General features: G+C 40.5%; 1 protein-coding gene across 4 annotated transcripts; it reads left to right on the forward strand.

The window, feature by feature from the left end:
- Positions 1-4,481: 4,481 nt before the first annotated feature.
- On the forward strand, positions 4,482-83,550 carry MKX (mohawk homeobox). 4 transcript variants are annotated; one of them, XM_004605382.2, is made up of 7 exons: positions 4,482-5,288; positions 7,402-7,668; positions 9,221-9,380; positions 18,353-18,506; positions 18,924-19,259; positions 80,869-80,902; positions 81,027-83,550. In XM_004605382.2, the coding sequence occupies exons 2-7, from the start codon at positions 7,481-7,483 to the stop codon at positions 81,211-81,213; spliced, it is 1,059 nt and encodes a 352-aa protein (XP_004605439.2). In that variant the 5' UTR covers positions 4,482-5,288; positions 7,402-7,480; the 3' UTR covers positions 81,214-83,550. The 4 variants fall into 4 exon arrangements, with proteins under 4 accessions (XP_004605439.2, XP_055003486.1, XP_055003484.1 ...); XM_055147511.1 differs by having other exon boundaries at positions 81,032-81,159; XM_055147509.1 differs by lacking the exon at positions 4,482-5,288 and adding an exon at positions 5,297-5,555.
- The last annotated feature ends 60,629 nt before the right edge of the window (positions 83,551-144,179 follow it).

Raw genomic sequence — 144,179 nt, forward strand, 5'->3', positions numbered from 1 at the left:
AATCATATTTGTACCATTACATTCTTCTCAGGGCAAAGATGAATTCCTTTAATCAGGACACCTGAATACAATGACTTGCATAAGAAATTGATTTGTTTTCAGTAATAGTCCAGATCAGAGTAGTTCAGATCAAGGGACAACAAGCATAGACTTGAGTCAAGTCCATGGGTCAGAGAGATAGCTCAGAGGGATGAAGCATAGGCTTTACATAGGAACACTTGGTTTGATCCTTGGCACTGCAGTCTTCAGAGAACCACTAGGAGAGTGATCCCTGAGCACCAACCAACCAGTAGAGTAGCCATTGACCACCATGGACGTGGCCTCCAAACCTAACCCAAATCCAAACCAACAACAGGATAGTCTCATCTGTTTTCAGCATATTTTTTAAAAAAATAGGAGATTAAAAAAAATACATCTTTAAATGGCTGGAAACAAATCAAAGGGACAGTTTTATTGAACATGAAAATTACATAAAAATTCACCTTTGTTGTCCAGTTAGTGATGTTTATTAGAACTCTTTCAGAATTGAGTGGTGTGTCTGCATAATAGCACTAAGCTCATTGGAACCAAGACCCTCCGAGGCAAACATCCTAAAACACTTACTGGCTAGCCCTTTGTTGAAAATTTGCTGAACCCGTGATCGACGCAGGCCCCCGGGTTCCTGTCATCACGCAGTTCTGTGGTTCTTTGGGTTATTAATTAGTCAACAGACGAGGGACACATCATGGGCAGCTCTTGTTAACAGAGGAGAATCAAAAAGAAGCACAGCATTTTCTTGTTTAGTAAAAGAGATAAACACAGATCTTTTGATCACAGGCATTCCTATGGAGGATTACTAAAATATTCTACATATATATGAAAACAAGGAAAATGGAACTAAAAATAGGGATGAACTTAGGGACAATCAATGAAAAGCTTGACAGGGCATGAAGTGCATAGCGTAATTGTATCTTAAAATTATACTGAGCACCTGCAGTACACTAGGTTCTGACTACAGAGATTCCTACTGACCTATGATCAAAAGTCTTCACTATTTTAAGCAGCTACTTTTTGATGAGAAGGCAAACTGATTTTCAAGCTAGAATTATCTTCCAAAGAAATTCTAGTACTTCAATGTATGTTTTGGCCATAAGATGTTCCCCCAGACTGCTTCAGAACCCCTGAGATAGCATCATTTCATGTGTAGAATGCAGAAGAGCTGTGTAATTGTTGGAAATTGCTGAAGATATCTTGGTTTGAAGGGAAAAGATCTGAGTGTTACTTCCGGTCCTATCTCAAGTAGCACTATAATGTACAATAAGATATTAACCCACATGATTTTCTGTTCTGTTAGCTGGTTATGATAATAAAAAATAAAAAAAGATAAGCCTTCATCAAGGAAAAGACTTAATAGGCTAGGGAACACTATGCAACAGTTAAAAAGGGGGAAGTTTCATTTGTATGCACTCATTTGCAAGGAAGTTCTCTAGGAAATGACTGCAAAAGCAAATTTTGACTTAACAAGTTATAGGTGTGTATATTTGTATGTAAATGTACATTAAGTACAGTGTCAATTATTTGTTGCACAATTTGATTTGTGTTCATGTAGGTGAACACAAAGAAAAAAGCAAAAAGAATGTCCATTAAACCAAACAAGGATGCCTCTTGGTAGTTGCCTCTGAGGAATCTGTTTGGGAAGTGCTGATGGAAGAAGAGTTCCTATTCATATTCTGTTCTTTGGTTAAGAGTGAATTTAGTAGCTGGAAGCCTGCCTCATGAGAGGAGGGGAGAAGGCAGCTGGAATAGAGAAGGGATCACTAAGAAAATGATGGCTGAAGGAAACAGTTGGGATAGGAGATGTGTGCTGAAAGTAGATAATGGACCAAACATGATAAGCTCTCGGTATCTGTATTGCAAACATAATGCCCAAAAGTGAGAGAGAAAGTATGGGGAATATTGTCTGTCATGGAGGCAGGGGGAAGGTGGAAAGGGGAGTATACCAGGGATATTGGTGGTGAGGGATGGATGTTTGATCATTGTGTGATTGTAACTCAAATGTGAGAGCTTATAACTATCTCACGGTGATTCAAATAAAATTTTTTTTTTTAAAAAAGTGAATTTATGCTTGGAACAATAGTACAGTGGGGAGGGAGACTGCCTTGCATATGAAAAGTCTGGATTTGATTCTGACACCCCATATGGTTCCCCCAAGCATTGACAGGAGTGATCTGATCCCTGAGTGCAGAGCCAGCAGTAAGCCCCTGAGCACTGCTGGGCATGGCCCAAAAACCAAAAGGGAAAAATTGAGTGAATTTAAGAAGACCTTTCTTGAAAGAATGGTTTTTTATTATGTATTATTTAATTCATTCAGATTAGATGGCAAGTAAAGTTAAACATCTCATGATGTCTCTGGGGCTGACTCCTACTGGTATTTCTTAGCATGTCTCTCCAATGCAAACTCTCATACCTGTTAGGCTGGTGTACAAGGGCCTTCAGTGGGATTTGCACACAACCCACTGCCAAGGGTAAGGCAAATCTGCTCTTTTTTTTAATAAACTTGCTTTTAAATCCTTTGGCTGGGAACTGACAGCCATTTCTGACTTGTAATTTCATTGCCTAAAAGCAACAATCAGAGAAGAAGTTCAAAAGCAATGACAGTTCTAAAAATCATGGTCAATATTTATTGTGAATGTCAGGTTCCTAAGTAAAATAACAAAATGTTCAAACTAAGACTTCTCTCTTTTCTTTACGAGAAGGTAAATATCACTTGCATTTTAACTACATTCTAAGTCTAACAGAATGGATTATGTTTCTGCCAAGTGGTCTGAACATTTATTCTAGCTTTAGTGGTAGCAGTATGCTATTTTCACATTAAAAAAATCTTAATAATAGTATTTGACAAGTTTGTGGAGAAGTTATCTTCATTTGAAACACCAATATATTCAGGCTAGACTAACAGCAACTAGACCAGAATATAAATTAGGGTTCAAGCCTTCAAACTCCTGGCCTACGTTTTTCTCACTATACATGATCATACACTTTCTTTAATCTTCTAATCATGCTTCTTCAAATAAAAATATTAGTTTTGAGGATTATAGTATAGTATTTCATGTACAGAGGTTGAAATTTAGTATTAGAAGTCAGAAAATTCATTTAGAAAATTGTAACATTTATACTGATAAATATCTAAACTCTGGGTTAAAATAAGAATTCTCATTCTTCTATCTGGAGGATACTAGCAAAAATAAAGTTCTGTTTTATCACAAAATACATGATCACCTGTTTTTTAGAGAGAGGGATTCTACACACTATTTCATTTGTAAGTTGGACAGTCCCCATTATTTCATTTTTAAGAGAGTTCTAATTACTAAACCATAGTCAAAGGAATTACTATGGGTTAAACTTTCATTGACTTAGCCTGAGACTAAGGTTATATTGCTATAACTTTTTACTATAAAAATATTGTTTCAGAAGTGTTGGCTATATATTTTACATCAGATTTAAAGAAAATAATTTGCACACAAAGTGATCTTAAATCAAAATCTTCTTAAACATATCATTTAAATACAGTGAAACTAAAAACCACTTCATTCATTTTTCCTGTACTAGCCAATACTCAACATAAACTGGATAAGTCAGTGGAATATTATGAAATTGCAACTAGTACATACATGTCTGTTGCTTGATGTAACAGAGCTGACCAACATATGTCAGAGAACATGTTACACCTGATTTCACTCTAACATTTGGTGATCCTCGAAGCTATAGGAAAAAAAGGGTCTCTTTCCTATCTGTTAATTATATCTGTAATTTCCTGTGAATTACATCTGTAACTGTCAATTACATCTGCTTTTCTTGGTGAAAACTGTTCCCTGCGAGTTCATAGCTGAAACTCTATGAAATACCTCTGCTCTGAAATCCCTGGAGTGAGGTCTGTAGGCTGACAGTTGTACACGCAGCACAGCATGTCAACCACAGCACAATGAGAAGATGCGAGCGTTGTAACACAAGTTACATAAGAACCAAACCAAGGGCATTGGAAACCTGATCAAAAATAGTATTTCTCCTAGCCGTGCAAAAAAAAAAAATAAGGGCGCAAAACTACGACCCTTTCTGCTTCAGATTATGCCATTGCCTATCTTGCGGGCGTGTCCTGGGGAGATAACATAATGGAAAATTCCGGGGTGTGATTAATTGAGGGGAAAATAATGTATTTAATTATATTTTAACCGTCCCCAAGCCGTTTAAAAGAAAGTTGTTTAGGTGGGCCACCTCTGGAGGAGAAAGGGACGAACGATGCTCCACTCTCAGATTTAAGGGACTCTTCCGCTGTTTAAAAAAGAGAGAGAGAGAGAGAAAGAAAAAGGTACCGTTTAGGGCTCTGTGCTTTGAGGAACGTCTGGACAGCCTGAGCTTGCATTACCTACACCACAGCTTTCGCTGCTTTCGTATCTGGGGTAATGGGGGTCGGGGGAGGGGGCCCAGTATTATCAGTAAGAGTCTACAATAAGCATCCTCTCTCCTTGCTCTGTAGCTCCGTTTTCTTCCAAGTTCCATCCCTTTGGCTTTAGGCAGATTTCTTGGTCCTGGGCGCCCGGCTCTTCCACACCTGGGTGCCAGCGGGTGGGCATCTGGGCTCGCCTCGTCCCTGCCTTGCTTCGCTCCGACCCTCTGCAAGGCCCGAAGCGCCGCTTCTCCCGCGCGGGTCCGATCTTGGGAGACCGGCCAGGACCTGGGAAACCCAAGGACCGCTGCGACGAGCCCTTAGGGCAACACGCTTGCGGGTGAGGGGCGCTCAGCCGAGCTCCTTCACTTTCCTCCGGCTCCTCGGGAGCAAGAGCGTCAGGGGTGCGCGGCAGCCACACGGAGAGAGATTCCCCGGCGCTCGGGCCCGCTCAGATGCGAGGTTTGCACAAAGCCGCCCGCTCCGTAGCCGGAGCCCAGAGCCCTCGGCGGCTTCTCCTGTTTCTCTCCCCAAGCGCCCAGGCCGTCGTCCCTGCAGCCTGGCGCGGGTGCGGCGGCCGCGGCTTCTCGGCGAGGGTTAACAGCGGCCGCTTCCTCTCGGCGGCCCGGGAACGTGGATATCGCGCCCGCAGGATGTTCGCCGGCTGGGCCGCGCAGTCAGGAAACATGAGAAGACCTTGCTATTCCTGTTCCCGGGCCGCGCGCGTCTGTCTGGGTAAATAAAGCCGAGACGACGGCGGTGGCGGCGGGGAGCGCGCTGGAGCCCGTGCAGAGAACATGCGGCGGGGATGGGAGTGCGCCTAGCCTCGACGCGGGACAGCCAGCAGCCCTGCCGCGGGTCCCAGGTACGACCCGAGGCGTCGCGGGTCCTCATTTGCGGATCTTCCGCCCCGGGGCTCCAGGGGCGCCCCCCACCCTTCCCCCCATCCGCCACCCCTCTGCGAGGTCCTTCGGGGACGCGCCCCGGTATTGGCCAGCGCGGCCTTGGAGGGTTTCGAGACGCCTGGGATTCACCTGGCCGCGCCTTCTTGGCTTTGGAATTGTTCGCGGGCGCTGGGGACGGCCGTCCCGCGGGAACCAGGATCCCCACGCGGCAACTGGGAGTGAAACGGGTAAGTGTTGCGCGCAGTTGCCGAGGGAGGTGCAGGACAGCGTGGTTCACACGCCCAGCCCTGAGTCCCTGGTCTCCCCCCTCCCACCTAGCCCGCGGCATTCGGGAGCGGGCAGCGTCGGGGTTCACTGGCCGCGATCACCGCGAGTGATGGGGAAGAGCCTTGGACAGGACGCTGTGGCAGCCCTCGCCGCGGACTCTCTAGGGAAAAAGCGCCCTTGTGTAGCATCTAGAAGGACAGGGCGGCGGGGCTGGTGGGACTCGGGGAAAGGTGTGTTTTGCAAATAGAGCTGAGTGAATATGCAACTCACAGAATGCACTAATTGGAAAAGAGCAAGAAATAAAACGTAAAACCAAAAGGACGAGCCCTGCAGAGGAGGAGGGCTGCGAGCACGGAAATTTGCGTTGACGCTTCTCACGGAGACTGTGTGTACACCCGTTGCACGTACCTGTCTGCGCGCGGACTCGGGCCCCTGGTACCCGGAGCTGCCAGTAGAGGTCCGACTTCACCTTTCCACCGATACCTTCGTTGTGTGCCCTGCTCACAACCCTAAATGTCGCGCGTGGCCGCTGCCGTGGTGGCCGGACGCGCGGGGGGGGTGGTTGGCGACTGTGGGGCGCGCGGCGAGGCAGAGGGTGGGGAGTAAACGGGGGTGGGGTGGGGTGCCAACCCATGGCGCATGGGGTTGGTGATGGGGGCGCTGGCAGCCTAACAGGAGGCTGGGAAGTGCTGGGAGCCGCCCCGAGGCGCGTGGCTGGGAGGTGGGATGGGGGCGGGGGCGCTGGGGCGTCTGCGCGCCTCGGGGTGGTAACTCCGCTGCCTGTTGGCGGCGCGGATTTGCCCCCGGCGCCCGCGCGCTGCGGGCGGACACTCCGGGCCGCCGCAACCTGGGAGGTGAGCTGGCACCCGGCCGCGACTGTGGCTACCGCTGGCCGGGTGGCGCGCGGACCGCGGGGCCTCTTTGGGCTTTTGACACCTTTGCAGCCGAGGAAATGGTGTCCTGAGACCCAGAAAGGGGGAGGGAGAGGAAGGGCTCTAGGCTCTAGGCTCGTCCCCGCACTGCGGAGGACTCTCCTGACCGCCCGCTGACTCCGGCAGGCTGGGGACTCCGGCGCCTTTGACTTGCCCGGTCCCAGCGCGTGACGGCGAGGGTGCTAAGGGGAAAGGTGGTAGGAGAATAGGGGGGGGGGGAGGGTGGGAAACGGGAAGAATTGGGTGCGGCTATCCCTGACGCCACTTAACTTTCTAGCTCTAGAGTATGCTAACTTCCCTTGTCCTCATTCCCACCCCGAGGGACCTTAGCCAGAATGAGGACGCAGGGTTTTGAGCCAAACCATCCAGGATCTAGAAAACATGAAAATCCCCGAAATCCCGGTATGGCCTGGGATTCATTAACTAGGGCTTGCGGATGCGGTTCTTCGTATTACCCCCCAATTTTCCTCCCTTTCAACCCCTCCTTACTATCGGAGTGGGAGCTAGGAGAAGCTTTCGGCTTCAGTTGGGATCTAAGGACCCGGCTCGGCCCTGCACCCCTGCGGTGTGAGCTGCTTGTACCTAGTAAAGCCAAGACCAGAGGCTCCTTGAGAAATTTTTTTTTGCCTCGGCGAGCGATGTATTAGCTCAGTAGGAACCGCCCCGCCGGTGTGCGACGGCGTGGGGTGTGATGGAGGAAGGGGAGACTCGTACCCAGGTGGAGAGGAGGCAGGGGTGCCCTTATCCCGGTGCCGGCGGCACTGCCGCTCTTCCCTGAGACCCCGCAACCTTACGCTTCTGCTTAATTTGGGACCCGGGTTGCCCGGGCTGGGAGCACTCCCCGCGAGTAACACGATGCCCCTTCGCGTCCTAGAACCCGAGCCCTGCGGAGTTCCTGGCGGCCGGGCCCAGAGGCGCAGCGGCCCCGGAGCGAGCCCCTGCCTGCCGGCACCATGAACACCTTCGTCTTCAACAAGCTCAGCGGCGCGGTGCTGTTTGAGGAGCGCGGCGCTGCGGAGCGGGAGCGGGGCGGCAGGCCCTACGGCGGCGTCCTGGACAGCCCCCACCCCCGCCCCGAGGTGGGCATTGCTGACGGCCCGACCCTCAAGGACAACCTCGGCCTGAGACACCGGCGGACCGGGTAGGTGCGCCCTCCTGGGGCTTCGGGCCGCCGAGCGATGGGGCGTCAGTGTTTTAGGGACTGGGGGTTCGCGAAGAGTAGGCCTGTTTGTTAAAAGTCCTAATTTCCCAGCGGGCAGTTTATTCTCTAGAAAGGTCACGGAAGCTTCCAGGAGGGACCGGAGGACTCCGGGAATTGCCCCCCCCCCCCCGGGCTCGGACACGTGTAGCTCTCCCGGGAGGGCGTTTCTGCTGCTCTCTGGACCGCGGGTGCCCACGCGCGGCTGAGCATCAACGGGAGGGACTGAGTGGGGTGTAGGAACAGAAGGGCAGGGCCGAGCGGCCGGGGATTCCCAGGTCTGGCCAGCCCCGTGGGTTTCCCCGCTGCGGTCACGACTGGGCCTCGCCACGCCTCTAAGTCACGAACCGCTGTCCAGGGGTGGGATCCGGGGGCGCCGAGTGCCTGGAAGCGCGCGCGCCTGCTACGGCTCGGCGGGGCCCGCTGCGAACCCGGAGGGTCCGGGCTGCCGGCCGGCCCGGGCGGGGTTTCGGCTTAGCAGGGTGTAGGACAGCGGGGACCGGGAGTTCGCTGGTGTGCGGGCTGCCCCTGCGGCGGGTGAGCCGCGCGCCCGCTCCAGCCCCCCGATGTCTGGACCGCCGGGGGAGGGGCGGCCCTCCTGGCCGTCTCCACCTGATGGATTGCATCAGCTGCTGGTTCGGCGGCGCTGCGGGTCAGTAAAACAGAGATCGGGTTTCGTCAAAACCTTACTACTGGTCCTTTGGAGGGGAATTGCATTTCAGAGGAAAAAGCTCCGGGGCCGCGGCGCAGGCGCGCGGGACTTCCCGAGGGGCCGGGCGCATTGGTGGCCGCGCGGCGACACCTCCCGGAGCTGCCCGGGAGCGCAGCGCCCAAGCCCGGCTCCAGGCTGCTGGCTGTCCCTTCCATCATTTTCTGAGCTGTTTTTAACTGTCCCAGATAAGACAGACTTTCCCAGGTGTTTAAGCGGCCCCCTTAAGCCGGGAAAGAGACCCAAAGTGTCCTTTAGGTTCTGCATCCTTGCCCTGCAACCTTCCCGTGGAAAAGGTAACAAGGAACAAAGAGAGGGGCAAGAACTCGCCCAGCGGGGCGATCACCTCCTGCCCACTGCCCAGTGAGCCCCGTTTGCGTTGCAGAAGAAACCGGGAAGTAGGCGTGAGTTCCCTGAAAGAACGTTCTAGAACTCACAGCAGCCAGTGGACCCGGACAGGCGGGGGTGACAGCCTGGACGCTTGAGTAACGTTTGACATCAAAGTCTTTAACCATCCCCAGCTCAATCTCCAACCCGCGCCACCTCTGATTGCAAAATAGCCCAGAAAAACATCCCTCTCCCGCGCCGGGCGGTAACCCGGCTATTTTAAAGAGCAACTGCCACGATAGGATCTTCCACTGCGTGACCCCGTCCCTGGTCTTGCAGGGATTGGGTGCCCTGGGGTGGCAGCTGAAATGTGGGGGGAGTGGCGGGAGGGGGGCGGCCCGCAGCGCTGCTTCTGGGAGGCGCCGCTCACCTGGTCCTGCTGCTCTCCCTGTGTCCCAGGGCCCGGCAGAATGGCGGGAAGGTGAGGCACAAACGACAGGCCCTGCAAGACATGGCGCGGCCGCTCAAGCAGTGGCTGTACAAGCACCGCGACAACCCGTATCCTACCAAAACCGAGAAGATCCTCCTGGCCCTCGGCTCGCAGATGACGCTAGTGCAGGTAATTGCGGCACCAGTCTCCTAGAGAGGACAGACTGAGACTGAGCTTTCTTACTGCCTCCCTCCTCCGTCTCGGGGAGGCTGGGGAAGAGGAGGGAGGCCAGGTCAAGTCTGCGGCTGAGGCTGCTGGGAGAGGTTTTTCTCAAGCTTCTCTGGTTCCGTGCCAATTGCTGGAGTTTCGGGTGGCTCATGAGGGGCGGAGGGGGCTTTGTTAGGGAGCCTGGTGGAAAGTCAACTGCAGTTTTGAGAAGGTCTCTGGAAATCTGGCCTCGCTCTAAGCAGATGTTTACAGATGGCACTCCCAAAGAGATGCTCCCAGTTGGTGTGTTCAGCAAACTTGGCCAGAAGGGCTGTGGCGGCACATAGCTGAGCCCCACCCTAGAGTTTCTCTTTTAGCCCGAAGGCAGTCCAGGGTGCAATTATTTCTGCTCCTAGCAAGCTCTCAGAGTGATGATGGTCGCTGGGCCTGCACCACACAAAACGACACTCCGTACTGAAGGGCAAGTGCAAGGCAACTTTTACCTTTCCCCTTACTGAGCTAGAAGGTGGGTGGAAGGGCAAGAATTGGGTTTTGTTTTTGTTTTCAGGAGACACAAACTGGATATTGGCTGAAATCTACAATTTTTGTTGCTTGTATGTTTCTTCCTGGGTTAAGACAGGCAAATATGAGATTATGGGGTTATCTGGTCATAGGTAGCACTGTAGTCCCATTGATCATCGATTGGCTTCATCGGGCATCAGTAAAGTCCCCATTGTGAGACTTGTTACTATTTTTGGCATATCGAATTCATCACCGGTAGCTTGCCAGGCTCTGCCGTCTGGTCGGGATACTCTTGGTAGCTTGCCGGGCTCTCCGAGAGGGATGGAGAAATCAAACCCGGGAAGCCGAGTGCAAAGCTAATGCCTTACCCGCTGTGCTATTGCTCCAGTTTTCTGGTCATAGGTAGATTGCTCAAATTTGTTTATTTTCTCTAATGAACAACATTGTATTTATATAATATATTTTTCTCTAGTGAACAACGTTATATTCATATTGTCTCTACAGTATTTTACAGGATATTCACAAAAATGTCGCCAAGTAGAGTTGTGATTATCAACTTCACAGGTGTCATCACAAGACCTAGAAAGTTCAGTGTTCATCCTAGTACAACAGCTATATTTAATAAATATGGTTACATGAATGTTCATACATGAAAATAATAAACTTATTCAAAAAGAGGAAGAGAAGCTAAATGAGCTGAGAAGTCTCGTATGTACTACTACATCATTTAAATTGTAAAATTTTGGCCATTTGCAATCTAGGAAAAATTTATAGTAAGGGAGAGCTCCCAAATAAAACACATAATTATAGATAAAATGAAATTGTTTTCCAAAATATTTAAGATTATGGAATTGTTGGAAAGTTTGTCAGAGCCTGAAAATTGACTTATATGTAGGCTATTAAAACTGTAACATTTATTTGCCAGTTTATTTCAGATATAACTGTAGAGATTAGCACTTCTGTTTTGCTTCACATTAGTAGGCAATAGTATTAATAGTAATTTCTACAATAATTTGCCATTGCCTGTCTAACAATACTCTGAACTTCAGTGATTTGCAAAAATAATTTTAAGCAAATTATTCCAGACAAAAACTTTGACTTAGAAAAATATATACATTTACCATTTCATTTTAAACATATATGCTATTTATTTGGGGGATACACTAATTTATCAGCTATTTAAATGTTTCACAATGATGTCAGCAACAAAACATTAATTGGATTGATCAAATATGGAAATGTTAATGTTTAATGTTGCTTTTATTTCATATAAGAAGCAAAAATATTTATAATGTAATTATATTTTAGTTTTAAAACTGACATTTGTTTTTAGCACAGACCTTTAAATTTTTTTAGTACAATAATTTCATTAAACTGCAGTACAAGTATAAAATTATAATTTTAATACAGAAATAAATTATTTATTACCTGATATGATTGTTTGAATACAAGCAATTTTTTATTAATATTTTATAAGGCTTTGCTTTTATAACCTATGTGAAGTTGTCATTCATGAAATGAAAACTTTTCTCATTACTTTTTCTTCTTTTTGTATTAATCCTCAGAAAATTAAAAATGCACAATTTTTTAATGTGACAAAGATAATTATAATAAGTGTAATCCCCTTTAATGATTTTCAAACATTAAAATAAATGAAGTTAGTTTCTGAAAGTTCGTGATAAATGGAGAAAAATATAGAATAAGCAAATACATCAGAGAGGCATTTGGAGAGGGAATGGAGTTTAAATTCATCCTTGTGTCTGTCACAGCAAAAAGGCAAAATAAAAAGCTCAGGGTGATTGAATGGAAATTGTGAGGGCAACACAAAGCCAAGCTAAAAAAAAAAAGTCTGTAACCCGAGTATCACACCACTTTTGATGGGGTTTAAAGTAGAAGGCAGCCAATTCTAGGGGGAAATATATATATACATATATATTTATATATATATGTATATATATATATATTTATGCACACAAGGCTCAACCTTAAACAACATGTTACTAATCCCTTATAGAAGGGCTTAATGGCTCCTGGGTGAAATACAACAATCTTCACAAACTTTCCTCTAAGAAATCTTTTTTGGATCATTCTTAGTGGATTATTCAGAGCAAGCAATCCAAAATAAGTTATTTGTTTCTGCTTTGGGGGCAGAATTTGGAGTTCAGGATGGAAACATCTGAAATATGGTGGTGGGAAGGTGTAATGGTGATGGGATTGGTGTTCAAATATTAAATGTAATCAAATATTGTGAACAACTTTATAAAAATAAAGTTAAAAATCTGTAACATTTCTGTTGGGGAAACTGGGGAGATGTGTAATTAAATATATTAAAGACACACAGTGTGAAAAAAAAAGAAAAATATAGAATAACCAAGGGACCTTATATAATCCAATTGGAATCTAATTATTTTAAAGTAGGCATAATGGGATTTTGTGCAAGAAGAAATATATACATACATACATACATATGAATACAAACATGTTGATCTATTTACCTATCTACTTTTTCTAGGTGTTTCTGTATGAGGACTTTGTAAGTCAGACATACATTAAACATCCAAAGCAAATTCTGACTCCACAGGAAATCAAATGATTTGTGTAAATACTTTACACTTCTAGGGGAAAACTACAACACTGTGATCTGAATAAAGCTTTTGATCCCTCTAATTTAGACCCCTTTTTAATGAGCCAGATTCTCCTAGTGAATAAATGTCTGCTGTGGAGGGCAGGCTTCTTGCATATAGAGAAGAGTGACTGAGTCTTATTATCATGTCACCCAGTACAATCTTTTATATAATGAGCCATCTATACATGTTTGTAGGATGAATGGGTTTTAATTGGAAGATTCCACTGTAACTACCAGGTTTCTTTCCAAGACTTCTCTTTCTGGAAACTAGAGAATGTCTTCAAAGCTGACAAGATAGTTTAGTTTTAAACTTCATTACGTAGTAGGGAACATATTGAGAACAGAATCTTTATGCTATATCTTTATGCTATTGTTAATGCTTTGTGATATGGTTCAACAGAATAAGCACCATGTAAATCACTTAGTGATATTCAGTATATCACATTTTTATACCTAGAGAAAGATATGGACTTGGCCTTCATTCTGGCTTTCAAACCCATATTTCTCATTTGTTTCAATATCTCCTCTCTCCGTTTTTGATGGGTTAGATCATCAGCATAATGTTTTAATCCTTAACTACAAGATTTCAAATTTTGATAATTCTTGCACTTGATATATTTCCTCAATAAGGTCAAACTCTGTGTCAAACTTTTCATAAGGATTACTTTTGCCTTGCTCGACCACATGCTCGGCACACGGTACCATTTATATGACCCAGCCTAGCAATCTCTCGCACAGATGAGAATCAAAAAGCTGAAACATTATGGAGCAAATGTATTGTAAGATCTCAAAAGGTACTTTCCTTAGGAAGTAAGAGCTCTGATGACATTAATCAACACCAAAATTTTGTTTATTCCTGTATAATGAAATGTGAAGAAATGTTTCTGCAACTTCATTCATTTCTATTCACTATATTCATCATCAACTTCTAATTTACAGTACCTATGTTTCACTTGAATAATTATGCAAGATTAATTACTTGCAAAATTAATTTGACTTTTCTTAACATGGTAAAGCATTTTTATATAATTAATAGGGAGATAGTGTTTGTGTGTGTGAATTTTGATAATAGTCAGCCAAAACATTTCATTATACTTGGTAACTATGACTTTTTATAAGAATTATAGGGACCAGAGCAATAACAGAGGAGAAGGTATTTATTTGCCTTGCCTGCAACTGACCTGGGTTCAATCCAGGGTGGTCCCCTGAGCTTACCAGTAGTGATCCCTGAGTACAGAGACAGAAGTAAGCCCTGAACACAGCCTAGTGTGGCCCAACCCTCCCCCAAATATAAAAATATTTAAAGATAGAAAAAATATTAAATATTTTATTACTGGAGACTATGGAACTTGTCAAAGAATTCTGTATAAAAATAACAGCTAGAGATATCAGTGACAGTGACAGGCTATGGAACTTGTCAAGGAATTTTGTATAAAAACAACAGCTAAAGAGATCAGAACCATAGCACAGAAGGTAAGACACTAGCTTTGCATGTGGCCAACCCAGGTTTGATTCCTGGCATCCCATATGGTTCCTTGAGCACCGCAGAGTAATTCCTGAGTGCAGAGCTAGGAGTAACCCCTGAGCATTGCCAGGTGTGGCTCCCCAAATAAACAAAAAATAAAAACTAACAGCTAGAGTGACCAGAGAGATAGTACAGCTGGTAGGGCAATTGCCTTGCACGTGAACAACCCATGTTCAATACTCAGCATCGAATATTGTTGCCCCAAGCCCCGTCAGGACTTAATCCCTGAGCACAAAGCCAGGAACAAGACCTAAGCACTGCTAGGGATTGCCCCAAATCAGGAAACAAAAACAAACAGCTAGTGACTGTATCTGGGCTCATTGCATCTCATTGTTCATGCGCATATATTTAGAATATTTTTTATCTGAATTATACAAGCAAAATGTCTTAGGATGATTTCTTCATTATCACAATATGGTGTACAGAGTGATTGGAGCTTGAGATTATGTTTTAATGCTTGAGTATTACCAGTTCTTCCTCTTAAAGAAGTTTCACATTCCTGCAATACTTCCAATACTTCCAAGTACATTTGGTTAAACTGCTGTATTGCAGAATTTCCTCCAATGTTGATACAGCTGTGATTCTGCTTGGTATTGAGAGCTTCTGCTGTGATAGATATCTAATTATGGCTACAGTTAATCAAAATAACAAAATCTCAAATTGGTTTTCTTTATGTTCCTAGTGTTGTGCCATATCATATGGAAATGGGTTGATGACTATTTCAGTGAAATGGGCGAGAATGAGCTTGTTAATTCTGTATGTTCAAAGGCGGACAGATGTCAGCTTATTTCTCTGAATTTACTGTAATAATTACTCTGTCATTGTGGAGAAACACCACACTTGTAGTAAGGTGAAAATCTCAGTTTTCTCTCTCAGCATCTGTGGGTCTCTCTAAACTTTCACTGGAAAATAGAATGGTTTTAAAGCTATGAAATAGAGAAAAATGCAAAGTAGAATATATGCAGATACAGAAGCCAATTATTTGTTTACTATTTCCACAGTCCATTACAGATAGATAGTAAACACATCCAGTCCTTAGATTGTACTGGAAGTTTCTGGTAATATTGGACTGGCAGAGTAAATATATTAGTTGGTTGGGTGCTTGCCAAGCTTATGAGATTAGTTTAAAAACAGCTTTTGATAGATATCAACAGTATTAAAGTCCTGAATTAGGCAAGGGAAAAAAAGTCATTGAAACTGAGAAGGAAGAAATAAAATCTTATGCAAAGTAAAGGAAATTATTGACAGAATTAAAAGCCAGTCTGCAGGGCTGGAGAGAGTACAGTTGGCAGGGAACTTGCCTCGCACATGACCAACCAGGTTTGATCCCTGGCATCACCATATAATCCTGAGTCCTGACAGGCAATAAACCCTGAGTACTTCTGGGCCTGACCCCCAAAACAAAAAAAGTAATAAATAAAAAATTAGTCAATCAACAATAACATAACAAGTATTGGTGAGGATGTGGAGAAAAGGAACTATTGTGCATTGTTGATGGGAATGTAAATTGGTGCAGTCACTACGGAAAACAGGATTGAATTGCCTGAAAAACTGTAAATAGGATTACCCAAACAAAAATCATGATATCTGATATTTATCTGAAGAAAACATTAACTTAAAAATATGCATGCACTCTGTGCAGTAATGTATTATGTACGCATGAAAAGCATAATTAAGAGTATTGCAAATAATGGTACCTCAATAAAAATGGTAAAGAAAAAAATGAAAACTTAAAAATTGATCTTTAAAAATTGTGCCATATGTTTATTGAAGAATTATTTACAGTAGTCAAGAGATAGAAGCATACTAACCATTTCATTCATGGATGAATGGAAAAAGAAAATGTGATTGTGTGTATATACAGGAATAAATAAGGATCATCATTAATTATACTGCATTGTTTATTTGTAAGTTTTAAAAAATATGTGAAGTTTTTAATCCCCTCTAAAGTTTTATATTTACATATAGATATGGATGTTTACTAGACTTAACTGTGGTGACTATTTCACAATATTTACAAACACTGAATCATTATGTTTGTATACTTAAAAAGAATATAATTTTGTCATTAATAATAAATTTTCAAGTATTGTTTTGATATTTCTTGTTAGAAGTGGTGAGGACTTGGATGAATATTTGGCAATGAACAGAAGATTTGAGGAATGGTGTGAATAAATAGATTTCACAGCTAGTCATTCTGTGTGTACATAGACAAAATTTATCTATTCCTAGAACTCAACAGCAATGACTAAAGCCTAAGAGCTACTCAATGTGTGTGAGTGTGTGTGTGCGTGTGTGTGCATATATGTGTTAATACATAGTTCCAGAAATTGTCTCTAAAGGTTGGAGAAGACTGCATACGAAGTCAGATTAAATTATAGTAGTAATAGCAGAGCTTGAGAGGAAAAACTATTGGTGAAAACTAAGATTTCTGAAATGCTCTGGTGATATATTACCTCAATGAACATATATTTAAATGGATAGTTGTCACCCCTTAAGTCACAAGGAGATACTATTATATATTTGTTATCTATGTTCATGTCTATATGAATGAATGGATAAAGACAGTGTAACTAAATTGAAACTAAACTAAAACTAAGCAAAAATAAGTTTTACCTATCAGTACAAAAAAAGAGAAATATTACAGTTTTGATTTTGTAATTAAAAAATTTTATTACATCATTTGAGAATGAATCTCACCACAAATTCATTGGATTATTAGGGACTGAGCAATGTGCATTTATAGTGTGTACCAAAGAAAAGGACCTCACAGTGCAAAGAATTCCCCACACTAACCATTTTAATAATTAGGGTCATATTCTGGAACAAGTTGGCAGAAAGATCTAATTATTCTATTTTTGTATTTGATTTTTCTCAAAGTCAAATATTAGCCTTTAGGTTTCATATATATACAGTATGTTATATCTATGTATATATAATAGAAAGAATGTTACCATTCTAGACTCTTAAAGTCCAGTTAAAAAACAGGGAAAGTAACTTGGTTCAGTTTGGAAGGGGTTGTTTCCTTGCTGGGACCTGTTTGCTTTGGAAACACTTACCTTCTGGTTCTAGCAGGTGTTATTTGACTTTCTCCCTCTCTTCCTACTTCTCTGCTTGCTCTGTCTCAGGCTATTTCTCTCACTTCTCTTACCTCTTTCAGGTGGTTTCCAGAATTTAGTTTTTGACCCTCTTTTCCCCACTTGAGAGCTTGAATTCTCACATCTAGACATCTCACCCAAAGTTGGTCTTCCTTGCTGCTTCTGCTGAGACCGTTTTCATTTCCTTGCTGCTTCTCATCTTTATGCTTTTCTAGAACCTTAGTTGAAACATTCTCCAAGACAAGCCCATCCTCTCACCCTTGCAACTTTCTTTCTCTAAATGGCATGACCAGGTCTGATGACTCAAGGTGATGGTTAACTCCTTTCTCACCCATTGCCATGTCTCTGGTATATCTCTTATAATTGCTCCAGTGTCCTTTCCAGTGGGAAAATGCTTCCCTATCTATTCTATCTATCAGACACTCATTCAAAGTCTGCCTTTAATAGAAGGGCCGAAGCCATAGCACATGAGTCAGGCGTTTGCCCTGCTAATCTGGATTCTATCCCAGGCACCACATATGGTCCTCCAAATCCTGCCAGGAATGATCCCTGAGCACAGAGCCAGGAGTAAACCCTTAGCATTGCTCAGTGTGGCCCCAAGCAAAAAAATAATAATTCCTCATGGAGTCTTAAGTTGCCTGCAAAAGTAACTTCTTCCTTTGGACTTCTGTATCATTTTATGGTAATGTCACATGAGCCACTCAGCCCATTATTTCCAACATTAGAGTTACTGTACAGTCTCCTACTCTCTCTCTCTTTTTTAGCTTTTTGGGTCACACCTGGCGATACACAGGGTTTACTCCTGGCTCTACACTCAGGAATTACTCCTGGTGATGCTCAGGGGACCATATGGGATGCTGGGAATCGAACCCGGGACAGTTGCATGCAAGGCAAACGCCCTACCCGCTGTGCTATTGCTCCAGCCCCATCCTGCTCTCTTAATAGATTGGAAATTTGATGAAGCCCTCTTCTTCAGCTACAAGGAAGCAGTAAGTGCTCAGTCTTTGTAGGAAGTGCTTAGATATTTGTTAAATGAATGATTAGACATGAATATGCAGTACTATTTCCGTCTAAGACCGTTTATTGATCAGTGATATTGAGAGAGGTTTAGAGAGGTCCAGGAACACAACTGTATGATGGCTGAGTTTTTTATATTCTTAATTGAAAATTCATACTTTTTTAGGTGTCCAATTGGTTTGCTAATGCAAGACGTCGACTTAAGAATACGGTTCGACAGCCTGACTTAAGTTGGGCTTTAAGAATAAAGTTGTACAACAAGTATGTTCAAGGAAACGCCGAGCGACTAAGTGTAAGCAGTGATGATTCATGTTCTGAAGGTCTGTCAATATTTTTATTTTACTTTTTTGGCTTTGTTTCTATAATTAAAAGTTCACCTCAATTGCTATTTTAAGATTAATCCCACAAAACATGATGGTGTCATAGTGGCTCTTTTTTCTGCATGAACTCAGTTGTACAAAACTATAAATGGTCAATGGAATTATAGCTTTTTCCTGTTATTTGTAGATTTATCCTGTGTCCAAATAACTTTGTAAAACTCAATAATATTAAAATCCCACTGGGAGAAATTATATAGATTCCAACTTTTTCTAACCTAAAAATTAGTCTCTATATTAAAGATAATTTTGTGCATTTAAAATGCCATTGATTTGTTTTTATGGTAATTGAAATACGATAGTTGGGTAGTTGTGGGAAAGTATGTGTAAGTATAACCCCGTGGTATTTTTCTCTCTTAGATGGAGAAAATCCTCCAAGAAACCACATGAATGAAGGGGGTTATAATAATCCAGCTCACCATCCAGTGATTAAAAGTGAAAGCTCAGTCATAAAAGCTGGGGTGAGGCCAGAGTCACGGGCCAATGAGGACTACGTGTCACCCCCAAAGTATAAGAGCAGCTTGTTGAACCGTTACCTTAACGACTCTTTGAGACATGTCATGGCCACAAATGCTGCCATAATGGGAAACACAAGACAAAGGAACCATTCTGGATCTTTCAGTTCCAATGAATTTGAGGAAGAACTGGTGTCTCCCTCATCATCAGAAACGGATGGCAACTTCGTCTACCGCACAGGTAAGTCTGCGCTTCTTGTAATACCTTGTTGAAAACAATAAAAACTGCAGCAGATGGACTTTGTTTTGACAACCATAAGTGCATATTTTTATGGGTTTTGTATTGTATTATTCACATACTGGAACATGATTCAGTTTGAAAAGTTTTCTTTTAGCAAATATGCCTGTTATTAGATGTAGTTCTAAGGAAATTTTCTTCTTAATAATAATATCAGGACTTTTTAATTTTTTTATTCATAGAGGGTTATATATTTTTGCTTTTATATTATATTCTCTTAAAATAGTTGATTATTAATAATCATGGAAAATGAACTATTAATGAACAAATTAGCAGAGACACCAAGACTTTTGTGAAGAAAAAAATGTAGGTCTGGCTTAAATTGCTTCAGAAATTTTACTTTTAAACCTGGGGTGCACAAATAGGACTGATAAATCACTTAGATAACAGTGTTTTTTTTTTCAGAAATAATGAATTGATTTCTATACAAGAGTTATAGGTGGAGTACTGAATTTAATAAAATATTCTATCTTGATTTCAGTTCCCAAGAGCTTTGCTTATAGTGTTTGTTATACTTACAGCAAGATTTGGGGGTTTTTTGGTGGTGGTGGTGGTAGTGCTTGTTTTTGCTTGGTTTGGTTTGCGTTTTTGAGCCACACCCAGCAGTGCTCAGGTCTTCTGGCTCTCTGCCATAGATCACTCCTGGCACTGCTCTGGTGATAATATGTTGTTGGGGGGGTTCAAACTGGAGTTGACCTAATGCAAGACAAGCAAGAATCTTAACCCCTGTACTATATCTCTGGTCCCTGGACAAAATTCTTTAGAACAAAGGACTTGCATGATCTTTATCTTGTTTAGGTCATGAAAATGCCATTTAAGATGGACATAATTACAGCTTTCAAAGTAAGGAAATCTAGATTGAGAACACATAGATTATCTTCTTCATAACATCACCTGCAGAAGAGGCAGGAGGAAAATAACTGCCAGGCCACTGTTACTGTTGTTGTTATACACAGATTGATCACTTACTGAGTAGTTATGATAGATATGACCTTATGGTGAATATTACACAAAGGTTGTTCTATTTGGATTTTAATTTTAATATCAAGGAAATTGAGATATAAACAATAATGTTTTAAAAGGGAATTTAAATTTATCTTTTTAATATATGATTCAGATAATTTAGCAAGAAATTGAAAAATAAAATAAATTTGATGTATACACTCTTTTGTACACACTTGTGTATAATCTTTATTATTTTAAGAGTCAGAAAATCAATGGTTTTTTTTTTTGCTTTTTGGATCCACACCCAGTGATGCACAGAAGTCACTCCTAGCTCTGCACTCAGGAATTACCCCTGGCAGTGCTTAGGGAACCATATGGTATGCTGGCAATCGAACCCGGGTCGGCTGCGTGCAAGGCAAATGCCCTACCCGTTGTATCTATCTATCACCCTATCTATCGCTCCAGCCCCAAATCAATGTATTTTTAGAGGTCAATTTGCTGTTTGCATCTTTAACTACAGAAATGAAAACAACTCCCAAAAATCAAAATATGATATTAGCTCTGTAGATAACAACTTAATCTAGGAAGAAATAAAAGACATAACAAAAAGCTATTCAGTCAGTAGCAAATTCTTAGACTGTATACTTAACATCTAATTAATAGGACCACAGTAGAACATATAATCAATAATTATAAAACATAAATTATTTGGAATTTTTTCAAACTCTAGAGAATTACTTATATGTTTTTCTAGAACAGAGAAATATGGAAAATGTATATTTTAAATGCAAATGTTGGGTCTGGAGAGATAGTACCGGGGGTAAGTTGCCTGCAAACTGCGATCCCTAGGCACAGAGCCAGGAATAACCCCTATGCACAGAGCAAGCCAAAAAATGTAAATGTTATCCTATTGCCAAATCAGATTAAGATAGCATTAAGATCAATATATTTATTTATGAGATTGATAGTGATTTTGGAGCAACTTAAGTACTAATAAACAAGTGTTACATGAAAAACAATTTAGAATTGTAGAGAGACACTGAATACAATATGACAATATATATTAGACAAAAAAAAGACAGATTTTTTTTGAAAAAAATTAATTAAATTTTGATGAGGTCTAGAAAAAGGAAATTGAGGGTCTTTAAAAAAATGTTTATTATACTTTTTTGTGTTGGCCAGTAAAAACAGGTCATATGCTTATGAAAGTTACTCAGTATGAAAGTCTACTAAAAATGCATGTTCTTTTCAGAGATGACATGTAAAGTCAAGGAAGAAATAACATGCCTATATCACTAATGCTTTTCAAAGTTAAATATCTTGGCATTTATTTTTATGAATGCATTCCAAATGCACTTGGTGTACATTATGACTATTCATAGGTCAAGTTCTATTTTTAAATAAGAATTTATTATTTAGTTACCTTAAGCAATAAAAAATACAGCTTGTCACGTAAGCTTCTCTTTTGTGCATGCATGGGTATGACTTTAAAAGAACAGAACAAATGTCTTTATTTTGTGAATGAAGAATTTTAAAAGTGTGGGGAATATAGCTCTAGTGGTAAGTTCATGTCTTCATATGCAATGCACTGGGTTTGATCCCTTGCGCTCCATAACCCCTGAAATATTGCTGGAAAAGGGCCTGCTGGCCCCTGAGAACCACCAAATGTTGCCCACGCAGCTAACAAAAAAGAAAGATGAGTGGTCTAAAATTGGCCTGCTAAAGTTCAGACTAAAACAATGAAATTGGGGGTGGGAACCGAATGATAGTAAGACTGGAATTGGAGTTGGGTCATGAAGCAAGTGCAAAAGAAGGATTTCAGTACATATATTGGGAGCAAATGTTGTTTTTTTCTCCGAAATAGACCCATTCTGTGTTTTTTTTAATTTCTACTGATTATTTCTTTCATCAGCTAAATAAAGTTTTTCAGATTCTCCTTCCTCATCCCCGCCCTACAGTAGTATCAAAATTATTAGTGTGTGTTCACGTGTGTGTGTGTGTATATGTGTGTGTGTGTGTGGTGTGCCAGGAATCAGTTTGAGGAGTTCACATGTGCTAGCATGTGCTCTACCAAAAAGCAACTAACAAGATTTTTAACTTTACCTTCTTTTATCAAGACTAGATAACTTCTAAATAAAATTTACCAGCTCATCCATTTTTCATCTGTTTTTGTCTAAAAGTTGCTCTTTCATGATGCATTTAATGAAGTGCTTAGAATAAAAAAGCCAAATGAGGAGCTGGAGCGATAGCTCAGCAGATACAGCGTTTGCCTTGCACGCGGTTGACCCGGGTTTGATTCCCAGCATCCCATATGGTTCCCCCGAGCACTACCAGGAGTAATTCCTGAGTTCATGAGCCAGGAGTAACCCCTGTGCAATGTTGGGTGTGATCCAAAACGCAAAAAAAAAAAAAAGCCAAATGAATTTCTTGTATGAAAATTTAAAAAACCAAATGTGTATGTGAGAGAGAGAGACAGAGAGAGTGTGTGAGAGAGTGAGTGTGTGTGTGTGTGTGTGTGTGTGTGTGTGTGTGTAAGGAGAGTATATTGCTGAGTTTCACTTAATTATTGAATTGTAGAAGGAGATGCCTGGTATATTACAGACTAGTTATTCTAAATGAAAATATTACTGCTCATGTCAGAATAGATACAAACAGGTGGTTTTGAATTATCGTTTGTTGATTTTACTTCTCTATAATAAGTGGTTTTCAGCCTCCTGCTAGGAGCATCCTGGCTGTGGACTTTCAATAAATACTGGGTAAAACATTTTTGACAGAAGCAATGAACTAAACTTTACCAGAATTATAAAGGTCGTTGCTTCTAAATACATGGGAAAATTCAGTCTCTCTGTTGAATTGTTATCTAAATTAATATTGCAATTCATTTACCAAATGCAACTAATTTTCAGGTACTTCAGTACAAATTGACATCCAGTTTTCTAGCCCCTGAGTGGATCATCTTTTTGAGATACCAAGATAAGGACTCTAGCTTTAATATCCACAGCCCTTTCCTAGAGAATCTAAGCTCAATTCTCCAGCTAGGATAAGCTATAAAGAAGCCATCTGCCACCCAGCCCATCTTGCCTGTCCTTGATGCCTTTTTGACCTTGGATTAGCATTCGATTGACCTTCATAAGGAAGCCTATTACATTTTCCTTTTTGCTGAAGGAGAAAGAAATGGTTTCTAAGATGAATCCTAATGAGTAGAAAAATCAGAGAAATCTTCAAATATGTCACATGAATTACTCTTCTTGGTCAGGAGAAAAGTTTTTTCTTTTTTCTTTTCTTTTCTTTTTTTTTTTTTTTTTGAGCTCCCCAGTGACAAGTTACAAATTGCTGGTACAATCCAGTGCTTTTCCCACTGCTCAACCAGCCGATAATTAATAAATGTAAACTGCTCACACATAACCTGATGTTTCAACTTCATTTTGTTCAACAGTCTAAAATCCCTCTACATTAAACAGGTCTGGCATAGAGAAACATGTAGGTGAATAGGACTCTTTTCTACATTAGTGTGAATGATCAGGTTAGCCTCCCCTGCATATAATTGTGATGTTAATCTCCCTGAAGAAATGGAGATTTGGGTTGATAGAGAAAATAAGTCATTTATTTGGTGCATGGTACTCTAAAAGTTGATGTGATTTGTGTGTACGAGTGCATGCGTGCAAAGCAAAATGAAACAACTAGGGGGTTTAGTTACTGAAGAAAAAAGGATGTAAGAAGCAAAAAGTTTAGGTGAGGGAGAAAAGCTCAATGCTATTTTCAAACTTTTCTTTTCTTGGCTTCTTATGATGCACCCCCTCCCCCCAAAGGGAACTATATCCTTCTCTGTATACTCCTACTTTAAGCTAGCATTATCAGGAGGAAATGCTAAAAATCTCAGTAAACCGGAGGGTACTGGGGAATTAATAGTCATTTTTTAAAACTTTGATTTGGAGACCACACTCAGGGGTGCTCCTGAGATACTCCCTTGTTCGTGCTCTTGAGACCAGTGGGTGCTAGGATTGACCTCGTGGTTTCTGCCTGCAGTTTATGCTCCAGCCCAGGAGCCATCACCCCAGGCCCCTGGTATTTCATTTTCATTTCAAATGTAGTCGATCTGGACAAACACACTCAAAGTCCAGAAACACAATCTGTTTCTGTGCCTGTTACCCTGCCACGTCCGCATTCCACACACACAGTGTTTGTGAAGAGCCGCTTCTGCACACAGGACCGGCTCTACGCTCGCAGGGCCTGTGTTCTGTGCCAAGCAGTGCATCAGAAGAGCCGTAGTGAAACGAAGCAGAAGAAAGATTAAAGAGATGCTCTCGCCAATCTTTTGGGCAGTGAGTAATCGCTCTAGTGTTTATGTTTTGTCAATTTTAGGTTTTGTGTTTGGGGCAACACGAAGCAGACCCTTGTGGCTATTAAGAGAAGTCTTCAGGGGAGCCAACTCTTCAGGATAGCGTTTCTCTGTGTACATTGGGTTTCTCTTGGGGTTTGGGGGACTAGTATGTCTACTTTAGGTACTTACTTTTTTCTTCTTTAATTGTCTTTTCATGCTTGTCACATCTTTGTTCTTATTTATTTAGGTTTTGGGGCCACACTGGGCTGTGTGCTAAGGGGTCAATGGAATTACCCCTCACTGTATGCTAAGGAGTCATTTTCTGGCAGTGCTTGGGGAACAATATGTGGTACCAGGATTCAAAACTCAGTCTACCATGTGTAAAGCAAGCACCTTACCCACTGTACTATCTTTTTGGCCCCGATTCTTGTGTGTGTGTGTGTGTGTGTGTGTGTGTGTGTGTGTATGAAGCAAGGTAATTTTATTGAATGCAACTTGCTTAGCAAGCTATGAGAGGAAAGAGGGAAATGTATGTTCAAGAAAGTACACAGGCTTCTCCAGAGAGGAATTAAGAAAGCAAAGGAACTGAGACAAGCAAGTGGGGTACATGTTTAAGGGTGAACATGGGCTTGAAGAGCAAATCATCACTTCTCTGTTCTCAGTGAAAGGAGTTGAGCTTTGCCATTTTTGGATTATTCCAGATATGTTTTTCCTGGCATGTCAATGACTTGATATTCTGCAGCAGAGAATAATAAAACCATCTATCCCCAACCCAGTTAATGACATTTAAAGGGTACTTAAAAAGACTGTACCTAAAGTTTTCCTCTTCTATCTTTACTGCATTCATATCCTATGATATTAACCAAGCAGCACCTGGGAATGAGGTATTCTGTATAAGTGAAATTTCAGATCAGCATTTAGGTCATTATTTATGAGGGGAGAATTTTCCTTTCCCCTTAACTTATTAGACACAGCACTTGGGTCGGGCTCTAGTATACTCGCTCTAAGCTTCTGCTTCCCATCGCTTCTTTTGTGCCTTTCCTCTCTCTCAAGTCAGTCCATTTAGGACAAGCCAAAATCTTAGACTTTCCCTTAACTTATTTGAATAAAGAAGGATGCCATTCTGATAGCCTTTTTAAGAAAGGGAGCTTTCTTCATTACTTATTTCAAAGCCATGCTCTTTTTATGGTGTATAGAAATTGTGACCTTTGGGTAAGCCTGGGTTGCTATGAGTTTTAAAATGCATTGAGAAGAGGTACAGGTATAGATCTAAACCACAAGGCCAACAACACTGAAAGCATGAGACCCAAACTACAACAACCAGACTTAAAACCTGTGCAGGAAAACATCTTGTGTGTGAGTTTAATAAAAACAAAACCAAATATACACCCCCCCCCAAAAAAAACCGTAAACACCAGAAACCTGTGAGTGTTAAAGGGCAGGATGAAAGGCAGGAGGGTACCAGGGATGTTGGTGGGGGAAAGTTGACACTGATGATACTGGAATGTTGTATGCCTGAAATTCAAGTACGAATAACTTTGTACATCACAGTGCCTTAATAAACAAATTAATTTTTAAAATTTTATTGATTCGCCGTGAAATATAGTTATAAGCTTTCAACAAATTAATTTTTTTAAAATAATTATTTTGAACATGGTAAACATTTGTCAGTGACGATGTCAGTGACAAAACAAGAGTCACGTAGGTAATTCCTAAAATTTTTATTAAGCTTGAATATTTGAAGTTAAAGTTTCCTCAGAGACACACTTAGAAAGTTGAGATGGACTAACATAATGGATCTATCTACTGTTAAAAATGGCAAGAGTGGGCCAGAATCAAAGTACAGTAGGTAAGGTGCTTGCCTGGCAAGTGGCCAGCCTAGGTTTGATTCCCAGCAACCCATATGCTCCCCAGAGCCCACCAGGAGTGATTCCTGAGCCCAGAGTCAGGATAAGCCCTGAGCACTGCCTGTTGTGGCCCCCAAACAAAAACAATGTGTCATCCTGTTGCTCATCGATTTGTTCAAGCGGGTACCAGTAACGTCTCTCATTGAGAGACTTATTGTTACTGTTTTTTGGCATATCCAATATGCACGGGTACCTTGCCAGGCTCTGCTGCACGGGCTCGATACTCTCGGTAGCTTGCCGGGCTCTCCGAGAGGGGCGGAGGAATCAAACTCAAGTCGGCCGCGTGAAAGGCGAACACCCAACCGCTGTGCTATCGCTCCAGCCCAAACAAAAGCAACAGCAACAAAAATAGACAAATGGCTGGCAGAAACAATAAAAGAATGATGTTGGCACAAGTAGCTTGCTGGCTCCTTCAGGGGTCACTTTTCATTCATATTTCTTCATTATTTGCTGTTATGTGAAGGCTTGAAGATTATTATGCATAGATCCTGAGACTTAGAGCTTCATATAACAACGTGGTTTACAAATTTGAAAGTTGGCAGCAGTTCAAGCGAGAAAATGTGCCCATTTTCTTTAGCACTGTGTTTAATCCTGGGGTGTATTTTTTATCACTATGCATCTTTTTTCCTCCATGCAGCATCTAAGAAAGTCAGCAACACTGATTTTGTATTTAGGTGAATGTATATAGCTGTTCCTGAAAACAGCTGCTCCTGAAATACAACTGTATTATAGTTATTCTTTCGTGCTGATGCTCACTGTCTTAAATGTGTAAAAAGCTCTTTAAGGCCCGGAGGTGGTATGACATTTATAGTTCCCCTAGTATTTGATACACTGTGTTTTACATATTTGTTCCATAGTTATTTCTTGTTTTAGTAGACAATTTTATTTTTATTGATGTATCATGCTTGACAATATCCATAACTATTTCTTAATGAATTTGTGTTCAATGATGTCATCTGTCTGCTGGTTGAGTCATAAAGAACATCTTAAGGCGCATATGTATGTGGTGATCTCTGTCTGTGAACTTGACAATATAAAGAGAATGGTCCTGAATAAGTTTAAAAAGTGGCGGGGGGAGGGAGGGGAGGTAAAAATGGTAAAACCAGAGGAGAAAATGAAACCTGAAACTCTGAGATGCTTAAGAGATTTAAAATAAAATCTTAGGAGGCATAAAATGAAACAAAATCTATTTTCAAGTGAAGAAGTGACCTTTCAGGAAAATACAAGCATGAAGAGTGGAAAACATTGAGTAGTTTAAAGAAAATCCATTGCAGAATAAGGTAGAATAGTGACAACAACAAATAGAGCACTCAGGAAATTAACTTTCTTTTAGTCACTGTCACTGTCGTCCCGTTGCTCATCGATTTGCTCGAGCGGGCACCAGTAATGTCTCCGTTGTGAGACTTGTTACTGTTTTTGGCATATCGAATACGCTATGGAGAGCCTGGCAAGCTACCGAGAGTATCTCGCCCCCACGGCAGAGCCTGGCAAGCTTCCTTTAAGTAACGATACTTACTGTTTATGTTTATCTAGTACATAGCTTTGGACATGGGATTTGAGAAAGAACAGATTTAGGAGCCAGGGATGTGGGTCAATGGCAGAGGACATACCTTTCATTTTCATATCTGTTGGGGGGGAGGGGGGAGGAGGAATCCACAGATTTTTGTAAATTCTTCCTTGTAAATTCTTCTGCTACATACTCAGTGCTAACTCTACAGTTTTCACTTTCTCTTTTCTTTTCTTTTTTTGCCTCTTTGGGTTACACCTGGCGATGCACAGGGGTTACTCCTGGCTTTGCACTCAGGAATTACTCCTGGCGCTGCTTGGGGGACCATCTGGGATGGTAGGGATTGAACCCGGGTTGGCCGAATGCAAGGCAAATTCCCTACCCGCTATACTATCGTTCCAGCCCCGAAGTTTTCACTTTTAAAAGTATCATTTATTTTTCATCATGCTAGAACTGGAGAAAGCCTATAAAGAATGTTTACATTTTCTTTCTCCTCCAGGTGTAAAACTGTAGTGCATTTTACATCGTTTTCTGATAAAACTGTCATGAACTTTTGTCGCGGCTGGGATGTTCTTTCTGTCTTGACAGACTATTGATTTATTCAACCCATTGTGACTGATTTTATGGTACTCTGGGCATTGCAGATACTCTGGCATACTCATTCATATCCGGGTTCAATTTTATACAAGTTCTTGTTCATGTCACTGTATTTAAGACTGTGTCACTATTTCCATTAAGAGGTTTTTTTTTTCTCTTTCGTTCCCTCCAGTTTCTAAATAAGTCATAAAATTCGAAGCCAAACTCAGAGCTGGCATAAAAGAGCCCTTTCCCCATATATATATGGAATAGAAGTACATAACTCCCACTAATTTGAAATTTTGTTGGGTTTGTAAAGTCTTTATACACCAAAGAGACCAAAATAAGATTCATTGACACCTCTCCAACCTGGCACTAAGAAGGATGTCAGAAAGGTTTTACTGTCTGTGAAAATAACAAGACACTCTATTTAATGAATATGGAAGTGGTTTCTTTTTTCCCTTTTTTGGTTAGTTGTAGTTGGTTTTTCCCTTCTGTGCCCCTACTTTGTTTCTAAAATTAAACAAGTATTTTTCTGTGTCAAATTTGACTTGTTGATGTAACAAAATTTTTACTCAGGATAAATATGTGTTTTCTTCTAGCCCAGAATTTGGGTACTTTTTAGACTTTGGAAGCTTGAGTCCTTGTTTTCTTTCTTGAGTCCTTGTTATCATTTAAAATTGGGAGCTTTGAGGAACCAGAAAAGAGTGATTCTGTTCACTTTGCTAACTTTTTTTGATGAAATATGAGGTTTTCCTCAATTTTTCAGTTTAACTATGGACGACATGTTTAAATTCAGTTACAGTGTGAACTGATTTTCTCCCTTTTTTCTTTATCTGCTCAGATACCTAATTTTTCTCAATTTCAGTGTAATGAGAGGGGAAATAGCCAAGGACTTTTGAGTTAAGGAAGTAGTCAACTTTAAAGGTATCTCTACAGGGGTTGGGATAGGGGCAATGGGAGGGAAACTGGGGATACTGGTGCTGGGAAATGTATACTGGTGGAGGGATGGGTGTTGGACTACTGTATGACTGAAACATAATCATGAACAGCTTTGTACGGGTCTATCTCACAGTGATTCAATTAAATATTTTTAATAAAATAAAAAATAAAGGCCTCTCCATCTCAATGCCATACTTTACAAATTGGGAAAATTTTCAGGAACCTAAATAGGCATTAAAATTGTTAGGGTTTATTTTTATATGTTTTGTGGGTTTTTTTTTTTTTTTGAGGGGAGAGTTTCTTTTGTTTTGCCTACTTTCTGAAGATGTGGTTCTGGCCCTGAGTCAAGAGTCTCATTCCTTTTAATTCTTTCACATACCTCATTGGCTTTTATTTCAAATTCTTAAGTCGGTAGGTTGAACTCTTGAGTGCCTGCGCTAGGTGAGTGAGCGTTTTGAAAACGTTCTCTCTTGAAATGGCTGAGGTGAAACAGACTTGACCCCTGTTCATAGTTTTACACCTGCAGGTTGTAGTGGGATTCATTGATGAGCCTTCGGTCACTAAGCGGAAAAGTAATGGTTCATCAAGGGGCTCTATCAAATCATTACCCCCAGTTAGTTAGTAATATTGATCTATGTGTGTAGGAGTAGTCATAGTTACAGTCTCGGGATCATAATGGTGATGATGGTGATGGAGATGGTAGAGGGAAAATGGAAATTAAGTATCAATGAGAAAACATCATTTTGAAAATGGCATACGGTCTCATCCTTGCCTGGTATGTATATACCAGAGACTTTGAGTTTTTATTTGAAATTTCTTGGAACAGCTTGCGTGATCATGACCCCTCGATTAGAAAGTGTTTTGGGGAAGACACAGATTAATTCTTCCCAACCAGAGAAGTGAGTCAAGAACTGTTTTCTCCAGCTGGTAGGACACTCGGGTGCTTGAGGATTGAATTCCCCTTTCATGCTGACTCAAGAGAGGAACTTAACTGGATGCGCCCATAAAGAGAATTCGGGCTTCATTGGCTCAGAGCCGTGGCCAGTACCTGGGTGATGGTGCTGTATCGAAAATTGCTCTCAAGTGTTGTTCATGAAAACAGCTTTGGCTTTGATCAGGTTTCATTTTCATCAAGAGGGAAATATGTTTAACATAATGATTTAGAGAGGGGTATTTTAGTTACGTAAAATTTCTATGGAAAAAAATTCAGGTGAAAAAGCTTTTAGAGCACGGAAAAGCAGGCCGAGACGACCATTCGTAGAGCAAAGCGGGATTTCCAAGAAACAGTTTGTTTTTTAAATTTTCACATAGTTGCCGTGCATTTCAGGTTTAGAACTGATAGTGCTTTTGATGGTGCCAAACTCAGGTTATGGCGGACAGAGCTCTCCGTACGGCAGAGACATTTCAACTCAGAATGCCCTGTTCTGCCAATATTGTCATTATGACATTAAGATGGACCCTTTTACTAAGGGCCAAAATGCAGTCTTGCTTTCCAGTTTCTGCGATGATTTAGACAACAGATGCCTAAAAGACTAAGTATTTTTCAGGATCATTTGTCACATGGCTTCAGAGCAAGAGGATGACTCCTGGCGAAGAGTGAGAATTCCTTAAATGTTCCTAGGTCTTACATTTCTAAACATATAATCTCCATCCAGAGGTTGCTTGGTACCAAGTGACTTTGCTGTGATATCTTCGTCCAGCACGCACCTAAAGGGTCAAATATTGGGCTGCCTGAGAATTCCCCCAACCCTGTTTGCAAATTCAGATAGAGGGCTGTTCTCGCAGTTTTCTTTTTGCTTAGTCTTAGGCACTATATTTTTAAATTCCTCTCTGGAGCTGCTAAATCAAGCAGCTTGACAATTGTGTCAGAAGTACAGTTGGTCTTATTTTACTTTTTATTGTGTCTCTTGAGTTACGTTACTTAAGGTCTTTGCAGAAACAGCACCAATTCAGATTGATTTATAATTCCCTGATGCCCGGGTTATCTAACCTGTGTGCCTTTTTTTCCCTATTTTTTAATATGCAGTATTTTCTTAAAAGGTTCTTTAAAAACTATAAACCTATATCAATCTGGAATAGTAATTCTCAACTATCTTAAAAAGTGTTTGAGGACTATTTCATGGTTACTCTGAAACAGTAAAATTGAGTTTATGGTTAAAATAACTTTCCTCTCATTAGGACAATATAAAAATCCCTCCCCCAAGTTTATGATTTCATGACATATTTCCAACCCACAAACACCATTTCTAATCTTTACACACACCCAAATGTGAAATGCTAATAGAAAACTCAGAGAATACCCATAAAGGCCAATGATCTGTGCATGTTCTGTTTGGCCTCACTTCTTCTCAAGAGCTTTAATTAAAATGATAGCATAAAAGCCTGAATAGAAGCTCTGTTGAAGCAATGCAAGCTTAAATTTTGCCTACAGTTAAAATTCTGCTGCTTCAGCGACTTTGCAGGGCTCAAATTTTCCCTCCCCTCAACCTCCTTACCTGATCTGAAGCTACGTACCTATCGATTCGGCTGCAGGAAGGTGTCATTTGAAAAGAGAAGAAAACATTGTTTTAGAAACTGGTGCTTGAACAACTAGCAGATGTGTTCAAAGGCTTTATTATAAAAGGATTTCATGTGAAATATAAAAAGCTTAATTATAAATGAACCACAAGGTTATTTGTAACTTACACTTCAATAATACAAAATTGGTGAAAAAAGAGGGGGAGAAGAAAGCCCACAGTTTACAGAAAATCCAGGTTAAATATCTTTATTATGTCTGCTGGGAACCAAATTTGGGTCCTGAGCAAGAGGATAGGAACATTTCAAAGGAAGCATTGGAGAAGAAGGCCTCAGTTCGCCCCCTGCTGGCAGGTACAGGATCTTGCCCAGGTAGGATGAGCGAGGGTTAAGAGACGCCTGGTCTAAAGCGTGCGATTAAACCCGTCAGCGTTATTCATGTTTTTATCTGTTCAGGAAGACATATCTCAAGATTGTTTTTTAAATTTCTATTTTTCTACCTATTATTTCAATTGTGTATTTCTAAACGCACAATCTAATTATTTAATAAGTCATATTAAATGATCTAATTTGGCCCCTAAATTAATAATCAGTTGTCCCACCCACTGTAATTCCACACTTTATTACTTGACATGCTACCCTTCTTAGATAAATACTTCTTTATACGTGTCTATTTCTAAATGCTAATGCAGTCCATCAAATTAAAAACAGTTCCTGTCCCGCAGTGCTATTGCTCTGCACTTTTGTAAGTTTAGGTGCGTGACAGGGTATATCTACTTGAATGTAGTTCCAAAAACTTTCACCGAGCCTCTTATTTTTTTTTAGCTATTGCTTTTTAAAACTTTTTTTAATTTTTAAAATTTTTTTGTAGTGAGTCACAGTGGGGGTACAGTTACAGATTCACACCTTTTTGTGCTTGTCTTTCCCTCATGCAATGTTCGAGAGCCCATCCCTCCACCACTGTCTATTCGCCACCACCAATGAACCCAGTATCCCTCCCACCCCCCGATTCCATCCCCCCCATCCCACCCCGCCTCTGTGGCGGGGCCTTCCAATTTGTTCTCTCTCTCTCCTTTTGGGTGTTATGGTTTGCAGTAGGGGCACTGAGTGGCCATCGTGTTCAGTCTCTAGTCTACTTTCAACACGCATCTCCCTCCCTGTGCAGGATCTCCAATCACATATTACTTGGTGTTCCCTTCTCTGTCTGGGATGACTTCCCCCAGCGTGTGAGGCCAGCCAGCTTCCAAGCTATGGAGCCAACCTCCTGGTATTATATACTACTATTCTTGGGTATTAGTCTCCTACTCTGTTGTTTTATATCCCACAGATGAGTGCAATCCTTCTATGCCTGTCCCTCTCTTTCTGGCTCATTTCACTTACCATGATACTTTCCATGTTAATCCACTTATATGCAAAGTTCATGACTTCATCTTTTCTAACAGCTGCATAGTATTCCATTGTATAGATGTACCAAAGTTTCTATAACCAGTCATCTGTTCTCGGGCACTCAGGTTTTTTCCAGATTCTGGCTATTGTAAACAGTGCCACGATGAACATATAAGTGCAGATGTCATTTCGACTATACTTTTTTGTTTCTCCGGGATATATTCCCAGAAGTGGTATCGCTGGATCAAATGGGAGCTCAATTTCTAATTTTTTGAGCAGCGTCCATATTGTTTTCCAAAAGGGCTGAACCAGTTGGCATTCCCACCAGCAGTGAAGAAGAATCCCTTTCTCCCCACATCCACGCCAATAGCACTTGTTTTTGTTTCTTGGGATGTGGGCCAGTCTCGGTGGTGTGAGATGATATCTCATTGTTGTTTTGGTCTGCATCTCCCTGATGATTAGTGATGTTGAACATTTTCTCATGTGCCTCTCAGCCATTTGGATTTCTTCTTTGGGGAAAGTTTCTGTTCATTTCATCACCCCATTTTTTGATCGGGTCAGCAGTTTTCTTCTTGTGGAGCTCAACCAGTGCATTGTATATCCTTGATATACAATGATATCCTTGATATCCTTGATATACCCTTTATCGGATGGGTATCGTCACTGAGCCTCTTAAATTTACCCTTCCAATCAAATTTTGGAATCAGTATGGCAAGTCCTACATGTAAAGATTCTACATTTGGAAGAGCAATAAATTTACTGATTAGGAGAATATTTTTGTTCTTCTTGGATCCCATTTTCTCACTTTGGAGCATTCTGTATTTATCCTGATCATTTTATGTGGCATTTAATATATTTTTTATACTTCTCTTTAGATAGGGTTTGCACGTTTCTCTTAAGTCAATTATGAGATACTTTATTTTGTGTGTGTTGTTTCTATTCTCAGTCCCATTCTTATCTGCTCCATTTAAAAAATTACACTGAACTGTAGGAAATATATTGTATTTTGTTTAGTTTTTAATCCAGTTGGGTTGTCTAAGTGTACGCAGCTTGTAACTTTTAAATAGTAACTATTTTATGTAAATTTCTCTCACCTAATTTTTTTTCTCCCTCCAGTTATTACAATTCATTGCCCACATTAAATAAGCAGTGATGGCAGACATCAAAAGAACTTTTTCTTACATTATATTAATGGTAATTAAGAATATTGTTTACAGGAGAAAATAATGTTTACAGAAAGTTTATTATAGCCACTTTAGAACATAAATGAAGGAGTTCCAGTCCTATGCTGTTAAATCTATTACACCCCCATTCCCCTTTGGAGGCTGTAGAATTAATATAGATTCCTGCCTTGCATGTGGCAACCCCAGTTCTATCCCTGGCACCGAATATGGTCCCCTGAGCACCACCAGGGGTGCTCCCTGAGTGTGAATCAGCCATGAGAACTGCTGAATGTTGCCAAACTTGTTCCATCCCCAGACACACACCTAATTATATGGGCTATCGTAATTACCAAATGCTACTTCCATACTCAGTGAGGGGGAGCGTTTTAGTAGTACTAAGAGGGCCCCACAATTCTTCCCAATGATAACCAGCCAAATGGAAAGACCATGCTTGAGCACAAAGATGACGTGCTGCTGGGGGGGTCGGTGTGTCAGGGGGGCTGAGGACCACCAGGGCTACCTTAATTGCACTCAGGGTCCACCAGGACCACACCTAGTAGTGTGGGGGTGGTGCAGTGTCTGATGTGAGGGCTTGATGTCAAATCCTGCTATATGCCCAGCCACCGAACTGGTCACTCGACCCAAGACCCAACTCCCTCCATTTTAAAAATCATCTAGTCCTCCTCCTTAATTCTTTGTATAGAATCAGTTTCCTTGTTAACAGTCCTTGGATTCTTGGGAGGAAGCCTCTTCGCTCTTGGTGTATCATTATTTAAATATACTTCTAACTGTCTTTAATGCTAACATTTTCTTTATTTAAAGTCTACCATTTGTTTTTCCTTGCACAAGTTTGGTATTAGAGTCATGGTAGTCTGGTGAAGTAAACTGGAAAGTATTTCCTTCCTTCTTCCTTTCATTCTTTCCTTATCTGGAAAATTTTAAATGAAGCACAGATTAACTGTCCTGATAACTTGAAACTTTGGATCTACCTATGAAATGATCTCGGTCTGGGAGTCCTTAGTTGTCTACTGTTCCTTGCATTATTTTTCTGCTTATCTTTTGCTATTATGAATATTTTCCTTCATTTCACTTTCCACATTACTCATTTTGTCTTCAATGCTTTCCCATCCCTCCTATTAATCAGTCTTTCTGTTGCAGGTTTTAAAAAAATTGTATCCTGTTAAATATATATATATATATATTTATATTAATATGGGCCATTCTCTGCTTAGGATCTGTGCTCTAGGAATCACTCTTGGCTCAGGGGACCTTATGGGGTGCCAGCGATTGAATCTGGGTCAGCAGCTATGAGCAAGGCAAGCACTTTACACCCTGTCCTATCTCTCCAGCCCTTGCATTTTATTTTTATATTCCCAGGGCTTGGTAACAGTAAGCTTTGGCTCCTGCACAGATCTTAAGTCTCAAAAATCTCTTCTCTCCACCTCTCTGTGGCCTTACTGCCTCTGCTGTGGCTATCAGACAGGCCCTATCCTTTGTTTCAAGAATGTTTGAAGCAACCATGTTCTGGGCTGAGAACATTCTGGGTGGTAAGAAGATGTGGACCTATAGACTCAGGAAAGAAAGATACGGTCTGGAGCCCGAGCTATAGTACAGTGGGTAGGGCATTTGGCTTGCATGTGGCTGAACTGAGTTCGAATCCCCAGCATCCCATATGGTCCCCCAAGCACCGCCAGGAGTAATTCCTGAGCGCAGGAGCCAGGAGTAACCCCTGAGCATCGCTGAGTGTGACCCAAAATGGAAGGAAGGAAGGAAGGGAGGGAGGGAGGGAGGGAGGGAGGGAGGGAGAGAGAGAGAGAGAGAGAGAGAGAGAGAGAGAGAGAGAGAGAGAGAAGAAAGAAAGAAAGAAAGAAAGAAAGAAAGAAAGAAAGAAAGAAAGAAAGAAAGAAAGAAAGAAAGAAAGAAAGAAAGAAAGAAAGAAAGAAAGAAAGAAAGAGAGAAAGAAAGAGAAACCCGGCCGGCCGGAGCCGAGCACCGGCCCGGTTTTCGGCCCGGGTGCCCATGCCTCTGCAGAGCCGGTGGATTTGGAACGAGCAGGAACCAGAGACAGCTTTAGGAATTGGGGTTCCAGCAAGTGCTTGCACTCAGGTATGGAGACTGTGAACTATGCTTTTGCCCCACGCCGGCTAACGGAGGAAATAACCTTCCTTCTTGGTCTCTCTCCCCTCCGGGAGAAGGCATGGTGTCCGACATTTTGTGGGTCCGTTGAGAAGGTATGAACTTGTGGCGCGGAAAAAAAAAAAAAATGTGTGCTTTGAACTTGAAACAGCCGCGGGATACAGGGCCAGCCCCAGCCGGGGCCGGTGCTCGGCTCCGGCCGGCCGGGTTTTCGGCCCGGGTGCCCATGCCTCTGCAGAGCCGGTGGATGTGGAACGAGCGGGAACCAGAGACAGCTTTAGGAATTGGGGTTCCAGCAAGTGCTTGCACCCATGTATGGAGACTGTGAACTAACTTTGGCTACATGCTGTTCCAGGAAGGGAAATGATTCATTTTCAAACTTAAATCTTCGTGGATTTAATTACTATAATACAGAAATTGTAAACCGCGCGGCCGCTACTGCGGCTACTGCGGCCGCGCGATATTTTATCTCTTCATTCTCATCAGCGGAAAACTTATTATCAAATATTTCCCTGTTAATAGAGCTGTATTCTTAGGGGATAAATTCCAACAAAAATAGTGAGTCTGTTTTGAAACTCTAACAACAATAGTGAGTTATGTGTTGAAATCTGGAATGTAATCAAGGTAAAGAGAAAAGGAAGTGAAATTATCACTCACGTACGGGGTGGGTTGGGGGGTGAGGGGTGGGATGTATACTTTTTTTGTTGTTTGTTTGTTTGTGTGTTTTGTTTTTGCTTTTGTTTTTGTTTTTATTGGTGGTGGAATATGGGCACTGGTGAAGGGATGGGTGTTTGAGCATTGTGTAACTGAGATATAAGCCTGAGAACTTTGTAACTTTCCACTTGGTGATTCAATAAAATAAATTTAAAAAAAATTATACAGAAAAGAAAGAAAGAAAGAAAGAAAGAAAGAAAGAAAGAAAGAAAGAAAGAAAGAAAGAAAGAAAGAAGGAAGGAAGGAAGGAAGGAAAGAAAGAAAGAAAGAAAGAAAGAAAGAAAGAAAGAAAGAAAGAAAGAAAGAAAGAAAGAAAGAAAGAAAGAGTCTAACTCTTCTAAAATCTGGCATGGCAGTAACCAACTGGGTTTCTCAGGGCCCACTTTGACTTACTGACTTCTCTCTTGTTTAAGTTGTTCTCTGTTTAAATTCCCCCACACACTTGATGCCACCTGTATTTCATCTTTCATCAGTCCCTCAGCTTTTTGATTTGGCGATAGCAACCTTTGGTGTTTTCTAGCGGGGCGAGGCATTGATTTGCCTTTAAATTTACATTCTGTAATTTCGATGGGAGAAGTTAATAAAGCTTATTCAGCACACTGTCTCAAAGGAAACTGTTAATTTAGACTCTGAGCTGATATTAGCATAAAGGATGTTTTCTTGTTTCTAATGGTTTCTAGGAGGAATTGGCCCATGCATTCCGAATTATGCATAGATTCTGAATATCAAAGAAATAATACAGGATAATTGTGTACAGAATGGAGTGTGGAAACTCCTGGAAAATTCCTGGTAGGTTTTATGAACATAAATATAACACATTATGATGGACAAGACTTTCCAATCTACAGTGCTTGAAATAGAAAGCTAAATATAACTTCGTTAAATAAAAGTGCCTATAATTATAATAATACAATATAGTGGTACTTGGCAGTTGTGCATCTAATAAATACTACACTTTTGAAATGTGATTAGAATCCAAATAAATTTTTTTTTTTTTACTTTGTAGTTGAGCATGTGGCAGGGCATGCTAGGACTAATTTCTTTTCATTCTTCCAGTGGAAAATTTAAGACCTCTGTTTGAGTGAGTACTGTTGAGGATTCTAAGTAAAAACAAGGATCTAAGTATTCCATTTCTTTTTTGCCAATCTTCCTTCAAACTGAATTATCAATTAATGGAGCATTAAATATGCATATGCTTCTTTTATTTTGTTACCCTTTCACACCTAGATTACTTTAACCATATTTAGTGAGTGCTACAAATATAGTTAAATTATACATCAAAATTAAAAGCTATTGTGGCAAGAGAAGAGTTATTAGGTTTCAAAAGAAAGAATACCATGTTTTTTTTTGAATTAATAAAGTACATAATAAAATTTGAGTATTTAATTTACATTGAAAAGGCATAAATACCTTTGCTTTCCCCTAATTTATCTAAACCTATTTGTCTCCATCTTTCTTTCCTTTTTCTTCTTCCCTCCATCCCCCTTACTAGTAAAGTGCTGTCTTTATTCAAGGTTCTCCTATCCAAATTCTCTCTTGGTCTGGTTGGCTGTGGCTGACTGAATATTACACCATATACTTCTTCATCTATAGGAAGTGGTGGACTCTCCACAAAATACTTTCTTATCAGTTTTCCCTCCTCAGGGATGTATTTGGTTGTCTAGCTGTCAGCATGTGGAAGCAATGCTATTTACACAGTAATGAATTTTAAATTGGTCACTGCTTCCAATATCTTTCTGGACGTGTACTCTCTCTCACTGGCTATCTTTTTTTTTTTATTTTTAAAGAAATATTTTATTGAACCACCGTGAAAAAAAGAAGAAAAAATAGAAAGCTTTCAGGTTTAAGTCACAGTCAAATACTGATTAAACCACCATCCCTTCACCAGTGCACCCGTTCCACCACCAAGAACCCCAATACACCCCCCTCCCACCCCATCCCCCATCTAAGTAGCTAATGATATTCCCATTATTCTCTCTATATATTGAGTACATTCCATATTTCCATACAGAACTCACTATTATTGATTGGAAATTTTCCCCAACAATCAGGCCTGCTGAAATAGGCATCATCTAATAATTTCTCTTCATTGCTAAGAGTGAAGACTTTGAGCGGCCACGCGGTTTTGGGTTTCTAATATTTTAGCTCAGTTCACAGTCAAAATGCATGGCTGCAAGAGTCCGCTCTGGTGCCAAAATGGGTTAGGAGACCTCAGGATCACAGTCAATAGGCGCGGAGGGTCTGCTTCTCATGCCTCGGCTCCGGTTCATCTCTGGGTGGAAGGCGCGCCGGGAACGCCCCCGCTCCCAGGACCACCTACAGGCTACGTCACTAAAGAAAGTCCTACCTCCTGGTTGAGGGGTCTTAGAGGTCACTGGCTATCTTAAGGCTCCAGGCTGCATTGCTTACATTTTTGCTATTGTACACAGTCTTTTTCAGGACCCTGCTGCAAATTCTTGTGCTTCTTTAGATGTACTAGAATCATTTGGATGAGGTCAAGAGCTTAGCCTCTATTCATAGTTAATCTGACCATTGGGTAAATGGTGTGAACAGCAAACATCCAGGCCTAACTCTTCATCAATCATTGAAACAAATTATCCCTTATGATACAGAATTTTTTCTTTCCAGTGATCCAGCTACCCTCTGTTGGAGATGTGAAAGGGTAGCAGAATATTCAAGTACTTATTCAAAGGAAATACATTTTAGGGAGACCCTTAGGACAAAGAAAGGCAGGAGAATGGCAGAGGTGATATGCGCATTGATAGGAATGGACAGCTTATATGCTGTCATTAGAAATAAAATATATTGTTTTTTTAATTAATTAACCATAACAGATTGTGGTTATGTCTAAGAACAGTCTTTATATCTATAGATTGGCTCTCTATTGGTCCATAGCAAATTTCCACAAATTTAACAGCATAAAATGTACCCTGTACTTGTTTTTTAAATATTTATTCATTTGTATTTTATTTTTATAAAGTTGTTTATGGTTTATTACATTCAAAATTCCAACATCAATCCCACCACCAGTCCACCTTCCTGCCGCCATTATTTCCAGTTTTCACAACCATCCCTTAAGTCTGCCCCTATAGCAGGCCCTGAATAATTTATTTTATATTGCTTGTTATAATTCGCTAAAAATGATCAAAAATATTTCCTTGGAGGTAGGTGTGTGAATATTGTTGTATCTCAACCTGGAGCCATTAAGCCCTTGTAGGCAAGATTACTGATATGTTGTTACCAGTTAGACCTTGTGTGTTGATATTTTCTTAATCAAATCGGTTGCCTTCTACTTTACATCCCATCCAATGTGGTGGGCTACTCCTGGCTCATCAGCGGTGTCGAGTTTGAGATGTTGCACAGCTGCGAATGGGGCCACACACTCCAGGAATTAAAATTTTTTGAATGGGGTTACACAGCTAAACCTACCCTTTACTATCTCACAGTTTTGTAGGCGAGAAAGCAGACTTCACATGGTTGGATTCTTTGTTCAAAGTGTCATCAGGATGGCATCCAGTTGCCAGGCACTCTGAGTGACACTTAAAAAGTGCCTTGTGGCAAGCTTATCAAACTTGACATCATTCACTGCCTATGGTTGTGGAACTGAGGTTCCCGTTTCCTTCCTTCTGGCCCCGTGTTTGCACATCAGCAGTAACAAGTGTGTTGTGTACTTGAGCATCAGTCTAGGCTTCCTCTCCATTTCTGCAACCAAGACAAAGCTCTGCGTTGAAGTGTTCATGCCATTCCTTAGGCCCTCCCAGAGAGTGCAAGGATAATCTCTCTATTTTAAGGTCAGTTTATTGGCAATCTTAACTATATCTACAGAGTCCCTCTTCCCATGTTATGTACATATTCACAGATGTGACACCAGAGGGAAAATTCCTGGCGGCAAAATTCTGCCGCCTTGGAGAGATCATTTAACAGGGCGATTTCAGTGAGGATTTACCCATCCAACCTCAAATGTTTAGACAATGAGCAGCATCATTAGTGTGATCTTTTGATTATAAAGTATAAAAAGTCTGCTGCTTTAAATGCCTTTGGTATGGATTATCTGTAAACTAATCAAATCTTATCTAAATAAATTGAATTTACATAATTATATATGAGCAAAAATGTCTACAAATAGTCATTTTCTTTATATTGTTCACTTAATCTTTCTTTTCTTTATGAATACATATACTTTGTCATAACATGAGGCAGACACCCTTAATAGCAGATGAGCATTTGGTAAGTGACAGTGCATTTTTAGGGTGACTAGATAGTTCCCCATATATGATGGACATTTACAACACAAATAACATAATAATTAACATGATAGCAACTGCCCCTATGTGTTTAGCATTATGTGAAGTGCTTTACCTGTATTGTTATAATTACATATGTATAACACAAAAGCTATGGCAGTTAAACATAACATAGAAGAAATACCGTTAAGAATAAGAAAAGAGAATTAAATAGCAGAATTGTACTGTTGCAAGACCAAGATTCAGACTCGGGCCTGTTTGATTCTAAAGCCTAGCTTGAATCTATATTTTACTTTTTCCCAAACCTAGAAATAGCTACAAGGCTGGTAACTCATGTTTGAGAGATCTTTTCACTTCCTTTGCTAAATGTTCTACATCTGGGGTCCTTTCTTCCTACTGTCTGGAACCTCTGTCCTGTTCTTCTAGAGCCCTGAATACCATTCAGTCCTCCAGAGTTATTGGTGTTTTAATATCTGAATCAAATGGCATTGCTAAAATGCCTTTATCTCAGCACAGGTGATATCATGAAGGGGTGAAAACAGCACCGTCAGAATAGTTCCTAGGAAGTCATAATAATGACAGCAATAATAACAGTTACTTATTGAGTACTTAAAGAGGTAAGTAAGCACTCTCCTGAGTGCTATCTTATTCATGGAAGCACAATCCATTCAGCCATTCCAAGAATAGGGTACTATGATGATACCACATTGCCCACAGGATGTTAGGAAAGCAGAACTTGTTTAAGTTCTGGTCTTAATTGTCTAATTAAATGTCTAAGTGACTGGATGTGTGAGTCTTACAGCCTTACAAAGTGAAACTCTGGCTAATTTGGGCTCTCCTAATCATTTCCACATTCCAGACAATTAAGAGCTTTCCAGTGGTATAGTGTCGGGTGAGGGGTAGTGGTGGTGGAGAGGGAATCAAATGGGAACAGTGTTTAATGAGTTGTGATGTAGGGATACTGGTAATTTGGTGGTGGATGTGTTGTGTTTACATATTTAGAAGATGTTTGAAATTGTACCTCTAAAACATACATGCAGTCTTTTAAACCAACATTACTTGCATTGAGTAACAACAACAACAAAGAATTTATAAAAGAATTAGTCATGTGGTTCATTGATCTGTGATATCTATCTTCAGTCTAGAATTGATTTTTTTTCATTTCCTTTTTTCAGAGTCTTGTTTAGGCATTTGAGGCTGAAGACGGTGCCATTAGGGTGGCACTTTCTCTATAGCACAGGAGAGTGGCATTCCAGCCCTAAAGTCCCTGGAGAAAGCATAGAGCATTTTGTGGAGAAAGGTGGTAACCAAGAACATACTATTGTCCTCAGGGAGGCAAGTGTCCAGAAACAATCCCCAAGAACTATGAAGTTCAAATAGTGATGATAAATATAAAGCAATTGCCCAGACCAAAAGCAATGGCAATCTTATATATGGGAGGCTACATTACTGAATATTATGTAGTCTGTTAAAAAAAAATGTAGGATTTCAGTCAAAGTCCTTCTGGTAACATCCTGAGTGATTCCAGAATGCTGGTGACAGAAGAAGAGGAGCACTGTGTCCCCCAGAGCTTGTTTGAGTCTAGGTCTTCAGCTACCAGCCCTGCTGGCATAGTGATCTGAGACATCTATTTGGAATTTCAGAATAGATGCATTCCAAAAATGATAGGCTTATACTGAATCAGATCCTAGAGAGAATATAATACTGTCATTTAAAATAAACCCACTGTGGAAACTTTTTTGTATGTATGAACATTGTAAACAATTTCTTTGCTTCCTAAATTTAGATTTTAAAATGTTAGGGATTTTTTCCCCTTAAATTTAAGGGAGAACATGATTGACTTTAAAAAAATTAGATTTGTCATGTGTCAGCCACAATGCTTATTAAAATATTGCTTCCTGATCATCAAATGTACATGAAATTTACCAGAAATACAATCCCAAGTAGATGAACTGTGACTATCATAGTTTGAAGACCACAAAAACGTTGTCTTTATATGAGTGTTTTTGAGCTTCCTGTTATTCTAATGAAGATTACTACTTTCAGAGAGTTAATGTTTTTAAATATCAAATGCTTTCTTGAAAAATGGGGACATGATATCATTCCTTTAAAAAAATAACTTTCACTCTTAATCTATAATTAAAGCCACAGTTTTCTTTTAATTTTAAAAGCCTGTCCTTAAACTAAAATAACATGGAACATTTTAAAACACAGTTCCAAGCTGCTGTAGATACATTTTTATTTAAACCACAGAGACTTCAGTTAGATTTCTCAGTGCCAGACAGACTACAAATTATAACTGTAGCAGGAGTGACTGTGAATGTCTGGATGTTGTAGTACCAGCAAGGCTGGTTGTTTTTTTGGAGCTGTTTCTCCCCTTGGGCTCAGCTCATGAATGACTTAATCCCTGCATATGATCAAATGTCATGCCAATTGCCATGCACAGAAAGAGTGAGCAGAGCCTCTTTTTCTTTGTGTGCATTTGAGGTCCCCTACCCACAGAAAAACCAGGCAGTAGGTAGGAAGACTCACAACATAGAAGTTGAAAAGCGAAGCTAAGAACACAGTGAAACCCCAAACTTTGGGTGAGCAAGTGATAAAAATATTCTTTAAATCAGAATGTCATTGTGGCAAGAATGGGGGATCTGATCCATGATTGAATTGTAAAAATATTTTTACTAAGGTCATTTTTGTACTTACCGTTCTGATTTTCAGTTCTTGAATTTGGTGCCACGTTAGATCTAATAATATATTGTGTTGCTTTATTTACTGTATAAAGTGAGTGAACATCTGTTATTCTAGTTGATCCTCATGACAACTCCGAGGTAAAAATAAGGAGAATTATTCTGCCTTCTCCCAAGCTAGCAGGGAGTGACCCACTGACGCACAAGTGCTTAACAGCAGAGCCAAAAAGAGAAGTTGAGTCTCTCAGCCACTCGTTCAGCCTCTTTCCACTAGATTTTACGGTGTTTTCCATACTGGTTAAGTGTACTCAAAATAAAAAAAATCACTTACAGAGTAGACCTCTCCAATGCAGTGAATCCTAACTTATTTGGAGTGCTTCCTGCTTTTGTACATGAACTGCTTTGAAAACTGGTTGAAAAGCTTTGGAGTCTTTTCCAGAAAAATAGACATCCACTCCTCCCACTGCTCGTGGAACCCACCACATTTGAGTGTCACCCAGATGGCAGTGGGGTTATCTTTGATCCTGTCACTCTACATAGGCTTCCCTTGGCCACTGTTCTGTGCAGTGGAAGTTTGGACCCTTCTGAAGATTTCTCACGATGCTCGAGGGTTCTCTCTTCAAAGCATATTGCACTATGTGTTCTCGAAAGTGCATCCTGCTTATGGGTGGTGTCCCCTCCCTACACATATGGTCCCTGTTTTGCTGTTCTGCATCATGTTGATTAAGATATGAAATGCACTCCCTTATTCAAATGTCAGAACACCCCCAACTCTCAGAAAGCATATGCACATATTGAATTTTATGGAAAATTCGACGAGATTGAAGAAGAGCTTGGCAATGCAGCACTACCCACCACTTTATACTGAGTGCAGCACTGATTTATCATGTTCTTTGGGACCTTTTCCACCCCACTTAGGACTCTTCCCTGCCTACACCCCCACCTCAAATGGTCCCCAGCTTCACAGTCCACCCCTAGCTCCTCTCTCCTCATTCTCCTCTCCCCTTCTCACCTCCAGTGTCTCCAGTTGCTTCAATATCTTTGAATTCTTTTCATGCCATATCCTGTAACCTATTTTCCCCCAACTTCAGCTCCAAAAACTGTCCTAAGGCTATCTCCTTACACACGCAAAGATGCTAAACAGACTTAAGGACACTTGCAATTCATAGCCTTCACTTTTTTCAAGGTATTTGTAACATTAACTGAAAATTTGTTCTTTTTTTAATTTAAACTTTCTTTTATAATTTTAGGGATTTTTTCTTTTTGCTTTTTGGGTCACACCCAGCGATACACAGGGGTCACTCCTGGCTCATGCACTCAGGAGTTACTCCTGGAGATGCTCAGGGGACCATATGGGATGCTGGGAATCGAACCCAGGTTGGCCATGTGCAAGGCAAACGCCCTACCCACTGTACTATCACTCCTGCCCTAATTTTAGGAATTCTAAACATTCTCTTCTCCTCCCACCACCATCGCTGTGATTGGAACTCCATGTGCCATGAGTTCTGAGGGTTTTGTTGTTTGTCCTTTTTTTCTTGGTTTCTATTTAAACTACAGTGAGTGGCTAGATACTGAGCATTTTGTGATATTTGTGTGATTGTATTCAGGTCAGGAGAGTGGGTGTGAAGCTCATCCCTGAGCATAGAACCGATACAAGGGGCCCTTTTCCATTCCACTTATCTAGATTGAGTCTAGAACTGGAGTGTATAGTGAAGGATCTGGAGAAAATAAATCAATGAACTCAGAACATTGAAAGCGGTTTACAGAGAAAGCGATATATGTATTAGGAAAGATGAAGAACATAGTATAGGAATATAAAAAGACAATTACATATATAGAAATTTGAGTCTTAATTTGCAAATTATTTTTATTTGAAAAATGTTTTCCCAAACTTTGTTTTATTAAAGCACCATGAGTTACAAAGTTACTCAGTTTAGTTTAGGGTTTTTTTTTTTTTTTTTTTTTTTTTGCTTTTTGGGTCACACCTGGTGATGCACAGGGGTCACTCCTGACTCTGCACTCAAGAATTATTCCTGGCGGTGCTCAGGGCACCATATGGAATGCTGGGAATCGAACCCCGGTCAGCCGAGTGCAAGGCAAATGCCCTACCTGCTGTGCTATCACTCCAGCCCCCTCATAGTTTGGTTTTTGATCACCCTGTTTCATCACCACTCCCACAACCAGTGTGAACTTCCCTCTACCAGGGTTTACAGGTTTCCTCTACAAAGTTACAAAAGAATTTTGTACTTACATTATTATAAGAGAGTCATTCTTCTTCCCAGTGATCTTGGTCTTTATGATCATGGAGCATGATAGTTGGGGATATGGCTCAGTGGTAGAGTGAACGCCCCAAAGAATTTTTGCCTCAAGGATTTCTAGCATGAATAATTGTATTTTGGCTTACTATTGGCTAGAACAAAAAGAGCAATAGTAATATTTAATGAAAAACAGCGATGTTTTTGATTTAGAATGAATCACATTTCTAAAGAAAAAATGCCTATTTAAACAAATGAAGTAGCTTACAAATATCAGTGGTAAGCACGAATGTTAAAAACCTGGCAGAAGTATGGAGATGGGGATTGGTTAGAAATATCAGTATCCCCACTATAATTCTGAATATGTGTTGATGAGGTAGAAACACTGTAATTCTGAAGTTGTGCTGAAGTGGTAAAAGTCCTCAAGCCGGAAATTAGGCCTTGCCCAGTTTTGGAATGCCTCAGTGCTTGCTGATGCCTTAGCCCACACTGCTTTATTAGTCAGAGGGAGCTTGGGAAATCCAGTCAGTCACAAAAGGTTGATTCAATGGGGAACTTCAGACACACCCTGCCATCTCTAACAAAGTTATCAGGAGTAGACAAAGTCTCTTTTCAAGTTCTTCTTGTATTCATAAAAAGACATCCAAGGTTAAAAAAAATGGAGGTGTACTTCAACACTTTGATTTTTCTCTTAAAGGCACATTGTTTTGTTTATAGGTTCCAGAAAATTGGACATGGTTTATACAAAATTCAAGCATTTTGAAATTATTTAAGCTACTTAACATTAATTAATTTTAATCTTAATTTTGAGTTCACTGTCACTATATCATTGTCATTTTATTGCTCATTGATTTGCTCAAGTGGGCACCAGTAACGTCTCCATTGTGAGACTTGTTACTTTTTTGGCATATAGAATACACCACGGGTAGCTTGTCAGGCTCTGCTGTGTGGGCTCTTCTGATACTCTCGGTTGCTTGCCGGGCGCTGTTTGAGAGAGATGGAGGAATCAAACTCGGTTCGACTGTGTGTAAGGCAAACACCCTACCTGCTGTGCTATTGCTCCAGCGTTATTTTTGAGTTAACTTGTTAAAATAGTGTTAAAGTTTATGGTATTACTGTATGAAATTAATATACCCTACCACCGATGTACCCTTGAACTTCCACCAGTGCCCATGAGCACTCCAGTATGATGTTCTCCTCTCCCCCAGCCCATCCCCCAGTGTTTTCTTTGAAGTACTTGTAATCCATGGCTAAGGATATCATTGCTTGATACTATCTGTTCCCTCATTTTGTCTCTCAGTATTCCATAAATGTCATGATATTTGTTCTTCTCCCCCCCATTTTTTAAACAGGATACCCTCCAGTTCCATCCATGTTTCCACTAACTGCATGATTTCATAATTTCTTATAGATGCATAGTATTTCATTATATACATATTATTTCATTATATACATATATGTAATATCTGTTGTTGGGCATTTGGGTTGTTTTCATATCTTTGCTATTATACTAAGTGCTGCAATGAATATAGGAATGCATATATATTTTTGAATGAATTCTTTTGAGTTTTGAGAATAGATGCCAAAAAGTAGAAGTGATGAGTCATATGGGATTTTATTCTAAATTTTCTGAGAGGTCTCCTTGCTGCTTCTTGTAGGGACTGAGCATTCTCATCAACAGTAGAAGGAAAGTTCCTTTTTCACCACATCACCAGCACTGTTTCCAGTCTTTTGTTGTTGTTGTTAGATGCCATTCTCATTGTTTTTTAATTTACATTTCCACAATAATAAGTGATAATGAACACATTTCGTATCCCTACTAGCTATCCATATATTTTCTTCGAGGAAGTGGCAATTCATCTCCTTTTCCTATTTTGTCCATGGGGTTACTGTCAACCACTGAGAATTTACAAACTGTGCATTCATTTCTTTCTTGAGATAAATGGGTTGTTGTAATACTTAGCTATATATATTATGTTAATATTGATAAAGAGTTAGAGACTCTGAGTTTGAAAGGGAATACCCCAGAATAAGGACTGTAGCACTGTAGCACTGTCCTCCCATTGTTCATTGATTTGCTAGAGTGGGCACCAGTAACGTCTCCATTGTGAGACTTGTTGTTACTGTTTTTGGCATATCAAATATGCCATGGGTGGCTTGCCAGGCTCTGCCGTGCGGGCGGGATACTCTCAGTAGCTTGCCAGGCTCTCCAAGAGGGACGGCGAAATCGAACCCAGGTTGGCCGTGTGCAAGTCAAATGCCCTACCCGCTGTGCGATCGCTCCAGAATAAGGACAGAAGACATAAATATGACTGTATGCCAGGTGTAAGAAGTAGTGACAACAGACATAGAGAGAAAGCAATGAGTAACCGGGAAGGGAAATGTAGAGAATTATCTTTGAGAAAACTTCAGAATGATGTGAAAAAAGGACATTTGGAAATGGAATTCTTTTGAGAAAGGAGGTAATTAGAGGAAGGAGGGAAAACCATAATGTTTATAGATTCAGTTCTCACTATATCGAAGCATATTTAAGTATCAGGAACTAATTATTGACAAGTGAGGCCTAAATGTGCTCGAAAGGATTTTTTTTTCATTCAGTGTTTAGCAATACTGGGTGAGTCTTTAAACTGATATTTTTCTTTGTTAAGTACTGCGGGAATTTTGTATAAATCATGTCTAATTTTCTGGAACCTATGAACAAGAAAATGTGCCTTTAAGAGCAAATCAGAGTGTTGAGGTCTGCCTCAACTCAGCAGGGTCTGAAACTATCTCCTCTCTTTCCAACATAAATCTAAAGACCGAACTGATGAGAGGAGAATCTAATCACGGTGACCAGTTAGTGATGAATTCAGAATAAAAGATCTCTTTAAGCCAGGGATTAAGAGTAGGAAACAAAATACATGGCAGCAAGTCAAGCCCTAACTTACCTTCAGCTTTTCCATTGCTGGAAAATCTGGGATCTGTTTTCCCAGGAACACTCTAGGAAACTATGAACAACTTTCCTCAGAATTCGCTATGTGACTCTGATAGTAAGGAATGGTCCATGAAGAGAAATCATTCTATCTAGAGTCCCTGCTTTTCAGGAGGGTAGTTACTAGCCACAAGAGGCAACTGAGCAATGAAAATGTCCAAATTGAGAAGCGCTTAAATGTATGTGTGGGCAGAGGAGGAATATAGATCTGTGATATATTTTTGTGTTAAAATGATTGTACTTTGGCTATATTGCAATTAAAGAACATATAAAAAATAATTTCAATTAAAATTTTAAAGCATGTCTACTGGAAAACTTGAAACTGCTTATGTGGTTTATTTGCATGGCTCACATTGTAACTACATTAGACAGCACTGTCTTTCTAGTGGGAGGGAAAGAGTACCTCATTATAAGTCATAGATATCATGGATGTGCCATCCAAGAGAAGGAAGATGGAATTTCATTTGGGTGAAAACAAATTTGTCCCATTTCATCAGCACAGAATCTTAATTTTTTAATCACCATGAGCTACAGTTACAAAACTTTCATGTTTGAGTTTCAGTCATACAATGATCAAACACCCGTCCCTCCACCAGTGTATACTTTCCACCACCAATGACCCCAGTATCCTTCCCATACTCCCTGCCCACCCCTCCCCCTGCCTCTGTGGCAGATAATTTCCTTCTTACTTTCTCCCTACTTATGGGTATTATGATTTGTAGTACAGATAGTGAGAAGTCATCAGTTTGGTCTGTTATCTACTTTCAGCACACATCTCCCATCCCGAAAGATCCCTCCAACCATCATTGACATAGTGATTCCTTCTCTACCCAAGCTGCATTCTCCCCAAGCTCATAAGGCAGACTTCCAACCATGAAGCAATCTTCCTAGCCCTTGTCTCTATTGTCGTTGGGTGTCAGTCTCATATTGTGATATATTATATTCCACAAATGAGTGCCATCATTCTATGTCTGTCCTTTTCTTTCTGACTCATTTCACTTAGCATGATGCTCTCCAGGACTATCCACTTATAAGCAAATTTCCTGATTTCATCTCTCCTAACAGCTGCATTGTGTAGATGTACCAAAGTTTCTTTAACCAGTTGTCTGTTCTTGGGCACTTGGGTTATTTTCAGATTCTGGCTATTGTGAAGAGTGCTGCAATGAATGTACAGGTGCAGATGTCATTCCTACTGTGCTTTTTTGCACCCTCGGGATATATTTTCAAAAGTAGTATTGCTGGGTCAAATGGGAGCTCAATTTCTAGTTTTTTGAGAAGCGTCCATATTATTTTTCAAAAAGGCTGAACCAGTCGGCATCCCCACCAACAATGAAGGAGAGTCCCTTTCTCCCCACATCCATGCCAACACTTGTTGCTTTTGTTCTTCTGGATGTGTGCCAGTCTCTGTGGTGTGAGATGATTGTTGTTTTGATCTGCATCTCCATGATGATTAATGATGAAGAGCATTTTTTTCATGTACCTTTTGGCACATGAGTTTTTTCTTTGAGGAAGTTTCTGTTCATTTCCTCTCCCCATTTTTTTATTGGATTGGATGGGTTTTTTCTTATAAAGTTCTACCAGTATTTTTCTATAACTTTGATATTAGCCCTTTATCAGGGTATGGGTAAATAATTTTTCCCATTCTGTGGGCTGTCTTTGTATCTTAGACACTGTTTCTTTTGAGGTGTAGAAGCTTTTTAGTTTCATGTAGTCCCATTTGTTTACCTTTGCTTCCATTGCTTGGTCAGTGTTTTTTCATCTTTGAAAATACCTTTAACTTCAGTGTTGTGGAGGGTTTTGCCTGTGTTTTCTACTATGTACCTTATGAATTCAGCTTTGATGTTGAAATCTTTAATCCATTTAGATCTGATTTTTGTGCATGGTGTTAGAAAGATGAATAAGTTCATTTCTTTTTACATGTAGCTGCCCACTTTTCCCAGCACCACTTGTTGAAGAGGCTTTCCTTGCTCCACTTTCTATTTCTTGCTCCCTTATCAAAGATTAGATGATCATATATTTGGGGGTGTGTGTAAGGATATTCAACCCTATTCTGCTGGTCTGTAGATCTGTCTTTTTTCCAATACCATGCTGTTTTAATTATTACTGCCTTGCAGTACAGTTTGAACTTGGGGAAGGTGGTACCTACCACCTTTTCCCCCCTCAAGAATTGCTTTAGCTATTAGTGGATGCCTGTTGTTCTTTATGAATTTCAAGAGTGTTTGATCATGGTTATCCTTATAGGGATCACACTAAATCTGTATACTGCTTTGGGGAGTATTGCTATTTTGACAATATTAATTCTCCCAATCCATAAGCAGAGGATGTGTTTCCATTTCCTTGTGTCCTCTTTTATTTCTTGAAGTAACATTTTGTAGTTGTTTTTTTTTTTTTTTTGAAGAGGTCCTTTATTTCCTTAGTTAAGGTAATTCCAAGGTTCTTGATTTTTGGAGGCATAATTGTGAACAGGATTGGTTTCTTCACATCACTTTCTTCTCTCTCATTATTTGTAAATAGGAAATCCATGGATTTGGGGGCATTTATTTTATAGCCTGCAACCTTACTGTTATTTCTAGGTGCTTCTTGGTAGAGGCGTTAGGGTTCTCTAACTATAGTATCATGTCATCTACAAATAGTGAGAGCTTGATTTCTTCCTTTCCTATCTGGATGCTCTTGATATCTTTTCCTTGCGTAACTTCTATGGCATGTATTTTCAGTATTATACTGACAGAATTCTAATCTTAAGGAAGCCCTGCTATCCTCATGGTCATTCCCGCTGTGGCATAGGGCCCCGTCCAAGTGTCACATATGGTTTGTTATTGTAACTAGGCCTGCCAAAAATCAGTGTGAAGAACTAGTCTGCTGCCATTAAATTATGACTCCCCAATAATATAGATTGTTTTATTTATTTTTAAAACCTAACATATCTGGGCTGGAGCGATAGCACAGCAGGTAGGGCATTTGCCTTGCACGTGGCCTACCTGGGTTCGATTCTTCCGTCCTTCTCGGAGAGCCCGGCAAGCTACCGAGAGTATCTTGCCCGCATGGCAGAGCCTGGCAAGCTACCTGTGGCATATTCGATATGCCAAAAACAGTAACAACAAGTCTCACAATGGAGACGTTACTGGTGCCCACTCAAGTAAATCTATGAGCAACAGGATGACAGTGATACAGTGATACAGTAGTACTATTGAGTATAATGGGATTTTTCAGTTAATTACTCCTAGGAGCTAATTGAGATCTATGGATGTATTTTGAGAACTAGGAGTGCCATGTCCCACCTGCCCCCAGTGTGAGAGACGTATGCTATAATACTTTTGCACAGATGCTATTGCATCTGCACAGTTTTGGAATTGGAGGATAGATGAGCATCAGAAAGGACCAATTCCTGGCCTAGGGGAAGGGGATGATGCAAAGGGTGAAAGGTTGGAATCCACAGGCTTTTTGGTGCATGGCTGATCTAGGCTGGAGGGAGGCTAGAAATATTTTTTAAGTTTTAAAAGTTTTTTCAAGTCAATGCAGAGGTAATAAATAGTTTCCTTCTTCAGGAAAGCATGTAAGAGAAAAATATTTAGAAAACGTAGAATGGTTAAACATCAGCCAACCTCCATTTTTTAAATAGTACAAAGTTGATGTTGATTTTACTAATTCATTTCTGATGAAATAATACACAGGCCCATTTATTTAATCTGCATATGTAAATTAGTCACTGCTTTCAAACAGAATTTTTGTAGGTCATAAACTTTCATTAGAAAAAAATTTTTTAACTTGAATATACAAGTGGATTACGTGGATGGATATTTAGAGTAGGGTGGGGGAAATGTTCTATTTATTTTTCTTTTTTTTTTGAAATTTTAAACCTATTAAGTTAGTTTTTCAGAATTGGTCCATATTTCGTTGCCAGCAGACTCCACGTTGCTGTGCAAGTCAGGACAAAGCAACAGTGGTGTGGAAAGAGGCAAAAGATGGGTCTTGAAATGACTGGATTTTAATGGGGTCTTTTTGTTTGTTTTTGTTTTTGCTTTTTGGGTCACACCCAGCAATGCACAGGGGTTACTCCTGTCTCTGCACTCAGGAATTACTCCTGCCGGTGCTCAGGGGACCATATGGGATGCTGGGAATTGAACCCGGGTCGGCCGAGTGCAAGGCAAATGCCCTACCCGCTGTGTTATCACTCCAGCCCTCTGTTACTTTTTATGTCTCCTTTCACATATGCTGTTTTTCTATAATCTCATGTTGCTTCCCAACCAACCACCCAGGGTTACAACCTCATCCATCCAGCATCAAATCAGCATAGTCGCACAATTCCTAACGCCCAGGAAAAGTTTGCATCTTAATTTATTTAGGAATCAAAAGAAAAATAAACATGATAATGTTTATAATAATCCTGAATTATATATCTATGGCTATATAGTAATGTAATTAAAAACCATAATTTTAATAGGGTGGATTGGGTCACACCCAGATGTGCTCAGGGATAACTTGTTGCTATACTCAGGCGGCCATATGCATTGCCAGGGATGGAACCTAGGCTGGCCATTTGCAAAGCAAACATCTTAATCCCTGTATTATATCTCTGTTCCATAGTTTTAATTTTTAATGAAAGACAGGGTCTACAAAAGCAAAGGAACCTGTAAAGGTCATAATGTTATGCTAAAGCCACCTTATAGCTCTTTGGATTCTTCTTTCTGCTTGACAAAGGGACGATCTTGTAATCAAACCATTTATCATCCTAATGGGATTAGCACACTACTATATCCTGTTATATTAACACATAACCAGTTGAGAATTTGTTATGCTTTGTGTTGGGACTCAGGCAGTGAGCTGGTAGACAGCATATTGTGGAAAACAAACACTGAACGAAGAGGTATGTAAATACTACAAAAAAAAAATGCAGCTTATGACATACTAGAGAGAAGTCATCTAAGTAAATCTTTAAAATTAAGCTTTTAGAGTGGGGTATAGAGAAATGAAGCAAGTGAACAGACAAAAAAAAAAAAAAACCTTTGCATTCAAGGACTCAAACCACAGAAACTGACTGAGGTTACCAGAACCGGAAGAGGAAGAGGAGACAGGTGGGGGACTGGAGAGATGCTAGAGCCTGAGACTCCCCACCAGCCAAGAATGATTCCCAGGTGCAGTGAGGAGCAAACTCTGAATACAACCAGGTGTGGCCCCCAAAACAAGCAGAAAAATTACTCTTGGTATCATTTGGAGAACATTATATTATATTTATGAATTAATTTTTAAAAATATATATATACTTTTAGGATATAGAATTCAATAGGTTCTGTTCACCTTGTCTTCTGTAGTCACTTAGAGTTACGGAATGCTTTTCTGCAGAACTCTTTCAGGAACTGTAAACTGGATTTCCCTTTGTAGCTCTGAACCGTTTTATAATTCCACTCAACAACACAGTTTCTATATACAGTACAAGGTTGGAGAGAAAAAATGCTTTTTGAATGATAAGCAAATTCCTTTGCTGACATTTAACCGAAATGTATTTGAAACTTGAAGTTTTTTGGAAGGCTAAGAATATGTTGGTCACCTTCTTGTAAAAAAAATAAAATTAAAAAAATGTTTATGTACCTCAGCACTTCCTGTCTGAGCTGGAAGTAAGTGCACTATGGTGGTGTTATTTTATGGTGTTTCAGTTGTTGGAAAAATTAAACCAGAAAATATAAGACTTTTTCAAGATTTGGGGTCATAAAAGCTTTCCTTTAAAAAACTTTTATTTTTCCTACTTTGGTTAACACTGACAGTGCCATATTAATTTGAACTTAAGATCTTTTCAAATTAATTCTAGTTTTTCTCTAATGTAACTTTTTCTTCTGTTAAATTCTGTGTTTTAGAAAAATGAGCAAACTGTCAAGAGTAATAATGGTTCTTCTTTCTTACTTACACATAGCACTGCTACCTTAGATCATTGTTCAAATGTAAAAGAATTTGTTTAAAATTTTCATATTCCGGGGCTGGAGTGATAGCACAGTGGGTAGGGCGTTTGCCTTGCACGCAGCCAACCGGGGTTCGAATCCCAGCATCCCATATGGTCCCCTGAGTACCATCAGGGGTGATTCCTGAGTGCATGAGCCAGGAGTGACCCCTCTGCATCACCAGATGTGACCCAAAAAGCAAAATAAATAAATAGATAAATAAAATTTTCATATTCCTTTAGAAAATGAGTTTCTTAATTAGTTTCCGTGCAAAGTGAATCTAGGTTCTGTCTGTTAAGATTGGCAAGTTTACTTTTACAGTAAACCACCCCAAAAGTTGCTTTGGACACGAAGGATCTTTGTTACTTGGGTTTTGATTATGTCTAGTGTCTCCCCACCCGCTCCTTCCCCATAATGGAAAACTAAACGGTGTGGTCATTGTATGTCTCCTTTGTTTTCTAACACCTTTTTCTAACATCTTTCACCTTTCTCTTTTAACCAGTCCTCCTAGGACCTAGGTATCAAGGTGTGAATGCTTTTTGTGTCTTTGGTTTTTTCTAAGCAGCCTCCTTCTCTTGACTTGTTATTGTATCAGTGGCTTTGGAGATGCCTCTGACTCGCTGTCATGTGGCTGGGCTAGAAGAGTTTTGTACTCCCTCATTTTCCTAGATTCCACTCCCTGGCTACACGTAGAATCTGAGGAATCTGCCCTTTCCAGAATGGTTGTGAATTCAGTTTTGCACTAAAAAGTGAAGGTTGAGTCCTTATTCTCTCTGGGAGATTGCTCTGAAAAGGACACACCAACATGTGTTGAGGATTTGTTTGCTGATCTTAAAAGTGAGCACATTTTTGGGGACTGGAAAGATAGCACAGCGGGTAGGACGTTTGCCTTGCACACGGCCGACCCAGGTTCGATTCCCAGCATCCCATACGGTCCCCTGAGCACCGCCAGGAGTAATTCCTGAGTGCATGAGCCAGGAGTAACCCCTGTGCATTGCTGGGTGTGACCCAAAAACCAAAAAATAAAAAAAAAAAGTGAGCACATTTGAAAATATAGGCCATTTATTTATATATGCAAAATTATCCTCTATGGATCTAGAATAAGGTATTGCAATAGAAAACAAGGATTATGGCAAAAGAGACACCCATCTGGTCCTATAAAGGGAAGGCCTTTTAAAAATACTTGCTTATTAATTGCGAGATAAAAATTAAAGAAGACAAATGAATTTTTTGAACTTCTGAAGAAGAGAATCAGAAGGGGGAGAAATTTGAATGATTGGTTGTTAGAATTAATATTTTAAGATCTTATGTATGATACCTATTTGATGGTATCTACATTTGATGGTATAACATGGTTTGATCTCTACCATTTGCCTTTTTGACACATCCTGGTAGTTACTTAAGTTAATTAGAATTTAACTTAAATCAATTAAAGAAACAACATTTGATATGGATTACTTTAAAATAATAAAGGATTCCTGAAGATTTGAAATTGAATGTCTTAAATAAATTTGGTTACTGACACACACATACATACACAATAAATAAAAATTAAAACTTCCTTATTAAACTGAAGAGACAAGTGCTCCAACAGTAGCAATATCATTATATACATTACTTCATTTAGTGTTTGCTATGCTTTTCAAAACAAGCAAAATAAATTCGAATAAAAGTTGAAATAAAAAGAGTTGACTTAATCAGTCAACTACGAACCCCTTTCTAGAGAAAGTGCTGATCTGCTAGAATGCATGCCTCACTTAAGTATCATCATTCCAAATGAAGGGCTTGAAGTGCTCTGTTCCTCAGTTAATTCAGTGATGAAATGGGAGTCAGGAGAGAAAATAGGGTGAGAAAGTGGGGGAGAAACTTCATAATAATGTTAATTACAAGTGAATGATTGAAAGTGTAAAATTCATGATTTTTCTAATTAGATAAACTTCACAGGACAGAGACCCTCTCCCTCCCCGTCTTGTTTATTACAACTGCTTTATTACAACTGTTACCAAAATGCAATGGAGGTCTGATGCTTGATTGATTTATTGATTGATATGACTGATCGCCAGGGGATTATAATAAGTACTTCCACCTTTGAAACAATCTTAGTCTGGAAAGGAAAGTATGTATATCTTTTGTTATGTAAATACAACAGCAAGCAAAGTAAATATGATGGACCAGAATCAATTCTTAAGTAATCAGGAACAGACTACGCCGAGGAAATGGTTTACATTACTCCAAAAGCAAAATTCTGCATTTAGTGGAAGATGCAGTGGCAAAACATTGTGCTTTTGCTTTCTACCAATAGCATAAACATTACTACAAGATGGAGTCTCTGGAAATAATTTAGTTAACGCTGACTTTTATATGCATGTTCTCTTCTGGAAATTTGTTGCAAAACAATTGATGGAAAGTTATTTTCTTTAAGTGACACTTTGTTTATAGAAATTCCTTGAAATCATGATGGTTATTGAAAATACTGAAATAAATGTAGCCCGAAATGGCCGGGTCCAGAGCTCCTGCACACCTTGCAAAGGAGTGTGCCACACTTTGTTAGTAAATCATCGAAATATCACAAAGAGGTCCCAGAGACTGCTCCCTTTGTAAAGTGAAATATTTATGTCCCAATCCCCAAACCATATTGAGGATCACTTTAGTGTTTTAAGTTGAGGGTACATAGTAAATTATTCCAAAATTATGGAGGCCAAATGTCATTCCCTCCAAAAGTTTGTGTAATATCTATTTATCTGTGGGCAGATGACTGCTCCGTATAATCGGAGGCAGACTTTGTCAAGTTAAGTCTAAGTAAACACAGCTGAACATAAGCAAGTTGGACTACATGGGTTTTTTGAGCTTTGCCAACAGCATATGACCTTGGAGAATGCTGGGTTTTTGCTACAATCTGCTTTCAATGGAAAAACGAATTCTCTTTGTTTTGAATTAACAAGTGATGATTAGAAGCTTGTTATGTTCTAATTTTTAGATGCAAGACAAATGAACATCATGCACCCACCCAAATAAGTGCCACCTTCCCTGGGAAGTTCTTTCTTGGTAAAGGGACTAGACATAAAATGGGCAGGCTGGGGTAAAGGCCAATTCAGTGGAGCTTCTTTTTTTAAGAACAAAAATTCTCTCTTGTTTGTATTTTGTTTCTTGTCATTGTGCCACTTCGACAAATTAAAAGTGTTATTCAAGTGCCACCAGAAAACGACTCCACTGATGAGAGGTGTATGTCCTCAATAGAAAGGACATTGTTTATCATGAGCTTGAAGGTTTGCTCAAAAGTCTTACTAATGGCCTTTGTGGTTTTCAAAAGTTATTTTCTTCATCTTTAAAAATGTTTTTTTCTGTCACCTAATACCTTCTTCTTTTTACCTAATACAGAGCCCAATATAAAAATTTTTTAAATCATTCAGGGCTACAATTTAGTTCTTAATAAACATGTCAGGCTAAAAGATGAACTTTAAATGAGAATTTTGGTAAAAGATAGATTTGTGGCGTTAACCTTGAAACTTCTAGCTTTCCAGTATTCTCAGACTGGATAGCAGCCAATTTGACCCTCTGATTTTTCCTTTCTTCACTTAGGGAAACTGTTTCTTTTCTCCTACACTCTTATGGTTATATTTCTTCCCCAGAGCACATGCAGTATGTAGTAAGGGTGTATGACTAATAATAACTTTTAAAGAACTGCTTTTTAAGATTTCAGTATTTTACAATTTTTTTTTGCTTTTTGGGTCACACCCAGCAATGCACAGGGGTTATTCCTGGCTCTGCACTCAGGAATTACCCCTGGCACAGCTCAGGGGACCATATGGGATGCTGGGAATCGAACACAGGTCGGCCGCATGCAAGGCAAATGCCCTACCAATCGAAACAACATCTGCACATGTATGTTCATCGTAGCACTGTTTACAATAGCCAGAATCTGGAAAAAACCCGAATGCCCCAAAACGGATGACTGGTTGAGGAAACTTTGGTACATCTATACAATGGAATACTATGCAGCTGTTAGAAAAAAGGAAGTCAAGAATTTTGTAGTTAAGTGGATGGGCATGAAAAGTTTCATGCTGAGTGAAATGAGTCAGAAAGAGAGAGACAGACATAGAAAGACTGCACTCATCTATGGTATATAGAATATCAGAGTGGGAGACTAATACCCAAGAACTGTAGAAATAAGTACCAGGAGGTTGACCCCATGGCTTCGCGGCTGGCCTCACGTTCCGGGGAAAGGGCAACTCAGAGAAGCGATCACCAACTACATTGTAGTCGAAGGCCATGTGGGGGAAGGGAGTTGTGGGCTGAATGAGGGCTAGAGACTGAGCACAGCGACCACTCAACACCTTTATTGCAAACCACAACAGCTAATTAGAGAGAGAGAACAGAAGGGAATGCCCTGCCACAGTGACAGGGTGGGGTGGGGGGGAGATGGGATTGGGGAGGGTGGGAGGGACGCCGGGTTTACGGGTGGTGGAGAATGGGCACTGGTGAAGGGATGGGTTCCCGAACTTTGTATGAGGGAAGTATAAGCACAAAAGTGTATAAATCTGTAACTGTACCCTCACGGTGATTCTCTCATTAAAAATAAATAAATTATAAAAAAAAAAAAAAAGAATTTCTTCTCTTAGCACCCACTTCATAACCTGTCAGTACCTACCACCTTGTCCCTTCCCTGCCCCGATTTTGTTCACCTTTTTTATTTCAAGTAAGGCCAGAGTGAGTTTCCCACTGAGTGTTGCAGTAACTTTCATACCCTTGTCTTCTTTACTGGGGATGCTTGTCCCTCCCAACCTCAGTAACACAAGCTCATCTTTCGGCCAGAGTGCTTTCCCCTGTACCCTGTGGCTTGCTCAGAGAGCAATAACATTGGTTGTGTACCAGGTGGGTGTAGGGGGCTACTTCCTGCTTTGCTGCTGAGAGAAATTGCCTGGAAACCTCATCTTCCACACGACCCTGAGGATATAACCTGCTCTCTAGTTCCTCTCACTCCAGGATGCTCTTGCTAGTACCTACGCTCCCTCGCCTCTCTGTGCCCATGGTACCAGACCAAGTGGTCATTATCTATTTAGCGGTCTGCGAGTTGCTTAGGAAAGGGATTCATTTGTATTTTGTGGGCCTATCATAGTGCCTGCCACATAGGAAGTAAATGTTTGCTCAGTGACCCTAAGGAACCCTGGATAAGTAAACGAAGTCGCCACAGAGAACATATTCTATTATGTCTAAATTTGAAGCCCTGGCTTTTAGTCCTAATCCTCTTGCTTACTAATAATTTGGCCTTGGATTCGATCACCACATTGAAAAATGGGATAAACAGTGTGTGTGCACACACCAAAAAAAGTGATAAATTTCATATTTATGATTTATAAAATGATCCATAAGTATTGTTTTTATCATCACAAATTGTATCGATTGGCCCTTAATGGTGTCCAGAACAGCGGACTGTAATGCTACATATACATTTTCTGTTTCATATTTAAAAAAATTTGATTTCTACTCATATAAGATTCTCTATAACATGATTGTACTTTCTCTATCAAAGTGACGGACAACCAAAACTGGTGACAACTGCAGCAACAGCCAAAATTCCAAGATCTAGTCAGTTTAAGAAATTAAGAATACCAAGTTCAAGGGCCTGAGCTGTGGTATATAATAATAGGCTGTTATATACAGTCTATTTTATACAGCCTTGCACACAGCTGACCTGCGTTCAAACCCCGGCACTCTGCATGGTCATCTGCGCCTGCAAGGAGTGATCCCTGAGTGCAGAGCTAGGAGTAAGCTCTGAGAACCACTGGATGTAGTCTAAATACAAAAAGAACAAAAAACATAAAACCAAGTACAGTTGTTTACGACTGGAGCGATAGCACAGCGTTTGCCTAGTACGAGGTCGACCCGGGTTCAATTCCCCCACCCCTCTCGGAGAGCCCAGCAAGCTATTGGAGTATCTCGCCCGCATGGCAGAGCCTGGCAAGCTAGCTGTGGCATATTCAATATGCCAAAAATAGTAACAACAAGTCTTACAATGGAGATGTTACTGGTCATCAGTTGCTCATCGATTGCTCAAGCAAATCGATGAGCAACAGGATGACAGCGACAGTGACAGTGACAGTTGTTTAGGATAAAGCAGTGGCAGAATGAGTGTCTTTTAGGTAATATATGTTTGCTATAGTTATTTGATTCCCCATGAAAAGAACTACCAGACTTTCATAGAAAATTCCTAATAACAAAAATTAGAGAAGTAACTGAAGAGTCGGGATTTTTCAAAGCTGTTCTCCCAGATCCAGATTCATAACCCATCTGGAGTAAGGACCATCATGTTTAAAACTTTCTTTAAACAACTTAGAGTAAATCACAAGGTGTTTTCCAAAGTGGGCAGTACTTCCCTGCCTACCCGCACTTTGGGGAGTGCGGAAAGATTCAAGGAGGTGGTAGTAGCTTTTGGTAAAACGGGGAGGTGTTTTTGCTTGCTCCCTTAAAACAAACAGATTTTCAGGAGAAAACAGGATGACTTTTTTCTAGAGAAAAGGAGGCGGTAAACTATCTAAATTTGGGGATCTCTAATATAAATACACAATGCTATACATACATGGTATGTGTGTATATATATGTACATATATGTATATGTGTGTGCTATACTATGTGTAAATTGCTAGTCCAGTACCTGTTTACATGTGCAAACCCCAGAAATTAACAATAAGCCAGAGACTGACATAATACTGAAATGCTCATTCTTGCTCTCATCAGTTTCCATCCTTATGTTCTGCATATTATGGCTAAGCAACTTCAGTGACCTTCTCCCAGTCCTGATCTGTTGCAAAACTAATACATCCCCCATACACAGCTTTGTTATTTTGAGAATTTTTCATGCTTAAAAGTGTCATAGTCATAACATGGCTGTCCTTGGCCTAGTTTAGACAACTCTGATACAAAACTGTTTTTGATTTGTTGTATTGCTTGTTATCGATCCAATTTCAAGGTAAATCTTTGGTGTCTATCAAAGTCGTCTGCCGTTTACATACGGAAAAAGGTGAAATAAAACAATAATAAAACTTTGGAATATGAAACGAATGCGTTATTATGGAAGGGAAAGAAGGGGAGAAGGGGCTAGGGCAGGTGTGCAGGGGGGGCATGTCGATAAGGGAAAAGGGGATGTGCTCACGGATGTACATCTAAAATGTATGTAATGTAGGAGGCAACAATACTTTAATAAAAAAATTAAAATAAATTGGGGCCAAAGAGATAGTACAGCAGGTCAGATACCTTGCACACAGCTGGACCGGGTTCAATCCCTGGCACCACATATGGTTCCATGAACACCTCCAGGAGTGACCCTGATAGCAGCTGGGTGTGCCTCAAAGAACAAAAAAAATTTTTTTAATAGTTTAATCTTAATAAAACTATTCTGTCACTGCAAAAAAATGCATTTATAAAATAACTGTAGCTGTCATTTGTTAAATATTTCTGAATGCTTGATGTTTAATAGTGATTATTTAGAATTGCTATAATTGTCCTCATTGTTCATTATTTTTGAATCTGCTTATATTTTTGTTTGTTTGGGGGCCACACCTGGTGGTGTTCAGGGCTTACTCCTGGCTCTGCTCAGAAACCATTACTGCCAGCGTTTAGGGGATCACATGCAATGCCAAGGATAGAACCAGGATCAGCCAAGTGCCATGCAAGTGCTTAACCCCTGTGCTATCTCTCCAGAAATGAACTAGTTTGCCCCTAAGCATATGCCTATCCTAATCAGCAGAACAGGGATTCAGGCTCTAACCTGTCTAGTTTCAAATCTGTCCTCTCTGCAGAGCGCCTAACTGTTGGAGGAATAAAGTGTGATCTGCCTTTGCCCTGATTAGCAGTGAACAGGTGCACCCATTTTAAGTAAATCCAAAAAGTCACCATTCCCACTGAAAGCAGATGTTGGAATTTAAGTACCTAAGTGGTTGTTCTTTTTCTATGTGCCCTGAAGACTACTAAAGTGAGCATAAAATTTCCATGTGACTAATTTTTCAGTTAATTGTAAACTCTGCCTTTTATAATTGCTTTCCATACACCAAACTTACTTCCACTATTTCTTCTTTCTTTAATAGAAAAATCATTATTATTCCATTTCTTTTTTTCTAATACTACCAATTATTTTTATTACAATAAGTTCTGTGAGTAACAAAGTAAGTGCATTTACTTTGAGGGCTCTTTATTGTCTTTCCTTTCTTTATTCTGTTCCTCTAATCACCTACAAATCAACACAAATATGAATTCCTTGCTCCTTTCAGTTTGAGGTGATCTTTTTGTGCATTTTATCATCTAAGAAACAATATATTACTATCTAATAAACTATCTTACAGGATGAATTTTATGCTTTATGCACCCCCCCCTCTGGTACCAGTAGGTTAAACCTTGGGCCCCCACAAGCACCAGGGAAATGACCCCATCCAAATCCAAGGCCTGTCTGTGCAAGGCATATGTTCTGACACTTTTTTATAAACTGAATCATCGTGAGATACACAGTTACAAAATTGTTCATCATTGGATTTCAGTCATACAAATTTCCATCATCTGTCCTTTCACCAGTGTATATATCCCACCACCAATGTCCCCAGTTTCCCTCTCACTCCCCCCCCCGTCTGCTTCTCTATGGCTGGTACTTTTCTTCTCTCTCTCTCTCTCTCTCCCTCTCACCCTCTCTCTCTCCCATTTTCTCTCTCTCTCTCTTTCTCTCTCTCCTCCTCTTGGGCATTATGATTTGCAATACAGTTACTGAAGGGTTATCGTGTTTCAATCACTTTTCACTACATCCCCAGCCTCCCAATCTGACTTTTACAAATCCTAACGTAAGATGAAAATCAGCTAATTGATGTATCCAGTTACTTAGAGTTTGAAAAATCAGAGAAAAAAAATGTTATGGGCCACACCTGGCAGTGCTCAGGAATTACTTCTGACTCTGTGCTTAGAGAACAGTTACCATATGTAATGCCAGGGATCAAACCCAGGTAGACCACATGCAAGGCAAGCACTTCTGAGCCCTAAAGAAATACTTTTCCCGTGAAGCACACCCATCGATTTTATCTTCTCACCTCCTGTTCTGGTTTTCTGGTGAGGATATGTAGTTAAATGCTGAAACAGTGACTCACTGAATGAGTGTGTTTTGTAAGGTCTGTGTTGCATTTTCATTGTGGGTGGTCTGAGAAGAATGTTTTTCCTCCAATGCTTGGTAGATGCCTCTAGATCCTTGGGTTTGAAGGGTGGAGAACTTCTGGGTCTTCAATAGATGGGTATCTAACTGGAGTGAAAGATATCATGACCAATGCTGCTGTAGCATATCGCAGGTTCAGTGGCCCTCACAGCTTAGGAATTCTTATGAGAAGCTACTCTACCCTCAGTGCAAATATTGCCCTGTACCTACCATTCCTACATCCACCTCCTGACTTGATATACATCCCATCAGAGAGGAGAGAGTACCACAGGCTTCCAAGAGCCTGAGAAACTTACAAAAGGTGGATGGTTTACCTGATATTTATTATTCCCCGTAAAAAAAAAATCTGTGTTTCTGTGGTGAAAATAGGTAGCTTTTTTACTCTTATGAATTAGATCTCAACTCTGTTGTACAAAATTTTGATTCTAGGCAATAACTACTATTATCTTCTCATTGCTCACTCACCAACTACTTCTGAATGTCTGGAGAAAATTTAGAAGTTGGGGTTTTAGTTTTCAAGTGTTCTATTTTACTGTTTTGGGTCTTAGTCGCTACCAAGATATTTGCTCGATCTATATTTTTTATTTCTTCTCATCTTTACAGATCACAAAACTCTTAACTGCCTTTGAGAATTTCTATTTTAAGAAAAATAGATTAAAAATAACCCAAAACTGCTTGTAAACACTCATCACTCTATCCATGTATAATGAAACAATTCTCCTATTCTTTTTCAGACAAGCCTGAATTAAATATTCTATGAAGGGCAGCATAAACTAAGTTTACTTTAGCTTAGAAAAACTTATTAACTTACTCTAGAAAGAAAAAAAATCTGCTAGGTTGAATAATTAGTTTTTGATGATCCAATGTGGATTAGTATTTGTTACCCTATTTTCCCAAGGGAAAGATTAAAAAAATATGAGGATTATAAGAATAAAGACCCCACAATCACCACAGTATAAAACTTGGCCAACATGTTTATTTTCAAAACAGAAAACACTGATCTTATAACAGTATATTATTACTGACACTGGTCCAGTTATAAGAAGGATAATGATTAGATTATCCTGAAATATTCTGCAATATTTTACATTAAAATCTTGGATTCCTTTATTTTCAAACTTGTATTTGTGGTGAACTGTCCCCAAATTGCATGTCTTTGTGTAGTAAAAATTATAACAGCTAGCAAAAGTAATACAAGTTAAATGAAGTGTTTTATCCCATGCCCCCAAAATAATTTTTGGTGGCCTAAAATTTATCTTTAACTAAAACAAATAGAAGTCACTTTTGAGGCTGGAATTACTGATTTCTGACCAGTATTTTTCTTTTTTTTTTTAAAAAAAAAAGTTACATCTGCTATTTAAGGGAGAATCAAGCAGTTAGTTGGATTATTAGCTGTAGCCTCAAGACAACAATCTGATAATGTTGGGTGCAAAAGTAGGATCATGTTGGGTGCAAAAGTAGGAATCCAGGATGATTTTTTTAAATGTCTCAAAGAAACACTGTTTTGGGGCTGGAGCGATAGCACAGTGGGTAGGACATTTGCCTTGCACATGGCCAACCCGGGTTTGATTCCCAGCATCCCATATGGTCCCCTGAGCACCAGGAGTAGTTCCTGAGTATATGAGCCAGGAGTAACTCCTGTTCAATGCCGGGTTTTGTGACCCAAAAAGAAAAAATAAAAGCTCCAAAGAAACATTATCTTGTGCTACTATACTTAAGGGAGCACCAAGGAATCCTATCATGGTTGTTTACAGAAAAATGTTCCATTCTAATGCCCCACAGTTGTGCTGCTCAGGGCACTGCCCTATGCCCATCACACAATCAATATCAGAATGCCTGGGTGGCTGGTTCAAAGGCAGAATTCTTGGCCTTAGTACAATGGACACAATCACAGTCTCAGGCATAGGTCCAGGAGCCAGCTCTTTTGAGAAGGTCCCCTGTGACTGTCATACTTCATGCAGTATCTTATAAAAATGTCTCAGACTTGGCACAAGTCGCATGGGGGGAGGGTGGCAGGGGCCTCGGAGGAGGGCAGTTAGGATTCAGAAGGGACAGCTGTTAGAAAAAATGAAGTCACAAAATTGCTTATAAAGGGATGAGCATAGAGAAATGAGTCAAAAGGAGAGGGACCAATGTAGAACGACCGCACTTATTTGTGGGATATAAAATAACATAGTATGAGACTAACACACAAGGACAGTAGACTTGATAATTGGAAATAATTACTCTGGACAAAAACTGGATGGTGAAAAGAACTAAAGTCATGTGCAGGTACCCTTTCAGTAACAGTATTGCAAACCACAAGGGTCTCAAAGGAAAATGAGAGACAGTGACAGAGAGACAGAGACAAAGAGGGAAGGAAAAAAGTGCCTGCCATCGAAGCAGGATGCAGGGTGTGGAAAGTGGAGGGAGGGAAACTGGGGACACTAGGGGTGGGAAATGTACATTGATGAAGGGATGGGTGTTGGAACTTTGTATGACTGCAACCCAACCTTGAACATTGTAACTGTGTATCTCACTATAATTCTGCTTTTTAAAAAAAGATAAAATAAAAAAGACTTACAGGCAGAGAGAGAGAGAAAGAATGTCTTAGAGGCTGCTATTTCATGAAAGAAACTCTGAGGTGGGGGCAGAATACCTTCATGGAATGTGGAGAGGGAGGATGGACAGATTTCTCTTTACCTCAGGAACCACAGTGCTCCATCCCTGTGTTGGCACTTATTCAAGAATTTTACAATTCTGCGAATCCTCACTGCAACCTCAGGGAGTGGTTGTTACCTTGAGTCCCCTTTTCTAAGTGAAGTCGTTTAGGTAAAGGCCGTGTAAACTTCTTCCCCAAGGTTCCATAGCTAGTGAATTATTTCTTTTCCCATAATCCTAGATCACGTCCTGAGCCTTGGCAAATTACTCTACAAAAATAGCTGGCTTTTGATTTGCAAAATAATTTTGCTTTACCTCTCCACCACTCCACAGCCCCAAACAGATAGACTTACTAGGTTTGAGCAATTTATTTCTTCCTCCCCCCGCCCAAGAAATCTCTTATATCCTAATGTAGATGATACTAGTGGACTAGAATCTGCATACCCTGAGAACTTAAAATCTTGGAATGCCCAAATTCCTAGGCAATATTTAGTGTGGACACCTCTGGCAAGATTTAAAGTAAACGGGCATTCTGAAGTTTTTCTTCTTGAAAAATGGGTTCCCAGATGACTTGTGAACTAGGGGAACTCAGACCCCAGCCCTCTTCCCTCAGGCAAAGTGTTTGTGGGGAAGGAGAGTGTGGGGACCTCCCAGGAGTGCTCAGTGGAGCTAAGGGCCATTTCTGGCTCTACCCTGTCAGGCGAGCCAGTAGTTCTGTGCTAGGGCCTGAGGATATGGTGCCTTGTGGTACTTGGGAACAACCAGGACTGCACTGGTGATGCTCACAGGCCTCCAGGGATAGACTTGGAACTGTATCAGGAGGCTTTGTGGTGCTAGGGATCAGACCAGCATGAGGCACATGCAGGCCATGCACTTTAATCCCGGTACTCTCTCCCAGACCCCACCAGGCGTTCTATCTCGCCCTTACGCCCAGCTCCTTTTTAACTTCTGTTCTTCCACACCAGCAGCAAAAACTTTCCAATTTTTAGTTGAAAGTCTCTCCCTCTCCAGTTAAGCCTTTAAATGACTGTTTCTGAAATTAAAAGCAGAAAATTGCAAAACCTTTAAATGTAGGAATGTGTGAACATGGAATGCTGACAGGCCAACTACGGTTTTAACATTTTAGGTGTATTAAGAACATCAAAATGGATTTGAAATGTAGACAGAGTGGTAATACTGTTCATCTTATGTGTAAAATATGTTTCTTTTCTATTAATAAATACAACAGATGAACAGTGAGTCGCGACACTGTCATTTGCCACTCTTCTAAAAGATCCAAGAAGTTTGTGAATATTATCCCTTGTTGTGTCATTTCTGGTGCTAATGTAGTCAGATAGGTTTGACGCCAGGATCTCCAAGTCTTAAAGTGTCATTTCTTGAGATTGCAATTTGAGGAATTTGAATGCATAATAATGTGAGCCAACTCAGAGATGCAGTATGGCTCTCATATCAAAGAAAAATTTTTTTTCTGATCGTTTTTTAGAGATATGGAAGAGCCTGAAAAGATACAGATGAAGCCAGGATTTCCATCCAATTTCTAGGTTATTATAAATGCACAATTTTTCATTTAAATGGTGGAAGGAGTCTGGAAGTCTGGTGAAAGGCAAGGTATAGCAACACCACAAGTCTAAAACTGTACCAACAAGTGCAGTGGTAGTGTTGTAAAAACTATAGATTAGTACAGACATAAGTAACATTTTTTTGTTGCTGTTATTGTTTTTCATTTTGGATCACACCCAGCCATTCACAAGAGTTAATCCTGACATTGTATTCAGGAATTACTCCTGGCAGTGCTTGAGGGGGACCATATGGAATGCCAGGGATAGAACCCGGGTCGGCCGCGTGCAAGGCAAACACCTTACCTGCTGTACTATTGCTCCAGCCCCAGTATCATTTGTTAAGAGCAAAACTAAAGGAGCTGGAATAATAGATCCAAGAAGTTTTTGACTCTTAAAGACTTGGAGATCCTGGCGTCAAATGTATCTGACTACATTAACACCAGAAATGACACAACAAGCGATGATGTTCACAAAGTTCTTGGATCTTCAGCAGGTAAGGTGTTAGTCTTGCATGGGGCTGACCTGGGTTCCATCCTTGGCACCACACATGGCCCCCCGAGCCCCGCCAGGAGTGAACCCCTGAACACAGAGCAAAGAGTCAGCCCTGAGCACTGCCAGATGTACCCCCTTTCCTCACAAAAAAGAAACAGAAGTAACAATAATAAAAAAATTTCTTTGACTCTTAAGGAGCAGAAAGGGAATATTCATACTTTGTAACCTAATGCTATTCTCGGCTATCCGGTTAACCAGTCAGCCCTTCAGAATAGCAGTGTGATAGCCATACAGTCGAGCTCAGGAGAAATCGTCATTGTGCTTTTGAAAAACTGAGAGTATGAATATAAATATTGGGACAAAAGTCAGGTTCAGCTAAGAATCAGCTTATGTCCATAAAGTTGGCAACCCATAGCCTAACTGCATGTGGAAAGGAGTACTTCAGTGTGCAAATGATGCTTCTTGAGGCACACAGGCAAACACAGACGTTATTCATGCTTAGTTAGGAAATCATTTGCTGAGATGTTGGCTGCAAACCTAGCTTTCATGGATGAAACATTTTGGGTAGCATCCCCAATGTTCCCCTTGAGAAAATGAAGTAACAGAATCAGAATCCACTAGACACTTAAACTTAGTGGATGTTCTTTAATGTGGCTCCAGTGCTCTTTGTTTTGGCTTGTTGTGATATTTTGGCACAAAATAGCATCAGAAAAGACTCTTTGCCTTTGAACATAATAAATTCTGCACCCTTAAGTCGTTAATCTGAGCTGATGAGCTTTGCCCTAAAGTTAAAATATTTTGTCCCTCCATAATAATTCTCTTATTAAATCTCTGAATAATACTGATTTGTCTACTGACTGCTTCCAACCCATATGCTAGGTAAAGTGTAAAAGGAGGATAATAACAAAAATTATTAATTTCACAAGATTTTATATAGTGCTGGGATTATATATTTGAAATCTCTTCTCAGTTTTTTGATATATTCAATCACGGGTCCTTATAAAAACCCTCTATCAGGGGCCAGAAGTAATAGAACCATGGGGAGGGAATATGCCTTGCATGCAGCCAACCTAGATTTGATCCCCAGCATCCCGTATGGTCCCCCAAGCACTACCAGGAGTAATTCCTGAGCATAGAGCCAGGAATGACCCCTGAGGATTGCTGGGTGTGGCCCAAAAACTAAAACACAAAACAAAACAAAAAAACCTCTATCAGCCTCTTTTTAGTGCATCCTTTTAGTTTTAGGGCCATACCGGGTCAGGTGCAGGGCTTTCTCCTAGCTCTGTGCTCCGGGATCACTCTTAGTGGGGTATAGGGGACCAGGATGTGGTGCGCGGGCAAAGCTAGCGCTCTACCTTCTGTACTGTCTCTCTGACCCTGTGTTATGGGTGAGAAGGCTGTCTACTTTCAAAGGTAGGTGGTAGCACAGGGATCTAACTCCTGGTGTCTGGTTCCAACATCAGAGCTTTGACCACCACAGGATGCTGCCTTTATACCTCTCGCCAGACCACCCTCAGAGTTAATAACATCAAGCAAAGAACAAAAATGAGAATAGTTAACATTTCCAGCCCCCCCACTTTCTAGTCACTCGCAAACCGTTTCCTCCCAGCCAGCTGCATTCTGATCTTCAAAGTGAAGTTCCAGGTGAAAGTTTTAAATGTGATGAAGGTGGAGCCTTGAGCTCACAGAGCAACAACTCGGGAGGTGGAACTTACTTAGCATTAAGGATATTTGTTATAACAGGTGAAAATGATGGAAAGTGAAGTTGAGACATTACAGTTTGCTGAGGGTGGGGTGTGCAAAAGTAAAGTTGAGACATTAGTTTGGTATGTGGGGGCAAATGTGAAGTTGAGACATTACAGTTTGGTGGTGGGGGAGGGAGAGTGCTTTGTTATTTGAAATGTTACTTTCAATGACAGTTTATACAGGCTGCACCTCTAGGCCTCTGCCCCAGATAGTTGAAATTAGAATCAGCATTTTACCAGAGCAAAGACACAACTAGGAATTCACTAGGAATGGCCAGCTTTTATACTCTGTGGCATTAGAAAATCATTACAGCTATAGGACCCTCACTGATAAAGCAAGGGGCAGTCACATTCTAACAAAATCACCCAGGACTAGGGAGCTCCTGGAATCCTAAGGAGATTCAGAATGTTGCTGCGTATGGAAATTCAGCCTCTCCTGAAGGTTTGAACCCGGTCAGTTCACTTAACTAAGGGAGCTCTCGCTGGTGGTCCATTGGTATAGTTTCTACCTTGTATTTTTCTAGAGGGAGGTGGCAGGCAGCGGGGGCGGGGGGCTGGGAAGGGCAGCTACGGATGGGATCCTGTAGGTGCAGGACATGTGAGTGTCATTCAACATGCAGGGCCAGCTCACCTAAAAGGTAGCAGGAAGGAAAAGTCTGGCCACGTGGTAGAGGTCAGGCCTGGAAGAAATACTGACTTCATTTGGGAAAAAGATTTTCTTCTCGCTCTGAATTTACTTTGGAAGCCACTTATTCTTTAAGGCTCATGGGTGAATAATTTAGCTAGTCACTTGCCAAAGGAAAAATAAATACTAGGTCTATCCAGGAAGATAAGGTAGGTTTCCTTTCTCTCGAGTCAAATAATTTCCTCCATTGAGAAGGCTCACAAAAGTGTACCAGCATAAGACTTAGGAAACTCCGACTCCAGCATCTTCTCTGGAAAGGAGGAGATAGGAGGAATAGTTTGCTATTCACCAAACTTTAGTTGCCATCCTTCTGGTCAGTTTTCACCAGGGAACTCAGTTTTTTCGAAAGTAGACTAGAAAATGCATTTTATACTTCAACAGAAAAGTTATAGGCTGTTGGGTTCCCCCCCCCCCCGCCCCGCAACACACACACACACACACCACCTTCCCTTTTTGGTAACTCAGTCTGACTTAATAGCTATTTATTCAGAAGTTTTAGCCTCCCCCAAAGAGAGATAACCACTGTCTAGGTGTTATTTATCATTAATCCACTGGGGAAAATAGAAAAGTGATTATAGGGATTGCACATCTATTAAATTGTCACTCTAATTAAAGTCTTGTGAGGAAGAACTCAGATTCCTTATTCCATGATTTAGACAAATGCTTTTGTGTTAGCAATTGATCGAAAGGAAAAAAAGAGGGGCTGGAGCGATAGCACAGCAAGTAGGGCGTTTGCCTTGCATGCGGCCGACCCGGGTTCGAATCCCAGCATCCCATATGGTCCCCTGAGCACCGCCAGGAGTAATTCCGGAGTGCAGAGCCAGGAGTAACCCCTGTGCATAGCCAGGTGTGACCCAAAAAGCAAAAAAAAAAAAAAGGAGAAAAAGAAGCCTCGGCTGTCTCTATGGTTCAGAATTGTAGCAGAAATTACAGAAATGATAGTGTTTTTAATAGGCAATTATTCCATTGACTTTCTCTGTAAATGTGTTGAGTTATGCCATCATCCTCAAAGGGGACTTCCCAACAGAGGTCCTTTGAATGATGGAGTGTTACTCAAAAATATGACCTTCAGAGCTGTCCTACTCAGAGCTGAAATCGGCCCATGATGCCTAACTGAAGTCTTTGCAAGTTTATGGAGCCTTCTAAACTATCATGCCATTCGTATGGACCCTGGAATAATCTCACAGGGTAATTGTGGGCATTTCACTGGATTAAGTTTATAGTGCTCCTAGCATTAGAAGCTGGCATAGAATAAATGTGGAATCAAAGTTAATAATTGTTCTTGTGAATTACTAACCTCTCCTTGTGACATTTCTAAGTTGATTTTATTTCACAGGCAGAATAACAAGTGCTACATCAGGGAATGCCAAATGGTGGATTATTGTTTTATTTATTAACAAAGGATGAGGCAAAATAGAAGGCTGGTTGAAAAGCAAGTCATGTAACATGAACAGAATGACCCTGCTTTAAAAATGCATAAAGAAATTTGAAGAGAGGTGAACCTGAGTCTAGAGGGTTGTAAACCAGTGACTCCTGAATAATGTATTTATTTATTTGAATTCAGTTGAAAGAAAAATAAAAGTCATTCTAGCAAAAATAATAGATGTCTAGTAATTGTTCAGAAGATCATATAGCCAACCAATATGAGTTAACCCTAAATGTCTTTTGTTTGTCTTTTATACTTTCCCCCCATCTTTCTGCAGTAAACCTCTATGACATTATTCTAGCTTAATTTTTTTAATAAAAGGGGTCTCTGAAGCAGTGTGCAGTGTCATGGAACAGCCCTTGGGGATACCCAGCCAACTTGGCTGGAAGGCATTGCTCGGGTCCAGCCTTGCTGGGAACCACCAGGCTCCCACTGGTAGCACTCAGGGAACACGTGGTGATGCTGCTGCTTAGGCATGTTGGGCCAGAGATTCAACTTGGGGCCCCATGCATGGCAGGTATGAACCACAGCCCTTTGCGCCGTCTCCCCGGCCAATATTTTTATTGTATTGTATTGTATTGTGTTGCATTGTATTGTATTGTATTGTATTGTATTGTATTGTATTGTATTGTATTGTATTGTATTTATATAGGAGAACTGCTATTTATCCAGCCATTGATTAAGCTGATTGAATTGGGCATGATCTCCACATTATTTTTTAATTTAATTGGATATCATGAGATAGACTGTTACAAAGCTGTTCATAATTGGGTTTCAGTCACACAATGATCCAGTGCCCATCCCTCCACCAGTGCACATCAGCCACCACCAATGTCCCCTATTTCCCCACCACCATCCCCCAGCCCCTCAACCCCTACCCCTAGACTTCCTCTATGGGAAGCACTTTCCTTCTTGCTCTCTCTCTTCTTTTCCTTTTGTGCATTATGGTTTGCAATACAGGTATAAGAGGTCATGGTGTTTGTTCAGGAAATTTGGCATTTTTATCTGGCCGGTAAGGCTGGAGTAGCTTTTCAATTGGGTGGAAGCTTTGAAATGTGGAAGTGACTGTCGGCTTCCAGAAGCACTGGCAGTCACCCTCATGAACCAACTCTAGCGCCACCCTGTGAGTTCTACTAACAGCCCATATATATTTTTTTTTATTTTAAAATATTTTTTTAATTGAATCACCATGTGGAAAGTTACAAATCTTTCAGGCTTAAGTCTCAGTTACACAATGCTCGAATACCCATCCCTTCACCAGTGCACATATTCCACCACCAAGAACCACAGTAAAACTCCCCCCACCCCCCACCCCCAGCCCTCCACCCCACCTGTGTAGCTGATAAATTTCACTTTACTTTCTCTTTACTTTGATTACATTCAATATTTTAACAAAGAACTCACTATTATTGTTTAGAGTCCCCCCCCCCCAAGTTGGACCTGCTGGAAAGGACGCATTTGATAATTTGTTTTCCATTGCTGAGAATGAAGAGATATTAGGTCGTGTGGCCACAATAGCGGCTGCGAGATTTTGGATTTCTATATTTTAGTATTTCAGTAACTAAGTCCAGAGGAATAGAGGAAAGAAATATAAAGCCACAGTGGAACCAATCTGATGGAGTAGGTATGAGTGCTGACTGAGTCAAGCAGGTGGAGAAGGAAACATATGGTGAATGGTACCAAGAGCCTGGGGATTGCTGGGTTCAGTCCGAGGAAGAGCCTGCAAATTTTGGAGCCACGGGTATTTGAGAATCTTTAGTGAGGTTTTTATCCCCACTCCAGAGTCTTGCCCTTATCTTCGTTGTTCCAAGTATGTAAAAAATTCTGGAACTGATCTGGTGTTTTATGGTCTTTGGGGGACTCAGAGATCAAAAACACGTCAAAACATCTGTTTAAACTTTCTGTCGCGGCGGTGACTTCCAGAATGACAGGGTGCGAGGAAATGCAGTTGTCAAACAGCTAGAACCCTGACTCACACTTTATGGGGGGGAGTGAGGGCAACTGATGATCTAATTAAAATGCTCCCATTTTCAGTGATGCCAGCAATATTTTGCGGAGCAGTTTAGAGCATTCCTAACCTTGGGACTTATTGCTTACATTTGAAAAGGAAAATCCCACAGAGCTCATTTGGCGCTGTTTTATCTTTTTTGGTGATTCTCCCTGCAGGCATAAAGATCAGAATTTATGTATTTCTAAACGGTTTTTTTTTGGGGGGGGTTGTTTGTTTGTTTGTTTGTTTGTTTAAGATAAGTGAACTCAAAATGCAACTATCAGTAACTTTTAAATCATGGCTTTTTAATAAAAAAAATTTTAAATAAAAAATAAAGGTAAGCGGACTCTTGGTCCACAGAGCTTTGTGCACACGCATTATTAAGTCAGACGGGAACTGCGTTTTCTGACTAATTGTTTTCCCGCTTTATAAGGAAACATTTGTCCACACTGAGGATAGCCCCACTTTAAGTTTCAATATGGTTCGGATTTTACAGCATCCAAGATTTTCCTAACCAGCCACCTCTTCCCCCCCCCCTTCCTTTTCTTTTTTTGGTCTTAAAACATGTGCTTCTGGCGGGTTCAATAAATTGCTCCTGCCAACCAGTTGCTTTTATGGTAATTGACAGCGTAGCTGATTTTTTGGAACCTTCACATCTAAGACGGCATTTGAGCTCAGACTCTGGCGAGCCTGAGCCAAGCTACTTGCAGCGTAAGAGATACAGCTGAGCTGAATGTAGGGCAGTCCCAGCTCAAGTCTCTGCATGTTAATTAGCGACACTGAAAAGTCTGTCTAGCTCAGAACTCTGATTTCCCTCCTTCCGGTAGCATCCAGATTTCTCCCTTCCGTCTATTGTTTCTTAAATTACGGGGTGCCACTTCGGAAGGGGCCCAGAGGACAAAAAACCCTGAACACAGGTGAAGGGTCTGCAAACCCACTACTCCTTAAATAGTGACTGTTGGCTGGAAAGACACAAAACACTTGAACCCTATCACAGTCAGCAAGTTTATACTTCAGAGGAAGAAGAACCTAAGGAAAAAAATATATTTGTTTTTGCAAATTTTCTTATAGAGTGAGCTGGTTGTAAATTTTCTGACAAATTACAGCAGTTCTGTAAGATAACGGGGCCGTTTCTCTGCATTTCATTTCAGCATACCAAATAGAAAACAAAGAAAACAAAACTCCACAAACTACCAGATCTGGATAGACCTTTGCTTTTCCTCTAAAAACAAAAATATTTACAAGATTCCTTGTTTACTATTTTCTTTTTCCTAGTTCTTTAGAAAACTAGAACAAATTCCCTTCTGGGGGTGCCTTTTGGACATAAAATATCCTAGTGACACCTGGTAACTTCCACCACCATCTGAAGGACCGTCACCCCACCTCCCACAAGAAAAGCATACCCTACTCACACAAATTCTATCTTTTGATCTATTACTTCCCTGGATACAGAGACCCTTCCCCCCAAAATGGTAGCAGTTTGGTTTTTTCCTGAGCTTTTTTTGAAATCTTTGAGGTTGAACTTGCTACATTTGCGGCATTGTCAATTCAAAAGGAAACAAAAGGCTTCTCTTTTTATGAGCACGTCTATTGCCAAGAAAGGAACTTTAATCCATGCTGAATGACACTAAGGATGCCTGGTCTGCCTCGGAAATCAAATATATAGAGCTCAGTCCTTTCTTTTTAACACCACTGCGCAAATGCGCAAAACAAATTAAGAAAACCCAAATGGGGATTGGAGTCTGTGTTTTGACACTTCAAAGGTATTTTCATAGGCACCAAACTGTAAAACACATACACCCAAAGAGCAAGCAGAATTTTATAATTTCACAGTTGGCTGAAGTAAACTTGTTTCTCAGTGGAACAAGTTCCAGGAGGCAGCGAGGGGATTGCTCACCACATCCAGCCTTTCATGGGCCCGCAGGACAGACAAATTCTCGAATTTGAGCTGAAGCCCTCTCTGCATCTCAGCAGTGACTATATGCCCTTCTCCATGCGGGCTCCATTCACTTCCGTCTGGCCCTGCTGAGCCGTGTTATCCCTTACATACTTGATCCTGCAGGCCTCTCTTGTTGGCCTCGCGGTTATCACTCTCAGTTTGACAACTCCGGTAGGAATCTCGGTCTGGGCCCCTTTGTATATGTGAGACCTTTCTTTTGGAAGCCAGAGCATAGTTACATGGTCTTTTCTAAATGATGTTTTTGTTATTTCCCTAATGTTATTTAAGCTTCATGGAACTTGTTTTGCTTTTGCCAAGTCTTTCCATTGAATAAATATCTCCATAACCTATTGCTTCACTTTGGCAACAGGGTTGTTGCAATTTATGGGCAAAATTAAGCAAAGACCTAAAATCAACCCCTGTCTCTGTCTCTATCTCTATCTGTCTCTGTCAGTGTCTGTCTGTCTGTCTCTCTGTCTCTGTCTCTATCTCTCTCTCTGTAAAATGTTCAGTGCTGCTGGTTTTCTTCCTCCTAAACAAAGACCTTGACTCATTCTCTATTCTGGTAGCATCTTATATCTCAAAGCCACCGATGAGTTAAGTTAAAGCCAGGGTATTCAGAATTGTGCCTGACACACTGGAAATTATCTACAAACAAGGCTTCTCCGAGTTCAACACTGAAAAGTTGTCATTGTTTTTTTCCCTGTAACTGAATAATTTCATAATTCCCAAATAACCCTAAGCAGCAGAGGATTAGCTAACCAGCCAGGTAAGCCTACGCAGAGCCAGAACTCTTGGACCCTGAAAGATCTCTGGAGAGTGACCGTCCAGCCACTCACAGATCCAGATGCCTGTGAACTAGACACATTATCTCATTTATTCTCAACACCAGCCCTGTCATTTATTCACTGAGAACTTTTGTTTCTGTTTACCTTCCTTTTCTGTGTAATCTCCAAAGGACTAGGAAATCCTGAGTGGCTCTCTCTCGCCCGCCTGCGTTTGGTGGTCTTGGGCCACTCCCCCACCCAGGATAGCTGATGCCATGGGCGGACGAAGGAGGAAACGAGGGCCAGGCTAGTTAGTGATCATTTGCCATTTGTTGCATTTTCCCCATGCGCCTATTCCAGTTTCACTAAGCCCCTCATTCTACTCCCACACTGCCCCTCATTTCTGTCTCCTTCTGTCTCTCCCGCTCATCTCCGAGCTCCTACTCGCACCTTGGTCTCTCTCTAGTCTCTCCCCAAGCCCCACATTGGGGGTAGCCACCACACTCCGTCTGGTAGCATAATCAACATATAAAAGCCCTTCTTCAGCTCAAGGGCAAAATAACACTTAAGGATGTTTCTCCTCTTCTTAGTTCAAAAATGTAATTAACATCTTAATTCTACTTCTTAATATTAGTTATTTTGTATGGACATAATAAGAGATACATTAAGCTTGTAGGGTGGCTCTCCTGGGGACATCTGTCTATAGATCTCAGAGTACAGTGCTCAGGCCAGATGAATCTTTCCTAACCCTAGCAGGGTATTAATCCAGCTGTTACTTCTTATTTCATGACAGAATTTGTCCATGACCATGCTCTTAACTTATAGTTAAGTATTATGGCTCTTTAGCCTGCCCATTTCGATGCCAGGGTAGCTCACAGCTTGCCCTAAGTCCAACAAGTTCCTCATCGGGACCCTGCTTTTGGGATGCTAGAAAGTAAGGTCAACAGAGGCTTAAGTCAAGAGAACAGATGCCCAGGAGTAAATATCATTTGGAGTCAGTTAACTGTCTTCTTGTGTCTATACAAAAAGGACATTGCTCTGAATTAACTATGCAAAGGACTTAAGGAGAAGAAAAAGAGCAATATTTACAAGTTAACAGAGTCTGATTAGGAGATAAAGGTGATTGACCAGTTGGGGAAGCATAACACAAAGAAAGAGTTTACAAATAAACACAGAGGAATGAGAGCACTGTGATGAGAGTAACCCAATAAACGTAAGCTCCCTGTGGCAAGGCAGAAAGGACAAACCAATATATATATATAAATATATATATATATATTTAACAAACCAATATTATCCTACACTTTTCTTTCTTTGATTTTAAGCTCTCTGGGTCCCAAGATGAAGGACTGTGGGAAGAGTTCCATCTGTCACTCTGTCCCCCTCAAGGGCTTTGTCAGGATGTGCTAACTGGCTTTCCAGATTCTTTTCCTCGACAGAAGGACTTAAAGTTTAGCTAATTTTCATGACATGTAGCTCTTTTCTCTAGACTATTTCTTCCCAGGGAAGTATTAGGTGTGTCTTATAATCATGTTCTTCTTCTCAAGCCTTCAAGTTCCATGACTCCCTGCCATCCTAGAACTAGAAGCCTAACGAGTCTTGAGCACTGCAAATCACTTTGAGTTATATGTTGGAATGGGGAAGAGGAAGGAAGAGAAAGTGTGGAAGGCCAAAAAGACAGCTTTCCAGAAGGCTTACAACTAGAGGGCCTCCAAAAAAATTGTACTTTTCATGTTCTCTGCAAGTGGCACAGATTTCTTCATTCAATAGCTACTTGAGATAATGTCTGTTGTTGATGGCGATGATGTGGGTCACTTAGTTTCAATCTGCTTCCGACTACTCCTTCTAGGCTAATGAGAACTCCCAACCCCATCCTCTGACCCCATTCCCTGCTCCATGTTGGTAGCCCCTGTATTCCCTTTCCATTTCCCCTTCTAGGATGTTGATTTTTGTGTTCCCAGTACCATATCCTCTGTTGTTTTGGTTCATTGGTTTTTGGGTGGCCACACCAGGCAGTGCTCAAGGCTTCTTCCTGGAACTATACTCAAGGATCATTCCTGTAGGGCTCAGGGGACCAGATGGAGTGCCAGGGATAAAACCCAGGTCAGATGCATGCAAGGTAAGTGCCCCATCTACTGTACTATGGCTTCAGCCTCCCACTACCAGATTCTTTCAGCCAAAGGAACTACCCAGAGGGGCTTAATCAAAGTCAGGAATTCATTTCCTTTTCTTCACCTTTACGTGGTCTTGGATGATGTTATTACTCCGACTGAGGAGCACAGCTATGCCAAAGTTGAGAGTGAAAAAACTACAGCTCATCTCCTAACTCATTTGCTGCAGAAGCAGGTGAGGAATCGCATCTTCTTGTTCAGGCGTGCTGGAATATCATGGTGTGTGTCATTCAGTGGCTAACTAGAGGAAACTATTGGCGAATCATTTTGTTGAGATGAAGGTTTTATTCTCGTAAAATCCTAGAGTACTGAGCCAAATACCGAAAATCTTCTAGGAACTCCTTTATTTTACAACTAAGGAAAGATGGGTGGTGGGGGGGCATCATTCTCTGCCTTATAGGTACCACAGAGGTGGGTGATGGGGCAAGGCCAGAACTGTTCAGGATTCAGGAAACATTGTTTTCCCTCTACCTCTTGTCTCCTAGTAAAGGGACCCAACTTAATAAATAAATTAATCTCAGATTTGTGTATATTAGTATATAATATTAGTTCTAACTTCTCGCTGTCATCCCTGAAGAAATTTTTCTTTCCTATGTTGTAATGTAAATGACTTGATATTTGTTTTTTAAAAAAATGACTACATTTCAACCCTATCTTTTCACAACTTTCATTCCTGCTACTAATCACCAAACTTCTGTAAGCAAAAGTTTGAAAGGAGAGAAAAAGGAAAAGTAATTGAGCTTTTGTTTTTCTTTTCAGACACTCTGGAAAATGGATCCAATAAGGGTGAGAGGTAAGCATTGCATTTCTGTCTATCATTGGTGTTTTCCATGAATGTTACTTTCTGCATATGCAGCCATGAGTTTGATCTTTTCTTCTCTCTCTATCTCTCTCTTTTTTGTTTTACTTAAATCCAGTGCAGCTAATAGAAAGGGACCAAGCAAGGATGACACTTACTGGAAGGAGATTAATGCAGCTATGGCCTTAACAAATCTTGCACAGGGAAAAAACAAACTACAGGGAACCACCAGCTGCATCATTCAGAAGTCATCTCATATAGCAGAAGTAAAGACAGTCAAAGTGCCACTGGCTCAGCAGTTTTAAGAGTTTGTCATTTTTCAGATGGATGACTGTTCTGTTCTTCACATCGGTGTTTATCATAACTCCTCATCTTAAGAGCTGAAGCTGGAAGGCAAAGGCTCCTTTCAAAACTCGCTGTATTTTTAATTATCCTAAATATATCACTTAGTTGCTTCTGTAAAAGATATATAAATTATAAAAACTCGCTTTAATCAAAACTATTAACTTATTTTATGTTACTCGAACTATGCATAAAATGTCTGCATTGCCATTACAGTTAAGTGCCTTGCTTCCCCAAAGTAACCTACAACGTGGGCATAGTAAATGGCTGTGCCTCAAAATGACAATGCCATAATGCTTACAAGTCTGTGTGTCTCATTCCAGATGGAACTAACCATTCCAGAACAGAAACCATAATTGCTGAAAGCCCTTGAAATGTATTCAGTAATTCACATGTTAAAACTTGGCAATCTGTTCAGCTTAAAACAGAAATGTTCCTTTAAAGGAGAAAAAAAAAACCCTGTGCAATATTCTAAATTGTTCAGTGTACTTTTCAGAGTAACAGTGAGAATTTATGCATGTACCTCGCTTGCATATCAGCTATATTACAAGCTTCAAAAATGAAAGATTTGGTGTTAGGCTAAATGTGTATCTTTAAGAATTTCAGTGAATATATAATAATCAAAAAAAAAAAAACAAAACCTTGCTTAAAGCACCTCTGGAAAACACCACAATGCCCTTTAGAAGTAATTTGGATTTTCTTTTCCTCAAGCTTTGCAGTTTCTTTCATAACTTTATTATATAAATAACTCCAACTTTTCCCATGTGGAGCTATAGTTTGATTTTAAAACATAATCCTGTTTGCATTAGAGTTCAGTGGGTTTTTTCTTTCTTTCTTTCTTTTTTGTAATGGAAACTTTCATATGGAATGGCTGAAAATCTTTTATTTGGTTCATTTTGAATTACAATTGCTGATGGGCAATTTATACTGCCATGAGAACAAGACAATGAAAGAAATGTATCTTTGTGAATATACATATCCACATGTAAAATTTATTTTAAAATTTAAAACATATGGAAAGCAAACCGTTGAAGAGTCTCTGAATTTTGCCAAGGACGACATTAAAGAAAAAGTTAAGTGAAATCATGCTTTCAAAAAAGGAAATTTTGTTTCCAAATTTGACTATCATTGAATGAGAATAATCAATAAAAAAGAAAGAAGAATATCTTTTTCAATCAAACAATAATATTCTAATCAGCTTGGGGAGACTTGAAACTTGAATAAGCAGTGAGGATGCCAAATATAACAGAGCCTGTGTGTGACAGAGACGTATAGAAGATTGGACTCTTCTGTGGTGGGATGTTTTTTTCTGGGTATATAATCTATTTTGTAATTTTTTTTAAAACTGGAAAACATTTTTGGTGAGTGTGAATGAGAGCCAATAGTGCAGCCATGTGGTAACATTTTCTTTATTTTGCAAAATACTCTTAAAGCCAAAGGCTGCTTTAGCTGACAAATGAACTATATCATTCTTGATATAAATTGTAGGATACTTTTCCCTGTAACATAGCATTGGGGGATTGGGTATTTTTAGTGTAATGAAGATAATTTGATATGAAAATATTTTGTATATATATATATTTACTTTGTTTTCTAAATTGCTGTTTGCAATGAGTGCAAAGCAAGATTGTAAGTTATGACTGTATGATCAGATGAAGTATGAGTTCACTTGGTTTACATCCTTATGTAGTTACAGTTACGTGATAAAAACTTGGAAGTTTTTTGCGAAAACAACTTTGCCAAAAAATTGTGATCATGTCCATGAAAATGAAGGATAAATACTTCACTCTTTTTCATACTATTTTAAGTTATTCTAGTATTAAATATTTTAATAAAATGTTTGTTCTATACATTTCAGTTAGGTAAATAGATGCCGGTTGTATTTTGTTTGAATAAGTCATGATTCATTTTTCTTTTATAAAAAATCTTTTTAAAAAAATCAGCAATCTTTTTTTTTAGTATAAAACACGAATGGCAATCCACTATAGGGTGGCTATTCACATGACTATTTTTAAATACCAAAGTTTAGGAGTCTGGCCTGTAAATACATCAAGAAGATTTAATAATTAGCACATCCTTGGTAATATGTCCAATTGCAATTGTTTTTAACTTATTTTTTTCTTCTGCTACTTTAACCCATTCTGGAAGTTAAAAATCCCCCAAATCCTTTGGAATCTTAAACAATGCTGAGCCAGCAATTGAGAATCTTACTCATTATTTATGTTGTAGAGTAGTATAATCACATTTATTCTTCATTCTGCCATATGTAATCATTTTAATAAAATTAATAACTGCCAGGACTTCTTGACAGTCTTAAAATAAAAGTTAATTTCTAGACCTCAATAACCATATGAATTTTGTTTTCCTTGTATAGTTGACCAGGTGAAGAGAGAAATAGAACAGAAGAGTCCATTATAGACCATAGTTCTCCTTAAATTAGTAAGGGGAATGATATTGAAGGGCTGGATTTGTATTAGGTTTGCATTTCATCACCTTAGACCACCAGCCAACCATTTAAATGCCAAGAAAGAAATACAATGCTAACAGTTAAAACATATATCTTGGGCCTGGGAGATGGCTCAGAGGGATCAAGTGCATGCTTTTCATCTGGGAGCCCTGGGTTCAATACACAGTGCTAAATGATCCCCCAAGCACTTCAGGAGGGTCTCCACCCAAAAAAGTTTTAATTTAGAAAGTTGTACAATTTTAAAAAGAATATTTTCTCTGCATACCCTATTTTAGTAGCCAATATAATCGTTACTATTATTGTGTACTATGTATTGGACAAAACCTTGGCTTTGAAGCTACACAGATCTTCATCAGACTTAAAATTCTTCCACAGTAAGATCCACTCATCATTCTCGTCTTCGGTTTCTTCATCTGCAAAGGAATTAGGTATACCTGTAGAGTTTGTTACATGTTTCAGAGAATATACAGCATAGTATTGTATTCAGTATACAGCATACAATATATGTAATAGTGCCTGGAGTTTAGTAAGTATTTAATAAATGGAAGGTATCAGCACATCATGGTATATAATGCTTATATAATCCTTATAATGCTTATGTGCTTTGAGAAAGACATAGGACAGGAATACCAGGAATACCAAAGGAATACATGACATGGGTCATTTAACAAAGAGCTTTAGGAAAAGAAAGACGTCTGTTAGGAAAAACTACCAAGAAATGCTGAAAGTTGATATCAGAATTTGGCCTTCAAGGAAGATTCTTTTATTATTCCTTTGAACTTCCTGGAGAAACACATGAAGTAGAACTGCATGAAGAGAAAAATGTATGTGCCAATGGAAAACTGTGTTCAAGAGCGTCCTTCATTCACAACGTCACAATTGCTTTTCCCTCTACTTATCCTGCTTGATCCTGTTCAAGATGACTAAGAACTCAAGTTTCTGTCTGTATTCTCAGCCTGCTCCAAGTAGCAATGTTTAACAAACAGTGGCAACAGCCATGGCCTGCTTTTAAGCTCATCCAGCTCAATGGCATAACATCATGCAAATAAACACAGAGAATAAGAACAAGCCGCCTGACTTCTGTCTGGGGTGGCTGAGTTTGGCCATGCCTTGGAAGTAGCATGGAATGGTGGTAATAACTCCAGCTAGCACAATTGGTCTTACTCTTTACTCCTTAATGAATCTGAGGAATAAACATAAACTTTCTCTATCTAGTGTTTGATATCTGAAGTGTACCTACTCTGAAGATGCATTGTAAGGATTAAGAGAGACAGTGGATATAAAAGTGTTTTCTGCAAACTACATGGTACTGTACAAATGTTAATGATTATTAATATATTCCAGATGACTATCAAAAGCCTAATAGCCCATACTTTCAGAAATATAAATTGTGGTTTCTATAAAGTATACAAGGGCCCCTAGATTTTATCAGATACATGCTATGATCTATCATATTTGAATCCCTTTGAACACAAAGAGTTCTTTTGGTCCTTTACTGCTTTGTAATAATTATAATCAGAATTGGGTCATTGTCACACTGCAATAATAGGATCCAGATTTCACCACTTCCTAGCTTTGATATTCATGCTAGAGAGAAATCAGAATTTGGTTTGGAGGTGTGCACTGGACTTTTTTAAGGGAAAACACATTTCTAAGTTTGGAAAGCAAGCTGATGTGTTTTTATGGCTTTATACAAATGACTTCATGGGAATTTGTTTTCTATAAAGATATTTTCAGTAAGTCTCTTGAAGTAACCCAAAGTCATTTCTGAAAATTTTTATTCTGGGGAGCGTGTCTATTCTTAACTTGCATTCATCAATTTTAAACTGTCACTGTCACTGTCACTGTCATCCCGTTGCTCATCAATTTGTTCGAGCAGGCACCAGTAACGTCTCTGATTGTGAAACTTATTGTTACTGTTTTTGGCATATTCAATACACCCTGGTAGCTTGCCAGGCTCTGCCAGGCGGGCTCGATACTCTCGGTAGCTTGCCGGGCTCTCCGTGAGGGGCAGAGGAATCAAACATGGGTCGCCCACATGAAAGGCGAACGCACTACCGCTGTGCTATCGCTCCAGCCCAAATTTTAAACAAAATTTTTAATTAAAAAAAATATAAATGTAGGTCTTCCACCGTTTAGACAACTACAGAATAGATACCTAGAAATGGAACTGAGGGATCAAGTGATGGATGCATTAAAAAGAATTTTGTTGTTGTGTTTTGGTGCTCAGGGCTTACTCCTTTGCTCTGTGCTCAGGGATCACTCTTGGTGGGGCTCAAGGAACCATATGAAGTTCCAGGAATTGAACCCCGGTGGACCTCATGCAAGGCAAATGCCCTACACATTATACCATAACTCTGGCCCATATGTTAAAGTTATTCCTGTACGATGCTGTTAAATTGTGAGCTAGAAAATTTAACAATTGACAGATCCAGCAACAGGATGTATTTGTTTTTCCTTGGACAAAACATTGAGTATTACTAAGCTTTTCACTATGTGACAATTTCATAGATAAAATAAAATATTATTATTCTAAGTTGTACTTTTTAAAGATTGGTGTTAGTCTACATAAGCTTATTGAGCACTGATACTTCTTTTCACTGAACTAGTGATAATTCTTTCACTTAGTGATTTGTATGAGCTCTTTGTATATTCAAAATATTAGTACTGTGTCTACAATATAGGTTGCAAGTATTTTCCAAAATTTTAATGTTTGTCTTATTTTACTTATAATATATTTAAATCTTTAATCATCACCTGTTAAGGGTATATATTAGAGGGTCACCATAGAAACTGAGTAGTAGAATAATTCAGAGGACAAACTTTGAACCAAATTGCTGCAAATGTTGAAATCTTTTCTTTTGCTTTTCCCTAACTCTGAAATCCTGTAGATAACATTAAGCCTATCTAACCTCAAGTCTTCTTAACTATAAACTAAGAGAGCAGAGTACCTACTTCCTAGTGTTGTTGTGAAGACAAAATTAGTTACTATACGTGTACCTGGTACATGGTTCCAGACCATAAAAAAACCTTATTCATCTTTTCTGCTGGTTTTATTATTTATTTGCATATCTTTAAATCTTTTCTCCATTGGAAGTTTGTTTTGGTATAGAAAGTGAGCAGAGCAAACTAACTATGAAATATTTTGTATCCATTTTATAAGATCTATATAGAGAAAAATATATATGAAGATTTTTGAACAAAGTCAAAGAACTCAATAAACTAAGATAGTCCCTATTCATGTATTGAATATTTAGTATTGTGAAAATGTCAGTTCTTCCCAAATTAATTTATAAATTCTCAATGCAATAATAATCAATATGTCCACCTATTGTTTTTTCAACAACAACAAATTCTAATGTCTGTATAGGAAGGCAAAAGACCCAGAAGAGCCAACAAAAATTTTTAAAAGTAAAACAAAATTGGAGGAATGGCACTTCTGAACTTCATGATTTGCTATAAAATTACACCAGACAAAGTGTGTGGTGCTGACAAAAAGAACATAAACTCATCAAGAGAACAGAGTATAAAGCCAAGAAGTAAACCATTTGTCAATTATAGCCATTTGACAGTATCAAAGGCAATTAAATGGAGAAAATACAATTTTTTTCAGTAAACTGCTATGACAACTGGGAATTCACAAGCAAAAAAACACTATAAACACAAACTTTACACCTTTTACATACCTATATATATATACACATATATTTATTTAAAATAGATTATAAACTTACATGTAAAATACAAATTATGGAACTTCTAGGAAATAACATAAGAAAAAACTTCAGTGACTTTGGATATGGTGATAATTTTTAATACATGTGAAAGGAACATACTATGAAAGAAATCATTGATGTGCTGCACTGTAGCACTGTAGCACTGTTGTCCCATTGTTCATTGATTTGCTCGAGCGGGCACCAGAAACATCCCCATTGTGAGACTTGTTACTGTTTTTGGCACATCGAATACACCATGGGTAGCTTGCCAGGCTCTGCCGTGCGGGCGGGATAGTCTCGGTAGCTTACTGGGCTCTCTGAGAGGGACAGAGGAATCGAACCCAGGTCGGCCATGTGTGCTGCAATTCATGAAAATTCAAAATATCTGAAAGGCAATGCCTAGAGAACCCAAAGACAAGCCACAGACAGGGAGAAAGTATTTGATCAAAGCAATTGATAAAAATCTGCTACTAAAAGTACACAGATAACTCTCAAAATTCAACAATCAGAAAACAAACTTTAAAAAATGGGCCAAACATCTCAACAGACACCTCACTAGGATCCAAGAGATAGATCAAGTGGTAGAGCACAAGCACAGAATGTGTGAGGAACTAAATTCAATTCCTAGCATCACAGGGTCCAGTCACACCACTAGGTGTGGCATTATAAAAACAAACAAACAAACAAACAAACAAAAAGACAAGTTGCCAAAGAAAGATTTAGAGATGACAAATAAGCATCTCAAAAGGTCACAGCATGCCACCAGGACAATGCAAGTTAAAACAATGAGAGACACTTAACACAGCCTTGTAATGGCTCAAATGTAAAATACTGACACCTCAATGTTGATGAGACTGTGGAGATGCAGGTATGCCATTCACTGCTGTTGGTAGCTTAATGGTGTAGACAATTGGGCAGTTTCTAACAAAACTAGACTAGTCATTATATGAACAAATAGTCACAGAGTCAAAGAAATTGAAAACATCTCAACACAGAAGCTGGTATATGGATTTTTTTTCATAACTGTGTAAACTTAGAAGTAATCAACATGTCATTCAGTTAGATCCATGGAAGAAAAAAAAAAAAAAACACCTGTGATATATTCAGACAATGACATTTGATTCTTCACGGAAAAAAAAAATCGACCACGTCATGGAAAGACATGGAAGAGCCTCAACTGTATATTTCTAAGTAAAAGAAGCCAACCCGCCCAGGCTAGCTGTTGTGTAATGTCAACTGTTGAACTTCCTGGAAAAGGCAAAATGATAGGAAGGAAAAAAACATTAGCTTTCCAAGGACTGAGAATGGAAAGGTATGAATAGGCAAAGTACAGAAGATTTTTTTGGTCTGTGAGTATTTAGGTGATATTGTTTGATATTGCAATGTTTCTCCAGAGGTGATCAAAAGAGTTGGGAAAAGGTTTAAACCCACGTATATAGTGGACACACATCATTATACATTTGTCCAAAGCCAGAAAATGAAATGCCCAACACCAAGAGGGAACCATCATGAATACTTGGGACTTCTGGTGATAATGATGTGGTAGCTAGTGGTTTATTGCACTTAACGAATGTCCCTGTTCTGGTGGAGGATGTTGAAAATGGGGCAAGTGGTAAGTGTTTCAGGGCAGGAAGCTTGTCAGGAATCTCTGTACCCTTCCATCCCTCGACTTTACTGTGAACCTAATACTGCTCTAAAGGAGAAATACTGTTCTAAAAAATCTAAGTTGATTTTGGGGTTTTTGCTTGTTTTGTGGAGGCCACACCTAGCAGTGCTGAGGGCTCACTCCCGGCTCTGCACTCAGGAATCACTGCTGATAGAGCTCTGGGGACCATATGGGGTGTCAGGGATCAAACACAAGGCAAGCGCCTCATCAGCTGTACTGTTGTTCCAGCCCTAAAAAAATTTTAAAAAGTGAACAAAGTATCTGTTTTTTCCCCAAAACCACCCCTCCCACACAAGCAACACAAAAGAAAAAACAGTTGGTATTGCAAAACTTTTTAGTAAGTAGATAATCCACTAACTTAAATACTTGTTCCTGAAATCTGTTCAGTCTATTTTAGTCCAAATTGTCTCTGACTTGTGATGGTTCAACTTATGATTATTGTGCTGTATGGTTATATAGAACCATGTACCTGCTATTTTTTATTAATAAAGATTTTAAATTTTGAATTATAGTTTAAACAATAGGGTTCCAGTAGTGTTTAAATTTCAGGTACTGATGTACAAAGTTACCACGCATCTTTTCCACCAAAGTGTCTATGACCCTCCACCTCATTGCTCTGTCACCTCTGGTCCCCCTTGTTCTCTTCCTCCCACCACCCCTCCTTACTTGTTGATCGACAGGTATGTTTTATTGCTTCCTATTCCTTCCTCTCACCCCTTATCCCAAAACTTCATCTCAGGTCTGTATTCCAGTATTCATGATTTATCATGAATAAAATGATGGGTCGTCTCATTCCCCTGACCCTGAAAGAGCCTTTCCGGCATTGTTTGGAAGGATGAGTAAAGAGAGGCTTCTAAAAGCTCAAGGCTAGGACGAATGGAGACATTACTGAGACCGTTTGAGAAATTCGACGATCAACGGGATGATGATGATGATGATGATTTATCATCCATTGCTATTCTCCATACCCTTAATTTGTTTCTCTATATACCACAGATGAGTGATACCATCATGTCTTTCCTTCTGCCTCTGGTTAATCAGCATGATTCTATCCATTTCATACTTTGAATTTTGATCTTCCCCTTGGCTATCTATATGTGGTACAATTCTCTTTCTCTATGTGTGTGTCTCTTTCTGTCTCTATCTTTGTCTCTGTATCTCTCTGTCTCTGTCTCTGTCTCAGCTTAGCATTTATAGTAAGTACAGTTCCCTCTCAGCTTTGTCGTCCCAATAAAAGAGTCACCAGTTTATATCTCCAGTATGCTGTGCCTTCAGCATTGAATTTTGACTAATGATGTATTCTACTTCATATGGATTTATCAGGACAGAACTTGATAATTATACACTCTGCATACCACACTTCCATTGCTATTCTATCTCAGAATTTCTCTAGATCTTTCCTCATCTTAATTTGTAAAGATGTACACAATGATATGATAAAATCACATCACAAAATTTACATTTTATCATATTCTCCAAACCTGTTGGTATTTGTGGATTACTTGAATAGATCAATAAACACCTTGTAAATCTGACTTTTATTGTGAAATTTTTTCCTTTTATTTTATCCTTAATGCGGTGTTATTTTTTTTGTGTCTTTTTTATTTCAGTCTTTGGTACTTATTTTTGTGTTACATTGTGAATAGGAGTATTTTTAATAAATTTCTTAATTATCATTTATTGGGAAATACTTGATCTTTAAAATTATTTCTGTTAACCAATCATGCCATCTAAGTTAGATTTCTATTATCTAATTAACTTTTTAAATGTTTCACTTGTATTTGTTACAGTGATTCCAAAATAATGAAAATGTGCTCACCCTTTCTAATATTTACATCCCATTTCTCTTACCTTGTAGTTCTGAGTAACATTTATAGAAGTTTCTAAAGATCAAGATAATTATTTCTCTATATTCCATAGGGAATCTAGTTATTTATTCAACACCAGTTCAATATAAAGACATTATAAATATCCCAGAACCCTGCCAATTGTAAACATTTTTCTGACTTCTGCCTATTTTTAAATTAAATAAATGAAATCTTAGTAATAGTCTTCTTCTGTCTTTTGTTTATGAGATTCAACCATCTTGTAGCATATAGCAACATGTCATTTTTTTTACATTTGTTACAAGACAAATACAGTTGTTTTGTGCTGCTATATATTTTTGTATCATTTTAATCACTGTCACTGTATCACTGTCATCCCATTGTTTGTTGATTTACTCAAGCGGGCACCAGTAACATCTCTATTACACTCAGCCCCGAGATTTTAGCAGCCACTCCTTACTAGTCTTTCCCAACGATTGGAGGCTCATTCAGGGTCAGGGGAATGAGACCTATCATTACTGTTTTTGGCATATTGAATACGACACGGGTAGCTTGCCGGGCTCTGTCATGTGGGCGGGATACTCTCATTTTAATATGCAACACATTATCAATATATCCTACTATTAATGGATTAGTTTTCATCTGAGGAGTGATGATAAACAACAGTATTATTTTGTTTTATTTTGGGCCACATCTTGCTGTGCTTAAGACTACTCCTGGCTTGCACTCAGGGACCACTTCTGGGGAAATCGGGGGATCATATGGGGTGCTGGGGATCACTGTATGCACTATTCCTCTGGCCCCTAAAAAACGTTATTTCGAGCAGTTTTTTACATTTCCTTTGGCACATTTATGTGTATATTTCTGCTAGATAGAAATGGGCTTGTTGAAATATGTTCTCATTTTTGGTAAATATTAACAGTTTCCATAGTAATTCCAGTTCCCATCCCCGTAAGCAAGGCATAAGAAATGTAGATGTTCTCGTAGAAATAAGTACCAGGAGGTTGACCCCATGGCTTCGCGGCTGGCCTCACGTTCCGGGGAAAGGGCAACTCAGAGAAGCGATCACCAACTACATTGTAGTTGAAGGCCATGTGGGGGAAAGGAGTTGCGGGCTGAATGAGGGCTAGAGACTGAACACAGCGGCCACTCAACACCTTTATTGCAAACCACAACAGCTAATTAGAGAGAGAGAACAGAAGGGAATGCCCTGCCACAGTGGCAGGGTGGGGTGGGGGGGAGATGGGAGTGGGGAGGGTGGGAGGGACGCCAGGTTTACGGGTGGTGGAGAATGGGCACTGGTGAAGGGATGGGTTCCCGAACTTTGTATGAGGGAAGTATAAGCACAAAAGTGTATAAATCTGTAACTGTACCCTCACGGTGATTCTCTAATTAAAAATAAATAAATTATAAAAAAAAAAAAAAAGAAATGTAGATGTTCTGCAAACCTATTCACTTTTCATACTAAAACAGTTAAAATGGGAGAATTGTAGAAGCATTTTACTGTGGCTTGAATTTGTGTTCTTAGCATCAGAAATTAAACATATCAATACAATTTAATATTAATGTTTAACTTGTGTCTTCACTAAGTGTTGACTATTTGGGTATCATGAGGTGACTATACGTCTTTTGCCTGATTTTGTATTGCACCGTCTATATTTACTGCTTTAAAAGTTTTCTTTAATACATTTTGGATATGAGCCCTTTCTCATATTCTATGTACATGTGTGTTTGACTAACAAGTCTACTTCAGAAAAAAAATAACTTGCATAATTAAATATTTGAATCACTTGAAATGTTTTTGTTTATATCACTAAGTGGTAATAGTTCTCCTCCAACCCACCATTGTCTCAGCAGAGATTGTCTGCTCTGGATATTGTGCTAGATTTTATTTTAAGTTATATTTCCTGTGTCTGGCTGCTCAACACTATTTTTCACTGTGTACTCAAGACTCTTCAATTCAGAGCCCAGGTTTGGCTTAAATGGTAGCAAGCCTGTGTGTCGCAGATGAACATTTTATTTCTCACTAGTTCACTTGCTTTTTTGCTTGTTGTGTTTGCTTTCCCTCGTCCTGAGGACAGCATTCATATAACTCTAGTTGTCCTTTACACCTAGTAGTTGTGGCTCAAGCAGAGGGGTGTAGGAGGAGGGCATCCTTTGTCGCATCACTGTAAGTCTGTGCTTCAGAGACAGACCTTCCTCATCTTGCAATGTCTGCTCTGTGTCTGTGTGAGGGTGTAACTCCCCTATCCCATATTCACATGCTTCCCACCAATGCCTAAACATTGCAATAACTGAGTATTTCTCCATGAGAGATGGCAGCTCTCACAGAGAACTCCTTGAGTCAACAGATTCATGTCAGCAGCTGCCAACCAGATCCTTGTTTTCTCTCCTTTCTGTCCTCTCTGACTTCTAGCCCATTTTCTGAGAAGAGAAAGAAGATTTGGAACCATGGTTCTTCTAGTTCTACATTAGAAGACTATACCTCCACTGGGATTTACCCCCACCCTCCCCACATCATTAGCCCCTGCCTGTGGCCTACTCATGCCTCAACTACTCATTCTTCTCAGTGAGACATCAAAACTCCTTAATATTCCCAACCGGATATCAATGAGACATGACATTAAAATAGTTGACTATTTTAGGATTTTTTTTTCATGCACTGAGTGTAGTCTCAAGCCTGTTTGAGAGCTAGAGAGAGGAGAGGGGGCATAATTCTTGGGAGAGGGTCACCCCTGAGGATGCTCAAGGGAGACTCCTGGCTCTGCACTCAGAAATCATTCCTGGAGGTACTCAGGAGACCATATGGGATAACAAGGATCAAAAGTGGGTCAGCTGTGTGCAAGGCAAGTGCCTTACCCACTGTACTATCGCTCCAGTCTGGCATCAATTCTTACAGGCTCCTGCAGTGTAAACAAAATGTCACTATGTACATCAGCTAGTCACGGTGTTTAGTAGTTGAACCCAAGTCAAGTCTCATCAAGGAAGTAGCTTTACCCTCTGTTTTTCCTCTTGCTGCATCTGTGGGAGGCTCTGACAAAGGGAGTGAACTAAGTAGCATTTTCTACTATCATCTTCTACAGAAGTCTCAGAGGAAATTACATCCCTATTATTTTTCTGGGTGGAGGTCTGAAAAGTCCTGGATATAGTATTTCGATGTTTTGCTCTTTTGTTTCTACTTTTGCTAGGTTTGCACAACTGGCCCCCTCTTGCCCTGACAGGATCCTCTTACCTATAAATGAATGCCTCCTTCAGAGAACACTGGCCTTGCCTTTCCTAGTGTGCAACAGGAGCCCTGGAGCCCTCTAGGGCTCCTGTTGGAAAAGGAGTGACTCTGAAAAAAGTGATAACCTCTATTTCCTGTTCTTTTTCTCATAGGTGGTTAAGCTTAAATGTATATAAAATCTCCTCAATCATTTGTCACTATAGTATTAACTGCCTCTGCTTTCTGGATATCTCAACTCCCCAAAGGACTGTCAATTTAACCATAACTACCTAACAACTGCCAAGCCTCACTTTATGAGCTGCTCTTGAGAGTTCGGCTATTTAGGCTGATTTTTAAAAAAAATTTTATTGGCACTTTATGGCATTTGCTTGATTTACAGTGCTGTAAATAACCACAAATTAGGACCATTTTTTCCCCTTCACGGTACAGGCAAAAATTAAAGTGGATGTAGAATCATCTTCTTTCATATAGTTAGCTCTTAAGCTGAGTCATCTTCCAAGTTCACTCAACCTGAAAAGGCAGAATGTGGTCAGCTCTGAGGGGTAGGAGAACTCTGTGGGGAGACAGAGCAAATTCATTAGAACATGTAGGATAACATAGCCTCAGGTAGTTTAGGTTTATTGAGTTACTCCCATCACAGTGCTCCCATTCCTCTGTGTTTATTTGTAGCTTCTTTCTTAGTGTTCTGTTGACTTGTAAATAATGTTTTTCTCTTCTCCTTGAGTCCTTTGCATAGTTTATTCAGAGCAATGTCCTTTTTGTATGGACACAGGAAGACTTAGCAAATGTTATGCTTTTGTAACCTGGGAGTCGTTTGACTCTACATATTTTCCTCCTGGGCATCTGTTCTCTCGACCTAAGCCTCAGCTGCCCTTACTTCCTAGCACCCCCAAAATCAGGGACCCGCCGAGGGACAAGACGGACCTAGGGCAAGCGGTGAGTTGTGCCACCCTGGCATCGAGATGGGCCTGGCCAAAGTGCCTAATGCTTAACTATAAGTTAAGAGCTTGGTCATGGACAAATGCTGTCATAATCCAAACAGTGATAACTAGATTTGGACCCTACTAGTGTTAGGGGCGGCAGATCTCTGCCCGGGGGAGGCTCGGAGAGACAAAAGAACACAACCAAGACAACTCTTTCTGCAAACGCACAGGGTTTATTTAAGCCAATATAGCTATATTGGGACCTTCAATTGTGCCTCAATAGCGTGGCATAATCGAAGGCCCCATCTCCAAAAAGCAGGCTGTATTTATACCCTTTTTTGGGGGGGAAGGGAAAATCACACATATTGCAGCATGAAAGGGAAATCACACCTATAGATCAAAGGAGATCACAGATAGGTCGCTTAATTTGCGTATCTAAACATTTGTTGACTGTTAACTGCTCCCCTGCTAATGTTTGCTTAGAGTTCCTAGGGCAGTTTGTTGGCCCATTTGGTGAGTTTCCTGCCCAGCAGGAGGTCACGAAGAAAATATCTTTCAAAGCAGTCAAACAGTTACAAAGGCAAATTTAACTCTTTACCTGCCCTCCTCTTCACTAGGGTGAGGAATGATTAATCTGGCCTGAGTGCTGTAGTCTGAGTCTGTGGCAAGATGTTCCCAGGAAAGCTGCCTTGCAAGCCTCAATGTATCTCTTGCTATATCCATCCAAAAATAACTAGTATTAAGATGTTAATGAGTGTTTGGACTAAGGAAAGGAGAAAAACACCTTAAGTGTCAGGAAGGGCTTTGGAATGCCCTTAGGTAGTGTTCCCTTTGAACCTGGCTGCTCTCAGGAAGGGCTTTCTTATGTTGATTTTGCTACCTGGCTGTGTGTAGCCTAGAGGGCAAGGTGGGAGAGACAAGTAGGGGGAGAGACTAGTGAAGGAGAATCCAGGCTGAGGTAAATCCAGAGAGAGGACGGAGCTGGGAGTGTGGGAGATGAGAAAGATGGAAGATTGAATAAACGGTAACTAATCAGCAACCAGCTTGGTCCTATTCTTCCTTCGCCTGTCCTTGGCCAACGGTTGTCCCGATCCAGCCCCACACAGCGGTTCCAGAGCACGGAACGTGGGCGGTGAGACAGAGCTGCCTGGAGAGCCCGAGAGTGCACACGCCCGTTGGAGTGCCTTAGTCTTTACAAGAACAGAAATTCTTTTATTTCCAGCCTGAGCCGCTAAAAGCTACTCTCCACCAGCCCTAATACCTTCTCTTCAGAAATAAAAAGAGTGTTTCTATGGCATGCACAGCTTGATATAATTCATGTGTATGTTTTGGTTTTACAAAGATATCCAAAATGGGAGAAGTTCAGTTGCCTAAAAAAAATTTTTTTAAAGTGTGGAACATTATTTAGCAATGAAAAGGAATGGAATTCTAACACATGGGTGAAGTTCTCTAACACAGATGACACTTAAAGATATTGTACTAAATAACATAGACAAGCACCAAAGGGCATTGCTGACTGATTTCACTTAAATTAGGCACCCAGAATTCAAAGACAGAAACTTGTACTCAAACTTACCAGGTATTGGGTGATGGGTAATGAGGAATTACTACGTAATGGTTATAGTTCCTTTGGGGTAGTAAAATAAAATTTGCCATTAAGTCATGATGACTGTTACATAGCACTATGAATGTTATCAATGTCACCTAACTGTGCACTTGAAGAATTGCTTGCACAAGAGTAGCATTGAAAATAGCACCAGGGTGCTGGGAAATGTACATTGGTGAAGGGATGGGTGTTGGGATACTGTATGACTGAAATCCAGTCATGAACAACTTTGCAATGGTCTATCTCACAGTGATTCAATTTAAAAAAAGTGAAAAAATTAAAGAAAAGAAAATGGCAACAGGCCCCCAAAGTTTCCTTTTGCATAGTTTTAAAAGATAGAAATTATTTTTCATACATTGAAAATAACTCCAGGATTTTCACTCCCTTCACGCTTCCTCCTCTGAGGGACCCATGACTAAATGCACAGCCATAGGTTCTTTCCTGGCATTCTTTCTCCTTGCTCAGGCTGCTAAGTCCTTTGTTTTGGTGGATCTTTCTCCAGCCTGTGAAATTGGAGATTCCTATTCTCCCTCCTGGATGGGCCTCCCTTAATTTCTTTCTCACTTCCTCTCCCTCTCTGAAGAGTTGGATATGAGCATCTGCCTCATATCCAAGGTTGGGTGACACTGACACTGTCCCCTGCCAGGGGAAGGAATTTGTGATGACCTAGGCAGAGGTGACAGCCACTTGGATGGAGTAGTCAGTTGACTGAGTGAGTGTGGCCAAGATGAACTAAAGAAGTAGGCCAAATCGCTGGAACCAGTGTTTCAAGTCAACAAGGAGGCTGATGACCAATTTGACATCTGTCCCAACCCTACATCCCTCCAACCAGGAGGACGTTTGTTGTGGTTTCACTCCCAGGAGCAAGGGGAGGGCCCTGGTATTTGGCAAGGGCAGGGCCCCAGAGCAGCCGCCTGGCACAAATCAGCAGAAAATGGAGTATTCTCTGAAGCATTGCAGGACGTTGTAAACCATGGTGTTTAAAGTGTGTACTGTGTGGGAGGGGGGATAAAAAACATTTAAGTAATTAAAATTTTTTAAAAATAAGCTAAAAAGTGAATAGAATATTACAGGAGGAGCAGATACTGCTGACAAAGCAAGTCCCAGACCAGGAATTGAAAGCTGCCAACTAGGAAAAACAGAGAGCACCTTATGTGGCTGTAAGAAAGCCACCATTGGCAAGCAAAATGGCAGTGACCAGGCCTAAAGTGGCAGGTTTGGAGACTTTCAGAGAGTCCAAGGTAAAGCCACAATTCGGCGAAAATTCTCGTTAATTTAGGAAATGGAATATTGGGTGAATTGATTGTGAATTTCTTTTCCGGTTTTCTACACCTTGATGGAGTAGCTGACCCAGTCACTGCCAGTGAACCCCAATACTGGTTCGTACAAAACTTCTTTTCAATTTCCCCAGAAAACAGTACTTGTCGCCTAGATACAGCAGAAGATGACATGCCCATATGTGTTTCCTATACTACAGGTCTCGAATCTTAGTCTTGACAAACAATTCCAGCTTCCAGGGGACTGATGAAGTCAGGTTTAATTGCGTTTATCTGCTAAAAGCTACTGTGAATCATTCGAGGACTTTGCGCCTCGGCAGGTGAGGTTGTGAGCTGGTAAAACCACAAATGTGCAGAAGCGTAGAGGGGAGCTGGCTGGTTGGGCTAAGGAAAACATCATTAGGAAATCTGCTACTGAAAACTCTCCCACTGTCTATCTTGCATCCCAAAGCCAAAGACGTTGGAAGGTTTTGTTTATCCACCGTCTGGAATTTTCCATACTTTTGCCATTGACCAATGGAGAGCCGGCTGCAGCTTCGTGCTGGCTCATTAAGGGCTTGAAGAAAGGGGCCTGTGGATTTAGCCTCCTGTCACTCAGGGAGGGCTCCCGATCACGTTAAAGCAGAACAGAGCCGACTGTTTCCTGCACTACACTCTTAGTTCAAAGTGTAACTGCGCTAATGTATCTGGAATTATGTTTTACTCTCTTTTCTGCCACCATTGTTGTCTCCAGGAATAGCTGACCAGGCACGCTGCATCTCTAACTGGACCTTGTGTGTTTTACTTTATTCCTAATTCTTTGTCTCTCCACCCTTCTTGTTCCCCTCCATCTTTCTCCTTCACTTCTTTTGACTTTTTAAATAGCCACTTGGTGATGGGTCTGCAAGCTCAGGCCAATGTTGTTCTAGTACTAAAAGCCAATATCAAACACACACACACACACACACACACACACACGTACAGAGAGTAACACCCATTGGTTCAAGCATGAAAACTTCATTCTGGCAACTTCTTTTTCCTCTTTCCCATAGCTGAGTAGTTTGCAGAATGAAGATGACAGGATTGTATTGGGGTTTCATATGGTCTCTGTTAAATCTATGAGGGTTGGTTGGATTGCACCCACATTGGTAAGTGGAGTCTCGCTGGAAAGCCTAGAGCAATTCCTTGGGCCAACTTTTTGGGAAATAAGCTTGAACCTCAAAAAGGAAGTTGGAACCAAGAACACTAACAGAGATGAGTGTAAAAGAGAGTTCAGAGCACCCTGGGCTTCCCTCCCCTCCGGACTGCCGGCCGAGGGGCCGGTAGGCCACCCCCAGCCCGTTGACCGCTGTCGGGTTGTGGGGAAGGGGCGTGGCCTAACCGCCAGGGGGCGTGGCCTAAGAAAAGTGGGCGTGGCCTCATTGCCGGCGGCAGATAGTTTCCTCAACATCCTATCCAAGACTAACATCCTAGCTATTTGCAAGCAGTAGGACAATAAAACACAAGACTTCACATAAGAACTGAAGGAAACATCTCAGTAGGAGACCAGGTTCTACAACCGGCAAGTAAAAAGGCAACCGCTATTAACTGAGCCTATCCACAATCCTTTTTCACAACAAAAGGAGACAGGGATACTCATCTTCAATGGCCCTCTTTCATACCACCACAACAACATGAAGAAACAGCGAAAATCCCCATTGCAACCAGAGGACGATCAAAGGAGTCCGGAAACCTCAATGGGTGCTTCCTACAAACTTGACCTCTCTGAGAAAGAATTCAGAGTTGAAATCCTCAACATGTTCAATGAACTCAATGCAAAGATGAACAACTTCAAGGAAGACTTGGCAGAAACAATACAACAGACAGCCGACAAAATACGGGAAGAAATGAGAGCAGAAATAAAAAACCTTCAAAAAGAAATGAAGGATTCCATACATGAAATCAAAAACTCTCTGGCTGCCCTCAACAATAGGATGACTGCAGCCGAAGACAGAATCAGTATGCTTGAAGATGAGCTGCAAGAGGCCTACAGGCAACAACAAACCATGGCAAGAGACCTCAAAATAGCTCTAGCCAGAATCAGAGTCCTAGGGGATGAATTCAAGAGGAACAACATTAGAATCATTGGACTACCAGAACCACAGGGAACCAACCCCAACGAAAAAGACACAGTCAAACAAATCATTGCGGAAAACTTCCCACAGCTGGACAATGCGGGCATCCAGATTCAAGGCGCCCGGAGAGTGCCAGCTAAAAGAGATCCTAACAGAAAAACCCCAAGACATATCATAGTTAGAATGATGGACATCATCCAGAGAGACACAATACTCCAAGCAGCAAGGTCCAAGAAGGAAATCGCATACAAAGGAGCACCCCTTAGACTCACAGCAGATCTATCAGAGGAAACCCTCCAAGCTCTAAGGCAATGGTGGGATATAGTGAAAAAACTCAATGAAATCAACGCTTCACCAAGAATACTTTATCCGGCTAAACTCTCATTCAAACTAGAAGGAATCATACACTACTTTGGGGATAAACAACAGCTCAGGAACTTCATAGACTCAAAACCAAACCTAAAAGAAGCACTAAAGGGGCTATTGTAAGACAAGAATAACCCCTACAAACACAACAAACCCTTGCACAAAGATGGCACAAAATCCCATAACAATAATCTCCCTTAATGTCAATGGTCTGAATTCACCAATTAAGAGACACAGACTGGCAAAATGGATTCAGAGACTCAACCCAACATTCTGTTGCCTGCAAGAAACATATCTGAATAGCCAGAACAAACACAGACTCAAAGTCAAAGGATGGAAAACAATCCTGCAAGCAAACAACTCCCTCAAGAAAGCCGGGGTGGCTTTACTAGTATCGGACAACATAGACTTCAGGTTGAAAAAGATTAGAAGGGATAGTGAAGGCCACTTTTTATTAATCAAGGGATGTGTACATCAGGAAGAAATCACACTCCTAAATGTCTACGCACCCAATGAGGGACCAGCTAAATACCTACAACAGCTGCTAAGAGACCTTGAGAAGGACATCTCGAGCAACACAATAGTAGTTGGAGACTTCAACACCACACTGTCTCCTCTGGACAGATCTAGAAGATTAAAACTCACCAAGGAAATACTGGCTTTGAAGGAAGAAATAGAAGAGAGAGGGCTAATAGATCTTTACAGGGCTTTATATCCCCCCAAAAAGGAATACACATTCTTTTCCAGTGCACATGGAACATTTTCCAGAATAGACCATGCGCTGGGCCACACAACATACCTCAACAGAATCAACAAGATAGACATTGTACCAGCTATCTTTTCAGACCATGATGCACTGAAGATAAAACTTAATCGTGGACAGATGCAGAAAACCAAATCAAACACCTGGAAATTAAATAGCTCGATATTGAACAATGAGTGAGTCAGGAAGGAAATCAAGGAAGAAATCAAAAGGTACCTAGAAACAAATGAGAATGAAGACACGAGCTACCAGAACCTGTGGGACACAGCTAAAGCCGTTTTAAGGGGAAAATTTATAGCTCTGCAAGCATATCTCAGGAAGCAAGAAAGGGCCCACATAAATAACTTGACTTCACAGCTCAAGACCTTAGAAAAGGACCAACAAAAGGAGCCAAAACCAGGCAGAAGGAAAGAGATAATAAAACTTAGAGCAGAAATTAATGACATGGAAACCCAAAAGACAATCCGGAAGATCAATGAAACCAAGAGCTGGTTCTTTGAGAAAATAAACAAGATTGATAAACCACTAGCAAGACTCACAAAGAAAGAGAGAGAGAGAACCCTTATAAGCCGAATCAGAAATGAAAAGGGGGACATCACAACAGAAACCAAAGAAATTCAAAAGATCATCAGAGACTACTTTGAAAATCTCTATGCCACAAAACAAGAGAACCTAGAAGAAATGGATAAATTCCTCGACTCCTATAATCTCCCAAGGCTGAACCAAGAAGACCTGGAGTACCTGAATAGTCCAATTAACATCAAGGAAATTGAAATGGTAATCAAAATTCTTCCCAAAAACAAAAGCCCAGGTCCAGACGGATTCACTAGCGAGTTCTTCCAAACATTTAAAGAGGACCTTTTGCCAGTCCTTCTCAAGCTCTTCCAGGAAATTGAAGAAACAGTTTCTATGAGGCTCATATCTCCCTAATACCAAAAGCAAACAAAGACACCACAAAAAAAAGAAAACTACAGGCCAATATCCCTGATGAACACAGATGCAAAGATTCTCAACAAAATATTAGCAAATAGAATTCAACAACTCATCAAAAAGATCATACACCACGACCAAGTGGGATTCATCCCGGGGATGCAAGGATGGTTTAACATCCGGAAATCAATCAACATAATCCATCATATCAACAAAAGAAAAGATAAAAATCATATAATCATATCAATAGATGCAGAGAAAGTATTTGACAAGATCCAGCATCCGTTTATGATGAAAACACTTGCCAAAATGGGTATAGAAGGGACCTTCCTCAATATTGTCAAAGCCATTTATCACAAGCCTATGGCAAGCATTGTCCTCAATGGGGAAAAACTAAGAGCCTTCCCTCTGAGAACAGGGACGAGACAAGGATGCCCACTCTCTCCACTTCTATTCAATATAGTACTGGAAGTACTTGCAATAGCGATTAGGCAAGAAAAAGACATTAAGGGCATTCAGGTAGGAAAGGAAGAAATCAAGCTCTCACTATTCGCAGATGATATGATACTATACCTAGAGAACCATAAAACCTCTACCAAGAAACTCCGAGAAACAACAGACTCGTATAGTAAAGTTGCAGGCTATAGAATCAATACCCAAAAGTCCATGGCTTTCCTATATGCAAATAATGAGAGGGAAGAAAGTGACCTGAGAAAAGCAATCCCGTTCACAATTGCGCCTCAAAAAATCAAATACCTCGGAATCAGCTTAGCAAAGGAGGTAAAGGACTTGTATAATGAAAACTATAAAACACTACTTCAGGAAATAAAAGAGGACACGAGGAAATGGAAAGACATCCCCTGCTCATGGATTGGAAGAATTAATATTGTCAAAATGGCAATTCTCCCCAAAGCATTGTACAAATTCAATGCGATCCCTATAGGGATACCCTTGACATTCTTCAAAGAAATGGAGCAAGCGCTCCTGAAATTCATATGGAACAATAAGCCCCCATGAATAGCTAAAGCAATCCTTGGGAAAAAGAAAATGGGAGGAATCAACCTCCCCAACTTCCAACTCTACTACAAAGCGGTAGTCATTAAAACAGCATGGTACTGGAACAAAGGCAGAGCGGCAGACCAATGGAACAGGGTTGAATACTCTGACATACACCCCCAAATATATGATCATCTAATCTTTGATAAGGAAGCAAGAATTGTGAAGTGGAGCAAGGAAAGCATGTTTAACAAATTGTGCTGGCAAAACTGGACAGCTACATGCAAAAAAATGGGCTTAGACCTCCATCTATCACCATGTACAAAAATCAGATCAAAATGGATTAAAGACCTCAACATCAGACCAGAATCCCTAAGGTACATTGAAGATAAGGTCGGCAAAATCCTCCACGACATTGAAGCCAAAGGTATCTTCAAAGCTTACACGCCACTGGCCAAGCAAGTGAAAACAAAGATAAATAAATGGGACTATCTCAAACAAAGAAGCTTCTGCAACTCAAAAGAAACAGTGACCAAAATACAAAGACAATCTACAGAATGGGAAAGGATATTTATGCAGTACCCATCCGATAAAGGGTTGATAACAAGGATATACAATGCACTGGTTGAACTCCACAAGAAGAAAACTGCCAACCCGATCAAAAAATGGGCTGATGAAATGAACAGAAACTTTTCCAAAGAAGAAATCCGAATGGCTCAGAGGCACATGAGAAAATGTTCAACATCACTAATCATTAGGGAGATGCAGATCAAAACAATGAGATATCATCTCACACCACAGAGACTGGCCCACATCCCCAAAAACAAAAGCAACCGGTGTTGGCGTGGATGTGGGGAGAAAGGGACTCTCCTTCACTGCTGGTGGGAATGCCGACTAGTTCAGCCCTTTTGGAAAACAATATGGACGATTCTCAAAAAGTTAGAAATTGAGCTCCCATTTGACCCAGCAATACCACTCCTGGGAATATATCCCGGAGAGGCAAAAAGGTATAGTAGAGATGACATCTGCATTTCCATGTTCATTGCCGCTCTGTTCACAATAGCCACAATATGGAAAAAACCAGAGTGCCCGAAAACAGATGACTGGTTAAAGAAACTCTGGTTCATCTACACAATGGAATACTATGTAGCTGTCAGAAAACATGAAGTCATGAAATTTGCATGTAAGTGGATCAACATGGAAAGTATCATGCTGAGTGAAATGAGTCAGAAAGAAAGAGACAGACATAGAAAGATCGCACTCATATGTGGAATATAAAGTAGCTGAAAGGTACAAGCTTACAATGTTGTGATTCCTGGCAGACATTTCACTAGACTTAGTTACTAAAATACAGAAATCCAAAACTATGCTGCTGCTAGTGCGGCCTCCTGACCTCATATCTCTTCATTCTCAGCAATGGAAAACAAATTACCAAATGCTTTCTTTTCAGCAGATCGACTTTAGGGGGGAGAAACTCCAAATCAATAATAGTGATTTTTTTATTGAAATATTGAATGTAATCAAAGTAGAGTGAAAGTAAAGTGAAATTTACCAGTTACACATGCGGGGTGGGGGGCTGGGGAGGTGGGGGGAAGGGGGGAGGTATATTATGATTCTTGGTGGTGGAATATGTGCACTGGTGAAGGGACGGGTGTTTGAGCATTGTATAACTGAGATTTAAACCTGAAAGCTTTGTAACTTTCCACATGGTGAATTAATAAAAGAAATAAAAAAAAAAAAAGAGAGAGTTCAGCTTTTCTTGGTCTGTTCAGGACAGGGCCTAATGTCTAGAGACAGCTCCTGAATAGGGATTGCTAAACATGGCCCTTTCCTACTGAAATCATGAAAGGAAGTCTAAAAACAAGACTGGATTTGATAGCCAGACTCCTCATTGGCTATGACCATTGGGCCACAAGCTCAGCCCTGTCAGGGAATTTGCCTTTAGTTTCCCCATTCTTTGCAGTCATTTCCCTTTGACTGTTCACATTCACAATTGAAGAATTTTTCTCAGGAAGTCAAGGAGACATTTGCCAGTGTTTTGGTATGTGTGCCTAAGGGATGCAGTGGGTCCCTAAGGCCAGCAGCCTGCCTCTCAAGAGGAGGAGGACCTATGGCACAGACAGACAGGCTTGCTTTCCATGAGTGCCTCTTGTCACGCTCGCAGGGGCAGATCTTGGCCTTAGCTCATTATGGAAGTTGGTATTTCTTATACTTTATCCTGCATAGTTCACTTAATGATTGCCTTCCTTCACCTAATGATTGCCTTCCTTCCCAAAATGTTTAGGTCCAATTACTAATCTTTTTTCAGTGTGATTATTTAGTTGGAAAACAAAATTACTACAGAATGCTCTCTCTCCCATTCGGGGTTTAAAGAACCATGGTAAGCGAATAACAAACATCCGAAGACAATAAAACTTGAGAACTGGTCTACAGAAGTGAGCTCACTGGGGTAGAGAGAGGGAAGAGTTTGTGGTGGGGGTGGTGAAGGTGGTGGGAAAAATCCTGAGACAACCTGCCGAACCTCTTGAGGACTCTTGGGGGGTTCCTCTTCTGCCCACAAGATAAACCTGGACAATTCTAGTCTATTCTACTAGCCATCTGTATAGAGTTGCAGAGAGACCTACCCCTACTCGAACAACACATCAATCATTAGGGTATATTACCACCAGGTGGTGCAATATTTCTTTCTTTCAAACCAGTTGTTTAAAAGCTCTGGTCCTAACCAGATAAGATGAACCAGGTGAGATGAATTGAGATAAGTTTTAAAATACAGATTCTCAGGTCCTATTCCAGAATGACTCAATAAAGTCTTGGAGGACTCTTGAACTGTTCTCAGAGAAATCTTTCTCACAATTGCTTTCTAGAACTCCTGAAACTGGTGCATACTATATTTTACTTAAAAACCAATTAAATTTTCTTAATCAAAGATCCCTCAACTTTTTTTTTTTTGCATTTTGGGTCACACCTGGCAATGCTCAGGGTTACTCCTGGATCATGCACTTAGGAATTACTCCTGGAGTGCTCGAAGGACCATATGAGATGCTGGGAATTGAACCCGGGTCAGCCTCGTGCAAGGGGAACGCCCTACCCGCTGTGCTATCACTCCAGCCCAAAGATCCCTCAACTTTTAATATGTTTTCTATCTTGTGTTTACCAAAATATAAAACTTATTTACTAAACTTACAAAGATGGTTTCCAAAATAATTTTCTTCTCTCAGAATGTATTTTCCTCCTTTTCCCTTTATTCTGAGAACTTTTTTTGTTTCCTATTATACATATATATTTTTATATACATATTACACATATATATTATTCAATCACTGTGAGATACACAGTTCCAAAGTTATTAATGGTTGGGTTTCAGTCATACAATGCTCCATCATCCATGCCTTCACCAGTGAACATTTCCCACCACCAATGTCCCCAGTTTCCCACCAGCTCTCCTTGCCTGCCCTACTTTTCTTCTCTCTCTCTGCAGGTACTTTTCTTCTCTCTCTCTCTCTCTCTCTCTCTCTCTCTCTCTCTCTCTCTCTCTCTCTCTCTCTCTCTCTCTCTCCTCTCTCTCTCTCTTCCTCCCTCCTTTTGGGCATAATGGTTGCAATACAAGTATTGAAAGGTTATCGTGTTTGTCCCTTTACTTACTTTCAGCACTTACTTCCAGAGTGACATTTTCAACTATCTTTGGCATAGTGGCCCCTTCTCTATCCTAGCTGCCCTCCCACCACCACCACCACCACTTGTGGCAAGCTTCCGGCCATGGACTATTCCTCCTGGCCCTTGTGAGAACTTCTCTCTAGTATTTCTATACATTACTAAATTGGAATTGCAAGATGGAAATTCAGCTCTTGCATTTCATAATATTTTTTGTCTCCTTATCACATTTATCTTTTAAAGAAAATCTTAACTAGATGACTGAGTTCAACTGTGTCATCGAGTCAGTGTTGACTTAAATTTTATTGATTCCAGCGCAGGTGCTACCTAAAATCAATTTCCTTTTCCTGCAATAACTCTTTTTAGAAATTATGTTCTCTCTGCCTTTTGAACATTGTGTTGTTCTTTTTGAGAGAATTTCTTCCTTTATGCCCAGATGAGTCAGAATTCAATCACGAAAACAAAAATACTCTAGCTATTTTTAGCAGACCATAGTTTCAGAGGTGGTGGAGATGAGAGGCCAGGAGGGAGGTGACGACAGAGGTGGTCCCAGTGGGAGTCAGGCTGTAGTCCAAAGCCAGGACCTCTAAGAGGCTGGTAGTGCAGAGAGACTGTTGTTTATGGTGGACACAGGGACACAGACAGCATTTCCAAACAGAGAGGAAGACTCCTGCCTCCTTTCTCTCAGCTGCAATGTCATTGGTGCCCCTGGACAGCCAGAAGCCTTGGATACCAAGCAAAACAAAGAGCACAGAGTCCAGAACAATCAGAACCAGCCTCGATGCTGCTGGCTAGTTTTGGTGTCATTTTGCTCTCCTGTGCAGAGATGGGATTTGTATGGCTGTAGTGTTTGTGCCAAAGAACTCCTCTTAGATGTCCCTTAGGAAACATTTTATTTTATTTTATTTTATTTTATTTTATTTTTGCTTTCTGGGTCACAGCCAGTAATGCGCAGGGGTTAATCCTGGCTCATGCACTCAGGAATTACTCCTGGTGGTGCTCAGGGGACCATATGGGATGCTGGGAATCGAACCTGGGTCTGCCATGTGCAAGGCAAACGCCCTATCGCTGTGCTATCTCTCCAGCCCCAGGAAACACGTTATATCTGAAATTGACATGCTCTCCTGACAATAAAAATCCTCTGCTTTTGGCAAAGCTCTCTCCCCCGCTTATCCAAGTCTTGTTTTCATGGTGCAGTTTCTACACCATGGCCCAGCTCTGCCTCTCCTTGTCAGGGGCCACTCCAGCACTGGCCCCTGACAAGTATGCGCTCTTGAGCAACCACCCAGCCCAGCCAACCTTCCTTAGCATGCTAGTCTTTCCTTGTCACAGCTTCCTAGACAGCTTTTTCCCAGTACCAAGGTCTTCAGCTCAGTTCCTGGAGGCTGCTATGTCAGTAGAAGACCCTTTCTGGTAGGTTGTCTGAGTAACCTATGCCCTTGCCATGTTCTGACCAATAGGCTTCCTGAGGGGCACTCTCTTAGTATCTCCCAGAGCCCTCAGATTCAGGAATTGCTGAGGGAGTGAAGAACCTCTCAACTGGAACCAGAGTGAGAGAGTACAGAGAAGATGAAAGTGCTGGCCCGGCATGCAGCTGTGACTGAGGCCGCTCTCTGTATCCCAGCACTACACAAGGTCGCCTGAGCAGTATCAGGTGTGGTCCCTGAGCACAGAGCCACACTGGGAGTATCTAGCCTCCTCCCACACACCAAATGGAGGATCCTCTTTGACATCCTACAAAGCCACCACAGTCAGGGACACCTGGGACACTTGGGACACAAAGTAAACAAGATAGAGTGCAAGATCCAGGGTCCTAAAGACCCTACTAGGAAGATGAAGGAAGAAGAGGACAGGGAAAGGGCTAAACAGGTCCAGAGGCCCCTCAGACAGCTCAGAGGGAAGGGAGTGTCCCTGTGTGGGGAGAGAGATGTGAGGAGAGAACGCATTTGGCTCAGGACCAGGGAGGCACCTTTGGGAGAGCTCCTAACATGCAAATGTGGGCCCGAAGCAGGCATGGGGGAAACTGAGTCATGTGGCACCAACCAGAGAGTGGCTTTCATGTCACCCTGTTCAGAATCTTTCCTGAGAGAAGCCGCATGCCATAAACAGTATGTTCCAGCATTTGTGTTTTCTTATAACCAGGAAGCCACTCTGGATACAATATATAGAAGGGTTTGGAGACACACGTGTTCCAGAGATTTACAGATCAAGCTAGGAGACCAAGACTGGAGATAAAGGCAGCCTATACTGTTGGTGGCAGAGGGAAGAAGAGAAATGTTTGTGTTGGAGAAATCAGTAGGTGCCCAGGTTCCAGGCAGAGGGAGACAAGTCACATGTTATCCTTTTGTGAGTCTGCAGACACAGAAGACCTGCTCAAAGTAGAGGGAGATGGGGCACAGATGTTACTGACCAACGGGAAGATGCTCACAGTCCTCTGGAATATTGATGTTCAAACTACAAGTTACACATTTATGTAGAACCTCTGCCATGTACAATATGCAAACTTATCAAAACTTTGATAACTGACAAGGACACACGAAGGTTTGAAAGAGGACAGTTTTTGACATTAGAATGTATCTGCCCATGATGCCTATTCAGTGTTTTACAGCTCAGCGAGATTCACCCAGAACCTGAAGACAGAGAATCTGAAGACATACTTAAAACACATTCAAGGGTACAACAGGAGTATCAGCACACATGCCCCAGTGTCTGCCAGGGATTCAGCTGCTTCCTTAAGAAGCTTCGCCTCACAGTGACTAAGTTGAACTAACAAATCCATCTCCCTGAGCCAACAGGGCCAAGTTCAAAACTGAGAAATTTAATCTCTAGCAACCATGGTCCTGGAAAGCCTGACCTTCATTTTGAGCTGTTTCACGGGTCACCCATCCAAGGACTGTAACTGGCCTCATCCAGTTACCTTTAAAATAACAACTTTCTATTAATCTATGAACACTAAAGAAAACGTGGATCACAAGTATTTTCAACCCACTTGCAACAGAGTGTTGCCGTCAATAGCCATCCTGGCTGAACTGCTGCTGCTTTCATTCTCTGAGGTGCTCCCGTAGACCAGGCTCTCAGGGAAAGTCCTGGTAAGGTTAATAGAGTTCTTTGCAGCTTTTCTAGGCATTAAATGGAGAGTCAAATCTCCACACTAGAATAAATGGAAATGATCACGCTAGGCAAGAACTGAATGTTAAAAGTAGATAAAGGGATATACCTGATAACCTTTTAGGATCTGTATTGCAAACCAAAACGCCCAAAAAGGGAGAGAGAGAGAGAGAGAGAGAGAGAGAGAGAGAGAGAGAGAGAGAGAGAGAGAGAGAGACAGAGACAGAGAGACAGAGAGACAGAGAGAGACAGACAGAGACAGAGAGAGAGAGAGAGAGAGAGAGAGAGGGAAGTGTCCACCATAGAGTCAGGCTGGAGGGGGTCAGGGATGGGAGGGAAACTGGGGACAATGTCACTGTCACTGTCATCCCATTGCTCATCAATTTGCTCAAGTGGGCACCAGTAAAGTCTCCGTTGTGAGACTTATTACTGTTTTTGGCATTTGGCATATCAAATATGCCACAGGTAGCTTGCCAGGCTCTGCCATGGGGGCGAGATACTCTCAAATGATGCTGGGAAATGTACTCTGGTGGAATGATGGGTGTTGGAGCACTGCATGACTGAAACCTAATCATGAACAACTTTGAAGTGTCTATCTCACAGTAATTCTATTTTTAAAAATCTGTAAAAGCATCTCCACACCATCTATAACATGAATTATAAATTATTCTTCGCCTCTGTTCTATAAAACTGAATACTCAGATGAAAGTCCTGGTAAGGTTAATAGAGTAAAGATTAGTACGTATTTACCTCTAAACATTCATTCTTGCTTTAAAGGATAATCATGAGCCCTTACTAGATGCCAGAACACGTTCTCCATTTGAACACTTCACAGGTACTTGCACAGGTGTGGAGGAGCTACCTTGCAAATTCTTTGTTCTAATCGCTTCATAAAGGGAAAAGTGAAAACAATAAAGCAAATAAAGTAGGAAATTCTTTCTTCTGTGTGTAGTGGGATGAAGAATTACCAAGAGGGGGTTATGGTAAAGCGAGGCATGGGAGCAGGCTGTCTGATGAAAAGAGTGAACAGGAAAGTTTAGATCAAATATTTTTTTGAGGAGACTAATATAGCGCAATGTGAAAATTATCACTGTCACTGTCATCCCCTTGTTCACAATTTGCTCTACTGGGCACCAGTAACGTCTCCATTGTGAGACTTGTTGTTACTGTTTTTGGCATACCGAATACACCATGAGTTGCCAGGCTCTACCATGCGGGCGGGATACTTTCAGCAGCTTGTCGGGTTCTCTGAGAGGGACAGAGGAATCGAATCCAGTTCGCCACATGCAAGACAAATGCCCTACACACTTTGCTATTGCTCCAGCTCTGAAAATTGTCAGTGATTCAAATTTTAGCATTCATAAATAAAGTTCCATGGGAACACAGCCATGTTTGTGTATCATCTGTCCCTAATTTGTGAATAACTGCAAAGCGAAATCATTGTAACAGACAGTCAAGTCTACAATACAGAAATATTTACTATGTGATTCTTTACAGAAACAGTTTGGTCTAATTTTAAGAAAATGTTAAGAATGCAGATGATGACTAAATGCTAAAATTAAGAGTCTCCTGTCTTTGGGGCCAGGGAGATAATATGCTTTTGTGATCCCCAGCACCACATGATCCCCTGAGTGTCCTCTGGAGTGTCCCCAAGAATCACTGACTCTGCACCCCCTCCCCCAAAGAGTGCTATATCTTTTAGTGTTAACACTATTAATAACAAAATGTTGAGAACTAGTTTCTAGTATTCAAAACATATTATTCCGATTTAACAAAATAATAGCTCACATCATTACCAACTAACTCACATGCTAGTGTACTTTTGTATGTCACTTGCTTCTCAATCAAAATCAAGAACTAAACAAACATTTTTCCTGATTGAGTTATTTCTTAACTGAATTAGACAGGGATTGGGTTGTCCTATTAAGTAAAGAAATAATCAATTAGATCAATTCATAATCTGATTCTATGGCATGCTTGCTGTGATATAGAATTGATACTGGAGGAATGACAGCAGAGAAGACAGTAGAGGTGATTTCTCCTTAGGCAACAATTTTGGAATCTGTTACAAATATTTTGAACCCTAAGGTGAATGTGAAGGCTTTCAGCTTGCAGGAAAAAGCCTTGGTTCTGCATTTAAAGTAATTTTTATGTCAATTTTAGTAATTAACATAGTCACGGTTACCCTCTTGGCAAGTATCCATGCTGGTGCGATTTATGGAAACCAGTCTCTCTGAGAAGGATCTCTTTCCCCTAAATGGTGGGGATCTGTGTTCTGGTCATTGATTTTAATGTCTGATCATAAAAGATCACACACTGGGGTCAGGTGGTATGTGTGTGTTGGGGGGGAACCTAACCATTGTCATAAGCACATTGAAATGTCTTCCAGGAAACTTAGAGAAACGAAGACTATTTTTATTCCCTTTATTTCCCTTCTCAATTTCCCCCCAATCTTTGGGAATCAGACATTTGTAGAGCTAGGACATTTAAAAGCAACTTGTATGTGGCAATTTTTAGAAAGTCACCATATATGCACAAGGAAAGATGGAGGACCAGAAATAAATATTAAAATAACTTTATAACCTCAAATGACTCCCCAGGATTCAGATATCTTATAAGAACATTTTTTAGCGACTGGATAAATAGTACAGTGGGTAGAGCACATTAACTTAGATTAGTATTAAATATTTTTATATTTTATTTAATAATGCTAAATATCTATTTTCATACAAAAATTTTAAAATACAGGGCATTCAAAGAAACATGAAAACATGGTCATTAAAGGGGAGGGAAGGATCAACATAAAATATCTATGAAGAAGAGCACAGAAATGAAGAAGAGCACAGAAATTTTTTTCCTAGAAAAAAATTTTCAGCTATCTTAAATTATTTTCAAGGAACTAAAGACAGAAAATTTTAAGAAAATTATGTGTTGTCAAAATGAAAATGTCAATGAAGAAATAGAAAACAAACTAGAAAAAGAATGATTTTTGAGTTTAAAGTTATAATGACTTATAAAATCTCACTAGAAAACATTAAGAACACTCAGCAGTGAAGAATCCTGACCAGCAGGCACCACAATGCCGGAGAATGCTCTGGACCCCAGACCAAGCCGATAACACCAGGGTGCCCCAGATGGAGAAGGTGCAGTTTCCCTGCCTTCTCCAGATGGAATCCCAGCAACCATGGGCTTTTACTAACATGACTCCGGTATGTGGGGACCAGGGCTATTTCTCCAAACCACGAGGCTGCTCACTCAGCCGCGCAATCTTTCCTGATACACACACACACACACACACACACACACACACGCACACACACACAAAACGCACACACACACAAAACGCTCAGTAATGGCTCTTCCGCCCCTAAACAGCCATGATCCCAGAGGCACACAAACCAATCTCGGAATGCAGCGGCAGCTGGCAGAAACGCTTCTGGACTTTCAAGCTCTGGCCCAAAATCTATCCTGGCATCCTACATGATCCCCCACGCCCTGCCAGGAGAGATTTTTGAGTGCAGAGCCAGGAGTAAGTCCTGAACATCACACTAGATGTGACCCCCAAACAAAAACAAAATCAAAAAAGAACAGAGCCCAGGGGAAATACAGCACACTACCAAGCTGACCAACATATGCATTGTGTGAGTTGGTGAAGAAGGAAGAGAAAGAAAAGGGCAGAGATATTGTTAGAATCAATGGCCTAAAACATCCAGTGTATAAAACGAGAAACAAATTTACAAACATGAGAACCTCAAAGAACTATAGGCAACCCCAACTTAGAGACTCTTCCCAACCCCAGAGACACATTATACTCCTTCTGTCTAGACTAGAGAGAGAGAATTGGGAACTTCTAGACTAAAGAGAGAGAATTGGGAACTTCTAGACTAGAGTGAGAGAATTAGGAACTTTCACGGGAATGTGACATGTCATAATTTTTATCAATGAAGGGATCCTCAATAATTTTAACAGGCTTTGCACAGAAAACCTTGGAGGTCCAAATGAATATGATTTGTCCCAAGTACTGAAAGTAAAAAATTCAAATCAGGGGCTGGAGCTATAGTACACCGGGTAGGGCGTTTGCCTTGCAAGCGGCCGACATGGGTTCAATTCTCAGCATCCCATATGTTCCCTTGAGCACCGCCAGGAGTAATTCCTGAGTGCAGAGCCAGGAGTAACACCGGGTGTGACCTAAAGAGCAAAAAAAAGAGAGAGAGAGAGAGAGAAAGAAGAAAATGAAATTCAAACCAATACTTTTATATTCCTCCCCCAAAAAACTGTTGTTTAATCCTTGAGATATTCCCAGGTAAATAAAAGGAATGCATTACCACTAGACCTGTCTTGTAAGAATTGATACAGGGAGTCCTTCATATTGCAGTGCAGGAAGTATAAACAGAAACTAGTGCTAGAAGTTGCATACAAAGTATACATAAGTGGGAGAGTACCTGGGAAATAGTCAAATATCCTGTTGTTGTGGTTTTGGGTCATAGTATTACTTTTTAAGTTTTTCACAAATAAAAAGGTAAATTAATTTAGAAGTTATTATTCTGGACCCAAGAAGATAGCTCAGTGTTGGAGCACTGGCCTCTCATGCATGAGGATGGGGGTTCCATCACCAGCCCATCCCCATATTGCTAAATATGATCATGAACCCTGCTATTGTGATCCCCAGTTCCACACAAGTTTGTGTGTGATCACTGCAACCGAGTGTTTAATGCCATTGAGTACTACAACCAAGTGTGGGAGCTCTGCAATAAAATGTGAGACCCCTGGACATTGGAACATTAAGAGAGTGAAACTAGAGAAATTACTAGCCTGTGTTTTAGAATAGAGCTCACAATGTATAGAGGTATACACTGGAATGAAAAACAAAAAGCTACATTGGAACAGAATGTTTGTGTGCTTGAAGTTAAGCTGTTTTAAGTAGTATTAAACTTAATATGTTAAATGCAATGTCATCATAACCATAAAGAAAGTCACTATGAAATATGCACTGAATAAATAAACAAGAAATATAAGAACATCGCTATTAAAAAAAAAAGTGAAGCACAAAGGAAAACAGTAACAAAAGGACTGAAGGACAGAAAAACCATAACACAAATGACAAAATGGCAAAAGTAAGTTTCCTTCTATTTTAAGTATAAATGGATTAATTTTTCTTTTTTTTTTTTTTTGCTTTTTGGGTCACACCCAGAGTTGCATAGGCGTTACTCCTGGCTCAGCACTCAGGAATTACTCCTGGCGGTGCTCAGGGGACCATATGGGATGCTGGGAATGGAACCCAGGTTGGCCACATGCAAGGCAAATGCCCTACCTGCTTTGATATCACTCCAGACCCTTAAATGGATTAATTTGTCCAATCAAAAGGCAGAGGTTGCCAAAAAGCGCTAAGAAAATCTATTATTAAATTGAATAATCTAACTATTTGCTGTTTACAAGAGACTGGCAAAAGAGAAATAGCTTAAAAGTGAAAGAATAGTATAAGATATTCAATGCAAGTAGTAATTAGAGTTTGGAGGCAATATCACACAAAATAGAGTTTAAATTTAAAAGTTTACAAGAGACTAAGAAGGACATTTAATGTTAACAGAACTTTCCATAATGCCAGAAGACATAATAAGTATAAGCATACATGCACCTCAAAATCGACATAAAGTGGAAGTGAAAATGGGCACAACCAAACAGAGAAATAGATATAGAGTCATAGTTGGAGATCTCAATAACTCATTTTTAATGGATAGAATCAGACATAAGAGAAACAGGAAAATCGTGGTCTTGAGCAAAACCAGAAGCCAACTAGACCTCACAAACCTACAGACCAACTCTCTCAACAACAGGATATGGGTTCCCAGACAGATGATATGTTAGTCTACCAAACAACTCTCAGTGGACTAAAATTTTGAACAATGATGTTGTAATTCAGAGGTAAATTTTTTAATAGAGGAGAGTCTGGATTCAATCCTCAGCACCAAAAGTAGTTACAATGATAATAATAATGAACTAATAATAACTTACACAGCATTCATTCTAACCACAACACAATAAAATAAAAATCAACTTAAAAGAGCTAAATGGAAAAATTAACAAATATAAATTTTTGAATTAAAAAATTCACAAACCGGGGCTGGAGCAATAGCATAGCGGGTAGGGCGCTTGCCTTGCACGCGGCCGACCCAGGCTGACCCAAGTTCGAATCCCAGCATCCCATATGGTCCCCTGAGCACCGCCAGGGGTAATTCCTGAGTGTAGAACCAGGAGTAACCCCTGTGCATTGCTGGGTGTGACCCAAAAAGCAAAAAAAAAAAAAAAAAAAAAAAAAAAAAAAAAAAAATTCACAAACCAAAGAAAAGATCACCTAGTGGAACTGGAGCAATAATACAGCGGGGAGGGGGTTTGCCTTACATGCAACCGACCCAGGTTTATTCCCTGGCATCCCATATGGGTCCCTGAGCACTGCCAGAGTAATTCCTGAGTGCAGAGCCAGAAGTCACCTCTGAGCATCACCAGGTGTGACCCAAAAAGCCAAAAAAAAAAAGAGAGAGATCACCTGGAAAATTAAGAAATATTTAGAGATGAATGAACATGAAATAACTTACTGGACTCAACTAAAGCAGGTCTAAGAAAATAATATATCTATAAACACATCTACATAGGCAGATAGTCATTATGGAAGTGGTGAAAGCAGTTGGAGGTCTGTTCTATCTTTTTGTGTTTGCTATGTTGTCTATACTTGGGCACTCAGTGACTTATCAACTCACTGCCTTTTATCAAGTAACTGTGCATCTGCTTGAGGCAGTGGTAGAATATAGGAAGAGCAGAGACCCAGGCTTGCTTGAACCATGCACCAAGGATAGATGGTTTTGTGATTTGAACTGAGAGCACTGTGTTTGCAAATAGCCATGCGGGAGGACAGTCCAGAATCATTTGGAAGACACTGCTATTTCCCAACTCAAATTTTCTTCACACTTTACATCTAAGCACAATGAAGCCATCCTTGGTAGTTTTTGAGATGGATATTTGAAATATAGGTTTTAAACCTTTATTGATATTCGAGTCATCAGCTCATGGCAGGTCTGTGGCAGAGAGAAGGGCTAGGAGCCAATAACAGAAGAAGCCTTACATGGGGCAAGGCCAAGAGAAAAGTCAGAGAAAGGGGCCAAGAGTGATACAATCTCTTATGCCTTTTGTGGCATAACCCAAGTATAACTGGAACCCACTTGGCTTAGCTTCAGAACATACGTTTCAATTCAAAGAACCACACTCTGCTGAAAACCATAAATGAACTCAGTTTCAAGCTGGGGGAAAATTGCCAAGAATTGTGGCAAGAACTAAACTTTGATTTACACAGCCAGTCAACCTGAGTCCTCTCTTGGTCTCACCCGCACTCACTGTTCAACACAGATATCCCAGAGGAGCCCTGAAACCTTCCTCTTTCCCTCTGGTCTCTCAACCCCAAAGCTCTCTGTGCCCAGGTCCTGTTCCTTTGCACTTTCTACCTGCCTACCCTCCCTTTCAACTCCATTCTTCCTTCTCATGAATAATACACCTTTCCCTATGCGTATTATTCTATGTATTTTATATCTCCTCTGTGCCATATATCCCACCCACAGTCTCGATGCAGAGACCATAAACCCACGCTTAGAGCTGACAAGGCCAGAATTCTCCTGAAAGAAGCAGGGCAGTGGGGGAGGGAGTTCAGGAAAGGCTGTAACCACAAAACATTAATTATTTTATTCCCCATCACAGTAGAATAAAATCTCCTTTTCTCTCCTTGGATTTTGAGTGTCTTAAAATATCTGATTTCAATAGAAGGAGGAGGAAGAACCTCTTCGCTTGGAAAGACAGAAATACTAGTGAGAAGAGAAATCCCTCTCTTCGGCAAGGGAGCTCAGCCTGAGCTAAAAGACCAGGATTCTTTTTAACCGTCCACGCCACAAGATGTAAACGAATCTATTTACTCAGCAAAATATTTCCTTATTACATTTTGAGTAATTTCCCACTGAAAACAAACAGTGCATGTCAAAAAGCTCCAAGCGTTCCTCAAGCCCTCGAGGCCAGAATAAGTGCCATCTCAGTTCTCTTTCCTCTTCTTTCAAGAGCAAAGGCTAGACAGTTTATTTTTACTTTTGTTTTTCTATTTTGATCCACCAAATGCCACCTCTCCGTTGAGCTTTGGAGAAAAAATAATACAGAGGAACAATCTTAGTTTAGATTGACTAGAGAACATTTGGGCTAAGAGGAAACTTGGTGAACAACTAGATGAATCATTTTTATTTACTATTAGTTTTATTCAGATAGAGGAAATGGGCACCAGCCAAGAGACCAATATCCAAGAGCCGCCCACCGCTAACCCTTTGCTGCAAAAAGAAATGGAATTCTTTTCTTTTTCTGAATATTTTCAACACAATTTATTGGACAATCTCTCCCCAGCAATATAATTTACAACTGTGGTAATATACAATGATCTTCTACTTCATTCTATTCATATTTTTACTTAAAAATTTTTTTAAATTTATTTTTATTTTTTAAATTTTTTAATTTTTTACTTTTTATTAGTGAATCACTGTGAGGTACAGTTACAAACTTACAAACTTTTGTGTTTGCATTTCAGTCATACATTTGTGTTTGCCTCCACCAGTACCCATTCTCCTCAACCAATGTTCCCAGTATCCCTCCCACCACCGCCACCCCATCCCCCACCACTCCATCCTGCCTCTGTGGCAAGGCATTCCCTTTTGTTCTCTCTCCTTTTGGATGTTGTGGTTTGCAAGAGAGGTAGTGATTGGCCATCGTGTTCCGTCTTTAGTCTATTTTCAGCATGCATATTTCGACCCAAACGGGTACTCCCAACATCCTTTAGTTTGTTCCCTTCTCTATCTGAGCTGCCTTTTCCCCCAGTGTGTGAGATTAGTTTCCAAGCCATACAGCAGACCTCCTGGTCCTTATCTCTACTACTCTTGGGTGTTAGTCTCCCACTCTGTTACTTTATATTCCACAGATGATTGGAGTATTTCTATGTCTATCCCTCCCTTTCTGACTCATTTCACTTAGCATGATACTTTCCATGTTGATCCACTTATATGCAAATTTCATGCCTTCATCTTTTCTAACAGCTGCATAGTATTCCATTGTGTAGATGTACCAGGGTTTCTTTAACCAGTCATCTGTTTTTGGGCACTCGGGTTTTTTCCAGATTTTGGCTATTGTAAACAGTGCTGCAATGAACATATAAGTGCAGATGTCTTTTCTACTATACTTTTTTGCTTCTCCAGGATATATTCCCAGGAGTGGTATTGCTGGGGCAAATGGAAGCTCAATTTCTAATTTTTTGAGAAGTGTCCATACTGTTTTCCAAAAGGGCTGAACCAGTCAGCAATCCCACCAGCAGTGAAGAAGAGTCCCTTTCTCCCCACATCCGCGCCGACAACGGTTGCTTTTGTTCTTTTGGATGTGGGCCAGTCCTGTGGTGTGAGATGATATCTCATTGTTGTTTTGATCTGCATCTCCCTGATGATTAATGATGTAGAGCATTTTCTCATGTGCCTTTCAGTCATTGAAGTTTCTTCTTTGAGAACGTTTCTATTCATTTCATCGCCCCATTTTCTGATGGGGTTGGATGTTTTCTTGTTGTAAAGTTCAACCAGTATCTTGCATATCCTTGATATCAACTCCTTATCGGAGGGTTATTGGATGAAAATCCTTTCCCATTCTGTAGACTATCTTTGTATTTTGTTCACTGTTACTTTTGAGATGCAGAAGCTTCTTAGTTTAAGATAGTCCCATTTGTTTATCTTTGTTTCCACTAGCTTGGTCAGTGGCACATCATTTTTGAAGATACCTTTAGCTTCAATGTCATGGAGGGTTTTGATGGATTCTGGTCTGATGTTGAGGGCTTTAATCCATTTTGATCTAACTTTTGTACATGTTGTTAGGTAGAGATCTGAGCCAATATTTTTGCATGTAGCTGTCCTGTTTTGCCAGCACCATTTGTTAAAGAGGCTTTCCTTGCTCCACTTCACATTTCTTGCTCCCTTATCAAAGATTAGATGATCGTTTATTTGAGGGTGTGTACCTGGATATCCAACCCTGTTTCATTGGTCTGCAGCTCTGCCTGTGTTCCAGTTCCATGCTGTTCATTCTATTCATGTTAAACTGTAAGTCTTGGCAGTAGAATGCAATACTTTCATTTTTATAAAATTATTACTTTTTTGTTTTTGTTTTTGTGCCACACCTGGTGGTGTTCAGGACTGACGCCTGGCTCTATGCTCAAGAATCACTCTTGGCAGGGCTCAAGGGACCATATGTGATGCCAGGGTTTAAGCACACTACTCCTATATACTATTTCTCTGACCCCAATTTATTACTAGCTTTAATATCTTATATGATAAGCTTGCTTTATCCTTTAAAATTGTCTTTATATTTTTATGTATATACATAATTATATATATAACTCTAGATGAAGTTTAGAACCATTTTTCCAAAATAGTACAGAAATTAAGGTGCTTGTGGCTGACCCTGCTTTAATCCCAGCACTGCATCTGATCCCCTGAGCCCAACCAGGAATGACTCCTGAGCCAAGAACTACAAGTAGCCCCTGAGCGCTGTTGGGTATGACCCAACTCTTACCTCTGTTAAAATTTAGGTATTATGTTAGGGTATGCATCACATATAGCATCATTACAATTTCATTAATTTTTAGATGATTCTCATTTTCAAATTCTGTTATCTTTTTTCATATGTGTATAATCCAGATGTCAAGCACACTCCATTCAGTTTTGGCATAGCAAGTAGATTGTCTTGAAACCTTCTTCAAATGTAGTGGGAAACCACTACAGGGCAGATGGATCCTGGAGATCAGGCTGAAATACTGGCTGTAAACACCCCAGGTGAGAACCAACAGTCTGGATCTTCAGGTTAGAGGCTCACTTGGGTCATGTTAAAAGTCAATGCCCCAGGCAACAAAAACTTGGGTCTCAAGATCATTCCTTCATTCAGCTTGGGTAGTCTCCTCAGAAAGAATCCACTAATCTGCCAGAAAGCTAGATTGTCTGGTTATTAATTTTCTTGAAATTCAAGTTTAAAAAAAATAACACCCATTGCCATTGAAGATTTCATATGATCTTACACATGCACCTTTGTTCACAGTATTTCATTCCCACTTCTCTGCTGTGTTGTATGCCGTGATCCAGAACCTGTTAGGATCTGGCTTGCCAGTCTACCACTGAAAGTGGGGTAAGTCTAATTACTCAGTACAAAGACTTTGACCTAATCTTCAGGACCTCAGCCACTTCCCTATACCATTTTGCTCACAGGTAGCTGCCATGTAGAATCTGAACTTTTCTCTATTGTGTGCAAAATTACCTCTTCCTATTGGTCTATTGACCTCTGAACTTAATTTCAACTTTCAGCTTTTGTCAATTTCTTAGAAGATACTTTCAAATGTTGCTGATATATCTAGTTTACTATCATTTTTTAGCCTTATCTTTTGTCTTTGTGGTTTTAGACCTTCTGAATATTGTAAATAAAAGTTTTATTTAGGAAACATGAGGAGGGAGAGAAAGAGTAGAGAAAGTGGAGGTTAACTGGTATGTTTTGAATCAACTTAATATGTTGATTAGATTTAGATCTTCCTTGTTTTATTAACTTTTACCTTTGTATTACTTTGATTATTATGAGAATAACATAATAGAATCTACAACTATAATTGTACTTTTATCAATTTCTACTTTTTGTTGTATCAGTAATTGTAGTTTTTATAAAAAGCAATAGGTGTATAAAATTTTAAATTGTGTCTTCTTCAAAATCTTCATGAAGTCAGGGATGGGCAACCTCCCCCTACCCCTCTGTTCTTCTGGAAGCCTGGCAGTCACTCCCACGAAATGCCTCTGGCATCATATAAGCTCATCAATGGCCATGATTCAGAGACTCAGATCCCAAATGAGATCAATAAGCTTCCAGACCCCAAAGTCACCATCTAGTTAAAATTTTAACTCCAGTTGTGTCATCCTATCAAAATTTTAGAATTCCTGGAGTGTGGCATCTCTTACTCTACACCACTGATATACCAGGAGCAGCATACCACATTAGATGGGATATAAAGTAGAATGCAATCAATCTCTATTAAGACAAGATTAACACACAAGGCTTAATCGGTAACAACATGTTAGTAATATCTTATACACAGATTTAATGACTCCAGGATGAGATACAAAATCTTCATACACTTTCTTCTAAGGTAATCTTTTTTGATCATTTATAGTGAATTAATCATAACAAGCAATACAAAATAAATTATTTAGGATCTCCTATTGGGGCAGTCTTGGGTGTTGGTTGGGAAAATTAGAAAGAATGGTGGTAGGAAGGTGTAATGGTGGTGTGATTGATGTTGGATTATTGAATGTAATAAATCGTCATGAACAACTTTATAAAAATAGAATTAAATTTAAAAAGTAAGTAAACTGTCTTCTTAATAAATTGGCTTTTCTATCTGTAGTAACATTTCTCTTGTCTTATTAATTGGTAGCATTATGGTTACATCAGCTATCATTCTACAGAAAATATTTCTACTTCTATTTTTCAACCTTTTTTTGTCCTGATAAATAGTATTTTATTTAAAGTGTGTCTGTTTCATTTTTTTAAACAATTGCCAAATCATCTTAGAACTGGAATTCCAAAATAAGGAGAATGTAGTTCTTCTTATTCCTACAACTCTCTTATGTCTTTAAAAAGAATACTTTTGGAATATTTTAGTGTTCTTCTAGTTATTGCAGTGAGAGCATTGGACAGCTGTCTCTGAATCTTATCACTTCATAGCAAATGTAACTATTCTCAATTAATATGATTGCTATGTTACCTGATCTAACTTCTTTTGACTTCATACTTTGTGGATATTTTGCCTTTTGAAGTGGATTTATCTTTTTTAACATAAAGACTTTAACATATTTATTTAACATACTATATTTAACATAGAATATAGACATTGATTACCACAGATGGCACATGAATTCTAGCTATCTAAAAATTAAACAAAATCATTGACCCTCCCTACCACATTCAAAGTGAAATCTAATGTTCTCTCCAAGATTTCATGGGGAACTTCTAGGTACTCAACGTTTTCTTGGTGATTTGGTGATTTTGCTTCTGATGGTCTGTGTCCTTCTTCCTTTTTATCTCTCAAAGTCCTTCCCACAGCTGGGCTATCTCCACTGCTTCATTCTGGCCCACAGGCTATCTCTATTCCCTTTTCTTTTGTTTTCCCTCCCCCCGCACCTTTAACCTCCTCAGTGTTCTAGATTTACTAGTAAGATTTTTGTTACTCCCAAGTCATCTGAAAATCCTTTACTGAAAATTAGAAGTAATAAAAGAATTGTAAGTTATAATCAAACATGAAACAAAATAGTGAATGAGGCAAATTTCTTTTTAAAGTTCTTTGTCCATGGGATGGAGAAATAGTGCTGTGGGTAGGGTGCATGACTTTCACACAGCTGACATGGATTGCATCCCCAGCACCACACATGGTCCTTGTGAGCTCAGTCAGTAGTGATTCCCAAGCACAGAATAAGTAAGTACTCAGGTACTTTGTTAATCTTCCCTGGAGTAGCAGCCAAAAAATATTAGGGTCAAGTCTTCCTTCTCTCACTGCTTGTTTCCCCCTCACTAATTTTTTCACTTGCTCTTGTAGAAAGCAGACAGATATTAATGCAGAGTTCTCTGTAATGTATTTAATTTGAAGAGAAAAAAATTACCTCCATGCATTTAAGCATGCAGAGGAAGGTATTTACATCTTGAACTAGAAAAATACATTTGTTTACTTTTTACTGAAGCAAATTCTCCTATTAAAGCTCATTTGTCCCTGTTTGAGGAGAACTTCCTTGGATCCTGTTACAAAAAATAAGCATTTCTTAGGAAGTCAGTAACCATTTTCATCTTAGTTTCCAGTCTGCTGTTCTACTTTACATGTCTGACATACAACTGAATTTCCAGCTTCCAACCAGCAATTCTTCATGCCCAAATCTCAGCCAGGATGAGTTAAAAACTTATAAATCTAATCTTAATCTAGAAGTTTTCCTCCAAGTTAACTTCCTGTCAATGAAGTTAACTGTGCCCCTAAAATTAAAGAAATAATTTTACTATCACTTTGACTCCATTAATTAATCTATTGAACAATGCATAATATTATGGGTATCTCAAAATTTTGACATAGACCAGTCTCTACTTATTTAATGATAAAATTAGTTACTATACTTAGCGATCAATTTAATGTTTAATGGTAAATTTTGCTTTTTCTTTATTTTCTCATAGTAAAATTTAAATACAAGTAAAATAAAATACAAAAAACAAATACATCTCCCAAACAAGCACATACATGTCCAATTTAAAAATATTAAGCCTAATATTTCTTAATACAACCCTATTTTACTCCTTTGACTTTCTCTGGCCACACTAACCCTTAACTAACACTCTTAGGCCACCGTCCTTGTACTTGCCTACTAAGTTTTTATTCAAGGAATGCAAATTTATTTTAATAGTCACCCAGCCTGTTTTTATTTTTTTAATACCTACTACAGTCCCACTAATAACATAGACTTTATTCCTGAAATTCTGTTTAAAATTGATTTTTTTTGGTAAATTTAATGTGCCAACAGAGCTGTTATTTAAGAAAAGCTTTTTAACAAATCATTTTTGCAAAGTAAAGAATTTTTATGCAATGTGAATAAGCTCCTATCCAACTCATTTCCACCTCCTCTTCCCACTAACAATATCCAAAAACTCCATTTTATAAATTTGGATTTCTGAATAAGCAAATTAAGCTTACCATATTTCATTTAAAAATCAAATATAAACATCTACAGAATCCTCACCATGGTGCTCTCGAATCCATCTAAATAATTGTGTATATTCTATTTAAGAACTTACTATTTCTTTTCCCTGCTTTCACTTTCTCTTTTTCCTCCCAACTCCCTTTTGCCTCTTCCACCTCTGTAGATATTTAAAAAGAGCAGAAATGGAAAAAAAGGATAAGAGAAACAACATTTTTCTTTGTAAATGCTACAACCTCTTAATTTTTCCTCATGGGCTCTAAATTGCTTTAACTTTATTCTGTCATTATTATTGGCCTCTCAGGGACAAAAAAAAAAAACATGTTATGTATACAATGGCTAGTTTTTTATGTTTATTTTTCTCTCAGACAATGAAAACAGATGCCTAGAAAAAATCAATTCATTTGCTAGAGTTTAACCAGCTGACAAGAACAACCTTTCCAAAACGATGTCCAATCCCATTTCAGACAGTTCATTGCGAGATACTTTGCCCGCCTGCGCTCTTGATAAAGTTTAGTAATGATGATCATCATGGGAACAAAGTTTCCAAAAATGAGAAAACCTTGCAGTGAAAGATAAGCTTTTGCAGTCATCCAAAAAACACAATAAAGTGATGTTATGGAGTCGCAGGGCTAGCTAATAGAACCTGTTTCTGATGATTTGGGGCAAAAAATGCTCAGCAGACTTCATGCTGAAGTAATTAGTAGAGAACTTGATTATTTTCTGACAAGTTCAATGGTGAGTTGTTTGGTGACTTTCTACAGTTGCAGCACACATGGAAAACATACGTGGCATTGACGGGAGTTTGTTTTACTTGAGAGGTGTTGATAAAATATTTTTTAAAATATAATTCACAAGCTTGTAACATTCTTCAGTCCTACAGGATGTGAACCCGCCTCACAATCAAAAGGCGGTGTCTGCCGAGAATCACATTGCCATCAAGCTCTCTGTATCACTCCAAACCAGCACCACCCTGCCCCAGCCCTGACCTTGGCCTCCACCCAGGCCTCTGCTGGGACCCAGCACAGGAAAGCTGTGCATTCCATTGAGGGAAGACACGAAGCAAAGATCCATTCTCATTCTTTTCTTGCTCTTCCAAGTAGCCTGTGTTTCTGGCTGGAACATGAAGCTACCAATAAACTCCAATTTAAAATCTCAGGAAGCAGTATATTAATGACTGAAGAACTCCGTACATAAAATCAACAAGTATTTGTGATTCTGCCCCTTCAACATTTCTCATATCTATTGACTATATGCACCACCATTCTCACTCTCTTCATCTTGGTCACCATCTATCTACCTTGGACTAATGCAATAATTTTCTAAAACAATCTTGCTTCTGGTACCCCTTTCTTTAAACCATCTTTCTACTGTAGCTGAACTGACATTCTAAAATGCCAAGGTGGGGGCTGGAGCAATAGCACAGCAGGTAGGGTGTTTGCCTTGCACTGCGGCCGACCTGGGTTCGATTCCCAGCATCCCATATGGTCCCCTGAGCACCGCCAGGGGTCATTCCTGAGTGCAGAACCAGGAGTGACCCCTGTGCATTGCCAGGTGTGACCCAAAAAGCAAAAAAAAATTAAAAAATAAATAAAATTTTAAAAAAATGCCAAGGTGACCATATTTCTGCCCTTCTCAAAGGTCTTGGTAGGTTCCTTGGGCCTTCAGAATTGAATTCAGATTCCTTGGTCATGATTTGAATGGCATGATCACCTCAGTGTTTAGTCAAATGAATTATTGAGAGAAAAGGAGGGAAGGGGTGATCATTACACCGAAACAACCAGTGTACTCGAGACTATTGCTAGGCAAACTAGCACATATGGTCACGCTGGGGCAGACGTAATTAACCCCAGCTCAATTTAATCCCAGCTAATTCTCGCCTATCCTCTCTTTACCTCTTTCCTATGCTTGCTCCTGCTGATCTCCTTGCCTCAGATCTTAGCACGTACCTTTTAACTGGTACCTCTGAGCCAGTTTTCTAGATCCCTGCTTACGCACTTTTCTTCCATGATGCCTTACTTCAGCTCTTAAAACCAAACTGCATGCTTCCTCTGGGGTTTTCTGTCTTCTCCTGTACTGCCTACAGCCTTGGCAGTAACCAAAACAGACAACTTCTCTGTCTTGCTCACCCACTCATGCCTCAGATCCTGGTGGTGCTTAACTCACAACATCTAGAACGGCATACTATGTTTGCCCAAAATTCACATATGAAAATCCTACCACACCAATATGATTGAATTAAAACTCAAAGCCCCACTGGAACTGATAAGGCAGAGAATGGGGCAATATTTGAAGCCAGAATGAGGTGGAGGTACAGTGTAGACCAGGAGAGCAAAGGAACTCTGGGAAATAGCGCACGCCCTTGACTTGCTTCACTCTGTCCTAAAGTTCTGGTACAAGATAAATCATGATTGTCTTTAATGGATGACAAAAGACGTGTAATTTAGAGTGTGCTGAATCCTAAGAGAGAGTAGCATCTAGAAAGGTCCCTGAGCGGAGGGTTTGGTGAGTCTCTAGTGTTCTTTGCACAATCCAATGCTGATGACACAGATGTGTTCAGCTTGAGAAATACACAGTGTTGAGGAGTTCACTTGGCTGTATGTATAAATATTATATTATCTATGTAATATTATATATTTTATAATATAGCACTGTAGCACTGTCATCCCATTGTTCATTGATTTGCTCGGACGGGCACCAGTAACGTCTCCATTGTGAAACTTGCTGTTACTGTTTTTGACATATTGAATATGCCATGAGTAGCAGGCGTGATACTCTCGGTAGCTTGCTGGGCTCTCTGAGAGGGACAGAGGAATCAAACCCAGGTCGGCCACATGTAAGGCAAACGCCCTACCTGCTGTGCTATCACTCCACCATATTATAAAATATTGTATATTTTATAATATATTATAAAAATAAGGTCAACACTTTCTAAACCTCTTTTCTAAATGGGATAACCTGAGACTAGGCTCACAGGGTGTTAAATATAAAAAGCATAGCACCCCAGACCCCCAACCCCCAGCCTGAAAGAATAACGTGGATCAGGAAAGAGTTTCTGAAAGCTTTCTAGACACCCACCAGCACCCACAGTGTCAGGGTTGGGGCTCGTGAAGCCTCACAACCAAGCAAATCACAACGGTGCAGCTTGCTGGCTGCTTAGGTGCGAGTTCAATGGTCCTCAGATATGCTTTCATTTTTGTTAATTGTGCATGTGTTTCCAATGAACATTCCAAGTGTGTGTTTGTGCTCTCCACCCTTTGGGGGACGTTCCCAAACATGCTCCAACATACCCTGTGTCTGGGCCTTCCCCGATGATTTGAAACACACACTCCCCAGACATGCATATTTATGGCTGTGCCTCTCTCTTTAGTCTGTCTGTGCCCAATCCCCCAAACCGTCTGCCCTTCGGCTCCCCCAACGCCACCTTCTTCCCGACCCCATAGACTCTATTTCCATTTTTGCTTTCCTGGAGGCCAACTGGTCTGGGGGGGCGCCATGCTCCTAAAATGACAGAGACTGCTGACATGCAGTGGCGGCTTGGTCTCCTGACAAACGTCCACTCTGTCTAGTCCTGCTGACTCAGTCCCTTCTGAGAAGGAGCCCTGCCCAGAGCCACATAACCGAATCTTCCCACAGAGGAGAGGGCCATGGCCGCTGCCGTGGAGAGAGCCTGGGGTCATCCCTTACTGCTGTGTGTTTTGGGGACCACGCCGAGGGCCTGCTGAACCAGCCCAGCTCAGGCCCCGATTAGAGGATTCTGGGCAACTAGGCCTTCTCTTCTCTCATCCTCTCCTCCCCCTTCCCTGCCCTGCTCCTTTCCTCCACCTTAAAGGCCTAACGGGTAATCACTTCCTGACTGAAACACTCAACCTGAATGCTGAAACAGAAGCCATTTAAAAAGGAACGGGCTCCATGTTTTATTATTTTTCCAGGGAAAACAGGTCTTGCCTTTTCCCGGGGCTGTGGTGCCACAGTAGGATATGAGTTGTGACAAGTCTGAAACACATTCAGAACAGTAAACACGGACACTGCTGCTGGTGCACCCTAATTTAAACCGGGGGTCCTTCCAGGAAGGCAGTGTTTACCGTCGCTCTTGGAGCACAAGTGGCTTTATTTCAGAGGAAATCATTCCTTTTTAATCCGAGACCGAGTGCGGCCGAGGGAAGAATATAAGAAGGAAAAAATTTGGTTTCAATATGTGAAATTGGTTCCCCCAAGGGAAACTTTAATTCTTGTCAAATGTTTAGGGAGAATGCAAAAGGGAAATTTTCCACGTTTGCAGATGCATTCTAGGGCTCTCCAACTCGAGTTCCCCAGGAAGCCTCCCCGCACTCTTCCAGGTGCTTCTGGACAACCCAGAAAGGGGCGTGAAGGAAAGAGGCCTAGCAAGGTGCCAGAGAAACTGGGCACCCTAGAGGAAGGCTCTAGAGCTAGGATTCCCTCCCATGAGACTCAAGAAGCACAAAGGCCTCTCACTAGATTTGCTCTCCACTCTTCTTTCTTCATTCCGGCCCAGCAGGCTCTGCCAGGCTGGTTCTGTGTACTGGGAGGTGGGTCGGATTCAGAGCCCTAGATTCTCTCAGAAAGGAATTTTCAACAGTGCCTTCCTCTGCTTCTGCTTGGCAGATGATAGAGCCCTGGCTCCAGTGGTCAAAACACATTTCCCATCCTAGATTCTGAAACCCAACGCCTCTAGAACCATCTGGAATTCTAACCTAACCTAAGACCCTTGCTTCTTTTTTTTTTTTTTTTTTTGCTTTTTGGGTCAACCTGGCGATGCACAGGGGTTACTCCTGGCTCTGAACTCAGGAATTACCCCTGGCCGTGCTCAGGGGACCATATGGGATGCTGGGATTTGAACCCGAGACCCTTGCTTCTTAAACTGTGAGTTGAAACTTCATTTGGAGTCACATAAGTAAATGGGGGTGGTGGGGGGAAGAGAAAGGAGGGAGACAAATTTAGCAACAACAAAGTGCCGAACACACAACAACCAAAAATTGATTCAGCACCAGAGAGACAATACAGTAAGTATGTGAGGTGCTTGCTTCGCACATAGCCTAGCTGGGTTTGAGCCCCAGAACCACATATGGTCCCCTGAGCCTTTCCAGGAATGATCTCTGGGGGCAGATGGGGTTGGTCCAGAAGCAAACAAACAAGCAAAAAACAAAAGGCTCATAATTGAACACATTAAGAATCCAAGGTTTGGCAGTGTTCACCTGCATTACATTTTGTGGGAGAAAAGAGGTTACAGATAGAAAAGGTATAAGAAGCAAGGGTTTAAAATCACATTAAAGGTAAAATTTTCTTAAGGAAATTTTCAATACTGGCTAAAGGAAGCCTGGCTGAGGGCACAGGATGTGCATGTGTGGCAGGAAAGCCTGTCTGGCATGTGAGGGCACAGGGTTGGGGAGTTGGCAATACAGGAAGAGTTAGTTGCTGGCACTACAAAAAAGGAGAATGTGAAGAGAAGATTAAGTTAACAGAATAAACAGCCTACAGAGAGGTCATAACACCAATCTCTGATGTAATCAGATTTTCTTTCTTCACTTTTTTGGGCTAAGCACATAGAGTTGACATTGAAAGGCAGGTTGAAGGACAGCCTAGGAAGAACTTAGGGAATGGTAAGGTCAGTTTCTTGATGGCTCACAAAAGTCATCTTGGTATCTTGGTATAATAAACAAAGAAGAAAAGGAGGTCTAAAGGAAAGCCAAGAAGGATGCCAACAGCCCTTGGCAGATACCCAAATCAATTTGCAAGAAGGGTATTTAGAAAAGAAACCTACCAATATATTGACAGGCACTGTCAATATAAGTTTGGGAAGTAGGTTTAGCTCTCTTTAAACTTCTGGCATTTTTAGACTGTTAGATAAGAAAATGCAACAGACTGTAAGTTAAATGATGATTTTAGCAAAATATGTGACAAAGCATTCCACAATATCACACTGAATCTCTGCTTGTTGCCATACTTTTAGAAAGTATAGTGAACTGCCTTTCTATGATGATAATAAAGCTATATGGGTTTAAAATTGGTGAGCACACTCTTTCCTGTAACGAATTATTTTGTAGCATTTTTAGCGGTTTTTCATAACAAACAATAAAAAATAAATTTGTTTGGTTCTTCTTTGGGGCAGGGGTTGGGGTTCAGGATGGAAACATCTGAAATATGGTGGTGGGAAGGTAAATGGTGGTGGGATTGGTGTTCAGATATTTAATGTAATCAAATATTGTGAACTACTTTATAAAATAAAAAATAAAATTTGGGGGGGTCACACCTGGCTCTGCACAGGGGTTACTCCTGGCTCTGCACTCAGGAATTACTCCTGATGGTGCTCAGGGGATCATATGGGATGCTGAGAATCGAACCCAGGTCGGCCGCATGCAAGGCAAATGTCCTACCTGCTGTGCTATTGCTCCAGCCCCAAAATATAACAAAATTTTAAAAATTCACTGTCACTGTCACTGTCATCCCTTTGTTCATTGATTTGCTTGAACGGGCACCAGTAACTTCTCCATTGTGAGACTTGTTGTTATTGTTTTTTGCATATCGAATATGTCACGGGTAGCTTACCAGGCTCTGCCGTGTGGGCGGGATATTCTCGGAAGCTTGCTGTGCTCTCTGAGAGGGACGGAGGAATCGGACCTGGATTGGCCGCATGCAAGGCAAATGCCCTACCTGCTGTGCTATTGCTCCAGCCCTTTAAAAAATTAAAAAATAAAAAATAAAATTGGTGAGTAATAGAACCTGAAGAGTGATTAATGACCTGATAACATCTAGAGAGTTGTTTCTAAACCAACATGGCTTCCATCTTCAACATCCCATATGGTCACAAAGTTCACTGGAAGTGATCCCTGAGCACCACCAAGTGTGGCCCAAAAACCAAAACAAAACAAAAACATTTTTTTAAAAAAAAGAAGAAAGAGGGGCCGGAGCGATAGCACAGCGGGTAGGGCGTTTGCCTTGCATGCGGCCGACCAGGGTTCAATCCCCGGCATCCCATATGGTCCCCCAAGCACCGCCAGGAGTAATTCCTGAGTGCAAAGCCAGGAGTAACCCCTGAGCATCGCTGGGTGTGACCCAAAAAGCAAAAAAAAAAAAAAAGAAGAAAGAAACTATTAAGAGACATGTGAAGGAGGCAGAGATAGAAGAAGAGTTAAGGAGCATGCCTTGTTTGTAGATAACCCAGGTTTAATTCCCAGTACCACATATGGTTCCCCAAGAACTGCCTGAGCACTAAAGACAGACATAAGCCCTGCATACATCCAGGTATAGCCAAAAAATACAAAGAGAGAGAGAGAAAGAGAGAGAGAGAGTTAGAGAGGTGAAGAGAAACCAAGAGTCAGTGTAAGATGAATTCAAGAGTAAAACTACAATCAGCAACCTCAAATACTGACTAGATTTGGTGAAATAAAGCTTTACAAGGAAGTGTTGTGTCTAGTTTCAAGAAATACATCAAAGAAAACAGGAGAGAGGAGACTGGGATATATTTATAAGAAATGGAAGATTTGGCACACATTTCTAAGAAAAAGATCAGAGAATTAAGAGAAACTAGGATATAAGCAGAAGCAGATTGAATGAGAAGAGTTCTGAAAAACATGGGAAATGACTGAAAAAGTTAGGATCTGTACTTGGCAATTTCAACGGACCCAGCGCCATACCTACTTGCTGCCACAGCCTACCAGGTAAATTGATCCCCCTGCTGACTCTTCTGAAGACATTTTAGAACTGAGGGTCCTGGCTAGGCTCCAATAGCCACCACGCCCAACCTACACCATTTTAATGGGCTCCTCACAGCTGCTCATCAAACTTTACACTGCTCACACTTGAGATTTTCTAGCACTGGGTGAAGACAGGCAGGGAAGAAGAAGAGCAATTTTCAGTATAATTTCTCAGAGACCTCCGGTGGGAGGAGGGGAGCCTAACTACAAAAATTCATTCTCAGCCCAGTAGAAGCATAGCAAAACCAATGGGGATGTCACATTTAAAAAACCCACCAAGGTCAATGAGCAAAAACAATAATACAGAAGTTCAGCCAGTACCAACCAGCTCAGTAAATCCTCAGACAATGGTTTTATTTACACCATTTTGAGGATATTTAATGAGCTCAAAGGAACAATGGCACAGATAGTTAGCAAAGAACAAGAAAAGGGGCTGGAGTGATAGCACGGTGGGTAGGGCATTTGTCTTGCATGCAGTCGACCCAGGTTCGATTCCCAGCATCCCATATGGTCCCCTGAGCATCATCAGGAGTAACTCCTGAGTGCAGAGCCAGGAGTAACTCCTGTGCATCGCCAGGTATGACCCAAAAAGAAAAAAAAAAAAACAAGAAAAAATTAGTGAATTAGTGCTGAAATGAGAAAACTACAAAATAAATGAAGAGTATGATAGGTGATATCAAAACTCAATAGAAGTTCCAAACAGCAGATTAACAGCATCCGAGCAAAAATATCAATAAGCTCCAAGGTGGATGGAGGAAACCTCTAGAAAACAGCAGAGGTGAAAAATGGTCTAAAAAGAAATGCACTGCCTACCAGAGAACTACGGGATGCGTTTAAGAGGAGCAGTATCAGAATCACTGGAGTCTGAAAGAACAAGAAGTCAAATACAATGAAGAAATAATAGTAAAAGAAATCAGGAACCCTCTGCTCCTAAAGACCCTCTGCTCCTAAAGACTCCTAACCCAGAGGTATTCGGTTTTTACACTTTGGGGCTCCTAGGCAATCATGGGAAATGGGTGTTAACTGCATGCCCTCGGCCCAGATAAATCCGGAGCTGCTGAGAGTGAAACAGACCCTCTGCTCCTAAAGACTTTGATTCCAGAGGCCTTCTAACCCATTTTGGCATCCAGAGCATCTTCTTACAGCAATGCACTGGGACTGTGAGATGGGCTATGCAATTTCTGGCAGAATTTTCCCTGGACTTTATACAGAAATCCAAAACCATACCAAATCCAAAATCCAAACCCAAAACAAATCCAAGACTTAACATCTCTTAATTGTCAGCAATGTGAAACAGTTCCTTTTTAAGCAGATCTGACTTTGGGGGGAAACTCCAAACAATAATGGTGAGTTTTTTGTTGAAATATTGAAGGTAATCAAAGTAGCAGCCATTACTCTAGACTGTGAACTAAGCAATAGCCCCATGCTGGCCAAGAAGAGGAAATATCCCTCTTTCCGGTTGTTTCCCATTTTCGGGGAGAAACGCGGAGTGGCATCCACCATACTATGAGGCGCGGGAAGGGGGATGAGGAAAAAAAAAGGAAAAGGAAAAAGAAATAAAAAGAGTTATGTACTTGGAGCAGTGGGGCTACATATCTCTTCATTCTAAGCAATGGAAAACTAATTATCAAATGCTTCCTTGGTAGTAGGGCTGTCTTTCTTGGGGGGAAACTCCAACAACAATAGTGAGTTTTGTGTTGAAATATGGAATGTAATCAAGGTAAAGAGAAAATGAAGTGAAATTCATCAGTTATGCAGTTGGGGGTAGGGGGGGCAGAGGCGGGAGGTATACTGGGGTTTTTGGTGGTGGAATATGGGCACTGGTGAAGGGATGGGTGTTTGAATATTGTATACCTGAGACATAGGCCTGAGAACTTTGTAACTTTCTACATGGTGATTCAATAAAAAAATTTAAAAAAAAAGAAATCATAGATAAGAATTTCCCAGACTTGGGCTAGAGTGCTAGTGCAGCAGGTAGGGCATTTGCCGTGCACATGACCAACCCAGGTTCAATCTCCAGCATCCAATACAGTCCTTGTGCATCACCAAGAGTGATCCCTGAGCACAGTACCAGAAGGAACCCTTGAGCATAGAGCCAGGAGTAACCCCTGATCACTGCCGGGAGTGGTCCCAAAATAACAAAAAAGGAATTTCCCACAGTTGAGGAATATAGACACTGAAATCCAAGAGACTGCTGGGAGGGCCCCAGCAAAATACTCAAAGAGAAAAACTCCAAGACACGTTATACTCAAAGCGACAAAATCCAGAGCTAGACACCAAATACTAAAAACAACTAGACTTTTAAAAAAGTAACTTACATACAAAGGAAATCTCATAAGATTGGTAGCACATCTATCAAATGAGAATCTACAAGCCAGAAGAGAAAGGAGAGATACAGTATAAAAACTCAGTGAAATGAACACATGACCAAGAATACTCTATCCAGCTAGATTACCAGTCAGATTTAAAGGAATGATACAGCTGTTCATGAACAGGCAACAGTTCAGGGACTTCATAGCCTGGAAAGCAGTCTTGCAATAAACAATAGAGATTCTTTAAAAGATTAGAAAGGTATCAGAGTGATAGTATAGGGGTAGGATGCTTGCCTTGCATGCAGCCAACCTGGTTTAGATCCCTGTTACCTCATATTGTCCTCTAAGCCTGCCAGAATTGAACCCTGAATACAGAGCCAGACATAAAGCCCTGAGCACTGTCAGATATGGTCTCCAAACCAAATAATAACAAAATAATACAATGATCTTTAAAATACATAAATAAAAGCCTCAACAAACTCCTTAACACTTGACATTGAATATAGTACTCACATATGGCACTTATGGTTGCCTTTTACTAGATTAAGCAGAGTTTGTTTACTCCTAACCTGCTAATGGATTTTATATACTCATAATAGTGCATTAACATAACATTTTATTTATATTGATTTTTATTATAATCCTTTACTTATTAATGCAGACACTGGTATCTATAATTTTATACTTTCTGATATAAAGACATATTCCCACTCTTACAATAAAACACCCCTTTATGCTTCTAGAGGCTTACTCAGATTGTCCCATTTAAATTTTTCTCAACTCCCTTCACTCTTACTAAATTTTACATTTGTAGGACTTACCTACTCCATATAAATCTGAAAACGTACTAACACATAATTATTCATAATATTACTTTTTTTTTGCTTTTTGGGTCACACCTAGCAATGCACAGGGGTCACTCCTGGCTCATGCACTCAGGAATCACCCCTGTCGGTGCTCAGGGGACCATATAGGATGCTGGGATTTGAACCCGGGTTGGCTACGTGCAAGGCAAACGCCCTACCCGCTGTGCTATTGCTCCAGCCCCACATAACATTACTTTTTAAGCTCATATACTTGCTTTTAAAAAATACCTAGCTTTTGAAAAAAAATTTAGTTTATCAGTTACAGTGTTGTGGAATTTTAAGAGTTTAGCTCTATTTTTCGTATGTGTGTAGATGCCACCACCTCCACAATTAAAGAATAATAAAAAATAAATAAATATGAAGAGATCTGCCCCAAATAAAAGAATATTATGGGAACAACAGATGGTCAATCACCAGAATTAAGATTTTGTCTGTTGAACTGAGCTTATCTGAAGAAGGAGGGGGATTAGTGGCAGAAGACAGTCCTGGGACACTGTGGAGGAAATTGGGTCTCTAGTGAAGGGTGTGGTGTTGGAATGATTTACCCCCATAAATTATCAGTAAGGATATTGTCACCAGTATCTAATTTTTTAAAAATTTTAATTAAGCTCTGTAGCTTAGAAAAGAAAGTTGGAAGTCAATCTGATAGTACAGCAGTAGGATATTTCCTTGCATGTGGCCAACCCAGGTTCAATCCCAGGCATTCCATATGATCCCCCCAAGCACCACCAAGGTGATTCCTGAGTGCAAAGCTAGGTGGAACCCCTGAGCATTACTGGCTGTGACTCAAAGAGCCAAAAGGGAAAAAAATTAGAAAATCTGGGGAAAATTGAGTGTGTTTTTCAAAAAGTTAAAAGACTGTCTCTCAAGATAAGGGAGTCAGGTGTGGCAGGCACAATTTTGTTCAACAAGTGAGTGAGAAATCACTTAACAATTCACAGCTGTCTAATATTGACATGGGCTGCTTTGTAATCTCTGTGCCGACAAGACTAGATCAAAGTTGTCTGATGATAGACACTTTGCAAAAAGAAGCTCTAGAGTTTATGGTAAATCAAACTAAATGATTCCTTGGCTCTCTGCCAGTCTAGGGCCTCTAATCTTGGTGCCTTGAGACTTCATTTGCAGCTCTTCATTTTGGAGAGCGCAAAGAGTCACAGCAAACCATCTCACCGAGAATGTGCGTTCCCGGGAAACAGCAAAAAGTGAATATAACACTAAAACCGAGGTGGTCATATCAGTGGAATGGAAAGACTTGTGTCCCATCTTGTAAACAACAGAGGTAAGTGTCCCCACACTGTTCAGACCGGACTCCCCAAGTTGTCCACACAGGTCTTCCTAAAATGTGCCCCTTTGTCATATGGATCACTCTGTACTAAGAACAATCGAGGGCTGTACTTTCAAGACAAACTGTCTCTTCTCATAACTACCTAAAAGAATATCACTGTCACTGTCATCCTGTTGCTCATCGATTTGTTCGAGCAGGCACCAGTAACTTCTCTCTTTATGAGACTTATTGTTACTGTTTTTGGCATATCCAATAGCCACGGGTAGCTTGCCAGGCTCTGCTGTGCAGGATCCATACTCTCGGTAGCTTGCCAGACTCTCCGAGAGGGGCGGAGGAATCAAACATGGGTCAGCCACGTGAAAGGCGAATGCCCTACGGCTATGCTATTGCTTCAGCCCATAAAAGAATGTCTAGACTATCAATGCAAAATCAGCATTTTTAGCAGAAACAACCTTCCTATCAGAGAAACTTCCCTACACTGCAGGTCAAACATTTCATTGCAAAGCTACTAGTTCTGGCCATCAGTCTTCCTCCTCCTTCTCTGAAGTCCCAGATCCAAATTCCATTCCTTAGCACAGAATATTTAACCTCATTTTGCTTCCATTGACTTTAGAGCCTAAATCTATGTAGACATAGATTTATTATTCCCTCCTACATTTCTGTCTTTAATTTGATTGCTCAAGCAGTCCTAGATGAACCCAGAAGGGTGAGTGAACATTTGGCCTCCACCCCTAGAAAAACTCTCGCAAGGTTTGAAATAATGGCAGCAAATGAGAAAATTCTGCTGTCCACTGGGGAGAAGTTGTCGGTGGAGAGGAAGTTTGGTATCTTCAATAACTTCCCAAGTTCTTCTCAGCCTTCTGATCCTGGAATTCTGGGTTACTTCTGGTTTTTTTTAATCCCTTTCCCTGCCTCAGTATTGGCGAGAACATACATCATTTGGTCGCTGAGTTTTCTTTGTGAATCACTCATAGAACAAGCAGTTGCTCTGCCATGCCATAAAATATTTTTCCACTTAAGGACACAAAAGAATGTGTTGTGAACAGAGAGAACCCTGACATGCTATCCTGTTGCCAAACGTCCCACAAATTGTCTCAAGGCAAAAGAGTAGGAGGAGAGAGGAGAGGAAGGGGTGTTTCCATATTCTTAACACACAGAGCTCCGCAAAGCAGATCTTAGTCACTCCGTCTGGCTGGTCTCGTGAAATATTCTATTTTGTACCTTCTGGGGCAGTTGAAGAGGCAGAGTGGAGATTTATAACAACAGTTGCTCATTCCAGCCCAACTGGTTTGGCACAGGGAGGAGAACAGCTTTTCAACATTCCTACAAGGGCTGAAATGCATGAAAAATTTCAGTTTTGAAACCACCAGATGTTTTTGTCAGGGAAGAAATAGATGACCTAAAGGAGACTGGGAGGAGAAAGTCGGGACATAGGGAAGAAAATGGTACTGCAGGGAGCCCATGTCTTTCTCACAGCTCCTACCAGCCACTCACCACGGTTAGCCTACTTGTACCAACGCCAGACCCCACTCAGCTTTTTCCTTCCCAAGGATCCCATTTGGCTGCAGCGCGGCTGAATGTGATGGCTGGAACTGAAAAGAGAAGCCCCACTCTCTGCACTGCCAAGCCAGAGGAGGGTAGATAGCCAAGCACAGAACCCTGGAGGCTGAGCTGTCCCAGATAAGAAGGCACAATGGGATTCAGGATGCGGTAGAAATAACACTACACTGAGAAATGGAAGTTCTCAGCCACTGGTTTTGTCCTTGGTTTAGACAGATGATTTTCAGAGTCAGGTCCCTGATTCAGTAAAGCTGATGGCTCTATTCCTTAAAGACAGATGATGCAGAAGCTGGGGTTGTGGTTCTATGTTACAACATATTCCTTACCTCTTTGAGGGCCTGAGTTTGATCCCCTGCATTGCCAACATGGGTGGGGGGGGGGGGAGGGAATAATACACTGACATTTATCATGAGAAAAAAGACTCCACATTTCCATTACCAATCATTGGATAAAAGATAGAAAGAAGGATTTGGGTTTGGGGGAAAGGGGTATTGTTCTTTAGTAATGGTGACCTTTCCCAATTTGAAAATTTGGGAAACTAGGGAAATCTTGTTGGATGAAACCTATATAACCATGATAGTAATCATAGATTGTCTAAAATGGTGATGATTTTGAATATTCTTTTTTATGATATATCCATGACTTCTGATTCCTATATTCCTATTTTTAAAGTCATTATCAGGAACTTATAAATATTGGAGGTGGAGTGCAGATAGAAAGAGGTAAGAAGGCAGAATTCTTGTTTCATATAGCTGCTGTTGTCCTGAGTAACAGTTTCCCTGTCAGTTCTTCCCGCCTTTCTGGATGAGTCTTATTTTGGCGTTATTGAGTGAAAAAATCCACAGAGACACATACCTCCTTCTAATTGGTCTTCAAGATTTCTGATTCTTGGGGCTGGAATGATAGTACAGTGGGTAAGGCATTTTCCTTGCACAATGTCTACCTGGGTATCCCATCTTATACCCTAGCATGCTAGGAGTGACTCTTGGGTGCAGAGCTAGGAATAACCCTTGAGTATTGCCAGTTGTGGCCCAAAACCCAAACATTTTTCCGAAAAATTTAAAAAACAAAGTAAATCAATTAAAAAAAAAGTCTGAGTCCTCTTCAGATTTTCTAAGATGCTGACTTACACCGTGTCTATCTAGCTAGGAGCCACGAGTTCTGGGCATCCCAGCTGATGCTCCTTGGTGTCCTGGCACCCCCTGCTACATTTCTACTCTTACTATTTCTTTCCTTGTTGGTTACAATCGATTTTTAGTAAAGACATCAAAAAGTGGAAGTCTCCAAGAATGATTTCGCCCAAGAGTTTTGAAAGTTGCCTATCAGCATTTATACCCCCACACTCCACACTGGTTCAACTTCTCTAGTCCCACATCAAACTCCAGTGTTGCTCAGTGCCGGAGCCCCAGGCTTCCCAGGCAGCGCCCTGTGCTTTCCAAGTGCTACTAGCACCTGGGTGATTTGTTTAACATTACCCTTGTAAAGTCGCTGCCTCTCCTCAAGCCGAGTCACCATGCCTCCCCCTTCTTTGGAGAGAGCCAAGAGAAACTATTAAAAATGTGTTTGAAGTTACACATTCCCCACTCTCCTCGACATAGGAGCCTTGCAGAGCTCATTAAGAGAGCTGCAGAAAATTCCAGAGCACATTTCTTGGGTTTACGGTTATTATTTTGCATGTGCTGCTGAGCTAATAGAATGTGACTTTGGACAGCCATGATACAAGGAAAAATGGCTGCCTAAGTCCAGCGGCTTTACTACAGGACAGAAGAGAGAACTACCATTTTGGCTCTGCACCCCCAACTACTCTCCTTGCACACTCTGTGAAAGAGACGCAAGCCAAGGAGACAGAGATGAAGAGCAAAGAGAGACACCAGGCAGTTTGGGGAATGAGTTCTCTTCCTCCCTCCCCATTCTTTGTCCTTTCAAATGTTGGATGCATTTATTTGAACTCCTTTTACAGTTTTCCTCAGACTCCCTGAAACTGAGCTCTACCAGAGTTGGACTCTGAGACTTGTAAATAATCTCCTAGAGGAGGCTTGCTAAGTGGAAGCAGCCTGTTCAATTCAATTTTCTCCTCCAGTTACCATCGATGACCTCCAGACATCTCAATTTCTTACATAATCCTCAAGCAAGCAAAGCCACCGCTCCATTGCCTCCTTTGGAAAGAATGTTCCACTTGTCCTTCTCCCTTGCTCGTGTGTGAGCATGACAGCTTTCGAACCAGACCTACTCAGATTGAGAATCAGCACAATGAAGCTTCAGCTAAACAATGCTAGGCTTTTTCTCTTCTCTAGATTGGAGTGCATAGGATAATGTTCTGCTATGCAGACCCATTTGAAATGAAATTCTCCATCACTCCATTCAAACTGATTTTTTGTTACAAAAACAAGGTCGTCAGGAGACATTTCTGTCCAGCAAGATGTCAAAAATGACCATTAGACTTTAGGCCATGTAAAGAACTTTAACAAGCAAATGCTAAAACATGCTGAATTCATTGAACAAGAAATATATGTTGAGAGATCTAGCATGTGGTATAATAGTAGCATCATTTTTTTAAGAAACATTAAAACTGGATTGCTGTTAAGATTGATGCTGGAACATTTTAAGTCTGAACCTCAACTATGAATACATTTGTAAATCACAGTCACTGTCACTGTCACTGTCATCCCGTTGCTCATCGATTTGTTTGAGCGGGCACCAGTAACGTCTTTCATTGTGAGACTTATTGTTACTGTCTTTAGCATATCCAATACACCATGGGTAGCTTGCCAGGCTCTGTGCTTTTATAAAATAAAATTTTAATTAAAAATAGGAATTGAACAAGCCACAGATACCTGATTTCCAGTTTTTCTGAGGCAAAAATTGGAGACTTTGTCCCCAGTTTTTGACTATAGCTGCACTCTTGACCTAAGAGACTAGAGAACTCTATCAATTCTTTGTTGCCCTTTACTTGTCACCTCAGTTCTTGATCTGAGATACCATTTCAAAACACCAAATATCTGGTGTTTAAAAATGCTGAAGTATCAAACTTAGAGTCTCTCAGTCTGAAGAAACTGGAAGGAAAAGAAAATATTCTTCCATTAGATCAAATATATCTCCTGGTAAAATAAATGCTGAATTTTAACAGGTTATCATATAATTAACACTCAAAAGAGTGCACTCTGCAAAACTTGAAGCACAGTTTCAAGTCCAACACTTTAAAAAACGTTTTTAAAAAATTTCAGAACTATATCTATTTGTCTCAAAAAAGAGAAATAAAGGGGTAAAAAGCTTTTTGCTTCTTTGGGTAGGTTTTTCTTATCAAATTCAGTTTGTACACACAGCCAGGACCAAGTCTTACGTGAATTTCTCAGCAAAAATATTCCTCTCAGGCTGTTGTCTCTTCTTGATTTCTGGGCACTTTTATACACAAAGCAGGACCATCTTGTGGGTGCTAATTACTATCTACAAAGATCTGACCTGCAAATTTGTGTTTTTCAAATTAACATCAACTTGGTCTATAATTGGGCTGGAGTGATAGCACAGCGGTTGAGTGTTCACCTTTTACGCGGCTGACCCATGTTCGATTCCTCCACCCCTCTCGGAGAGCACAGCAAGCTACCGAGAGTATGGAGCCCGCACAGCAGAGCCTGGCAAGCTACCCGTGCATATTGGATATGCCAAAAACAGCAACAATAAGTCTCTCAATGAGAGATGTTACTGGTGCCCGCTCGAACAAATCAATGAGCAATGGGATGACAGTGACAGTGGTCTATAATTAATTTTTCAGAGTTCCTGGGCTTTACACAGTCATCCTTGTCCTTTTTTTGTTTGTTTGTTTGCCTTGGAGGACTAAGCGCCTGCATGCAACCCCAGAGTCTCCAAAAGGGGCATTTATTTTTATTCCAGTGGCACGTGGGGCACTCAGTGGCTAGAGTGCTGGAGAGCATCTGGCAGAGGGCACACAACACATTCCTTGGATGAGCGGCTCAGTTGTGTTGCCCTTGGTCCAACTGGAGGGTGCAGCTGGCTAATGAGGAACTCATGCATCCACTCCAGCAGCTGGAACTTGAACTCTCGGTCGGGAAAATGAGTGTTTCCTAACTGGCTACTACTGGAGTCTCTTAGTGATCAGGGATGGGAAGTCCTTTCCTTGGAATGGGTCACCTCCATGTCGAGTCTACTTTGCGGCAGAGAAAGGCGAAAAGAGCAACTCCCACAGGAGCAGAATAAAGTCAGACACAATTGGCTTTTGCTCATCTGCAGCCTGAAGCGGGGCTTAGATCTGCAGGCTCCGCTTGACTAGTTCCAAGGCAGCTCGGCTGTGAGAAAGGTAACAAGGTGCAGAGAAGCCTGCTCTGAATATGAATATTCAGGGCAATGAGTATCTAAACAACCACCCGTTCCCAGAAGTGGACTGGAATAAAGAGGAACATTGCAAAAAAAATTCCTTTGACAGTCATGAGGAATCTCAAGAGAAACAACAGCAAAATAGACCTGTCAAAGTCTGACTGGGTCCTAATTTGTCAACTCTTTAGAAAAAACTCTGGCTCTGGCATGTTAGGGTCACCACCTTGTGGTCCCCACACCTCCAACAGGGTCCAGAGATGGCTTTGAGTCTGATTTCTGGAGCAGCTATCACTTAGACCACTGGGCAGAGATTGATTCCCAACATAAAATTATGAAATTATGAAATGGTAACCATCTGACAAAGAGAAAAGATCAAAATGTGTAGGGAAAGACATTCTTAAGGAAAAACACCACTGGTAGAAATAGAAACCACTCTGGAAGGGATGGGGAGAAAATATAGGATGAAGAAACATCAATTGAATTGGTGAATAGAAATTATTAACCCTTTAAAGACTGAAAAGAAAGAACAGAAAGGAGGAAAGTTAGTGAATTCAAGTATAGAAAGAGTCAACCTCCTGGACTTGAGACTCAGGAGCTATTTACTCTTAGGGACACTCACTCCTAGGTGACTTCTCTTGCCTGTCACCTCCTGAGAGCCAGGCTAATGGCCAAATTAACACCAAATTATCAAGTGGAAAAGTCTCTCCTGGATCAGATGATATTGCCAATTTCACTTTCCTAAGGAGTCTTCTCTGGATCCCTTCATTAGACCCATCTCCCATGAAGACCTTTCTCACACCCTGAGATTTTCCTGCTCACCATTTAGCATGGAGCAATGGGGATGGTGAAAATTTCATTTCCTGTCCCCTCCACTGTCCTGCAAGCCACATATAGGTGGGGGGAGGGGGAGAAGTGTCATTTCAGCTGATGCTCAGTCATCAGCACATGCCTGTCAGTCTTTATTCATTCACTCCCTCACTCACACCCTCCCTCGGCTAACAAATGTTGACTGCCTCCTAAGTAACAGGAGTCACGCCTGGCACTAAGATGGCCCCATGTGGCAAGAGTATGACACACCTTCTTTACTCTCACAGTGTTTGCATGCAGGCAGTGGGGCAGGGGTAAAAGGACAGAGCAATAAGTAAACAAAGGAATGGACATGGGAACTTAACATCTTGTTAAAGTCCTAGAAGAAAGAAAAAGAGGGTGGATGCCGGAGTGACGGCTCAGCATCAGACACATTTGGGGGTGGAGGGTGGGGGCAGAGCAAGAGTTTAGTCCAAGCCATGCTACCTGACATCCCAGAAGGGCATCATTCCCACATAACCAAGTACGTGGACTGCTCCCTCTTTACACAAGAGCACCGCAACTGAATGTACAAGCCCTGCAACCAAGTGTGGGACCCTTTGCTCTATGTTCTCAACAACAGCAG

The sequence above is a fragment of the Sorex araneus genome, chromosome 9 (assembly GCF_027595985.1).
Source record: "Sorex araneus isolate mSorAra2 chromosome 9, mSorAra2.pri, whole genome shotgun sequence".
Lineage (NCBI taxonomy): Eukaryota > Metazoa > Chordata > Mammalia > Eulipotyphla > Soricidae > Sorex > Sorex araneus.

What these genes read in the sequence shown, in the direction of transcription:
- MKX (XM_004605382.2), top strand. Translation starts at nt 7,481, where the DNA reads ATGAACACCTTCGTCTTCAACAAGCTCAGCGGCGCGGTGCTGTTTGAG. An exon ending in TGATGATTCATGTTCTGAAG is followed by an intron (nt 18,507 to 18,923) that starts GTCTGTCAATAT and finishes TTTCTCTCTTAG; the next exon opens with ATGGAGAAAATCCTCCAAGA. An exon ending in CAACTTCGTCTACCGCACAG is followed by an intron (nt 19,260 to 80,868) that starts GTAAGTCTGCGC and finishes TTTTCTTTTCAG; the next exon opens with ACACTCTGGAAAATGGATCC.